The sequence below is a fragment of the Arvicanthis niloticus genome, chromosome 10, assembly GCF_011762505.2.
Source record: "Arvicanthis niloticus isolate mArvNil1 chromosome 10, mArvNil1.pat.X, whole genome shotgun sequence".
Taxonomy (NCBI): Eukaryota; Metazoa; Chordata; class Mammalia; order Rodentia; family Muridae; genus Arvicanthis; species Arvicanthis niloticus.
In genome coordinates this window covers 21525771-21631611 of record NC_047667.1, presented here as the reverse complement: position 1 = coordinate 21631611, position 105841 = coordinate 21525771, and the positions used below count along the sequence as shown (strand labels likewise).

At 42.3% G+C, this 105841-nt stretch overlaps 2 protein-coding genes across 10 annotated transcripts in view; both read right to left on the bottom strand.

Annotated features, from left to right (window-relative positions):
* The window catches only part of Rbbp5 (RB binding protein 5, histone lysine methyltransferase complex subunit), a 28324-nt gene extending 7714 nt beyond the window's left edge, over positions 1-20610 (bottom strand). For 3 of the 9 annotated variants that reach the window (XM_034513184.2, XM_034513186.2, XM_076941155.1), the window contains exons 1-13: positions 20412-20584; positions 14436-14461; positions 13552-13724; positions 8647-8787; positions 7779-7941; positions 5808-5917; positions 4772-4891; positions 4532-4685; positions 4363-4434; positions 3750-3867; positions 1909-1978; positions 1223-1452; positions 175-252 (exon numbers count right to left, since the gene is read on the bottom strand). In XM_034513184.2, the coding sequence (XP_034369075.1) occupies positions 175-252; positions 1223-1452; positions 1909-1978; positions 3750-3867; positions 4363-4434; positions 4532-4685; positions 4772-4891; positions 5808-5917; positions 7779-7941; positions 8647-8787; positions 13552-13724; positions 14436-14461; positions 20412-20430 (1474 nt within the window). In that variant the 5' untranslated portion in view covers positions 20431-20584. Of the gene's footprint in view, positions 1-60; positions 253-1222; positions 1453-1908; positions 1979-3749; positions 3868-4362; positions 4435-4531; positions 4686-4771; positions 4892-5807; positions 5918-7778; positions 7942-8646; positions 8788-13551; positions 13725-14435; positions 14462-20411 lie in introns of all 9 variants that reach the window. The other 6 variants (XM_034513182.2, XM_076941154.1, XM_076941156.1 and 3 more) reach the window with 6 other exon arrangements.
* Positions 20611-30381: 9771 nt separating this feature from the next.
* Positions 30382-81617, bottom strand: Dstyk (dual serine/threonine and tyrosine protein kinase). The gene is made up of 13 exons (XM_034513297.2): positions 81171-81617; positions 63784-64172; positions 48255-48918; positions 44299-44531; positions 43584-43667; positions 42539-42715; positions 41759-41888; positions 41259-41415; positions 40739-40871; positions 39017-39130; positions 37276-37390; positions 34447-34581; positions 30382-34111 (listed from the first exon to the last, which is right to left on the bottom strand). Exons 1-13 carry the CDS (start codon positions 81433-81435, stop codon positions 33924-33926), a joined length of 2784 nt encoding a protein of 927 aa, XP_034369188.1. The 5' UTR covers positions 81436-81617; the 3' UTR covers positions 30382-33923.
* Positions 81618-105841: the final 24224 nt, after the last annotated feature.

Genomic DNA, 105841 nt, shown 5'->3' with positions numbered 1-105841 from the left:
AGGAGCTGTACAAAGCAAGGCCACAAAGCAAGCCAGACGGTGCTCCCAATGTGTCCTTACCTGCCAAGGGCTGGCTGAGTTCCGCCTGCACTTTACCCTTCGTTGATCCTTCCAGAGGTAAACCTCTGTCCCCTTTGTAGAGTTTCGGTTTAAATGGAGAATCTTTCTCTTTACCTTTTGATCCTTTAGGCCGGCCTGCTTGCTTCTTCTTAGATTTGCCATCCCCCTTCACACCCAGTAGTGGATGGACTTCTGCAGACAGACAGAAAGACAGCCATGAAAGACAGTGCATACCACCCAGGTCCTGCATCCCAACTAGACCTCTGAGTACAAAGAGCGTTGCTTCTGTGTCCCATCTCACTACTCTAAGAAAAAAAATTGATTACTTTTAAACTACAAAAGAATGTCTACTAAATTGACAATACTTGCTAGACCAAAGGCATACTCAGTCTATGTGGTTTATACCAAGCCACTGCAACTCCAAGTTAGAAAACAATTAAAATACCCACTCATACTGAGTTGATCCGAGCCTGAACAGGGACACAGCACAGGCATAGGATCAGCAAAAAAATGAACAGACCAAGGCAAGAGGCCTGAGTCCACCACTTTCTGTGAGACCTTGGACAAGTTATACAACTTTGGTCCAACTTTTCTCCTTTGCAAGCAATAATAATAGTAAACTAACTTGCAGGGCAGATGGAAAAATGAGCAGGGCAGACAGCACACAGCGGTGCCTGGATAAAGCCCACCCAGAGCCTGCACAGCTGCACAGCTAAGTCACCTATCGTTCTCTCTAAGAAACAAGAGTGGAGGATGCCTGATGATAGCAATGCCTGCTCTTATCAAATCACTGCAACATGTGGTAATACAAGCTCCCAATCCCACTGTACAAGCAAGAAGGAAGAAACAACCATGTAGCTCTGATTGGCACTTTACTCTACTGGGGAGAGGGGGGAATAAACAGTTCAAGGAAACAAATCCTGAGCCATGTGTCAGAAGACAAAGTGTGTCTGTCATCTTAGGCAAGACACTGCAGGGCAGAATGTCCCCATTTTAAAAGTGAATACAAACTCAATCACCACAGAACAGTAAAGCAATGTAGAAAAAGACTCACGGGAAACTTCTTTAAAGTAAAAATGGCTCAAGTAGGAAATTACTCATTGTGCCCAAGAGTATAAAGTAATGAACCTACAGACATCAGGAATAAAGAGACGACTCTCACCGTCATTCGGCACTCCTTGGAGCTCTATATTGGTTGTTTTAGGCTTCTTCTTTGGTGGCTGGGACCCATCTGCTGAAGACTGCCTCTTCTTCTCTGAACTAGCCCCTTCATCCATCAAGGAGGTAGGGACTGCATCCGGTGGGGGGCCGTATGGATTTTCTTCAGGGTCTTCTACCTCAGGGGCAATGGGTAAATACAACAGAGCCTTTGAATCTTCCAGCTCTTCATCACTATTTGGAACAGGATCAGACAAGGGATTGGAAAAAAGAGGAGATAGTTGCTTAAACCACGAGCCCTTCAGCCTTTCCTCTTGTGCCTATATCTAGTACACAACAGTTACAGCTCTAGACTTTAAGACAGCTGAAATGAAGGAAAGGAAAGAGGTTGTCAGAGGACAGTGAGCTGACAACCATAAGTAGACTAAGTTCCTCACTGCAGTTTGTTTATGTTGTTTGTTTCAGACCCCCAGGCTGGCCTCAACCCTACCTCTGCCTCCCAAGTGCTGGGGTTAAGGGAAGCTCCACCACGCTTGGTTTTACTTCAGTTACTTAAAATCTGTGTTACATTTTTTCAGTAAAGGACTGTTCTCTATTTTTCTAGTAAGCAGCTGGGAGCGGAGGGAAAGCTGGGGAAACCGGGCAGTGTACAAGAGACAGGAACAACACTCAGCCTCTGAAGGTGCTCACCTGCTACAGAAGGCAGCAATGGGGTCCACACTGGTGACATCCACTTCCTCGTCTTCAGCAGCATCAGCCCCTGTACGAGAGAATAGTGGAGAGATTTGAAAAGAAATGGAAACCTGCTTTTTACCTAAGAACAACCCAACAGTTCATTTCATTCAATCACTTAACAATAAGGGCTGATTCTAAAGCTGAGGAAAAAGCCAGGTTCAGAACTAAGTGTTTTAGTTAGGAGACATGACAGAGGTTCTGTCAACAAAATGATGGACTGGGTATTAGGATTATCTTGTACCTCACTGGTACAAATTGCTCTAATTGTATTTTGAGAGAAAAGTTTTATTTTAACAGGAAGGGTGATATGTAGGAGGAGCTAAGGGGGAAGGAGTACCGAGAGGAAGAGAAGGAGTAAGGAGAGAAGATGAAGGAGAGGAGAAGCTAGGTGATGAGAGAGAGAAAGATAGAGAAAGAGGTGGGAGACATGGAGGCAGATGTTCATGTGTCTCCACCAGTCAAAGATAGTTGATATATCTAGGTTGGGTATTGGGTTACACTTCTGATTGAGCATTACCAAACTTGTAAAGCCTTTGATTAACATTTTTAAAAAGTGTATAAATGCAAAAGGGAAAAGGGGGCATAGGAAAGGGGTTTTTTGGCGGGGGAGGGGGGGAGAATGGGGAAAGGGGATGGCATCTGAAATGTAAATAAAATATCCAATTAAAAAAAAAAAGAAAATAAGACGTAAAACAAAACAAAACAAAAAACCAATAAGGGCTGAATCCCCACTAGATACTAACACTGGAAATAGTGACAACCAAGAAGTTGAGAAGAGCTCTTCAGTAAGTCTCACAGTCTAGCCAGGAAACAGACAGATCATTTCAACATAACACAGTACAAAACTATCTACAACACTCTACATGTTTAATCTAAATCCATGGAGATGTAATTTACCTAAAACCCAAACGTGAAAGCAGTTTCAAGCTGCAGAGATTCAAGGGTCTTTCCTTTAATCTGATTCCCTAATTATTAGCACCATGAAGTTGCCCAGCTGTCAAAGATCTGTCCCTTAATTACAATGCCAGCTAGGCATAATAAACATTCATACACACGTATGCATGCACATACATACACACCTAGTATGTACAAAGTTCTGTGTTAAAAACCTGGAAGATAAGTCAAATCTGAAGGGAGCAGTGATGCACACATGTAATCGCAGCACTGGGGAGGCTGGTGCAGGAAGGTTAGGAGTCTGAGGTCAATGAGACTCTGCCTCCAAACAGCAATAAAAAAGGTCAGATCTTTATTTTCAGGAAGTTCCTATTCAGAAATTTAGAAGATGAGGTTAAAAATAACAATGATTATGATCATAATAATAAAAGACTGAGGAGTTCTTCTTACAGGCTGAGCATACACTGAGTGCTCTACAAGAATTACTCCATGTATCCCTACAATGCAAAGACATGGGTGTTACCATATTCCACCTTAGAGATGAGGCATTCAAGTGTAAGTATTTTGCCAAAAGCTGCCTAGTTTCAGAGCCCATGCTCTTGACCTTTTTACTATTAATGGAGATGTATCAAAAGACACAACATCAACTGAGCCTGAGCACACTTCTATGCTCTGAGAGCTGCCAGAGAACTGGCAATGCCCACGTGAGCCCTTAAGTAGCACACACACTAAGACTTTTCAAGACTGTGAAAACTACATACTCATGAGAGAAAGGTGGCAGGTGCAGCTCTGAGTACAATTACCACACAAAGTAAATAAATTCATTCATTAATTTAATAAAGAATATTAAGTAAGACAATTATTTTCCTTTTGGAATACCATCTGCTGCTGAGAGGCATCACCTGTTTGCTCGGGCTCACTCTTATCTTCATCCTCAATATCAAATTCCGATTCTCTTTCCTCATATTCTACATTTTCATCCAACTCTTTGAAATCTGGTGCAAATGCACTCCAATTTTCCTATGACAAAACAGATGAGTCACCAAACAAACAAACAAACAAACAAAAAATCAGTAACAATGTAAGTTCTGACAACTTATCTTCAGCATGAAACAGACTAAGCATACTAAGATCAAACCTGAGATAAGAGATTAAAATCTTAGGTATCTAAGGGTTTGCCATCTTGATGTATTTTCTATATAAACACTTCAAGTTTATTAACTTCCTTTAATCTTTTCAAAATGTACTTCACAAAGGTAGTTTAAGAGTGTTCAAATAAGAAAGCAAAAGAAATGTTAAAACGTTGTAGAAAGTGTACACACATGGAAACGAAATGGGAAACTAGCTCTGAACTAAGAACACCCCTCTGAAGTGCTACTAAATATAATGAGCTGAATTAGGCTACAAAGATCAGATGCAAAACAAAGAAATTAAAGTAGTATTTAGCTTACTTTGTATGACGGTTTTTTGATAAAATACCTAGTTTCAAAGCAAATCAACCAGAACAATACTTACTACTTGATTTTGGGCCCAAATGGACACCACTCCACTAGAAATAGAAGCTATGATGGGTCGAACTGGATGCCACTAAATTGCAATTTAAGAGAGAGAAGAATTGTTTGTGAGAACAGATGCAAGTCACTCTAGAGTGTGTGCCACCAAAGCAGTGTCCTGCCCTACTCACAGCCACATCCAGTAGGAGTTCTCCTCTGGTCCCATGCAAGATCTTCACCAGGTTGCCAATGCTCTTTTCCCAGATATACAGGGCATGCTGCCTCGCAGAGCCTGCCACTATGTACTCCCCATCCCCAGAGAAGCAACATTTTTTCCATGGAGTCCTAAGAGACAAAGAACATCCCCAAGAGAAACTGGAACAGGAGCCCAGGGAAGGTCAGCCATATGCTCTTCTGGCAACAATACCTACCTATTCACCAAGTCCTGCAGTTTCTGCATGGGCTCAGGCTCTCCGTCTCTTCCACATGTTAAAATCTCTCTACCATCATAAACTCTGATTATTCGATCTGCTGTGTTAATCAGGAAGCAACTACAGAAAAGAGAGGGGTTTTTGGCAAGTCAGAAACCTGTCCCTGTTAACGCTTCCTACTGCTACTTCTTAGAGCAGTGAAATGGAGAGAAACCAAGAATGGTCAAGATTCAGTACATCTTCTTGTCACTCCACACCTTTAAAGTAAAAACCAAGAGCTTTATCCTGAGTATCCTCAAACCTCATGTCAACACTGTCTGGATGGAACCAAGATCCAAGACTGCTGAACCAGCCTGCTCAATCTACAGCCTATGTACTGTTCAGTAATTTATACTTCATTTATCTGGTCTGTTTTAAACACAGTATGACTGTTTATGTATCAATAAGCTAAGTGTATATTTTTAGTGATGTTTACTTACTTGGGACTGAGGGCACAACTCAGTTTTAGAGCACTTGTCTAACCTGAGGAGGCCCTGGGGTTGGTCCCTAGCACTGCTGAAAATAAGGGAAATATTTAAAATCTTTCCTCAGGTCTATGTACTAGGCACTTTGATTCTAAGCAATGATACTTAAGCATCTTTCTGTAAAGGAACTGCCTGATAACCTTCCAGCAACAAAAATGTAGCTACTGTCAGTGAGGGACATTTTATGAACCTAAAAACCAGACAGTGAGCAATTCTAACAGCTTTAATAAAATGTATAAATCACACACCAAAATAATAACTATTAACATAATGATTATTAAATTAAAAATAGATAAATAAATGCAAATTATTATTTGCATTCCATCACTTAAAACAACAACAACAAAACCCTAAAGCAAACCTAAGGCCTCACTGGGCATGTTAGTGCCATTATCTCTGCACTCCGAAAGCTGAGGTAGAGGAACCACAAGACTTAGGCCAGCCTGAGCCATGTAGTGATGAGATTGTGTTACAAAATTGCATATACACGAAGAGGACAAGGCCTTACTCACCTCCCCTTCCGGGCAAACTCAATTGACTTAATGGCTGTAGTATTGCTTGTTCCCGTTGTTACTCTGAAGGAAGCAACAAGATCCTGAGAGTCTGTTTTTAGGACCAAGATCTGAAGTTTCCAGAACAAAAATAAAAAGTAAATGCTCTGATGACTAATAGTAGTCAGATTTGACTTATTTTTCAACTGTGAAGAGACCTAGTAACAATTCAAATGTCTCTATTCCTGTATATTCAATCTTACTAACTGATACAATTTTTTACTTCTTTCAATAGAGTCTTAACCGTCTACTCTGAGAACATGTTTGACATTGTTCACAAGAGCTACCAAGTGGAAACAAACCAGTGACAGACTGGGAAATGTGACACACAAGTACTATATGATTGAACTCTGATGAGGAGGAAAATTCTGACACACAGTACAACAGTCACCCCGAGGACAACATGCTGTATGAGATATGCCAGTTGCAAATGAGGATATTTATTATCCCACTTCCATAAAGTGCTTACAGTGGTCAAATTCAACAAAAGGACACAGAATGACTCTGCCAGGGCCTCGGGACAGACTCCCTAATAGTGGTTCAATTTTCAAGATAAAGGAGGTCTGCAGAGGATGGTGGTGAGGCTGGAGCGCATGGAGTACCACTGAGCTTAACATTTTAAAATGTTTACAAGGATAAGGTTTGTGTGTATCATCTTTATACATTATTTTTATACTGGGGATAGAGCCCAGGACCTCACTCACGGAGGCAAGTACTCCACAGCTGTTAATAAATATATCTTAATGACAATTTTTAAAAACTGCTACCAGAAGAAACACCTACAATACAATGTACTGCTCCCCGAAAAGTCTACACTTCCAAACATCCTAAAGGGCAAGTTGAAAGGGAAAAAAAAAGATGATAGTCTCAGTACTATAGGTTAAAATGGCTTGAATTATACCATGTTTCTCTGTGTGAGTGTGCATGTATATGCATGTTTATTATGGTTTTTTGTTTGTTTGGTTTTTGCTTTCTTTGTTTTTCATGACAGGTTTTCTTTTCTTTCTTTCTTTCTTTTTTTTTTTTTTTTTTAAAGATATATCTATTTTATTTATATGAGTACACTGTAGCTGTCTTCAGACACACCAGAAGAGGGCATTGAATCCCATTACAGATGATTGTAAGCCACCATGTGGTTGCTGGGAATTGAACTCAGGACCTCTGGAAGAGAAGCCAGTGCTCTTAACCACTGAGCCATCTCTCCAGCCCCCACAACAGGTTTTCTATGTGTAGCCCTGGCTGCCCTGGAACTCACTCTATAGACTAGGCTGGCCTAGGACTCACAGAGATTTGCCTGCTTCTGCCTCCTGAGTACTGGGATTAGAGGCACATACTGCCTCCGACCCAGCTCCTTATAGAAAACTGGGTTTTCTATAAGTAGATATTAAGACATTCTAATCAGTGTGTTCCAGTCGTAACATTTAAATATTCTCTTCATTACTATTAATAGTCAAGAACCTTCTGTCCTTTCGTTTTTGCTTTTTTCTGTTGCTGGGGATTAAACTCACAGACTTATGTGCACACAACAAGACTTTACAACTAAGCTGTTCACCCAGCCTGTTTGTTTATTTTTTTTCTTCCTTTCTCTTAGTTTCTTAAGTCTTTCTATGAAGTCCCAAACTAGCCTGGACCTTACTATTTAGTTTAGACAGTCTTCAAACTTGGAGTAATCTTCCTGTCTTTACTCCCAAAGAGCTAGAAGAATTATAAAACAAGCCACCACACTGTCTCTATCCTTATCTATCTATCTATCCATTAAATAATCTGTTTACTCTAATTCAAAGTACAGAAATTATTATCAAGGCATGAAAGAAAACTTAGAGCTACATTTCAGGTGACGGATTATTCCAGGGATAACAGAAACTTAAAGCAGAAAGAGTAAACCAGAGTCAAGGCAGACACCTGGCTTTCCTCACCAACTTCATAGCTTACCTTGCCTTTTGCATTTCCTGTATAAATATATTCCCCTCGCCTATCAAAAGATGCCACCACGTTCAAATCCGAGTCATCGTCTACCGGCAGAACAACATGTTTGGAATCTGAAAGGGTCAACATGACAGGAGCAGATTTCATGGGACACACGAGAACCTTGTTCCTGTTTAAAAATATGAACACATATTGGCTATTGCTTTGGCATCAGCAGATTGAGTCCCTGTCCTTCCTCCCTGATCCCTGACCACTTTCCTCACTGACTCTCCCAACTCCAACGAACGTGAAATGGTGAAAACAAATACAACCTACAATCTAATAACAGACTCAAAGTATTAAAGCCTATCTTGATAAATGAAGGCTGGTCATTAAAAATATTTAGTAAACCAGTAAGATACTTAATAAAGTAAAAACAAAATACTGATTTTAACTATGTTAGCAGATGCATGTGTCTATATGTCAAATATGGCCCAAGCCTGAGGAACATATGATGAGCAGCATCATAGTCACAGAGTAGACTATGGGAGATCCCTGAGAAATGAAAACTCTGTCTGCATAATGAAATACCGGACTTTTCCTTAAATGTAGTCTTAATATGAAACTGTTTCTTCATTCTAAAGGAGTCTAATGAATGAAGGGCCAGGGCCCTACATTATTCCTACCTTTGGTCATTTCCAAAGTCTTACTAATGATCAGTTACAATCTCCTTACAATACACTCAGTAGAACCAACCTAGACAGAAGATGATTTTATATCGCTTGAAAGGGTGTTGTGTTTGCCTCTTAAAACCTTAATCTGAAGATATCAAAGCCCAGAGCTAATCCACTCAGAAATGAGACCCCGCCCTAAGAAAGGAATGTCTTAAACATACTGATCTCGAGGATGATATTGGACTTTTAAGATGGGTGAAGGGAATCGAAACCTCTGGTCGCAATCTCCTGAAAGAACATCCCACTGTGACACTATGTTATCTGTAGAAGCACTCACGAGTTTATGACCATCTCGACTCCAACTAGGGGAAAAAACAGAGGTGGATTTAGCACATGGTATAAGGTAAAGTATTGATACCATTACTATGGATAAAATGTTGACCTAATTGCACAGGTCAACATTTTTAAAAATACAATCAAATCTATAACAAACTTTCTTAACTAATCAATAAACATTTCCATGACTTTCTTTTTATTTTTGTCCCTTTCCTGAGACAAAGTCTTAGTACATACCCAGAGTAACCTTGAACTCATGATTCTCCTGCCTTTATTTCCCAAGTGCTGAGATTTCAGGTATGTGCCATCATGCCTGGTTCTTGTACTATCTTTACAGACAGTAATGTGTTACTACTTCAAAATAACACTACAGTTAGCACCATGAAATAACAAATGAACATCTTGGTAAAGTTCCCACATCAGTTGACTTTTAAGACCATGAGACACGGAGAGGGTTTGGGGGAACTTCAGGGCTGAAGAGCATCTCAATCTCCAGGACCACAGCACCGACAACACAGAAAAGACAAGCTATCGCCGGCAGCAAGGTCTGTGCAGCCAGACGTCTACCCTACAATCCCAGTACTCAGGAGGAGGGGAAGGAGGAGCCTGAGTTCCAAGACAGCCTGGGCTACAGAGTGAAACTATTTTAAAGGCAAAAAGAATGGAAATTAAGAAACAAATACTTCTTAAATGCAGCCACATTAAGCATACTAGACATCCTGTTAAAGACTGAAAGGTAGATGGACTCTTCATGTGGCCTCAACAACTAGAGCACAGACAGGCTCTCTCTAAAGCTGGAGCCTAACTTGGTATCCTGTTCTACAACAGGGTTGCCTTATCTGGCCTTAGTGGAAGAGCATGTGCCTAATCTTACTTGATGTGCCAGGATTAGGGGATACTGTGGAAGGCAGGGTGCACCCTCAGAGGAGAAGGGGAGGGGAGTGGAGGGAGGTACTCTTGTGAGGGGTTACTGGGAGAGGGGATAGCCTTTTGGATGTAAATAAATACTTTTTAAAAGAAGGTAGACTTAAGTTCCTGAAGTTTCTGCTGGCCTCACATATCCCTGACTGGGTGAAGAAGCTAACACCTGGATAACGCCAATGGTTACACATAATCCTCCTCTTCTCCCCACCCAAGAAGACCTTGCTCTCCCAAGGTGAAGGATCAGGAAAGGAGAGTCAACGGGGCAGCAAGAGAGAGAATCTATGTGAATGTTTAAAAAAAATAATACTCCACTCCAGTCAAACCCCACAGAAAACCCTGAATCTACTCTGTCCTCGCCAGCACCAACAGACAGCTAGACTTGTACCTGACCCAGCTCTAAGGAAGCACCCAGGTGCTGCCACAGACAACTGAGTGGAGATGGCTTCCTTAGTAAGCACTCACTACCACAGTGCCTGGAGGCCAAATGAAAGGAAGGCTCAGGGCCTTCTTGTCCTTCTCAAATAGAATGTCAGCAGGACCCACGGAGTCTCCACTTCCAACCCTACCAGCAGCTTCTGCAAAGGTGTAAAGAAAAAAAAAAAAAAAAACTTAAGGGAACCCTGGAACTGAAAATATAATAACTCACAGTAAAAGTTCAATTGAGGAATCCAGCAGTCAATGGAGCTGGAAAAAGACAAACAGTAATCTGAAAGAATAAAAATTACTCAATGTGAATAAGAGATTAAAAACATTTAAGTGAGTGGGAGGGACATCATCTCAGGGATTCGAGAGACAAGAAATAATCTGATATCTGAGTCCTACAAAGAATAAATTGTACCTTTGAAGTATTTGAAGGAATTAACATCTATGTTTCTCCAAATATAACAAAACATAAAACCTACCGACTAAAAACAAGTGACTGAAATCAAACAATATAAGCCAAGGAAACCATTCCAGGAGCTGAGGACATAGCTTAGTTGGTAGAGCTATTGCTTAGCATGCAAGAGGCCCTAGGTTCCTTTCCTAGTACTGGGATAGGAACACACTTGTAATTTCAGCACTCCAGAGATAAAGGAGGATTAGATGAGAAGTTTGAAGTCATCCATAACTAGTTTAAGGCCAGTGAGCACACAGACCATCAATAGCAGTCGTGAGAAACCCTCCTTTGAGTTGCTGCTCAGGGCTGCCCAAAAGACTCCCAAAACATTATAGGCCATTGCTATTGTCCTTGGTTACCCCCAGAGACGGAAGCAAGTTCCTACTAGTAAAAAGGCCATGCATTTCAGACATAAGGCACAGAGGTCTGCCCATAGTTAGAACTGATTTGAAAACCTCCTCACTTAGGATTGCCTCTCACAATACCAGAAAGCACCATGCAAGCTTCCAAAGGAGGGAATTAGTCAATAGCCAGTTGTCCCTCCTAGCTATGGCACCCACAAACCACAATAACAACCAGCATGGCTGATAACTCTAAAGATAGAGTAGTGGCAGGTATACCTTGGCAGTAACCTACAGCTCTCTATCTGGACTAAAGCTTGCTCAACAAGAAGGAAATCATGCCTGGTTCTGGAAACCTAGCTAACTACTCAGAAATAGAGAAGTCACAGATCTTGGATGAGAATATACGATTGCCAAATTAATAAACCAACATAACCCCCACCTACATTCTAAAGATTTATCTTTATACCCACAGATAAGTGTACTCAACTCTCATCAAGGAAACTTCTCTTTGCAACATATGCAGACTATTAACAGAAAACTGAAACCAATCAAAATGCAAAGCTGCGGAGCCCAGGCCTAGCTGATCCATCTACAACCTAACTCCTGCACCCAGGCCTTTGGGTGCATCCTGGAAAATGGGGTAGAACCAGAGGAACAGGGAGTTTGCTGTGAGATTGTGTCTCCTAGGAATGTCAGAAGCTACACCCAGAAAGTTTTTAGCAACATGACTGTCTAACAGGGACTGAATAAAGACAACAATAGGCAAGCTAATGTGGAGGGGAAGATTCACAAGGCCTCAACTATAGACAATGAACTACAGGCAACTAAGGGCTACTGAGAACAAAAATCTTCCTTAGGAAACAGCACAATAAATGGTCATCACATACTAAGTGGTCAGTCCTGAAAACAAATACAATCAAGTAACATTACATGGATTGAGCAGGTTGTATGTATATATACAATACATACATACATACATACATACATAAATGCATAAATTTTTTTTTTAAAAAGAGGCTATGAATTTTAAAGAGAGCAAGGGAGAGCAATACATGGAAGGGTTTGGAAGGAAGAATGGGAAGGGGTAAATGATTTAACTATAACATCAAAAATTAACAAAACAAAAATAAAAAATTCCAAAACACAAATTATGTTGAATGCAGAAACAGTTCTCAATCTTAAAAGTGGCACTAGGGCTGGATAGTGGTGGCGCACGCCTTTAATCCCATCGCTCAGGAGACAGAGGCAGGCAGATCTCTGAGTTTGAGGGCAGCCTGTTCTACAGAGTGAGTTTCAAAGACAGCCAGGGTTACAGAGAAACCCTGTTTGGAAAAACAAAAACAAAACAAGTGGTAATAGGAAAAATGACACCCCATCTATAAATAAAACCGTGACATAAAGACAATTTCTCATAAAAAAAACTACAGAGATCAAGAGTCAGGCATACGCCTTTAATCCCAGTACTCCTAAGGCAGAGAGACAGGAGGCTCTCTATGAGTTGAAAACCAGTCTACATAGTGAGTTCCAGGACAGACAGGGTTATGTAGAGAGACTGTCTCAAAAAACAACAGAGGCTAAACCAAGGTCTCTAAACAGAAAGAAAAAGATAGAAATACCAACTATAAGTTTGGTTTGTCTTGTGCCAATTACAGTGTATGCAGAGGAAATGTGTGAACTGATTACATTTTAGACAAGGGAGGCAACAGAAGGAAAGAAGGTAAGGGCACTGTACTTCATCTGAACTGTTGCAAAGTCAACCTGGGGCATTGTGGTACATCAGGTATCTAACATTGTATCTAGTAACCACTAGAAGGTACACAAAGAAACACTTTAAGTCAATCAATACAAAGCCCTAAATTTGTTCCAGTACCCCATAGGAAGGCAGGAATCAGAAAAAGGAAATATAAAAGAAACATAAAGGAAACCCAAACGAATATAAGCCCAAACTGTGGGATGAAAAAATGCTTGTTATTGAAGAATTTAGCAGGCAATGCAAGAAGAATAGAAGCTCGCAAGTCAGACTTCTGCTCAAGCCTAGACATTACTACCTTCTAGCTGTGTGATCTTAGGGAAGTAATGTGGCTTTTCCGGGCTTCAATTCCTCATTTATGACAGGAAGGATAAAGTCTTTACTTATAAAGGACTATTGAGAGAATTAGAGTTAATATATATAAAGTTCTTAAGCCAATGCCTGGCATAAAAGGAGGGTTCAGAAATATTGATAATAATCACTTTTATCAAAGATGAGGCATTTATTCCTAGATTGTAGACTCTGGGGACAAATGATAGTAAAAATAAACTAAGGGTTTAAGTATGGGGGTCTAAGTTCAAGTCTATACACAGAAAAACTGGGGTACCTTTCCCACCACTTCTATCTACAACACCTGCAATTAACACTGGGGCCTCAAGCACACAGGCATACATACACACATGCACACAGACACGAGGCCACACACAAGCCAACATACCTATACACATGCACATAAAAGAGAAAAAAAAGAAAAAGAAGCATGGGGCTGAAGGTATTTATGTAATTCATTAGTAAAATGTTTGCCCAGAATGTATATGATCCTGGGCTCAATCTCTAATACCACCAAAAAAAAAAAAAAAAAAAAAGTAAATCAAATCAAATCAAAATTCCTTACCACAAAGAACAGACTGGATGGATGTGTGCACTAATTATCTTAGCAATGCCTCTTGTCAAGAAATCCCAAATAACAATTCGGCCATCGTTACAGCCAACGGCAAGCAGCGTGCCCCACCTGTTAAAGGTGCAAGTCAGGGCCATGCTGATGCAATCCAAAGTTCCATCAGCTTCCTATAAGACAAATAAATATACAGAAGTTCTTGGTCATAAAGGACAATGCATATAGAAATGATTTCTATAAGTGTTCACACACTTTTTAAATTGGCTAAAATGAACACGTGAGCTAATTATAATTATACACGTGAGCTAAAAACTTTTGGAAACAGTCATGATCAATCTCTTACTCAAATGGTATAATAATGGACCTCCGTACTTTACAGTCAATGGGCAGAGTACTATAGAAGTTACTATGAAAATTCCTTGATTATAGGAAATTGTAAAAGCTATGAAATAGCCCGTGTTTCTGACATTAAAAAAATTACATTATTTTACATCAGTGTCAAGTCTTAAAAAATAACCACAATGAAGCACAGGAAAAGTTACAAGCGCACAATTACACAGTGATCATTATTACTATGTAAATCCACCTATCAAAACTTGTAAAGCACTCACAAAAAAGTTCCTGTATAGATGATGGTACTGTTTGTTTAAAAAGTCCTTCTGTCTAAGTTGTGAATATTTTTTCCTTTTATTTAAAGAAAAGTGAACCTTAAGATTTAAAAAATTACTGTGAGATTTCCAGCTAAACTTGTACATTACCTCAAAGTTGCACTCCATTTTTACCATAGCACTATGTGTGTGTGTGAGAGATTTAATTATTTGTCACCAAACAAATAAAAGGCAGTCACCATTTTTCACATATAACAACAAAACTAAACTCACCTCTGGATAGTTCTGCCCAAAGGACTCTGCAACAAGGCAAAGAAAGAAAGAAGATGAAACATAAACCACAAACAAGGGCCCACACAGCCCATCAACAGCACACAGCAGCACTGGCCAAGTGTGGGTGGGAGGCTGACACGTGCTTAGGGGCTCCATGGGGTCACACTACTCATCACCTTAGGCAGATGGCGTTTGCCTTTTTACTTCTGTCATTTCCTAAGCATACAGTAAAGTGTTTCTGAGGCTGTGATATAATAACAGGAGCTGGTGTGCTGACGACAAGGTGACGACAATAGGCATTTGCTTAAGGACCTGAACAAGAAGCCTCTGTCTCTGAGCTGTGCAGACATACACCTTGAGATGTCAAGCATTAAAGCTGTCAAACTGTGAGTTCAGAACATGCGGCCACTAGAATGCAGAATCACCAACTGTCCTCAAAGTCTATCCTATTTCCTTGTCATGGTCCTACTTGACAAAAACCCCCAGCCAGTCCCTTCTAACACACACAATTATGAAAGAAGGGAATGGATGCAAATGCTGAACTGTATCAGAAAAGTGTTCTTGAATACTGTTTTTAAAGTGACTAAAGTAGACCATGTGTTACACATATGTGCATAGCTGGGGCTGGAGAGGTGTCTCAGTGGCTAAAGTGCTCGCAGGGTAACACTGAGAACACCACCTGAAAAGGAAAACACCACAGACATTATAAAGTCACTTGCTTCTTTCATTTACTAACATAGCTGGTGTTTCTTTCCCAATCGATAGACTACATTCACATGGTTGAGAAGTTAACAAAAATGAGTACTCATTCAAACATAAAAAACAAAAATCAGGGCCAGTAAGATGGCTCAGCAGGGAAAGGGGCTGAGAGTCAAGCCTGCAGCCTGGAGTTTGATTCACCAGGACCCATAAAGTAGGAGAAAACCAGCACCCACAAGTTGTTCCTTGACCTCCACATGTACCCCCCCCACATATTTATTTATTTATTTATTTATTTATTTAATGTATGTGAGCACATTGTAGCTGTCTTCAGACACACCAGGAGAAGGCACTGGATCCCACTTCAGATGAATGTGAGCCACCATGTGGTTGATGGGAATTGAACTCAGGACCTCTTGAAGAGCAGCTCGTACTTTTAACCACTGAGCCATCTCTCCAACCCCCACCCCACACATATATTTTTAATATAAGTTTTTATAATCATTTGGCTAGAGATTGGAGTTCAGAGCCTCAAAATCCATGTAAAGGGTAAAAGGCCCAGTGTGTATAGAGGAGAACAGGACTGGCAGATGCCTGCTACTGGCCAGACCCTCTAGCCAGTCAGAGACCTCCAGATTCAGTGGCAGACCCCATGTCAAAAATGGAAGAGGAAGACACCCAATATCAACCTCTGGCCTCTACATACACAGCAAGCATGCACCTGTACACACACAATCAGGAACATGTACCATTTACACACAAAATGTTTAATCACGAAACAAAGATTTTAAAATTGTTAAGAAAGACATTGTTATGAACATCTTTACATGATCCCAGCACCTGGGAGACAGGCAGGACTGAGTCCGAGGGTAGGCTGAGCTGTATGTAGGGTGTAGCCAGAGTGGGCTACTACAAATTCTACATTTTACCTTAGTCAATCCTCTCAACTCACTACTAAATAGGCATTATCACACTTCATTTTTATAGATGAAAGCTAGGCATGAAGGGTAAGTCCTACAGGAAAAACAAACAAACAAACAAACAACAACAAAAACCCTGACCTGACCCAGAAACAATGCCTGTGCCTAAAATGTAACTCCTAGACTCTTGCCTAGATTTATTTGCCCAGGAGGTCACTAACTACTCTGATTGACAAACCACACCTGCTTTTTCCTGAAAGTCAAAGTGTACCCCATCTCCCTTTCAGCACAGCTAATGTTCCACTCTCCTCAAATCCTCAAGGATCATCAACAGTGATATCATTCACAAGCTCTTTTGGGGACCAAGGAAGTGAACAACAATTAGCAAGGTGAGCTAAGAAACCTACCTAGATTCTTTATCTAATGAGAACTTTTCTGGCAACAACCACTATTCATTTTATTCTGCTAGTTCCAAAACTGTCCATTTGCTATAGAACCAAAGAAAAAGAATTTTACCATCTAGTTAGCCTTTCCCTATACAGTTCACAGTGGGCACACGAGCTAGTTATCAGAGTACTGAATGAGTAACTGTCGTCCCTTCCAGCCCAAGACTTCTTTGTTCTCCATGTTTCATACAACCCTGCCACTGTTTCTTGCCCCCTTACTCTTACAGTCTTGGCTTCAATTGCATTAGCTTTCCTCCCTCTGTCCTTAAAACCAGGTGCTACCTTCACATCTCCACCTTCTACTATGGACCCTCTCTGTACCTGCTTTTTTGGAATCTGAGTTTAGTTAGCTTCTAGTGCAATGTCATCGGCTTCTTCAAGCACTTCTCAGGTCTTCTCCTGTGGGATCCTGGCTTCAAATGGCCTTGGAGCAAGCAGTCCAGGTGTCTCCCGTCATAAGGGGTAAAGTCTTCATATTCTTCAAGATTTGGCTATCAGGAGCTTCTTTCAATGGTCCTATTTGTTCTCTAATTGCCAACAAATTCCTCCCTTTCATACCAGTTTGGGACCATAATAGCTGGTCTATCTAAACCATTCTGCTGCCTTTAACAGGTGATGGCTCCTCTGTCAGTATTTCTTTCAGAGAAATTCAATTTGTAGGTATGTAGACAACATACACCATTCCACCCTTCTTACATGACCGAATCTGTTACATTGCCTTGGGCCTAGTTTTGCCTCCCAAGATCAATCTTTCAAACAACTTGCAGGCCTAACTTCACCCATAATTGTACCTTTGCTGGAAAACAAAACAAAACAAAACAAAACGAGGTTTTTTTTTGTTTTTTTTTTTTATTAAACCTCTTTAAGCATAACTTTGAAGAGCAAGCTCAGCCTGGCCCTGGCCAGTACTTTTCATTTCGGATTTTGTCTTTGTACTATCAGCACCTGTGCCAGAACTTAAATTAACCATGCCCTGAGTACCAGCTGTAGTTAGTTATTCATTCATGTATGTACTCAGCCATACCGTCATTCATGCCTAGGAATGTTTGCTTCACAGAAAGCTCCAACTCTTTTTGTTGGTTGGTGGCTTGGCATCTCCATCTCAGTATCTCTGTAAATTTCCCCAAATTTTACAACAATCCCATCAACAGAGCACAATAGCTGCTTTCATATGGTTCCCCTACACTGTAGTGCTATGTTGTAACTCTGTATTATACAGAATTAGTTGTTTCTCTTTTCCTGTTTGTGTTTTTTATCCAGGGCAAAAAGCAGTCTTATCTTATTGTTTTCAGATGGTACAATTCAATCTACTGAAAAAATGAATAAATCATCATCGTCCATGATGACAAGTTATTTAAAAGAAAATAGATTAGAGCAGAAAATATCAGAAGATAATGAACAAAAGGATTAAATATCATTTCAAAAAAATTCTAGGGATGGAGAGATGGCTCAAGGGTTTAAAAGCACTTCCTGTAAAGCATGAACCTGGAGTTCAGATCCTGGCACACACAGAAGTCCAGCACTGCTCTGCTCAGGCTAATAATCCCAGCACTAAAGGGGGCAGAGACAGAAAGGGGTTAGCTGGCTACCAGTCCAACTGAAAAACATGAGCTCCAGGGTGATAGAAAAATCAAAAAATTGACAAAGGTCGATCCATCACTCGTTTCTCTGGCCTCTTGAGTGCACAAACACTCACACACATGCACACAAATATAGGCATGCACCACAGACACACCCACGCCAGAAACAGTCTAACTACACATGTCACCTGAGTCGCACATCCAACAACCTAGCCTGTCCTTAGCTTCCTTTATCTGGCCAGATGTCCTTCACTGTGTAACTATTCCCACAACCATATCACCCCTGTTCTTTCCTGCTTATATACAATCGCTAGCTTTCTCACTTTAAAACTTAGTCACTTCTACAAGAGATTTCCTCTTTGGAGACCCAGACCTCTTTTTAATTGCTGAACCAGCCAATACAAAATATTCCTAAGTTTCCCCCTTATGAACCTTCTGAATCATTCAAAAGAACTTTCTCCATGACACACACTGATAACTCTTTCAAAGGACTATTACAATAGCTTTTCTCTTTTCCTTTGATAAATAAGGATCATGTCTCTTGGTCTCTACTTCTCCCACACCCTCCTAAAATCACCTCCACCTTAGGCTGCTAAGGAGTGCAAGCTGCCCAGAGATGAAATGGAGCAGGCTCTTCTCAGCTTTCAGACTCAAGTGCTGTCTGGACACTCAACTGGTGTCTATGGAAGGAACTGCTAACTTGTATCCTCTCCTAGATGCTATACCTGGGGAAATATATGGAAGGTACCTGAAAGTGTGCCTAGCTCACAGAAGCACTGCATATGTTAGGTAACTTATAATCATTTGCTTATCCTTTTCCTTCCAGGTATGTACCCAAAGATCTTGTCCCTGACAATTTTCTGCCCCTCTCATCTTCTCCCTTCCACCTATTCACACCGAGTCACAGGGTTTCAAAAAGCCAAAACAAATGGTGATCATAAGTCAAGACTTGTCTTCCAAGCTCTCAGTCTATATCCAACATATCCAAGCTACCTTTCAAATGTCCTTACATCTTATTAATCCAGCACCATTATTCTGTAGTTCATTTTCTCATTACCAGTATGCTCAAATCCTGCCTCCTCAATGGTTTTTCTTTCCATGTCACAGTTCATAAATTCCTTATTGCTCATACATTGTGGTCTTCCAGACTGGTTTTATATTGTCTCAACATTCAACTGTGCATTGTTACTGTTAGAAAAACTTTATAAATCGGTGTTCCAGGTGAGTTGTTGATGGATATACCCTATCTTCCTTAAAGACTAAACTGTCCAGCCGGGTATCCACGAGTCTCCACAAAATAAACAGCACCAATCTACACTCTTGGTTATCTCTTTATTACAATATCCACATTTTGGCAAAGCAGAGAAATTATCTCACTGAAGGGCTGCAGAGATGGTTCAGTGGTTAAGAGCACTAGCTGCTCTTCCAAAAGTCCCAGGTATGATTCCCAGAACCTATATTGTAGCTCAAAACCATTTGTAACTCCAGTTTCAGAGGATCTGACTCTCCTGGCTTCTGTAGGCACCAGGCACATCACTGGTGAACAGTCGTATATACAGACAAAACACCCACACACATAAAACAATAAATTAAAATTTTTCTCATTGGTGTCTTTCATGCATGCATGCTCCCCAAAAGTCACTATAAAGACAAAGAACAATTTAAAAATTGTCTTTGTAGCAGCCAAGTCATGTAGGAGTTCTCGAAAACATTACCTCACCGGAGGCCAGAAGAAAAGACCAATGTGGATAAGGGGTTAGAAGGCAGCGATTTAAAAACATAGTGAGAATAAAATAACTGCTCGTGTAGTTCACATTTCGGGGGATCTACACCTCCCTACGGTTAAGGACCTTAAACTGGCAGTCAAGATGACTGGATTCCAAATGCCAACTACTCCACTTAGTGCCGAATTACAACACTCTTACCCTTTAAAAAATAAAAATCTGGTTAAATAACTCGTTTCCAGTAAGAGTTATCTTATCTAGGCACCGGATCCCCTGACAGGTCTTCAAAATTGACCCACCCTAGGTCACTCTTCCTCAGACTGCATTTTCAAAACTCTGGTCCTGTCTGATCTGTTACTTCAGCACCTGTGATCTTCGAAATCACAGCTTGGACAAAAAGTGCCTCAATGACTCCACAACTGATCTGAAAGCGGTTTCAGAAAAGTAATGCATTCTTCTTGGACAGAAGCTGCTGCAACTCCACATCACGAGCACTCGATCATCTCAGAAGAGTGTCCCTAAGGTTGCAGCCTGTGGTCCCTCTCGCCCAGGTTCCCTCCTTCCCAGTACCAAAGGGTTTGCTAAGACGCAGCCAAGCCCTCCTCACCCAGCAACTCGAGGTTCATCCCTGCAGACGCTGGCCGCCTGGTCTCCGAACCCGCAACAGTTCCTTCTCCCCCACCCGCTCAGAAGCCCCGCGTCTAAGTGGGGGGCGCTGCGAAGAGCCTGGCGCAAGCTCCGGAGACTTTCGGACTTAGAAGGCCCCGCGGCTTCCGCTTTCCTCCCCCGCCTTCCTTGTTCGTTTTACGTAGCTGTCCACATTTATCCCTAATTTTAAAAAAGACTAAACTCTCTTGAAATCAACCAATTATAATACTATTGAGGTATAAAAAATTTTATAGTCAGTCGGAACTCCGAAAAGTACAAGAATGTAAAGCTTTTCTCTCCGGGACCATATAACCGAGCAAGAAATTTCAGGCATAGCACTAACCCACTAATACTTACTGTGCTGTGTGTTCCTTTGGTTGTCCCGGCGGCTGGCTGAGACTCCGCAAGAAAGGTTCCGGGCGATTCTTTCTAAGGCAGGAAAGCGGGAAAGATCGGCCCCTAGTGCCAGAATGTTGTTGGAGCTATCTGGCGCCGTCAGAGCGCGTGCTGGCTTGGTTCACGGTGCTATGCATACTATAGTTACTATGTGTCTGACTTAGTTTCGTGAAGATTATTTCAGGTCTCTAAAAATATGCCATAGATCACAGAAAAAGGTACGATAGCATTTTTTAGGCCTTTTCCTGCGGTATTACTGTGTACACACGTCGATTAGGGCACAGGAAAATTGTCAAGAGGTGGATTGAGGGCCCCACAGTTCTGTCAGACTTGATGTACACAGAGCAATCACAAGACCAGCTGATGGTAAATAATGGGCTTGGGGCGGGAAGTGTTTATCGGACTGTAGATGTGGGCAAGTCAAGCTAGATTCCCCTGTATAGATATAATGACAGTAATCTAGAGGTCCTCTTAACTGATTCTGCTCTTATGGGTATTTAATCCTTTCCTTGTGTGTAAAATGGGAGTAATAATCATACTACTTAGAGAATTAGGAGGATTAAATGAGTTAGCACACAAAGCGCATAAAATATCAGGTGATAGCAAATATTAGCCATCATTTACCAGTTACTATTTCCTAAATATGTCTTTCTTGTAGCTGTTTAACCCAATAACAGTAGTTGAAGCTCAGAGATATTGGACAACTTTCACTCCTTCATGTATTCAATTATTTCCAAAATGCTATCCAAATATTATACTACCAGAAATAATTTATACAAGGTGACTTACTATCAAGTCTCTTCAACTGTACCCACTGGCTAAGTGAAAAAGAAAACAACACATTGTTTCACTTATGTAGTAATAGTGACGAACTTCTCACATGCATATGTGTTTATTTTCTCTTCTGTAGGCAGTCTGTTGGTGACACTTGCCGTTTTTTTTTTGTTTGTTTTTTTTTTTGTTTTTGTTTTGTTTTTTGTTTTTTTTTTTTGAGCATGCATTTTGGAAAATTTTCAAGGAGGGAATAATATGATCAAGTTAATGTTTAAGAAATATATTTCCTACCCAACCTTGTAGCACATACATATAATCTCAGCCCTCAGGAAGGAGCCTGGGCTGTATAGTGAGTCCTGGAGTGAGACAAGAAGGAAATAAGATTAGACAGGTTGGGGGTTTTGATGTTGCAGCTGCAGCTTTTGGTGATGGTGGTGGTGATTTGCTTTGGTTTGGTTTTAGTTTGTTTGGTTTTGGCTCTTCTGGCATTGGTGATTGAACCTAACTAAGCCTCACCCACAGAACCTACCTGTAAGTCTAGCCCTAAAAATCAAACTCTTAATGACAGTGCTGAGTAGGAATCCATGTGAGGGGTGAAACCTTTCCATGAGTTTACTGCAGTGATCCTATGGGACGATGAAGATGACCTAAAACCAGTCTACAGGAGAGGAGGAGAACAAGGAGCTTGAGAGAGATTAGGAGACAAAACTGGAAGCAGCCATTATAATAGCAATTTTTTTTAAATGTGGGAAATAATGGGGGTAATATGTCTGATCTGAGCCGTGTTTCTACTCTGGGGGCTCCATTTGCTGGTGCATACGCCACAGAGAAGGAAACAGCTTGTACAAGGTAGATGTCCAGCTCAGATATGTTGACCAGAGAGATGATAAAACATGGACTTCAAAGAAGTCCAGGTTAAAGATCTATTTTGTCAATTTTATATATGCATATATTTTTGCATTTAAAAATCTCTGAATTGGGTTGGGGATTTAGCTCAGTGGTAGAGCGCTTGCCTAACAAGAGCAAGGCCCTGGGTTCGGTCCTCAGCTCTGAAAAAAAAAAAAATCTCTGAATTACTAATAGAGCTTATGTGTGATTATCCCTCATAATAAATAAGCATGGGGTGGGGTTTTGTTATTGCTTGGTTTGGGTTTTGATTTTTGGGTTTCTGTTTGTTTGTTTTGTTTTGTTTTTGGTATGATATACATTGTATACCTTGTAATCCTTTGTATTCTACTTTGGTGAAAAACTATAAATGATGGGCTTTGCTTTGTGAGGGTTAACTAGAGCTTATTAATACTACTATTTGCCAAAACAAGATATCTGAATTTTTTTGTGCTGAAGGTGAGAAACATTTAATTTTTTCTTCTTCTTGGCCTGGAGCAATTTGTACCTGTCAGTCATTCTGAAAAAAACTTGGTTTTTAGCCAGGCTGAACTTCCCTCTCTGTAAGATATCTTCCCTCCTCCATGCAGCAGGCCAGCTAGTATTTACCTCTCTTAGTCTAGTATTTACCTCATAAATTCTAGACTGGTGTATATGGTATTGCCCTTGCCCTAGCCTTGTGTGAGGCGTTGGGTCTGAGCCTGAAGCACTGTGGAGGAGGATGGGGGTGGGAACTCTACCTGGAACACTTCTACTTCACAGTCAACCAAGAACTGTCCTGGGCAGCTGGCGTAGAGAACATAAGTGTATTTGAAAGCTCCCGTGTGCTTCCAGCATAGAGACAAGGTTGACACCACAGCAGAGGGGCTGGGGGTAGCATCAAATACACTGACCAAGACAAGGATCAAAGCCTCTCCCAGAAAACAATGTACAACTGCAGTCAGTGTTTATTGTCAGCAGAATTACAGATTTAATGTAGTTAAAAAAAGGGAAAAGGACAGTTACAACACCGTTCTGAATTCCCCAGAGAGAAGAAAACTGAGAAGGGAAGAAAAGTATGTAGGTAGGTCTGGATGTTGTTCCCTGGAAAACAATGGAAGTACACAAACACATGCATACATACAAATACACACATACACACAAAGACACACACACATACTTACACAGACACACATACAAACACACAGATACATGCACACAAACGCATAAACATATACATACAAATACACACACAAAAGTACAAAAATACACACACACACAAACACACATACATGATTATTCCTCAAAGTGTTTTCTGTAGTTGCTATATAATTGAAACAATTGAATGTTTTGAAAAGCAGGGAGCTTGACCTTTTTATTCTTATTCATTCTTCGGAATCTCAAAAATCTATAATTTGTTTTAACGTTTGTTATTTGTTTGTATTCAAGACAGGATCTCTCTATAACCTTATATGTCTTGGAACTCACTCTGTAGACCAGGCTAGTCTCGAACTCAGAGATCCACCTGCCTCTGCCTCCTGAGTGCTGGGATGAAAGTCGGGTGACACCACCGCCCTGCCCTGCCCTATCTTACATTTATGTGCAGATAAAAGCCAATTTCTTTGTCAGAAATCCCCAGGAGTTTTTGTGATCACAATTATGCATGAAGTGGCCATCCATAAGTCAGTCTGTCAAACCATGGCTATCTCCAATGCTAATTATGCTTTACAGCTTCAGTTAATTATTGAAAACATGTTTTATGATTCCTAATAAGCAAAGTATATATTATAGATGTTATAAACTATAGTAAGAAACCCTCTTCTCTCATGTTGTGACATTAAAAGAAAAAAGTAAAGAAATCTGTCATTCAAAACTGGTAGCAAAAAATGAAAATAAAATCATTGTAAACTTGGCCTTCCACTAGGTGTACCTATTCCCAACTCAATCCAGCACTCAGGAGGCCAAGTTTCTGGTTAAAAGCCAGCCTATGCCTCATAGTGCATTTAGGCTAGCCTGGACTATAATATGAGATCCCCTTCCTTTGGGGATGAGAATGTATCTCAGCTGTAGAACCCTTGCCTACCAAGTATGTGTGAGACCCTGGGTTCAGTCCTCAGCACTGCCAAACCAAAAAGACCATTTTGTCTGACTGCCACAGGAAGCTTTAGAAATCTGGAGGAAGATGGTGGGGTTTTTATATCCTTGCAAAGCTAATTTATCAAAAAATGAATACAATAGAAAAAAAAAAAAAAAAAAAACCTAATAGCAGTGGCAAATGTCGAAGCACCAAAGGCAGGCATGGTGCAAACTGCAGTCCCAGCACCTGGGTGGCTGAAGCAGGAGAACCCAAAGTTCAGGGCCAACTTGAGTCATGCTACATAGCAAGATGCTTTCTCAAACAATAAAAGGGAATCGAGGAAGGGACGGAGAGGAGAGGAATCCGGGAGGAAAGAGAGGAAGAGGAACAGGAGAGGGGAGGGGAGGGGAGGGGAGGGGAGGGGAGGGGAGGGGAGGGGAGGGGAGGGGAGGAGAGGAGAGGAGAGGAGAGGAGAGGAGAGGAGAGGAGAGGAGAGGAGAGGAGAGGAGAGGAGAGAGAGAGAGAGAGGGAGAGGAGGAGAGTTATATCAGAAAGGGAAAGGAGAGCTACCAGGTTTTCATGAGGATTTTCCATGTTTAGCTCTCCCAAGCATCCGCCATTCTTAGCATCTGCTAGCCCTTCAGGACTTTTGTAGCAGCATAGTTTCCCGCAAGTTGGGCGGAGCTAAGGTGGGAGGAGTAAGGAGAGGAAGAGGAGTAAGAATAGGAAGGAAGAGGAGGAGCTGGGGAGGTAGAGCTGTAGGAGCCATGGGTGACCACGCAAGTACCAAGAGCAGTCTTGGGTATCAGCTTATTATCTAGGTTAATTAATTGGTTAACACTTCCAATCGTGTGGGCATCTTGATATTTGAGCATTACCAAATATATAAAGCTATTGGATAATCTTTAAATATTAGAGTCTTCTTCCTACCGGGTACTTTGTGGATGTCAGGATGATCTGGTCTCAGCCCAGCCTTATGGAGACATCGTGGAAGATTGGCAGAGTCATCTCCCATGCTGACATCTCGTGGATGACAGGGCTGGTGTTTCTGGCTGGCCTTTTCTAGCTGTGACGGCCGGTGGGTGGCCTCTGGCTACTTCCAGTTGTGGAGCGCTTGAGCATGGCGGCTTGAGCTAGGCAGAGCCGCCGCTGCTTAGATGGTCAGCCTGCACAGCCCCATTTTAAAATTATTAACACAATAGACTTTCATTATTTTGAGCCATTCAAACTGCTTTGTTTTCTTGCTGGGAGCCAGCTAGACAATTACAATTAGAATTCCAGCTAGCAAGGAGCTGGCATTAAGTCTATCCCCAGCTCTATTACTGGTTTTTCTCTCTTGAATACCTTTACCTTATAATTTCAATTACAGAAAACCTTCCTGAATCTTCTGGAGTCCTTTTTCCAGACCTACAAAATGAGGCTCTCCTGACCTGATGCCCGTCTCTCCCTCCAGACTGTTAGGAAGAAACATCTTTGTGTCTCAGCTGTTCTGGGTATTTTGACTTACTCTGTTAGCTGTTGACCTGGGTGGGGCCTGTAGCCACTTACTAACCTGCTCTTTGTTTTCATACTAATGTGGACACTGTGTCGTTTTTGTTGTTGTTTGTTTATCTGTTTCTTTTCTTTCTTTCTTTCTCTCTTTCTCTCTTTCTCTCTTTTTTTTTAACCGTAGCTGGGAACTAAGTTCCATCACAGCTACCAAGATGGGTGCAGTCACCCTTGGTTGCCTTGCATCCAGCTCCATGCCTGGGGTGCTCTGGTGAGGTCTCTTTCTGGAATGGGTAGAGGGTTTTTAGAAGCCATTCTTACTTATAGTTTAGTTTGTTAGAACGCGCTGCACTGGACAGAAGCTATGGAAGTGGAGCAGTAGCTTGCATATGTTGGGGAGAGGGCTCCATGGGAGTGGGAGCCAGCCAGCCTGCTGACTTTGACCTAGTTCTTCTCAGAAACCTTGTCCTTCTTCATAATCTGGTCAGCTTGGCTGACGTACCCAACTGCCAGCCCTGCGCCCCTTTTTACACCTTCTTCAGTGTTCCTGATTTCAGCATTTTTACCTTAACTTTCCACTTAACATTAACATTTGTTCTCACTGCAACAAAACCCAAAGCCTTGTGCATGCTAGACACAGTGCTCTCCTTAGTGTTCTAGCCTCATTTGTAGCTTAACATTTGTAATTATTTCTTTATTTGCTTACTTATTTAGTTTGTGTATGTAGGAATATATCCATGGCCTGACCTTAGAGGTCAGAGAATGTTGTTGGATGACCTATGCCACTAATGGCTGTGGTTTCAGTTGTTAATTGCTGTGCTGACAGAGCATAGTGCTGGCAGGTTATCTGGTATTGTCATCTCTATGGCCCATTACCTGCTTTCTCTATGTAAATGCTTATACTTTCTCACCTGCCTAAAGATGATTCTCTTGAGATTATCATGTTAAAAAACAAGGTACTTTGGTGAAGGTCACCATAGCCCTCCATGTCAAAAAGCAACACTGAGAGGCTGGGTGTTGTCTTGCTGCTGATTGGCTCAGACTGGGTGAGTGAAGAAGATGGAGGATGGCTCAGTGCTTCAGAGCACTGGATGCTCTCCCAGAGGACATGGGTTCAATTCCCAAATGGCAGCTGACAACCATCCATAACTCCACTTTCAGGGGACCCAGCACCCTTTTCTGGCCTCCATGGGCAATGCATGTACGGGGTGCACAGACCATACACGCAGATAAAAAACCCATACACATAATAACATAAAAGAAATTTAAATCACTTGAAAAGAAAAAGGGAAGAATGTTATGAAGGGGAAGAGAAAAGAGCAAGAAATTTTAAAAAGGACAAAAAGGTTTCCCAGGAGTGAAGAAATTTGTAGCCAAAATTAGATAAACATAAGTGGAATAAAAATTAAAACATAAAGGTTTTAAAAAACAATAAATAAAGTCAAAATACTACTAAAAGTGTCATAGACAGGAAGAAAAAGATGAAAATTGGCAAGGGGTTAAAAACGTAAATAAAATTAGGTAAATTCATGAAAGGAAATAAAAAACATTTTACTGATAAGTAAATGTACTACTAAAATACAATAAGAGAAAGAAGGGTTAAACAAAGCCCATATCCCAAAAGAAAGAAAATATTTTAAATGATAAGACCACTGATACCTGTGTATGGAGGGCCAAGTGCATCTCGTGGACTCAGATCTTCCCTGTGATTATTTGTGTTGAGTTTATATGGAACAAGTGCGCAATGTCCACCATCAGTCTGCAGGGGTCTCCCTTTTTGTGTACTAGCGGCCTCTGCTGGATCACAATTAGTCTGAAGGCCAGCTTTCCTCACCCTCCAGACTATTCAGATCATAGGTAGCTAGTATTCTATATGGGAGTGTCTCCCCATTATGCTGGAATTAGCAGAATTAGCCACAACCCAGAGTTCTGTACTGGTGAACCTACCTACATACTTTAGAGCCCTTAAACATTAATCACTCTGCTGAAAGGATGTAGCTGTAGATACTAAGTGGTCTGCAAGAGTTTCAGTGTTCTCAAACTACAGAGAATGCCAAAGGATGATCCACCAACTGACCCTAGGCTGACTCTCAAACTCCAGTTATTCTGAGGGAATGGGGTCATCTTCCACATACCCAGGACAAGGGCTACCTTTCTCCATACACTCCATTGTTTGAATCCCATGCCAATTGGACTTTACAACTGGCCAGTGACCTCCTGCATGCCACAGCTGTTTGTAGGGCTGTTTCTTGCCCTGGAGCCATAGCAAGTTTAATTAAGGCACCATTACGTATATGACATTCCTTTTCTCTGGCTGGCAGGTTAGCTCAGGTTAAGCAATCTCAAGATGGTGCCCTGCCACCGCCCTCTAAACAAGGGAACTCTTCTCACTGAAGAGCCACATGGCACTGGGGAAGCCACTGCTTCAGCAAGCCCTGCATCTGAATTTGGGGCTTGTCCTGTGGATACGGCTGGCTGCCAGCCATTTTTCATCAGGACTCCTTTGATTTCTGTTTTCCCTGTGTCTCCAGGGACTGTATTCTTTTTGTGAATTTCTGCTGCTTTCCCCTGGCCCTTCTCTCTGAATGTTTTATTGACAGCCCCCATCACCACAACCTTTTTGATTTTTTTTTTTTTTTTTTTTTTTTTTTTTTTTTTTTTTTTTTTTTTTTTTTTTTGAGACTGGGTTTCTCTGTGTAGCCCTGGTTGTCCTGGAACTCTGTGTAGACCACACTGGTCTGCTTCTGCCTGCCGAGTGCTGGAATAAAGCATGCACTGCTGCCACCACCAGGCCTCCTTGACCCTTCACCAAATCACACAGCTTCTAGAGGTCAGCCACTTTGTTTTTTAGCTAGGCACTTGTTGCAGTTCCATCTCTTCTAGCACGTGAGGGTGCTGACCTTGTCCCTTTCTGTCCTTCTGCTCTTCCATTATGAAGATAGTGCATTAATCTCTATAGGATACAGCAACAAGGCTCTATGAAGCAGAACTGCCCTGCCTCTGAGACTGTGAGAAACAAGTTTATTCTACTTATAAACCATTCCATCTATGGTTTTCATTATAGAAACAGGTCGACAACCAGTTTTATTGAATAGTCTTTTTCCCATTGATTTGAAATGTCACCTCTGGCATAGAGTAAGAAATAAGCCATCCCTAACACCTAAGAAATTCTATCTGTACATGGCCACCCATAGTAACTTTGCTGTTTCTTTCATAAGAGTTGCTTGGCCATAGTCTCTTGACAGCAACAGAACAGTAACTAAGACAGAAGTTGGTACCAGGGACTGGGAAATTGCTGTGTCAGGCCTGACTATGCTATTTATTGGAGGAATATGGAAGACTTTGGGAGACTAGAAAACAGGCTGGATGCTTTAAGCAGGGATTAATGAGTCCTCTTAGGAAGAGGAAGACAGTGCTGAGGGGGGAACTGTGGAGGGCAGCTCAAGACATTTCTGAGGGGAAGAATATTACTAAGTAGCTTAGAGAACATTCTTGTCATATTTTGGCAAAGAATGTGACTGCTTTTTGCCTGTGTCCTAAAATTCTGCCTGAGGCTAAATTGAAGGACACTGGATTAATGACGTTGGCAGAGGTGATTTCAAGACAGCCTAGTACTGACTATGTTGTGTGGTTATTACTCTTATGCTGATCTATAATGAACAGGTGCAAGCTGGACAAAGAGAAATACAAAACATATAGTTTGCAGAGAAAAGGAACACTAGGAGTGTAATCAGAGCTAAGTCCAGTGTTCATGGGATACAAAATTTAAAGAAAAGCCTGATACTAAAAGGAATAAAGGGGTGGTGACCTCCGGGCAAGACCCACCCAGCTAAGCACCTGACTATGAAAAGGAATTAAAGAAAGGCTCAAGCAGTGAAGGAAAGTACAACCACAGAAGCTGATGCAGACGTAATAAGCATCAAGCAGCAGAAAGTGGCAGCTTCCACTGCCGGATTCTGGCTTTAGAGTCAAAGACACAAGAAAGGGGCTGTGGAATCTCCCTCCACAACTAAGGAAAGCCACTGAAGCCAGGCATGGAGCCCAGAGAGACCATTGTGTAAAGCTATGAAGGTGAGACCTAGATTGTGTTGGAGATCCCAAGATGTTGGAGATGCCAGAGTCACAGGATACCTCCCTAGGAAAGCTGCAGACCAAGTATGGAACCTGGTCAGGAGAGAAAAGTATGTTGCAGTTGATGAGGCTTAAAAGAGTTGGAGTATTTTCGGCAGTCTCCCAACATGGAAGGACAACAGGCCGTGGAGGGAAACAGGGCTTGGGAGCATCCTGTGGACATGTGAAGGAAAGCGAGGGAAATGGGAAGCCAAACAGGTAACACTGGGACATGAATGTGGTCTTTATTATGCAGCACACCTGGTATCCATATCCCCACAACTTACAGAACACTCCACAAAACCTAGTACAGCCATTCAGGTTATACTAAGACAAAACCTAGAGCTGTATCTCTCTCTCAAAAAAAACAAAACAAAACAAAACAAAACAAAACAAAAAAAACAAATAAAATGGTCCCACTAACAATGCCATGGAAAGAGCCACACTGCACAAGAAAGGGGGGTACAGAGGCTAAAATTTGTGTCGAGCAGATTTTTGTTATTGCACTTTATTCTATACACTTAATATGTTACACTTTTATATAACACTGTAATAAACATTAGTCCTTTAAAACAAATAAAAACATTACATAAAGACAAAAAAACCCAGCCCCCCCAAGCCCCCCCCCCCCAAAACAAAAACCAGCAGGCCGTCCAGACTAATTTTCTTGTCAATTCTCTGGGCTACTTGGTTTCTCCGATGACGTCAGGTATTTGTACATTCTCCCACTATGACAATCACACTAGATGCTAAAAAAGCAGATGAAGTTAAAAATAAAACTCTTAACAACAGGACTGAAACTTCTAGGGGAGTTTGCAGTCCAGGTGTCTTTTAAGGCCACCCCTTCCTGGTCCACTCTAATATTACACCATCTCTATCTCACATACCCCAACATTTAAAAAACCGAATCCTCATTTTCTTTTAAGGAATATGTGGACTCTTTGACCCAACATATACAGAATGCTAGTTCTAAACATGTAAAGCAGCTCCTTCTTTGGGATGCACTTTTCCAAGGTTGTTACTCCATCCTGACAGAACATGGTCTTGGGAGGTCTCCCAGTAAGTTAGATCAAACAAGGCATCTCTCTAGAACAAGACCAAAGGGTGCCTCAGTTTACTAAGTGTGACTGTACTCACCTATCCCCTGGGCTTCTCAGTGCTAAATAAGACAACAATAACAATAAAGTGTCATTTAGTGCAGCTGTCATTTTGCAGCCCTACTACCCCAGGCCACTACTGTCAGGAAAAACATTCCAACCGCTCTTTGACCTTCGTGGGTTTGTTTTGTTTTGGTACCAGACACTGAACCCAAGGCCATGTGCAGGCTAAGCACATTCTACCACGGAGTTACACATACCCTGAGTGCTCTAACCTGTTTGACAGCTCAAGCAAAAATACAGAAATGCATTTGGGGAGCTGAGGGGTTCAGAGCTTACCATTCTGCTCTGGCTGGAACAGTAATGCAGCCTTTCCTTGGTTTTCTTGAGCATTAGTGTTAGCACTTAGAACCATGGCTGCCTAGCCCTGTCCCTTAAACGTGACAGAGTCAGAAGTGACTCTCTTTGGTCTGGCAACAACCAGGATAGTCGTCTTCCTGAGAACAGTGAAGGATTGCTCAGTCAAGAAGCCAGTCATCTGTGCCACGGATGCAGATGAGCCTTGCAGTCCAGACTCTGCCCGCACTTCTGATTGCTCTGCAGAAAGGCCTGTCACTCCATTCTGAGGAAAACTGAGTAGCCAGACTTTAAGCTCCCAAGCAGTAGCCGGGTGTCAGTGCTGGGCTAGAGTAAACTGCCCTTATGGAAACGTTTGAAGGATAACACACAATAAAGGCAGCTCTTCATACCTCCCTTCTTCGTCCCTCAGCCTAGAGGTAAATCTTCAAAACCTGTCGAGCCCTGTACTACCCAAGTGCCACCAAACTTCTCTGACCACCTAGTGTCCTCCCAAGTGGTATACAATACAGTACATTTTATGGCATTTTATCACTGCAATAATAATAGATGCCAAAAAACATAGACTCCAAAATTAGCTTACAATGTTATAAAGTAAAATACACACAAGTTAGACATACATGTTCATATACTCAGCCCGCTGAGCATTAAATACCAACACCAAATCCCACCAGTGTGGCCTTTGGCATGCCCAGACACTCAGGAACATCTTGGGCCTTCCTTGGATACTCTTTAGTGAGTTCACTATACAACTCCTCTTCCTTTCCTATGGCATTAGCCTCTCTGCTCCTCCCACTGGGCAGAAAATGATGGGAATTGACTTTTTAAAATTAAAAGAAGGAACCTGTAATCTGACAGGAGACTGAAAAGAGATTCTGGATGAGGAAACAAAAATCTAATCTCCCACTTATAAGACTGAGTATGGGCTAAGAGTTCCAAAGAATGTTAGGAATATAGTTTCATACTGGAGCTACCGCCTCTTTATTACAGCTAGACTCAAGAACAAGGGTCAGCAGTCTTCTAACTACGTAAGACCTCAGGTTTCACACACAACAGACTTAACTAGCAGAGACAATTCATTTCTTGACTCTTTGGCTTCCTGTATATCCTACAGTCTCCAGAGAGCAACATGTTAACCTCAGAGTAGAGTAACTAAGTGTAGTTGAGTAGGTATTAAAATTCTAAAAGCTAGACTAAGCATTCTGCCAAAATGAGCCAGAGCTAAGGAACCCAAAGGCACTGGCCCATCACTTGTCCATTACAGTTTGCATGTAGAAAGTATTACACGGCGTTTCTGAAGAGCTGTGAGTGTTTAGACCACCATGCTCAACTGCACAATTATCAGAGTTCATGGTGCCGAGTGTTCGAAGTGAACTTTAAAAGCTATATGAAGCTGGAGCATAGCTCATGGGAGAGTGCTTACCAGCAGTATCTGAGCAGTGGGATTGATCCCCAGCACGGAAGAAGAAAGGAGTGAGTTATAGAGTTAGAAGCTATGCATGGTAGCACATGCCTATAATCCCAACACTGTGGAGGCTGAGGCATAAGGATGAACTTAAGGCTAGCCTGGGCTACATCCCATTAAAAACAACAAAATTATAGTCTTATTTCTGATTGGACGCTCAAGTCTAAGTACCATGTTATCTGGTTTATTCCCTCCTTTTTGAGAAAAAAGGAGGATAGAGGATGGGAAAGACACAAGAATCAAACAGATTCTGTTCTGGGTTAGCTCTGCCCCACAGAAACCAGGGCTCCCTGGCCCTGGAAATGTAAACACACTGGGTTGTGAGGACAGACAGTTTCACGTCCAGCTGCCTCCTGGGTCTTTGACTGTAACAACCTGAGACCCTGCCTATAAAGAACAAAAACCAGACAACCACAGGTATATCTGGCTAGGTTGGTTTGGTTTTTGCCTTTATGACCATAGGATCCTGAACTAAGGTCATGTTTCTAAGTGGTCTCTACCATTGGACTGATGCCCTGCACTGCAGGCTGTACTTGTTTTAGAGACACACAGTGAGCAGACAGTGGTAACAGTTGTCTTCTTTTCAGTTCTGAGACCAGAACATCACATTCTTCAGTTTTTACACATCCGAGTCAATCTTTTGCCAGAGAGACAGTGTAAGGCAGTGTGAATACTAAGACAGCCACCGAACTCTTCACTGCCCAGGAGCCATCTCTACCCAGTTGCCAACAAGCACCAGTTCCCTTGGGAGCTCCCTTAATGAGCAAACAACAAATTCTCCCCATGGCCAAAAGGTGAGAGGGAAGGAAGGAAGGAACAGAGTGAAGAGAAAGGCTTTTGTCTTCAAGTAGAATCATCTAGTCCTCTGTTTGGTCGTTCAGAATTGCACTTGCAGAGCCGCTCCATAATGCTTCGGAGCATAGGCTGGACAATGCCCAAGAGAGGCCTCTTAGAGGGGTCTCCATCCCAACATGCCTCCATCAACTGCCAGCACTCCTCATCAAACACAGGAAGACGCTCCGGACGGGTCCCTAGAGAGAAGAGCAAGGAAGTGAAGCCAGTCAGGGAGAGCTGGGAGAACAAAGGTTTTGGGTTTCTAACGCAGACTCCTCAGCTATAATGCAACAGGAATGGTGGAAGCTGGAACACATTAGCTTAGAAAACTGAACACTAAAAATTGTAGCAAACAATTTTGACATAGTTTGGTGTAGTGCTATTCAATAGCAAAGGTCTGCTTTGCTTTCAGCACTGTATGATATCCGTCTGATGTGGCCATGCTGTAGCAGCCAGAGATGAGGGCGCCCTGCTGTGGTGCCGGGCTGTCTGTTCTCAGAGAGTTAAAGCAAAGTGGTTTGGTGAGTCTTACCTCTGCGCACATTATTCCAGAGATGGTCTTTGCTAGCACACCTCTCGAATGCCTCGGGGAGCTTGATAGAGCCGGAGCAGATATACCAGAAAAGGATCCCAAAAGCATAGACATCCACAGAATTATCATACTTTCCTACAGCAAAGACAGACGGGCAACAGTGAGCCACCATCTTGCTTCTATGAGTCTTTACACAATTTTGAAACGCTTTTAATATCTACTGTTCTTCACAACTTGCCTAGGGGGCAGGGCACACCTGTAGTGCCCATTTTATAATATGGAAACCTAGATGCTAAGGTAGCCAAGACAAAAATTTGTCAAAACAGAAGGAAAATCAGGTCATTCATTTTATTGGGACAGTCTGCAAGATCAATTCGATAAAGGGCCATATTAGAGAACTATGGTTGGGACCCAGAAAATAACAATTATAAAGATTAGCAGGTGTGGTGGTGCACACCTATAATCACAGCACTCAAGAAACTGAGGCAGAAGGATCGTTTAAGGCCAGTGTGGGATATATAGGAAGATGCCATCTCTCAGACAGAAAGAACAACATATTGTAGAACTATTATTCTGACACTAGGGTAGACAGCAGTAAGAGGAACTTAAATAAGCAGCCAGAACAAAGTAAGCTTAGGAGAAGGACAGCTCTCCTATCGGCTCTAATGAGACAACAACTGCACTAATCCCTATTCCTTCCGGTTAGTGAGTAATGAAGAGCCAGGTGACAACTTCTATGAAACGAATGAAATCCATGGCTGGAGAGATGGCTCGATGGTTAAGAGCACCTGGAGCTCTTACAGAGGACCAGGGTTTGATTTCCAGCATCCACATGGCTCACAGACACTGTCAACTCCAGTTGCAGGGGATTCAATAACCTCTTTTTACCTTGGGCACCATGCACACTTGTGGTACACATACATACATGTGGGTAAAGTATTCATACATATAAATAAAATAAATCTTAAAAAAAAAAGCACAGCAATTGAAATGCATTACAAATTTTTCCTCATGTCAACACTAGTGACTGACCTGTGGCTTCCTCCCATCTTCCTTGGCACAGAGCCATTACTCTCCCCTCCAGTATGGCTCAGTTTTAGTCTTTTATGCCAGCCATCCTTCTCTACATCAAGGCAGTAAAAAAGCTTTCCCATTGTCCCCCGAAATTCATCTCAAATCTAGCCCTGTTTATTTCAGCTGTGTACAAGCCTTCACTTAACCAGTTACCTCACTCTGATTCTCCTCCCTCATATCCCCTCCACCAATGGCTGCAAAGCTGGTCCAGGAACCCTCCCCCATTTAAAAGCTCAGCACTTCCTTACTTGCATAAGAACCCCAACTCTCCACAAGGTTTTCAATCTCTGGATTTCTCTGGCCATATCTTTCACTATTTGCTGTTTTGCAATTTTCCTTAGTATTTCTCCTTCAGCCTTCAGATATTTCTGTTCTCATGATACTTGGTTGGACAGTAGAAAAAAGACATAGATCCAAATTATAGGTCCATTGCCTTTTACCTCAGTGTTTTGGGGGTCAATTTCTTCATCAATCTGACCCCAATTTTATTTGCTAATCTGACATAAAAATATAACAACACAATCAGGATTGCTATAAACATTAAGTGTAGTGAGAATTCTGGAATTTGGGGTTTTTTAAGATTTATTTACTTTATGTATGAATGCTCTCTCTGCATGTACACCTGTATTACATATGGTTGTGAGCCACCATGTGGTTGCTGGGAATTGAACTCAGGACTTCTGGAAGAGCAGCCAGTACTCTTAACCACTGAGCCATCTTTGCAGCCCAAGGATTTTTTTTTTTTTTTTTTTTTTTTTTTTTTTTAAAAACACAAATACTTTAAGAGTGTGCTTTCATTTTAATCCCAGGTTATGGATATGGGGCTGCTTTGTATTGTTTGAAGAATCTGGCTATGATTTTCTTTTTGCTCTAGCAGAGGCATGGTTTTGCCAGCTGCAAATAGTTTCAGCAATTGTGTGATGTTTGAAATCCTGGGAACTCTACAGAGGGTATATAAATGCTAGGGCCCCTGAGAGGCAGGGTCGGTGGTTGTTAGTTATTTATAGGGGTTGGTTACAGTTTGTTAGTAGTCGAGTTCAAAGAAACAAAAGAACGAAACTATCTTCAGGGATCTATGTCTCTCTCCTCCTTTCGCTCTTACCTCGTGATAGGGAGTGACACCAGGGGGTAAGAGGTGGCATAATCGAGAACCCACAATGTGGCAAAGACAGCTACAATTAAGTAAGTCAGGATCACCAGAAATGAACTATCCTGCCTACTGCAGAGTACACTTAAACCTGAGTCCCTTCCCACTACCAATCTTTCCAGATAGGCCTCTAGTGTTACCCCAAATCTCACTTCTACCATAAAACCACCCAGTATTTCAGCCTTAATTCGTTCTTTCACTCTGCATCAACAGTACACAGCACCTGTAATTTATCAGTAAGTACTGCCTTAGAGCGCTTCCAGATTATCTTACCTCTCGATAGTCCTCCATGTTGATGTTAAGTTCTTTACTGACAAGTTCCATCATTTAGAAGTTTTTCAACCAATACTTTGTGATTAAGTAAGTCTAAGTGTGGCAGATAAGAGTGCTAATAACCCAGAGACACATGCAAAGAGTACTTCTCTCACTCACATTCACACTTTCCTTCCTTCCTTCCTTGTGTCCCTCTTTACTCTCCCTGTTTTGTTTTTTTTTTGTCATTGTTGGACTTGCCAGCAGGTCTTGCACTCAGTACTTACCCTGAGGGGAAGCACTCCACAGTAGACTACTGAAGTCTGCTAAACCCACTCTTTGCCCTGTAGCCTTACCTGTGAAAAGTTCAGGGGCCATATGGATTGGTGTCCCCACAATACTGCCTGACATCATAGCTTCTGGTTTACAGAATCCTAAGTCGGTGATCTTGGCACGGTTTTGTTTGTCCAGCTGCCAAAAAAAGCAGGTCAGAGTCACGTTTTGTCTGCACACCCAGTCTCAAAGCAGTCCTTAGAAAGTCCTGTCTCAAAAAACTGTATTAAAAAAAAAAGCCAGGCAGTGGTGGCACCCATCTTTAATCCCAGCACTTGGGAGGTAGAGGCAGGCGGATTTCTACGTTTGAGGCCAGCCTGGTCTATGGAGTGAGTTCCAGGATAGCCAGGGCTATACAGAGAAACCCTGTCTCGGAAAAAAAAAAAAAAAAAAAAAAAAAGTCCTGTCTCCAACCTCACCATCCCAGACTCTGTCCTGCCACTATCTTCTTCCCTATACTGTCGACAACTTGGTGGCAGGGTTTTCCTTCCTCTTTATATCGCTGACATGTACTGGGATCACTATAATCCTGGAAGAATGAGTAATGAAGGTCTGTAAAATGAGGAAAACATGTTGGCATCTGATTTCCCTCTTCATCAGGCAAAGCAATTGTTTAATTCTTAAAGATCTAATAAAGGGTTAGTTAGGGTGTGGGAGACCTGAGCCAGCATATAAGACCTAAAACAATAGAAAGAACAACAATGATACAAAAACAAACATGCAAAAATCAATCCCTTCTGGTTCCTGATGGTCTATTATCCTTCTATCTACAATTTCCAAGCTATCTTTGTTTCCTCAAACTGCAACCTCATGGGGTGTTACCATGTGATACTGGAAGGCATTTTTCCGAAACTGTTCCATTTTATTTATTTACTTTGTGTGTGTGTAGGTCAGAGGACAACTTGCAGGAGTCTGCTCTCTCCTTCCACTATGTAATAACAGGTACCGTAGCCTGTCATGCTGTGTTACCATAGTTGAGCCATGTCACTGACCCTAGTAGATGTTTGTAAGAAGATTCTGTCAAACAATTCTTTCTGACTTATGGGATGTGGCCTTGTAAGGTGCACTGGTGCATGCCAGCTCTCATCCAGCATCTCTGATAAAGCACTGAACAGTAAGACTCCTCAACTCCTCAAAAATACCAATGACAGAAAGACCAACACAAAAGGGTAAAGATTACTCTATATTAAAGAAAGCAGAAATAGCATGACAATAAAAATATACTGTAAAATCCTTGGATTAGATCCTAGATAAGAAAACAACAAGGACAAGAACAACAACAAAATACCAAACAGACCATATTTGGAGCAACTGGATATAACAGAGACAGTAACAGAATATATGTTGATAACACCACTGTATCAATGTTAGACTTCTTGAGTGTGGTAATGGCATTCTAATTATGTAGGAGACTCTTCTTTCTTAGGAGACACTGACATATTTACCTTCATATGATACACGAAAATAAATAGAAAATATGACTGAGTGGGTACCCTTGCAAGAACATAGGATACAAGGGTATCTGGGTCTCTAACATGCTACTCTTAACCTTTCTGTGAAGTTAGAATTTCTCAACAGTGGAGGGGAAAGTATCTGACACAAGGTTGTCTGTTGAGATTGGTCCTTAAGCTTAAGTCCATGGCTCTGTCCACTCACCATGGTGTTAACTCTTCTACTTTCCATGTAGATATTTCCTAGAATCAAAGTGCTTTTTACACAGAAGAGAGAGGCAGGAAGTCCTCTCTGAATACAGCTCTGTCTTACCAGAACATTTTTCAGTTTGATATCCCGATGAACAAGCCCCTGGCTGTGCAGAAAGCGGATTCCCTCTACCACATCCAGAGCTATTTGCAAACGTGTCTCCAGGGTCAGCCCAGCCTGGAAAGACAAAAGAGCCTAGATGTCATGAGAGCCCAACTCCTCAAAAATACCAATGACAGAAAGACCAACACAAAAGGGTAAAGATTACTCTATATTAAAGAAAGCAGAAATAGCTTGATAACAAAAATATACTGTAAAATCCTTGGATTAGATCCTAGATAAGAAAACAACAAGGACAAGAACAACAACAACAACAAAATACCAAACAGACCATATTTGGAGCAACTGGATATAACAGAGACAGTAACAGAATATATGTTGATAACACCACTGTATCAATGTTAGACTTCTTGAATGTGGTAATGGCATTCTAATTATGTAGGAGACTCTTCTTTCTTAGGAGAAACTCTCTGACATATTTTCCTTCATATGATACACGAACCCCAGCAGAGACTTCCAGTTGTGAGCAACTAACTGACTTGTGGTGACACCAGAGGGGAGAATAGTGAGTGGGAGGTGCAGGGAAGACCGTGCTGCACAGGAAGCAGAGCAAAAGGAAGCCTCTGCAAGCTGCAGTGGTCAGCAGGACCAGAATCCAAGCAGAAGAGGTTCGAGGTCTAACAGCATCTCACTCCTAGCACCAGAGTGACTCTGGCACAGCCTCATTAGAGATTTGCTTTCACTGCCTTTATAGGCTTGGTTAACTCAGGTTTGAGTTTATGGGTTCCAATTTCAAAGTCATTCTGATTACTTAAGGATCTTTGGGATTCTGAAAAATGTCCTATTAATTTCTTCCAAACACTCAAATGGGATTTTCTAGCCCACTTCAGAGAAACCTCAGGTGTTCCTGAGACAAAGAAGGGACTACTCAGAGTCTCTTTTTCATATCACTAAGTCTTGTGACTCCTGGAAACATTTCTACATTTTTTTCTACCTCACTCTGAAAGTCTCCATACAGAGGAGGCCAGACACTCCAGGTCAGCTTCTGCTCAGTTCCAATGCAGGTGACAGACTAGTGAAGCCTAACTCCCTACTGGTGATTTTTTTTAGATGACAGTTTAAACTCAGTAGTCAACTGAGAGTTTCATCTTTCCTCAAATGAAATTCTTCAGTGGCACACCCCAATTTATTTTTAAAAGTCAGGACCACATAATAAGATCTAATAAGTGACTTTGTGCCTGCCCCTACTACACACCTCTCTCTCTCTCTCTCTCTCTCTCTCTCTCTCTCTCTCTCTCTCTCTCTCTCTCTCCATCTATTTCTGGTGCTATGGAGTCTGAACTCAAGACCACACAGGCCAAGCAAGTTTGCTTATCACTAAGCTACATCTCTGGTCCCCTATAAATGATTTCACTTTAAATCTTGTTGGAACTTGTTAGAATGTTTAGAATACAGAGCCTCTCAGAACCTACAACTAACTCCCTCTGAATTCCTTTAAAATTTTCAAATTGTGCATGTCATGTTATGGATGGTGTGTGTACATTTATGTGGGTTTGGAATCTCTCCAGATTTACTATAGAGACATGTATAGTATAGTATCTATATAGTATATATGCAGTATATATACATATACATAGAAAGTGAATAAACAGGGAAGGATGAAGTGTGGTCAGGAAGGGTTGAGCCTGACTGCAGCTGGCCCTTGTCCCTGGCTGCCTCAGTCACCTTCAGCCCTGTGTAGAGGTCCCGGTGCAGCCGCTCCATAATGAGCAGGACAGCCACGCTGGAGCCGCCGCCGTAGTTGTAGTCAATGACTGAGCCGTGGAGATCTACCAGCCGCTCGTGCTTTGGCAAAGATCTATGAGAAAAAGAGGTTTTGGCAACTACATTTGGGCTCTAATTCTACATGAGATACCATTACATAGAAAGAAAAAATGTCAGGGACACACTTAGTCCAACTCTAGACTGAAGGAAAGGAGAACTGCTTCTCCACTAAGGCCCAAAAGGCCACAGACTATCAATACTGACAGTCCTTGTGACTATGAAAGAAAACAGCATCAACAATTAAGAATTGTGATGGGGAAAGACTAAGGGAAGAGCATGTCTGAGCCAGATCATTAGGTAGGTAGAACACTTTGGAATCTGTATATAGAGGGACAGACACTGCTGCTTGTGCTACAAACTCATCCCAGCCTTTTAGCTTCTCTGGGTCTTCCCTAGAGAGATTAATGAAACCAAGGCCTACCTCATGTAGTGAAACTCCAATGCCAGATCGTTCCAGTGCTTCTCATCTGGAGGAACAACTGACTTGAGGGCACAAGGGAAGTGTCCCCCCCAGTTGTCACACAGGTATACCACACCATATTGGCCCCGGCCCAGTTCCTGTCCTAATTTAGGCTTACCTATAAGATAAAAAGACAGGTGGAATAGGGACTTACCAAGCATTCTCTTTAAGATTCTTAGGTGCAGCCCTGCCTAGAGGCCAGAAGCTGTAATCATGCAGTCATGCAATGGAAAGAAATTCAAGTGTATTCTGAGTTGAATGACTTTGAATAAACTTTGATCGTGTTATTCACATTACATAAGCAGCAGAACCAAACAGGAATTCAGAAACATCACTAAATGCTGAGGCAGCTTTGCAAGGAAGGAGTAGCCTGAGACACTGGGATTCTTGGAGGCCAGGCATAAAAATGCCAGAGGATCCTGAACTTCTTCTAATCTACTGGGAAAGAAGCAAGAACTCACGGTGAAGCAAGACATCCTGTAAAGACCGGCTCTCTAGTGAAAGGCGGGCCAGACGGGGGGCGTGGTCCTTTCGAACCTTTAGCCACAGATCTTCAGTTTTCTCCAGACGACCAGAATGGCCAGCTTCCAACTAGGAGGGAAACAGAAAAAGACAACATAAGACTTCTCAAGCCCCTCAACACAGCTTCTCCACCTGTTACCTAGAAATAACAGTATCTCTCTCGTGCCAACAACTGTGACAAAAGAGCGGCAAGTATGTGACATGTTTAGGACAATGACAGAGAGTCCTTGATAGTCATGCTCTTCTTAGATGCCTAATGCACATTCTCTCTGTCTTCTCTATCTCTCTATCTCTCTCTCTCTCTCTCTCTCTCTCTCTCTCTCTCTCTCTCTCTCTCTCTCTCACACACACACACACACACACACACACACACACACGGGAGCATATAACTGTCAACTAGAACAGAGTTAGAAAGTCATTCCTCTTTCACTCATTCTTACACTGCTGTATAAATGTATATAAAGTATGTTCTCCTCCACACTCCCTTCTCAGTGTAATATGGACAAAAATTAACTGCCCTCCCTCTAACTTTCCTAGAGTTAGAAAAGATCCACATGAAAAATTTGTTGACGAAACTTTCTGTAACAAATTATTCTTTAACAGAATAAAAAGTATATTAACTTTTTAAAACTATAAGGGTAGCAGAGAATATACCATTTCTCTCTCAAGGAGGCTCTTTTCTGATTATTCCAGTGTTTGCTCCTTTCCTACATACGCACCTGCCTCAAGGAGGCTGCAAAAGCCTCGTGAGAACTATTGAGCCGAGTACGGAACTGGCTGCAAATGCTCTTGGCCAACTTGGAGGCGCTGAGGCTGTCGATGGCTTCCTGGGCCACCTTCCTCTTCCACTCTAGAGTGACGGTGGGGGGGTTCACCCATGTGATACGCTGGATGATCTGCCGAGATGAGGACAGTGAGATCACTGAAGGAAGGAGAAGAGCTCGCAGGCAGCTTCAACAATGCCCTTCTTTGTCTGAGTTCTCTCTCACCAGGAGCAGCTCTAACTCAGAAGCCTCTGAAATCCAACTTCAACTTGAATGCTGCCTACCTCAAACCTGGGGCTCAGTCAGAGGTAGACACAAACAGTAAGCCTGATCTAAATGCTCACAAACAGTAAGCCTGATCTAAATGCTCACAGCCCTCAACGTATTATATTCAGGGACAGGACACTCGGCTCCTAACAGCAATGTTTAGTTTTTTGTGTATTTGTTTTGTTTCAGACAGGGTCTCTCTCTACATAGCCCTGGCTGTCCTAGAATTTTCTATGTAGACCAGGCTGGCCTTGAATTCACAGAGATCTGCCTGCCTCTGCTTCCTCAGTGCTGGGATTAAAGGCTACGTGTGCCACCTTGACTCAGTGTCTAGATTTTTGTTGTTTGTTTACTTGTTCACTCTTGTGGTACTGGGGACTCAAACCTATGGCCTTGCATATGTAAGGCAAACCATCTACCACCAAGCTACATCCCCAGTCCCAACAATACCTAGTTTTGAGAAAACATTTAGCCCAAATAAAAGACAGATGAAGAAACCTAATGATATAGAATTTTGTGGCTTCATCAAGTATTACATAAATGTACAGCTTTTTAAAGAGTTAAAGGAACATTGGTAGTAATTAATAAAGGCTAAGCATATAACAGAATTCTCTCACAGACAAACCAGAAAAATGGCCACCCTACTTTAACAGCATGTTCTAAGAATCTATTGGAGAGTCTACAATGTAAGTGAGCCAAACATGGACTGGAATGACTCCTGGGGAACACTCACCTGCTTGATTTGTTCCCAAAGCATTCGAGTAACTGAAGACCCCGAGTGAAAAGTGACTTCAACATGGTAAGCTGCATTTAAGATCTGAAAGAGAACACATAAAAGAGCATATGCAGACAGCCATTTCTGAATAATTTCAACAACAGGTCCAAGTTGGGTATGGCTGTGTACACCTTTAGTCCCTGCATGCTGAGGCCAGCCTGTTCTATATAGCACGTTCCCAGCCAGCCAGGTCTACAGAGTGAAACCCTGTCTCAAAAAACAAAGAACTACAATCTAACCAGACACAGCACATGTCAATAATTTCATCACTTCAGAGGTGGAAGCAGGAGAATTAGTTCAAATCCAGCCCTGAACAAAACAGCAAGTTCAAGGCTAGCCTAGTCTTGGCTACCATGTGCCATATTCCTTCCTTCTGCCTGCCCAAACAAAGAAAAGTGTGTGTGTGTGTGTGTGTGTGTGTGTGTGTGTGTGTGTGTGTGTACGTACACATATTGTGGCTAAATAGGTCCTTTTACTTTCTATTCATTTTTATCATCTGTAAGTTTACAACTCAGCACCTCTCCCAGGCAGTAGCCATGTAGTAGGAAAACGAAATGAAGTTTTAACTAGATTGTCTCAAAGGGAAATCCTTGGCTAATTTGAGATTGGGGTTGTCTGTGAATTGTCCCAGATGTTATCTGTGGCACGGTCTAAGCAACTATTCTTTTCATACCTGTTTGAGATAATTGCTGGTGATATGAACTGAGACATCCTGTGATTTTTCAAGGCTCTGCAGACACCGCTCCAGGGTCCCGACAAAGCTTTCCCGGAGGTAATCCACCGAGCTGATCAGCTTGTTGGCCACTGCCTGATTAAGCCTGGAGATGATGAGCTCCTGGATCTGCCGGATGCAGGATTTGATCTCTCTGGTCCCGATTGTTTCTCCATTCTCAGGGACAATGACATCTACAGAGGTAGAGACTATGCTAGTTAGCTGTGAAAGAAAGTGGGCAGACATGCTAAATCAGGGCACCTCCCAAGTTATCACCAGTGACCTACCATGACAGTGGCTATGAAAAGATATGGTTGGTTGTCAAATTCTAAATCTTAGGATGATCAAGGGCCAGGCAATGTTCAGCTACTTAAGTTAAATAAGATCCTGGAAATGAGCAGTTATGTCTGAAACAAGTCTGTTGATCTTACTAGCTTTTAGGTCATAATTACAGGAGGGGAAGAACACCATTCCCTTAGCAGAAACTATCTGAAAGGCACAATAGTAAGCATTATATAGTAATGTAACTTCATCTTTACAATACCTTTTTAGGTGGATATTAATGGATCAGAAACAGCCTCAGGGATAAGACAAAGTGGGCACTGGGAGAGAAGATGTGCAGTCAGGAAGCAATACAGCTAGAATTCAAGCACAAACCTCACTGGTTCCACATCTAGGATCTTCATTAAATTTCACACTGCTGGCATATTAAACCAACCAACAATTACAACTATGTACACCCGCTGAGAAGCTATGCCTCTGGAAATTCTTTTTCTAGAACTCTGACCTCAAAAATCTCAGACTGTGTACACAATGATACCAATTCAGTCATTTGTAACAACAAAAAGAAAATCACAAAAGATCTAAATATTTATTAACAGGCTGAAAGCAAGGCAAGGTATGTTCATTAGGAGACAGATTTAAATGCACATTTGCAAAAACCTCTCTGAGCTATACATGGAAAGGGGAAATGCAAAGGAGAGGAACTAGATGTTTAGGAAACAGCATTCTCATGTGTTTGAATTAAGTAGCATATATATGCTTTTACCTTATGGGGGAATGCAGCTCAGTGGCAGGGTGCTTGCCTAACATGCATAAGCCCTAAGCTCAATTCCCACTACTATAAAACAAGAAAAGACGTTTTTGACATGTAACTCCCTACATAGCCCAGGCTGACCTCAAACTTACGATTCTTCTGCCTCTGTCTCCTGAGAGCTGGGAATACAGGCATATGCCACCACACCTAGATTAAAACATAGATATTTCTAAAGTATGTTACCCAGCATACATGCATGACCTTTATTTACAAAAACAAATAGTAATAGAAATCTGGTTCTACCAGACTATGTGCAAGCTTGCTTTTAAATCAATTATTGCTTCAAAGGTACCCCAAAAGGTCTCAGAACAGGATAAGAATCAGACATTCAACTGCACCTAATGTGTAGCTATCTAAGTGAGTAGACCCACAGGCCTGCAGTGCAGCCAGCAGGCAGACATTTGATTTGCTTGCTCCAGTTACTCCCATATCTGTTTAAGCTAAACATTGTATCAAAGGTGCTTGGTATGTCTGCCACAGGACAAGCCAACATTGCACTGTCTACCCGACCCTGCCTGTCATCATGTGGGTTAGATGCCAGCACAGATGCTCCAGAGTGCTTAGTGACATTTAGAGGACTTCCTGGAACTTCCTAGTACTGAGCATTTCTCAGCCACTAAAGATATATTTTCATTCATTTTTACTAAGAAAGGAGAGAAGAGAAGGAAGATAGAATGAGATTCTTTGGTATTTTTTGCTGCAAGGTATAAAATGATGAATAACCAACCCTAAGTTCATATTCTCCACTTCTGGCATTTCAGAACACGACACTAAAACAAAGTGAGATGACAGAGTGACAGGTGAAATGGGGTCGGGGACATCAATGAATACAGCTGACAGATGGCAGAACTAATAACCAAAAGTAGCCTTTGAAGGGTAGACAGGAATTGGAAAAAAATCACAGAAAAATAAAAGATATTTCAGATGTGAGGCATGACTCATGCAAAGAAAAAATTAAGTGAGTGTATGGAAGACAGCAAATAGTTAAGACTAACCCAATTAAAACTACTGGGTCATAATGCAGGGTTGGGGTGGCACACATCTTTAATCCCAGCACTCAGGAGGCAGGAGCAGGTGGATCTCTGTGAGTTTGAGGCCAGCCTGGTCTACTCTCCAGGACAGCCAAGGCTATTCAAAGAGAAGCCCTGTCTCAAACAAAAGAAAACCCACAAACAAAAAACTGCAGAAAAGTGAAGAATGGGAAATAAGGCTGGCACTAGTTATAGGAACAGGAAGCCAATACAGATGAAGTAGAGATGGAAAAGAAACAAGTCAGGTAGACTGATTAGGTCAAGATACTTTAGACAGACTAGAGAAGTCAGACTAGAGCCAGGAGTGTTTTGAATGCTTATATCCCAACACTCAAAGAGGCTGAGACAAGTGGTTGTAAGTTCAAAGCCAGCCTGGGTTATACAATGAAATCCTGTCTCAAAAAACTTATGGAAAACAAAAATATGGGTAGATATAAAATTGCAGGGGACTCTTGGGTTCTTGACAACTATTTAAACAAGACAGTTAAAGAGAGAAGACAATGAAGGATATGCCGAGGCTTAGGAGATGGGTACCAGAAGAAGGGGGCATAGTAACTAAGAACAGAGGTTCTCAACCTTCCTAATGCTGTGACCCTTAAATACAGTTCCTCATGTTGTGTTGACTCCCAACCATAACTTATTTTATTACTACTTTCATATCTGTAATTTTGCTACTTTATGAATTGCAATGTAAGTATCTGATATTTCTGATGGTCTTAGGTCACTCAAAAGGGTTGTGACCCACATGTTGAGAACAGCTGGTTTAAGCAGTAAACACTGAACTATAAAATATGGGCTCAAGGGTTGGGTGTGGTCGCAGTACTTAGGCGGTTCTTAGGCAGTAATCCCAGTACTGAGGAAGCTAAGGTAGGCTCATCTTTCTGAGTTTGAGACCAGCCTGGTATACGTAGTGAGTCTACTAATTCTTGAGTGCATATACATATATACATACACACATACATACATACATAGTATAAATATACATATATTTACATATATGCACTCAAGAATTAGACTGTCCCAATTCATATCTTGCCTCAACTATTTATTAGCGGTGGGACCTTGGGTAAACTGCTTAACCTTTGAAGTCTTTTGTTCCTTCACCTAAACAATGAACATAAGCAGACTCCATCTAGTAGAGGACAGCATGACAAAGTCTACAGTGGTCTATCATGGTTTTGAGCACCCCGGGATGATGTGCATGTGTACTCGTGACTGAAAGTCTGAAGTGTCATTTTAGTTACTATAAGGTAGAACTTGTGCATGAAGGTTCAAATAGTCACTAGCATAAAAGCCAGCAGTATCAAAACTTCAGACACCAAAGCCCCAACGAATGGCTTTCCCCAGTTTTGTTAGTAGTCATTTGTGATGAATGAGTCTGCCAGGAAAGCTAATCATGCTTTGGAAATTTTTTCTGAGTTGGTTTTCAGAAGCCGCCTGAAGATAAAAATGAGACCATGAGACCATGGGACAAAAACCAACATAGTGAGGCACCCTGGGCTGCGCTGTCAGAGCAAAGGTAACAAAGTACAAAGCTCTTCTCAGGAACGCAGGATACAGGCGGCAGTGCAGAGCGGGCAGCCAGAGGACGAATCTACCAAACGCTAAGCTAATGGCCTGGGAAGGAAGGAGTGTGAACCTTAAGATCTATGACAGTGAAAAAGGCCGCCTCATCTAAGTGACTGAAGGTGCCCTCCTGCTGGACCTACAGACTCAGTACATTCAACTTCTAGCCCAATGAACCAGAGAGCTCCGCAGTCCCAGCACTCCAGAAGTTCACGAGTGCCTACCTTTAAACTCCATGTTGGCAGCATCATCCAGAAGTTCCTCTTTCATGGTGTTAAGTGTCTCAACAATCATATCCTTCATTTCCTCTTGCTTTCGGTTGGCAATGTTCATCAAGGATTCATACAATTCATTCTCCTTTTTCCTAGTATATTCTAGGCGTTTGGGAGTGATCTGCAGGTCCCGCTGCATGTCAAAAGCCTGGTTAATAAAGATGTCAAGGCAGTGGCTGTGTACCACATTCAGGGCCTTGGCTGCATCCACTAGGCGGGTCTGTAGCAGCTGGTGAGAAAATGTACTCAACTGTCTCAGCTTCTCACTTTGCTCCACCAACATGCTCTGAGCTTTACAGTCCTGGTCAGAGGCTACACAGTTTCTGTGACTGCTGCTCAGATAGCCCAGATCCATTAGCTGTCCATACAGTGGTGATCTTTCACTCTCTGCTCTCCCACTGGAAGAGTTGATTATCTCCAGCTTGGGTACTTTGAAAAAGAACACAGGAAAGGAGAAATACTTTCTAATTTCCTGAAGCTCTTGCTCATCCCTCTCAGAGAGTTCATCTTTGTGAAGTGCATAGGTTATGACAGGCAAGAAATCATTTGCCAAATCACTCAGAACATCTACTGCAGGCCGGTGGCTGTGGCATGGTGCCACCACAATGTCCACTTCCTAGAAGGAGAAGGGGTCAGATTAGCACTTAACTGTCAGAACCCATCTTTGCCTTACTTAAGTCTCACCTACATTGAGACCAAAATCCAGATGGAGGAACTGGACTTTAGCATACCCCCGGTCACTTGTCCACCTCCTTCCTTGGTTCCTAATGCTCACTTCTGTGACATACAAAGGCAAGCATTCATCTAGATATCAAATAACTCAGTGGAAAGGATTATAGTCTCTTCAGCCATTTCAGATGAAAAGAATCCCTGCCTGCCTTTGATGCTTGTAAATTCCTATTGACTCCCCTATGAAAAGGAGACAAACAGTGGGAAAAAATGGATTCTTAGGGCAACCTAGGAGCAGGGGAATCATCCTATACCTTTCCTCTTGCCTTGATCTCACACCTCCATCCCACCTACAGGCCTGGCTAACTCCAGCATCCTTTCACTGTTCACATGTAAAGCATGTCATCCCCTACACCCTTTGCTGTTACAGAACCACTAGCACTCTATTTCTCCTTATCTATATTCAGCACATTCATTGTTTACTTATTTGAACCTGGTCTTTTCAGACAGGCACAGTGGTACATGCCTGTAGTACTAGCACCTGGAAGCTAGAGGAGAGAGATCAAAGTTTTAGGCCAGCCTGGGACATACAGTGAGTTCCAGGCCAACCTGGGGTAGAACTTAAAAGTCCCTGTCTCAAAAGGGAAAGGGAAGAAAAAAGAAAGAGAAGTAAAACAGAAAAATGGTGAGAAGAGAGGAAGAAACAGAAGGGGAAAGGAGTGAAAGAAGAGATTTTGTTCCATTAGTCCACAAAGCCTTTGAAGGCAGAGCCCATATTTACTCACTACTAGAACTCCAATGTCTAACACAACCAAATCCTCAATAAAATCAGTTGTCAAACCAAGAAATCAATCTATAAATTAAAAGTCAAGGTCACCAAACATTTCTATCCTATTCCAAGATTCTGAGATATCTCAAAGGCTCAAATAAGTTAAATTGTGGTAATACCATCAATAATATGGTCACTTAGGGGCTGGGGATGTGGCTCACTGTATACGATTGCTTATTGTACAAGCTTGATATCTAAATTCCAGTCCCTAATGTCTACATAAAAATCTAGTAATGGCACAAGGGTCCCCTGGATCGGCGAACTTCAAGTTCAGTGAGAGGCCCTGTCTCAAGGCAATAAGATTAAGAGCTATAGCAAAAGTCCCACTCTGGCTTCTGCATGTGTGTGAACTTGCATGCACACATTGTATGCCACCTCCATATGTGCATGTACACACACACACACACAAATATGATTACTTAGTATGGTAGGTAATAAGGCTCACCAAACCAGTATTTAGCCTTTATATTTTGGGGAAGGTGGGGTGAGGCAAGAGAAAACCAGACAGACTTGACTGATTCTACCAGAAAGCATTCTTTCTGGCCTTGCCCACCTTCCTTCTACATGGAGATATGGTAGCTAGAGCAGCGGCAGCAGGCAGCTGATCTAGACAAATGTACAGCCAGAGCTAAGAAGGAAAGCCGAGCGTGGTGGTGCACACGTTGTATCCCAGCACTCAGGAAGCAGAGTCAGGCAGATTTCTGCGAACTTGAGGTTAAGGTGGTCTACAAAGGAGTTCACAGCCAGTGCTGTGTAGAGAGACCCTGTCTCAAAAAGCAAAAGCAGTGAAAAAGGGAGCCTGGTCCTCAGATGCCTACATGAGAGGAGGCAATCACCCTGCCTCCTGCATGTGTCTGTGGTGTTCTGTTACACTTAACACACCTTCATCTTAAACTTGTAAAGTTTGCAGAATGCCCTTTTGAAATAAATCTTCCACAGGTCTTTTTCCTATCCTATGGTTTCTGCTGTTCTCTCTCTCTCTCTCTCTCTCTCTCTCTCTCTCTCTCTCTCTCTCTCTCTCTCTCAGTGGAGGATATATTTCTGTCCAGTGTACAGTTGTCCCTCATCACTCGGAATCCTAAGTCACAGAGCTGTGAGTGGAGACTGGCCAATTGTTACTAGGTACAAAATTCCTGTTGCCTTCAGATGTCTACAAACTCAAAACCAACCTCATTGCTGAGTTACCTTACAGAATCCATCTGACAAAGTTCTAAAAGAATTCATCCTATAACTGATCAAGTTTAAGTCCTTAACAATTATCAGACTAAATGACTGGCTTGAACTCCGGATCTTCCTTCTACCTCCCAAGTGCCGGCTTTACAGCCTTGTATGACTCCTCTGGGCTGGAAGCAACTTTCTTCTGTTACATTTTACTGTGTGTGTGCTCGTGGGATCAGAGGACAACAAACAGGAGTTGTTCATCTTACCACAGGTCAAATCGTCAGACCTGGAGGCACACACACTAAGCCATCTTGCCTAACCTCGAGGTATCTGCATTTGACAAAATATATTTTAAAATGAAATGCTGAGTTTCCCCTTCTTTGATAGCCTTCTGTGGGTATGGAAAGCCCAGAAAAGCTGGCCTGTTCATCTCTCTAGTACTCATCTCTAACCGCACCAGTGAGTTTGAACTATAGTTTTGTTTTATTCAATTCATCTTTTCCATTCTATAGAAAAGATGAATAAAACAAAACTATAGTTCAAAGCATATAGCATAAAGGTTTCACCTTCTTACCAACAAAGAACTAAACTTTATTTTCAGGGAAGTGACAAGATGCTCATCTAGTTAGTCACTTGAACTCTAAGAAATCTAAGAGCCATTTAGCCTCTCTTCACTTGTAATTTGAGCAAACTACATAAACCCATCCACTGCTTACCCAAACCCAAGGCCATGAAGAAACCTGTCTCATCTCTGCCTCCATTGCAGGGAGTGTGCTCCAGTTGGAAACCTGCCTGGCTCATTTTGTGATCCAGAACAGCCCTTACTACCCTGGCTTACTCACACTCCCTAGAATGAGAGTGTTCTCCTCAGGAAGCATTTTCAGAAATGCTAATAGATAAGAAATTTCAAAGTTTAAATTGGAATACACAACTGCATAAATACCAGCAGCAAAATCACGAGAAAAAGACTAAAAAGAATCCTAAGGATGAGAGACAGACAGACAGACAGACAGAGAATGAGAATTTATACCAGGATGTTTGTATGGTAGGGTTAGAGGGCTTTGCAGCAGTTAGTTCCTTCCTCATTATCTTGAGGCAAGAGCTCTAGTTTCTGATGTGATGTTGCATACTCCAGACAAAATGATCTGCTCAATTCTGTCTCAGCCTCCCATCTTACTATGGGAGCGCTGGGATTACCAATGCATGCTAGCCCATCTGGCTTGTCACATGGGCTCCAGAGTTGAATTTAGGCTTGCTTTCACTCACTGAGAAATCTCTCTGGATCATAAGCTAGATAAATTACGTGTAGTGTTTTTTGTTTGTTTATTTGTTTGTTTATTTTTAAACCACAGCACCTCCCCCTAGCTTTTGAGACAGAGTCTCATGTATCCCAGTTTGGCCTCAAACTTGCTATGTTGTCAAGGATGACCTTCAGTTCCTGATTCTCATGCTTCCACCTCCTGAGTGCTACAATACAGGCATGGGCTGCCATGCTTTTCTTCTGTCATGCTAAAGAGTGAACCCAGGGCTTCCTAGGTGATGGGCAAACACTATAGCTACTGAACTACACTCCAGCCTCTAGTTATATTGTAAAAAGATAAAAATCAATCGATTTTATTATAGGAAAAAAGCAAAAATTCAAAATCAGAATATTATTTAGAAAATTTTCACTTGAAGGAATTCATAGCTGGTATCATAAGCCTGAGCAAAAGCCCAGTGCTGGGAGGCCATAGGCTCTAGGAGGGAAATGATTATTGCTGCCTTGGTAAGTGGTCATGTTGTCAAACTGCTGGCCTCAGCCTTGGCCAGACAAGCATCTCTCTGTAATAACCAGCAATTAACTCAGTAACTCCTTACTGGTCAAAATGCTGACAATATGTGACTGGGTCCTAAATGTGTAGGGATACATTGTGTGAAGGTGTGTCTGGATAGCTATATAAACCCCCATATACATTAAGGCTCAGGAAACATTGTGGAAAGGGGGAAGGAAAGAATACAAGAGCCAGAGGATTGGGAAGGGGTGCTGAGAAACACCATCTTCTGGAAAAGACATGGCAGTATAGTCATAACTCACTCGAGCTACGGCGAGCTGCCCAGGATCAGGCAACATTCCAACAGGCAGCACTAACTGGACTAAATGGGTTACAAAGGCGGGGCATGAAGAGGGATCAGGGACGTGTTAGATGCACAGGAAGAATGAGAGGGAAGACTTAGGAATAGGTATGATGAAGACACATTGTTTACATTATGAAATTGTCAAAGAATAAGTAAAAGGTGTATTTCATCTAATTAATTTTTTCAGAAGAATTTTATTTGGTTAAATTTCCTAAAATAAAATTTCAGGTTTTTCTTAAAGGACCACTTTATGCATAACAAAACCATTAGTCAAAACTGCCAAGTCCATATGTAAGACCAACACCATCCTTTAAGAGAAAAGAAAGAGCCGGGCTGTGTTGGCACATGCCTTTAATCTCAGCACCCAGGTGGCAGAGGCAGGTGGATCTCTGTGAGTTTGAGGCCAGCCTGGTCTAGAGAGTGAGTTCCAGCATAGTGAAGGCTATGCAGGAAAACCCTGTCTCAAAAAACAAAACAAGAAAAAAAAAGAGGGAGGGAGGAAAGAGAGGAAAGAAAGTATCAGAGAAGAACAGTTAGTTGATTTAATTTACTCATAGGTATAAACTTATTAGAAGAAAAAATTTGAGTATGAGCACTTTTTTTAAGGACTGTGTCATCTGTGTCTCAAATGGCAGGGAATGTGTTCTGGTTGGAAAACTAGTCTGACTCCCACCTTGCTGTACAGGACACCTTTTGCTACCCTGACTTATATGTGCTGCAGAGTGTGCAACTTTAGGGAAGCATTTTTTTTCTTTTTTAAAGATTTATTTATTTTATGTATATGAGTACATTGTAGCTGTCTTCAGATACACCAGAAGAGGGCAGCGTATCCCATTACAGATGCTTGTGAGCCACCATGTGGAATTGAACTCAGGACCTCTGGAAGAGCAGTCAGTGCTCTTAACCACTGAGCCATCTCTCCAGCCTTAGAAGCATTTTCTAAGTTAGTGCACAATACATTTCCTGAGCTCACTCTCAGGACTTGCTGTATAGCCTTGGCTGGTGTGATGGTTTGAGTATGCTTGATCCAGGGAGTGGCACTATTTGGAGGTGTGGCCTTCTTGGAGTAGGGGTGTCATGGTGGGTGTGGGCTTTAAGACCCTCACCCTAGTTGCCTGGAATCAGTCATTTCCTAGCAGCCTTCAGATGAAGATGTAGACCTCTCAGCTCCTGCACCATGCCTGCCTGGATGACGCCATGTTCCCACCAGATGATAATAGACTGAACCTCTGTAAACAGCCCCAATTAAATGTCCTGATAAGAGTTGCTTTGGTCATCGTGTCTGTTCACAGCAGTAAAACTCTAAGACCGCTGGCCTGGAACTTGCTACATATTCCATGTTGGCTGCAAACTGTGTAAATCCTCCTGCCTCACATCTGAAGTGCTGAGACTATAGGCATGTGCCACCACACCTGGCAGATTAAGGGTTTTGTAGTGATATACTGACACCTTGAGAAAAGCTGTATACTCCTTCCTAAACCTCTGTGTTGTTGTTTTGTGGTGTTTTGTTTCATTTTAGGGCATTTGTTTTGTTCTGAGGCAGGATTTCCACATATGCTCTACGTAGGCCTTAAACTCACTAGGTAGCACAAAGTAGGCACAAGCTTTTCAATCCTCCTGCTTCAATGTCCTCAGTGCTAAAAGTACTATCTGTAAATATATGTTATACTAAACAAAAATGGACAGAAAACAAAAATAGTGCTCTCTTCTCCCGTCCCCAGTCAGGTCACTATGCAGCTGGTCTCAGCTCTCCTATGAGTGCCAGAAGGCACAAAGAGCTGCAGGCTGCCACTCAAACAACAATCAATACAACATAGACTGCAATGTGCTTTGTGATTCTGTAATATGACTAAGGTTAAGGGATGACTCGTATTTTATGGGTATAAACAAGAGGGGAAGCCAGTGCTAACTTCTCAAGGCAGAGAGTAAAAAAATAATACTGAATTGGATGAACCAGAGTTGTCCTGATTCCAAAATCTGACCTTATTGTCTATTTCATGAAGGTTATATACCTTTCTAGCACCCAGAGAAGGGCCCATAACTTAGAAGGCACACAATATGTAACTGGGATGAAGTGACGAAAAAACAGTGCCATTATGACTAGCTTAAAACTGCATGCCATTATCATATAAAATCTTCTACCTTTCAGGTCACATCACACACATTTATCTGAAACTGATGTTTGAAGTAAACATTTTACTCTTTAATCAAGGAAAGGAACTCAGGGAATGATAGAACCCCTTAATTTCCACTTGAATCACAATAAGAGAGTTCTCTTGTAGAATACATTCTATACAAAGTCATGGATCCCACGGAAGTTTTCTTGTTAACCATCAGATTTTCTGACAAGATTAAGAAAATGAAAAAGAAGGGTGCTTGTTACTCTCAAGACACCAAAATAACAGCTCTTTGGTTTATTTTTCCACATAAAGTGGCAAATGTCAAGCAGCAATGTATTAATCATTGAAGAAGGGCAAGTACATCCTAAAAATCCCTCTTCTTATTGGAAGGGACTCTTGTTCACAGCACACTGCTAAAGCTCAGTCACATAAAGCATAATGTCCTGCTTGCCTGTCCTTGTTTGTTCTTGTCAACCTGACCCAAGCTAGAGTTATCTACAAGGAGGGAACCACACTTGAGAAAACGCCTCCTTAAGATGAGGCTGAAGGCAAGCCTGCGAAGCACGTTCTAATTAGTGACTGATGGAAAGCCCAGCCCACTGCGTTGGTGTCACTCCTGAGCAGGTGGCCTAGGTGCTACAAGACAACAGTCTGAGCAAGACATGAGGAACAAGCCAGTGAGCAGTACTTCTCCATGGCCTCTGCTTCAACTCCTACCTCCAGTTCCTGCCTTGAGTTCCTGCCCTGACTTTGCTCTGAGATGGAGTGACCTGAGTACTGCCAACTGAAATACACCCTTTCTTCCCCAGGTTTCCTTTGGTCATGGTGTTTACCATAGCAACAGAAACCCTAACTAAAACAGGTGATTATTCTGTGACTCAAACAGTAAACAATTGTGTATTGGGGGTGGAGACTGGAAGTGGCAAGTGTCTTGGTTTTGGAAAGCAACATACACTAACCTAGTTAAGTCCCACCTCCCAGAGCTGCTTACACAGTGCGGCTTGGGGAAGGACTGGAGAGGTCTACCCTGTCCGGTGTCCTCCGCAGGGCAGATCTTCGAAGTCTCTCTGTCACTAAGAGAATCCTACCCATCTTTACCTCCATTTCCCCCTTTGTTCCCTCTCATTGGCACTTGAAAAGTTTTCTTATTTTACAGGATTGAGGCTGAATTCGCTTCTGCTTTCTTAAAAGTTAGCGTGATTTCTTATTATGGTTTGTATGATGTGTGTATGAGAGACAGTAGGTAGCCATGTGCCATAGCTCATATACAGAGCTCAGAGGACAACTTGAGGAACTGGTACTCTCCTTCCACTGTGGGCTCTGGGGAGCAACCTCAGGTCTTTGGGGCTGCTCAGCTGCCACTCTCCCCACTGAGCCATTTCACCTGCCCTTCACTTTTAAATGTTAATTACATATTGAAGAAAATACTGCTCTACTCTTGTCATAATGTAGAAAATATAGTGACTCAGGTTGGTACAAATATTCTGCATGGGGGGAGATCCAAGTAAATGGGTTTCTAGGCCATGAGATACCTCCTAAGAAACTGAGTACGGCTACCCCAGAGCTTTGCCCCAGAGCACAGAGAATGGATAGAGGCTCATCTCAATAGAAATGTAAAGCTTTATTCTACCACTTACAAGATTCACAGACAAGAGAAAACAGATGGGAAGGAAAAAGATCTGACTTAAATCTTTATACACATCTGTATTATTTACTTTCTTAAAGAACTTTCTCCTACAATTTCATTATAAAAGCAACTCATAATGAATTATGAAGAATTTTATCTCTAATAAAGCAAGATAACTAGAAGTTAGCTGGCACAGGACTTCAGTTTGAAAAAAAAAAAAAAAAGGAAAACTCCATATTTGGCTGATCATCAGGGAAGAGACAAATGACTGAAAAAGTAGGAACTCTGTTCTTTTCAAAAGAACAAAAAATTAAATTGTGTGTGTGTGTGTCTGTCTGTGTGTGTGTATATACACACATACTTACTTACTTACATGTGAGTGCAGTGCCTGCGGAGGCCAGAAGAGGGTGTCTGATCCCCTGGAGCTAGAGTTCCAGGCAGTTATGAGCTGCCCAATGGGAAGTGAATTCAGGTCCAAGGCAAGAACAGTGTGCACTCTTAACCACTGAGCCATCTCTCCAGCCCAAGGAACTCTTCTTAAGAATCCTGATTTAAGCCAGGCATAGTGGCACAGGCCTTTAATCCCAGCACTGGGGAGGCAGAGGCAGGAATATCTCTGTGAGCCTGAGGGCAGTCTGTTTTACACAGGGCTACACAGAGAACATTGTCTTAAAAAATAAAAACAAAACAAAAAAACAAAATCACCAATTTATACATCCAAATGGAGGAAGGAGCTGGTTTATTATGTGCCAAACATTGCTGGGTCCTTCATAGAATGTGTCTCATTTTAGTGTCAATCCCAAAAGATAGGGATTACTAGGCCCATTTTACACAATCACACAGGTATAAATGACAAACCCAGATTGCTACACAGTTCCTCACCCACCTAGCAACAAAGGCTGTGTTTAATCAGCTCCTGATAAACTACTATATATCAGGAACTATCTGATTTGATGTGAGGGAAATTTCGGAAAGAGTTAAAGAGGGCACGATATACCAAGCAGAGTCTTACTCTATGCTTAGAAAGTATGTTGGCTGCAAAGTGAAAAAAAGAAAAAAAGAAAAAAAGCCAGGCGGTGGTAGCGCACGCCTTTAATCCCAGCACTTGGGAGGCAGAGGCAGGAGGATTTCTGAGTTCGAGGCCAGACTGGTCTACAGAGTGAGTTCCAGGACAGCCAAGGCTATACAGAGAAACCCTGTCTCAAAAAACCAAAAAAAAAAAAAAACCAAAAAAAAAAAAAAAAAAAAAAAAAAAAAACACCCTAATATGAAACAAGATAGCATCCTCCAAGAATGGCTGAGGTATCACTAAAGAGTCAAAGAGAAAATATTTTCAAGAAGCTTAACAATCAAGTTTCTGCCTATTGACAATCCCTTCTGTCTCCTGAGGCTTACTAGAGAAAAACTCCCTTCCCACACCAGCTGTTCCTCAGAGGGAGACATAACTGTTGTTCTGAAAGGAAAAAGAAAAAAATCAGTATGTTGCATGACAGTGGTAGCAAAGGGAGCCGATGAAAGAGGAAGATTATGACTTCAAACTGTCAGATAACCCCCAAGAGCTAACTTGGAAGGCTAAAGGCAAAGGAATAGTGAACTGAGAAAAGACAAGCTTCAATATCAATCGTTCTTTTAAGAGATAGCAAGGCCACTATGGTACCAATAAAACTTTTTGATTCTTTTCTTTTTTTCTGTGTTTTTGAGATAAAGTCTCTCTACATAGCTATACATATACTGAAAGTCATATGTAGACTAGGCTGGCTTCAAACTCACAGAGACCCACCTGCCTCTGCCTCCCAAATGCTGGGATTAAGTGAGTATGCCACCATACCTGGCTTAGGATTATTTTCTTGAGGCAAGATTTCATATATCCCAGATGGCCCCAAACTCTCTGTGCAGCCAAAGTCAGCCCTATATGTCTGATCTTTCTGCCTCCACCTTCTGAGTGCTAGAATTACAGACATGCCTTCTTTATGCTCCGTTGAGGTAGAATCCAGGTCTTTATGCATACTAGACAAGTGTTTTACTGTCTTAGTTAGGATTACTATTGCTGCAATAAGTTACCATGACTAAGAGCAAGTTGGAGGAAAGGGTTTATTTGGCTGACACTTCCATATCACTGTTCATCATCAAAGGAGGCCAGAACAAGAACTCAAAACAGGACAGGAACCTGGAGGCAAGAGATGACGCAGAGGCCATGAAGGGGTGCTGCTTACTGGCTTGTTCAGCCTGCTTTCTTATAGAACCCAGGACTACCAGCCTTAGGCTGGTACCACCCACAATGGACAGGGCCCTCCCCAATTGATCACCAATTAAGAAAATGCCCACAGGCTTACCTTATCTTATGGAGGCATTTCCTCAACTGAGGCTCCCTCCTCCCTGATGACTCTAGCTTATATCAAGTTGACAAAAACTTGCTAGGACAGCTACTAAACAAACTATATCCCAGCTCCTGGATAAGGATTTTTAAAACCAAAAGTCTTGCTGGAGGATTATTAATAGGACTCATGCTTGGTATACACAAGGCATTCAGTTCAATCCCAGTACCAAAAAACCAAACAAACAAAAAACAAAACAACAACAACAAAACATTCTCCTTTAAACCACTCATCTTCTTAACATGTGCATCAATCTATAATCGGTCGGTGTTCCTGGTTTTCTTGGCACGCAGTATAAGCAGAATGGCTGCATTTCACTATACACGTGGTATGTACTGAGGGGAAGGTAAGGATGTTAAGCAAAGAGCACATGCTTACTGTCTCCAAGGTATTTGTGATTAAATGTTGTCTTGAACTTCCTGTATCCTATCTGACACATCATTTCAGTTTCTCCTTACTGACCCATAAAATAACTTTTTCTTCAATTATCTAGAATACCACTCCTTACTTCTCTGCTTTGAATAGTCTAACTACCTTCATTTCCTTTCTCTTAGAATAACCATCTGGACATAATTCCATGGACTCCTTCCTCCCAACAGCATCTTGCCACAGACTTCTATTCTATTTACCCAACGACTCTTATCTTTTAATTTAGCTACTACAGTCTGAAGACAATGCAGTATTTAATTAAAGGCACTGTGCTGACTAGTCCTGGGTCCTATAAGAAAGCAGGCTGAGCAAGCCATGAGGAACAAGCCCATAAGAAGCACTCTTCCACAGCCTCTGCATCAGCTCCTGCTTCTAGGTTCCTGCCCTGTTTTTGAGTTCCAGTCCTGATTTTCTTCAATGATAAACATCAATATGGAAGTATAAGCCAAATAACCCTTCCCTCCCCAACTTGCTTTTTGATCAGGGTGTTTCATCACAACAACAGAAGCCCTAACTAAGAAAGGTAACATACAATATTTGTTTTATTAGGCACAACAATAAATGCCAATAACTAGCTAGAACCTGAGAGAAGCTATCTCCTAGCAAAAATCTTAAAGAAATTTCAGAGTTAAATAGTTGTATAAATTTTTTGTTCTCTTAGGATGCTTTGTGGTAACTGGATTTTGAAAGCATTAACTGCTAAAATATTATAAAAAAATTACTGTATGTATTAAAAACAGGTTATTCCCATTGACAGTTGAGGCATATAAAGAGAAAATTTTATCACTATAACTGGCTAGTGTCAAATATTTGCAAAGTAAATAAGATAGACCTTGTCTGGAAGTATTATTCTTCCTCAGTTCCCTCAAATATCTCACTGGACATCATGATGAGCCAATAACCTTGCTACTGGCAGGCTAGCTGCCAGGTGACAAGTACAGTTCCCAAAGGCCCAGAAACCTTTGGTGGGATAGACAAGCTACCGATAAGGCAGACCAACACAGCTGTCTGTGGTGGCTTATATCTAGAATCCCAGAGTGTGGGAGGCTGAGGCAGAAGAATTCTAAGTTCCAGACCAGCTTGTGCAAAATAAATAACAAGACCTGATGATGATGATGGAGGAGGACAGGAAGAAAGGAAGAGAGAGGAGAGGAGGAAAAGAAAGAGGAAGAACAACTTCAGAGCAACTGAAATTATGTAACGGCCACAATAAAGGAAGCACTGCAAAGGCTGTGGGAATTCTCCTAGGTTGAACAAATTGAGTCTTTACAAAAGAAACACACACACACACACATGCACACACCACTACCAAAAGTGTGAGGCAGACAACTATTCCATTAGCCCTGTAAGAAGAAATTTTAAAAGGAGGTGGGCAGATGCAGATGTCAGAAAGTGGGTGGGGGTAGGGAAGGAAAAGTACTTTTGCATATAAAATACTTTGTATGAGGAATTATGAAATGTGCTGCCAACTGGAAAAAATGCCACATCTGAACACTAGGTAAGGTCTCAAAACTAATGGCTTAACAATGTTCCTCTTATTGAAATACAAACCATGAGTCTCAAGGGAACCAGAACTAACAAGCCGGCAATACCATTCAGTGAGAGTTGACGTTGGTCTATTATGGAAGATGCTGAAAGTAGTGGGGTTATGAGGACTTTAACATATCAGAAGAATGTCCATTGTATAAGAGGCAGGGGAAATTCTGCTTTGATAGTTTGGCAGCTCAAAGGGACATCCATTTCCCCTAATTCAATGTTGGTTTCCTTTAGCTAAATGTTTCCTTTCTTTGCTACTCCCTCTCGAAATCAAATAGAAGCATAAACTCACTGATCCTAAATATAACTGGAGCCGAACAAAATATTTTTTTCACAGGCATGCGCACTCTTCAGGTAGCTATGCCCTGCTACAAGAATTGAGCTAAGCATCTCTGATTATTCAACAGATGAAAGCCTGTGGTAAAAGAGTGATGGCCAAATCCACAGAGGCCACCCCCCACCCTGCACCTGCCACCCCCACAGGCTTAGCATCATAGGAAGCTAAACTTAGAATCCCTGGAGTCTGCTCCCAGCTCCACATCAAAATCATTGGAGAAGAAAGCAAATCTGGAGAAACTGCTTAAGGGAAACTTCAGCCACAGGAAAGAGCATGAGAAACCAGAGGAAGTTCTCAGGAGAGAGGACTTTCATTTTAACCACACCAAGAAAAGGCTGCTCTGGTATTGTAATCCCAGTACCCTCCTCAATTATGATCTTGGTGTGTGTGTGTGTGTGTGTGTGTGTGTGTGTGTGTGTGCGTGTGTGTGTGCGCGCGCGTGTGCGCGCACGCACATGCTTCAGATCCATCAGCAGTGAGCCACAGGAGCGCTCAGTAGTAAGACGTGCTCACATATACACTCATGGGACAACTTGCACTTTCCTTGTAGTGCCTTTGTTATATCAGTTCAATTCAGGAAGAAAAGTAAATTAACATTAGAAGCCAAGACTGTCTGTGAAGACAGCTCAGCAGGTAAGAATACTTGCTGTGAAAGCCACAGGACCCAAGTTCAAATCCCTAGTACTCCTGTAAAGCCAGGCATGGTGGGGAGGGCTTGTAACCCCAGTGTTGGGAGGCAGAAACACATGCATCCCAGGAGCTTGCTGGTTGGCCAGCCTCCCTAGAACAGTAACCTTCAGGTACAATGAGACCCTGTCTCTAAAACTAAGGAAGAAGGACTGGAATGATGGCCCAGCAAGTAAGTACACTGGTAACTCTTCCAGAAAACCTAGGCTTGAGTCCCAGCACAGCATAGTAGCTAACAACCCTATGTAACTGCACTTCCATGGGATCCAATGCTCTCTTCTGGCCTCTACATGTGTGAAGCACAGACATACATACAGGCAAAACATTAATACACATAAAATAAAAATAGATCTTTGAAAAAATAAGGTGGAAAGTGAGGAAGGCACCTGCTCTGGATAAACACAAGATAGATAGATAGATAGATAGATAGATAGATAGATAGATGGATGATAGGTAAGATAGGCAGACATACACATACATACATACATACATACATACATACATAGACAGAGTGACAGATAGAAATAAAACCCTAGCAATGTAAATCAAATAGAGCTGGTGTGAAACTCAGCAATAGAGTGCCTGAAAACAAAGGAAACCCACCACCAAAACTGAACTGAGAACGTGGAGACTGTTACAAATTCCTCTCCAGCACATAAAAGATAAAAGAAACGTGAGAAGGAAGTGAGAAGATAGCCTCCACCACAGACTCCTTCACTGACAGGGAGACCAGTGTCTCAAAAGAGAGGCAGAAAGGGACTACAAAGCCAGAAGCACTCTCCCAAACTAGGCGGCCACACTGCCCATCCTGTGGCGCACAGCTAGACAAGGTGATGAACCCTGAGTTCTGAGCACTGTTAGGCTCTTTTAATCCAACCAACGCTGACCCAACCATCACATCCTTCTTCAACTCCAATTCTGCTCTAGCCATGGCCTACTCCTAACTTTCTAGTAGGAATGGAAGGCCAGGAAAAGAGGGGAGGCCTACTTGTGTGGAGGCAGGAATGATGGAGAAACAACACGATACCTTAGGAGATGCATAGGACCTGTGCTTTCTGAAAGAGTTTATGTAAAAAAGAAGCCAAGGTATTCTTCAATAAAAGGACAGCTTTGTTCCCTTATACTAACTCAGACTGGGTTCTTTGTCAGGTTGGGGGAAATGAGCTGCCCTACTCAGTAAATTAACAGCACTGATGAGAAAACAATAAAATCTTCCCCATGGTCTCAGTTCTATGAAGAATATTAACTATTCATCATCTACTGTCCCTTTAGAAAGAGATGGCTAGAGATGGTTCTAGCAATCTCTTCTTACTAAAGTGAAAGGGGCCTCCTAACTTTGATTATACTTTGATAACTACCCTGTAAGATCTTGTCAAGATGCAGTGATCACATATCCTTTCCTGTCTGGTAGAGACAGACGGTCCCCAGGGCCCTGCAGTTGACAAGCAGAGGCATGAAGCTGCTACCCCATTCTCATTCAGCTTCACAGATTGTAGTCCTCTCATCCTACGTTCCTGTCAGAGCCCAGAATCCATCACCAGATACTTTTCTAAAGAGTCAGAAAAGCAGCTGGCACAGGCCTGTGTGAGCTGGTACCTGTAGGAGAGCATGCTGCATTGTCACCTCGAGGTCGGCTAACACATGAGCAGCGTCCTCACTGTCTTCTTGAACCTCCAGGTCTTCCTCAGGGATGGTCTCCCAGTTGTCCTGATGTGAAGCTAGCGTGTGCACTAGCTCATACTGACCGGGGAGCGCCAAGCTGACCTGAGTCCGAGTCCCATAGGTGAAGCGAAGGCGCCGAAGCTTACAGCTCTCGTCACTGTCCAGCTTGAGGGTGGGAAGCACCCGCACCCCCAACAGCAGGTTCAACAGCTGGCACTTGGCATTGCAATCCTGGCCGAGGATCAGGATACAGGGAAGGCGATCCACAATCTGCTGGAGATACTTCTCTTCCGTAGGTGGGAAGGAAATGCAGCTCAGCTGGCCTGGTTGGGGAATGGGGAAAGTGGAAGAAAAAGTAGATAAAGAGTGAAGGGGTAGAGAGACTCAGACAGAAACTCAGCTAGAATGCCAGAGCCCTAGAGGGAACACTTGCAGGAGACTTTTGGTTAAAGGAGGTATTGGGAAAATTCACTAGTTAGAAAACTAGTCTTCAAATGTCAGAGAGTCACCTGGCCAGCTCATTATGGAAAACAAGCTGCGTACTACACAAGGTGACAGTAGCCTGACAGCCCCTCCTCTTTTGTATAGTGGAGGGACATCTTAAGGAGTTTACAAGGATTCCATCACAAACACAAGATTATTAACTTGGGCAATAACTAGGGTCTGGATCCAAATAGAAATAAATGCATAAAAATTAAAACCTTCCTCCTGATAGAAGGCAGAATGTTTGCATGCACAGCCCCTTTAAATCCCTACCCTATGCAGTTTTAGCTTTACGCTCCTCATTAAATGTATTTTATACCCAAATCTAATAAATACGCACGGGAGGAGGGGCAGTGGAAACCTCTCCGAGATGGCTTGAGCTCTAATGCCTTTGCAGCTCATTACCCTGGCAGCTGCCCACAGCACCCCAGCGCCAAGTTTTCCTAGGACACTGGATGCTTAATTGAGATCTATACTTCCCTAATCAAGCCATGCTCTTTCTGTTGATGGCTACGAGTAAAACAGAGGGATAAAACTGCCCAGCTGGATAAAATCTAGGCAAATCTAAGAGATGTTATCTCAAAAATAATCTCCTTTGAGGATACGACCATTAATCTAAAGGGCTCACTTCCTCAAGCAGCTCTCGGTAGTATTACAGAGACCAAAAAGCTTGAGAACCTGTTTGGGAAAGAATATGGCACTGGTTCCTGGATATGCTCAAGCACGTACTCGGCACTCTCCAATTGCCTCAGCAGTGGGATCTGCCAACACCTAAGCTTAGTGGTAATACTGAGATACTATTTGCCTTAGTCACCTAACAATATAGTATATCAAACCATTTGTGGGCTGTTTTATTCCTGAAGCAACAAGCAAGAAGCATGACTCACTGGAAAAATAGTTCTACTTCACAACGTACCTGTCTCATGCCCCCTTATCTCCTATAAGTGACATCACCAGAAAAGCTGAAGAGGTCTGTCCTCCCTAAGTCCCTGTCTACATTCATTATGGTCTTCTGCTTCATGCCTGTCTATGAATGCAGCACCCCGGCCTCAGTACGTCCATCAGCAACACTAAAACAAGAAGCCTATGCTCTTGGGAAAGAGACGGGCTCCCCTGGAAATGTAGAGGACATTTCCCGAGTGTCCATTTCTGTGCTAGGTGTTTGGTAAGTACAGGAGTGAACACCAAGCTACTTCCTGGTAGGGTCTCTGGCATACACTCTAGAGCAGGAAGGTACAGACACTTCTACGAGTGACTACTTGGGAAAGAACACTGGGCAAGTCTTGAGTCCCATGTACTTTCATTCACTGTATATCATAATGTATACCATGCAGAGCAGAGGGTCTTCTATTACTGTTTCTAAGAATCAAACCAGGAAGAAATTTTCCAATCCTCTGCATCCTCAGCACCCAACACAATGACTGACAGTGTTTGAACATCATATATTTGTTCTGTGTCAGAATTCGTTGGTTGTGAAGGGTTGTCTACAAAAGTGACTCTACTACGTTTGCAAAGTACAGCATGGTGATGGACAATTTCAAGTGAACAACCACTCCTAAAATGCACCATCTTTCCACAGAGAGTAGCTGTGAAGAAAACAACTGCAGAATTTGAAAAGAGGATGTCAGCTAGCCTGCCTCCACTCCCGCCTACAGATCCCAGGCTCCTCTTTTCCTGACCCTTGCCAGACTCACTTAGGTGACAAGTGTCTGTTCCAACTGACAGCCTTGAGTTCCTCTCATAGAAGCTGTTTTATAAGTAAAGCAAACCAATAGCCCTCCATGAGTTGTAACACTGCTGCTCCCTCTAGCAGAGTGGACAATGAGCCAACGGAGCCTCTTTCAGGACAACACTTCTGACACAAACCATCAGCAACAGAAAACCAATAAAGCATGTTGCATCAGCCAAAACCAGAGACACACCCCATTATTCATCTGACCCAAATCATCACCTTCCTGTGCTCCATCTCTCCTACAAAAGTAATCTGCAGAAACAAACTGCGACAGTCAAAGCGGCCAAGAGTAGTGCAATGGCAAGGGGGTGGAGGTTGAGCCCATTTCTGCTTCCGGTTTCCAGGCACTCTGCCAGGATTCCATATGCAACCTACTGAGCCGGGAAGGCCTTGATGATGGGCACTGCTGTCTCTTGGTGTTCAACATAACACTATCCAAGCCCTCTCCTTCTCCCATAAAACTTTAGCTTTTCCACTGCTCTCTAAGATGTCTGTGAGATTTGAATAAGTGGATGAGAGAAATGAAGCTGAAAGCGGATGCGATCATCCCCCTTCCCTGGTTTCTTCTGTGGCAAAGAGCACAGCTGGCACTGGGAGCAGCCCTGGGGGGATTTTCTGATCCTCACACTGCTCATCTATGAACTGAGAGAGAGAGTTAGGCCATCTTTAATACTCTTTCCAGTTTTAAATTCTAGTTTTAACTGGTCTGGTTGTTGTTGTTATTACAGTCTCAGAATATGTAGCCCTGGCTAGCCTGGGCACTTAATAGTTAAGCCTGGCCTGGAACTCAGAGATCCACCTGTCTCTGATTCCTAAGCCCTGTGTCATCATGCGTGGCTGTTTTTATTTTTAAATTGTATGTGAATTTAATTATGAAAGCTCCTCCTGAACTATTAAATACAGATCAAAGGTGACTAGACTAGCCAGGGGCTCTAAGGACCTACAGTAAAGTCTTAGCATATCTCTAAAGAACAAATCAAAAGCTGTGCCTGACATTGGAGGGAGGAAGGCAACCTGCTTCTGAGTTACAGACTTGTGAGTTCATTTCTCTGGTAATTAATACAGTAGCATCTGCATATGGGCTGCCAGAAGGTAGCAGCAGGCTTCTCAGCTGGCGCACATTAACCCTGCCAACTCTGACTGCAGGAAAATTCAAATCAAATTGTCCTAAGTGCAAACCAAGGCTTTAATCTCTCTGCCTTTCTTCATGGTGATTGTTCTTAAATACAGAGTTACCTTGACTGAATTTCCTTCTAACAAACATTGTGAGTTAGGAGGAAGAAGCACGAACGAAGGAGTAAGCCATCGTGCGTATTTGTCCTAGATAGTATTTTTCATCTCGTTCTATACACTGATCTCTATTTGCTTCATCTCAATGTACTTGATTCTACCAGATAATTTTTGTCCTCATTTATAAATTAGGAAATAGGCTTTTTTAAAAAGAGGAGAAAGAGGAGGAAGAAGAAGAGGAGGAGGAAGAGGGGGAGAAAGAGAAGAGGAAGAGAAAGAGAAAAGAGAAGAGAAGCAGCCAAGGCTTCTGCACTTATCTAAGGAACTAAAAAGGCTGTGCAGAGCTATACCTTGGTCTCAGCAACGACACAAGGCAATGCTCCAACCTTGGCCATTTCCTAAGCCAGGGCTAAACAAACAAAATTTGGTAATTACAGGACTTCAGTTTAAAACAAACTGATACAACCCCTGTGCATGTTGGTTCGGACCATGAGGAAGAAAGCCTAGGTAGGGCATGGTGGCTCGTGCTGCAATCTCAGCACTAGGCAAGTGGAGGCAGTAACGTCAGAAGTCTGGGCCATCTTGGGCTGTAATGAGAAGCTGTATAGAAACAAACAGGGGCTGGAGAGATGGCTCCAGTGGTCAAAAGCACTTACTACCCTTCCAGAGGACATGAGGTCAGGTCCCATGCCTTCTGTCAGACAACTTAAAATCTCACAGTCAGTCCCTCATGTCACACACTCACAACAAACAATGCAGGCAACTCTAACTCCAGGAGATCCAAGCTCTTTCTTGGCCTCACAGGTACCTGAGACTCAGGGCACACACAGAATGTGCAGGAATGAAAGTAAATGCTTGGAGGATCGGGGCAGGATACAAGACAAGGTCTCACTTTGTAGCACTGGCTGTCCTGGAACTCATTATGTAAACCAGGCTGGCCTCAAACTCACAAAAATCTACTTGGTCTTTGAGTGCCAGGATAAAAGGCATGTGCCACTACACTTGGTAAACCTTATAAATAAATAAATAAATAAATAAATAAATAAGCAAGCAAGCAAGCAGAATTACTTTTGACTGGTGCACACTCAGAAACACTAGTTAGTTTCTATAGATATCTGGAATCTCTTTTCTAAAAAGAAGCTGCAGATGCTTTTCTAAGAAGCTCTGGATGTTCTTCCCATCAGCCAGGGTGTATTACTGTTTGAATTTGAAGTATGAATCCTAAAAAGAGAAGTGGCATTTTATGCCACTCGTGCCCTGTTAGGGTACACTGGGTTATATCTGCAGAAATGGCAAGTGGGCTGTGCCCACACACACCCCTTCCTGCTTGTTTTCCACCCCAGTTAATCACATATGCTCGTGGTGAGCAACGGACAGGGAACATCAGCTCATGATACTGTCTAGAATATCATGACCCTGGTCTTCATCTTTCTACACTACTGCATCTTACTGGGACCCAGAATAGACTGCCAAAAAAGTCATGCTGAATACTTCAATCTAAAGACTCAAAGGCCTCTGAAATAAAGTCCCTGTCCTGATTCTTCTGCCTCCCAGTTTTCTACCCTCCTCCACAGTAATTCATAGAATTCACTATTTTCTTCCCCAAGGTAGACATGGAAATTGGAAAATCCTCCATCTCAAGCCAGCCATAAAAGAGAGAAAACCGCCGGGCAGTGGTGTGGCGCACGCCTTTAATCCCAGCACTTGGAAGGTAGAGGCAGGTGGATTTCTGAGTTCAAGGCCAGCCTGGTCTACAGAGTGAGCTCCAGGACAGCCAGGACTACACAAGACAAACCCTGTCTCAAAAAACCAAAAGAGAGAGAGAGAGGAGAGAGAGAGAAAAAAAATCACTCCTTTTTTTTTCCTTTTCTTGAGCCAGGCTTTCTCAATGTAGCCCAGGCTGGCCTTGAGTTCATGGCAATCTCCCTTTCTCACTCCTGAGTGTTGGGATTACTGATGTGAGCCGCCATCCTTCATTTCTCTTCTCTTGATCTCAGCAGTGTCTTGCTTTATGCTAAGAGGAAACAGGGCTGTATAAAAACTGAACAGACAGGCCATACTGGGCCTCCCTACTCGGTCTATACTATTACATCATGTCCAGCTAGTGTCCTTCTACACAGATGTCCCCTCTTCACCAAACCTGGACACTACAATCACATTCCCAGATTTAGGGCCATCATTTACGAAGCTCTGTGCACATAAAACTCCAATTCAATCCATCACTGTGCCTTGCTCTTGTTAACCTGGTTTTGCTACAGGATCCTGGGTTATGACCCTTAAGATGGAGAAGAAAAGGTGTCACGGACTGACAAGACTTCAGCGTCATTCAAGTCTTAATTCAGCTGGTGTCCAAGCACACTTCCTTCCCTCAGTTCATTTTTTGTTTGTTTGTTTGGTTGGTTGGTTGGTTAGTTGGTCAAGAGAGGGCCTCATTCTGTAGCTTAGGCTGGCCTCCAACAATCCTCCTGCCTCTGCCTTCCTACTGTTGGGTTGTAAGTATATGCCACCACAACCATACTTTAGGGTTTTTGTTTTGTTTTCTTTTGTCTGTCTTCCTTTTTGTTTACCAATTTATCTCATTTTAACTTCTATATATAGTATGTGCTTTTATGGCAAGCTACCATAAGTCCTGTCTAAATGCAAATTAAATAGATTATATAATTAACTGAAAAGAACTATGACACAAACATACATTTCCAAAATGAGTAATAATATTTTACATTACATTAGCTATATGTACCAAGAGTAGAGGAAAGATCAATCCTAAGTTGAAAAAGAAATGCTACATAGTCTTTCTGCTCCAAAGTATTGAAATCTGAAACAAATTCCCAGGAGCTCAGAGAAAAAAATTCTAGACATGAAACATATTTATCATTTCTAGGAAATTCTCTGAGTATCCACTAAACACAAAAGATTCTGAATGATACAGCAGATACCGACTTACACATGTTTAGGTAGCCCGAGTTTTAGAATCTTTGGGACTAAGTAGGACAAAGAACTGTTCTGGAAGGAATGGTGTTTGGAAAGGAGAAGCTGTAATCAAGCACACAGCCAGTGCTTGCACTGAAAGCCCCAGCCCAGCTGCCAGAGAATGAATGGCTAAAGTTATTTTTCTATGGGAAGACCTCCAAAGTCATAGAGGTTGTCCTGGATTGGAAAGGAAAAGCGAGACCTCTTTAGCAGCTGGTACCCGGGAGCCCCGTGAAAAGATAAAGACAAGTTCCTTTCTGAGTGAAAGTGCTCCTGGCCCCAGTCATAGTGCACAGGGAACAGAAACGGAGGCTGTTATGGACACAGAAATGGAAGCAATTCCTCGAAGGAAGCCAGGTACATGCTTCACAGAGGCCTTAGAGTCTGTAATTTGTGAGAAAGCATATTAACCATTAGGAACAATTCAAAGATGAGGACATACCAAAAGGGACACCGGAACCAGCCTGAAGGAGGAGTCACTAACCACACAGATAATTTATGCATAAAATATAAAGAACTGAGAATTATAACCCACCTAAAAAAAATACCAAATCCAAGCCCACACTGATATAAAGAAAGGAAAGCTTCTCTTGACATCAGAATAGCAACAAATAAAGCCAGAAAGAGGAATATAAACCCCCCCCCCCCAAGCAGGTGAACACTCTCGGGGCATTAGGTCTGGAACAGTGGTTCTTACCTTCCCAACTCTGTGACCCTTTAAAATACAGTTCATGTTGTGGTGACCCTGGCCATAAAATTATTCTGTTGCTACTTTATAACTGTAATCTTGCTACTGTTATGAATCATAATGTAAACATCTGTGTTTTCCGATGGTCTTAGGGGACTCCTGTGAATGGGTCGCTCGACCCCAACGGGCGCATTGCCTTGAGGAATGCTGGTCCAGAGAAAGGAAGAGTTTTGAGAAACACGCTTTCAGTGAACTCTAAGAACATTCCCACAAAGGATTAATCAAGAGCCAAGGGAGGGATGAAGTTGGAGTATAGATGTCCAGAGGGTACTTGCCTAACTAGTGAGAAAGCTTAGCATCTCCAGAACATAGGCAGCGTCATGTGCTCTGTGAGTGGAGTTGTCCAGTCATGTCTCTGAAAATGTTGATGAGGACTCACCACAGAGATTAAGGTCATCTACACAATGTAAGGCCTGTTCTCTTAACTTGCAAAGACACAGATGTCAGGGAAAGGGCAAAGAAACTGCTCCTCACTAAGAGAGTCTAAAAAGGACAATTAAAAGCCCCATGTGTTCAAAGGAAATGCCAGGGCCATGTGTTGGGAGTCAGCGAGCTCAAATGAGGAAGGACTGGATGCAGTGACTCCACGCTAACTGCCTGATTTGGAGAGCTGCATGATGGCGTGTGTAAGCCTGTCCTTGATGGGATGAACTGCACACTGCAGTGTTTAGAGAAGATACAACCTGTCTGCATCTTGCTCTTAAAAGGCTCTGAAAAGATAAGACATAATATGGGAACATTCGTCAACTGGGAAATGTGAACAACTGGATAACCATATGAAGCAAATATATTAGTTCTTTTCGTGGTCTCAAAGTGTTTATGTGCCTTTGAAATTATTTCAAAATATTTTTTTAATGGCCCAAAAGAACATCTAGTTAAGACACAGGTCTAGATCTCTGGAAATATGAGATCAAGAGACACACTTTAACTCTACAGGGACAAATCATCAAATACAGTAACAACAGGATTTGGTATATTTTTAAACAACTTAATAACAGTGCCTTAGCCAGGTGGTGGTAGCACATGACTTTAATACATTAGGGAGAGAGAAGCAGGCAGATCTCTGTGAGTTTGAGGCCAACCCGGTTTACAAAGTGAGTTCCAGGAGAGTCAGGCTGTTACAGCGAGAAACCCTGTCTCACACAAACCAACCAACCAATAAACTAAGTTTCTTCCTTGTTCTCACTCCTGCCCTCTGGGATCTTCCTTTGGTTTCCTGCTCCCTCTTGGGGGCAGAGGGTGTCTTCAGGGCACTGAACTAGGTTGTTCAAATCCATTACACAAGGCAACAGTACTCCAACAGATCTTCTTATAAGTTCATTAGTGAAGAAGTCTGCAGAGAACTTGACCTTACAGTGCCTGCAAGTGGCCCCTCTGTTCCCTGGGGAGTACAGGCATCCTCCCTTCCACACTTAAGAACCCAGCTTTTCCAGGTTAGACTAGTAGGAATGTCTATGTCTCTCCATGGAATAAGCACCAGAGAGCAGGTTGTTCTTTCAAGAGAAAGTGAAATCATTTTCTCAGAGGAGCCTTGTATGCCAAACCTAAGGCTGACTTTGCTCCAGCTGGCTGCTGTTCTCCACGGCCGTCCTTGTCCTTCCCATCTTCACAACATTAAAGCCAAAGTACATTTTACAGGACATTCCTAAAGAGAAAGCTCAGAAAAGTCCAGCTATGGCCTCTCTAATCTGAACAGAAAGAGTTTTTATAGAAACAAGTCTTGTATTGCTGCATCTGAGCTCTGCAAAGTCGGGGGTGGTGGGGATGGGGTGAGATGAGATGAGAAAGAGATGAGAGAATAAGAGAGAGGAGAGGGATGGGGGAATTTTAGGAAATTCTCTCCTTACTCTCTGGACTGGATAAAAGCCACCAAAGTGGAGTCAATCTGACATAAGTAAGACATTAAAGCTCTTAATCTAATTAATCTAAATTTAGATACTTCACATCCATCCAAGTAAAAAGATAAAAGGCACTTTAAAAAAAGAAATGTATTGTAAAATCAAAGGCTTTTATGAATACATAACCAAGATATTGTTCTTCAGAACAATTCTGATGCATCAATTAGCTAGACATGTGAAAAGCAAGACAGCTCTTACATCCCACTTCCATCTTCCTGCCCAGAGAACAGTGCCCCAGGGAGCAGAAGCACAGCTCCAAAATGAGCCTGGTCCAAAGATTCCCACAGCCACATGGCTGGGAGCTGGGGAGTACACTCACACCATTCACATTGATCAAGAGGAGGCAGAAAGTGTAAGATTGGCCCTTCAGATGAGGACAGGGGATGTCAATGGTTCCCCATGCTGTAGCTGACTTTCCTTCAGTATTTTGATTTAAACTTATTAAACATAAGGGGACTTTCACAAAAACCATTTTAATACAACTCAAAACAAGAATACAACCACTTCTAGGTCTCTGTCAGGTCTCAATTTCCAAGAGCCCAAGACCACCAAAAAGAATCTTTAAGCCCAGAATGGGTCTGTACTAAGCCTGGGCATCCCCACAGGGGAGGGACTCTAGCCAGTTCTGGGAGATAGGAAAGACACCTTCCCCACACACAGTACTGATGCACTGTACCATGGAGAATAAAACCCACTGTCCTAAATGCTATTTCCCCACATGCAGGGTAAATTCACATTGGGTCTTGTAACCCTTATGGGCGGAGAACCCTCATTTCTAAAGAAGCCTCACATTCTCCTAAGAAAGGTGGAGATGGGAGGCTCACTAATGACAATGGGATGGAATGATTCTGCACTGGACCACACAAACATGACAGTGTCAGAGGACCTCAACTCCTTTCAAAGTAACCCTGGCCCTGCAATCAGGTAAGCTCCCTCTACTACTGAGCTAACCTCCATCCCTCAACTCTTTATCAATGTCGTATTCTCTCTCTCTGTGTGTGTGTGTGTGTGTGTGTGTGTGTGTGTGTGTGAGAGAGAGAGAGAGAGAGAGAGAGAGAGAGAGAGAGAGAGAGAGAGAGAGAGAGAAATAACAATAGTTATATATCATATACACACCTGTAAAGGTCAGAGGACAACTTCCAGGAGGAACTATTTTTTCCTTCTACCATATGGAATGTGGGTCTTCAGTCTTCCGTTTGCTTTGTTTTGTTTTGGAGACAGGGTCTCCCTGTATAGCCCTGGCCATTCTGAAGCTCTCTGTGTAGACTTGGCTGACCTCAAACTCACAGAGATCTACCTTCCTCTGCCTCCCAAGTACTGGGATTAAAGGTGTGTGCCACCATACCTGGTTTCAATCTCCAGGTTTGTATGCCCCACCCCATCCCTTCAAAGTCAGGTGACTGTCTTGTAGAAAATCCTCTACAGGGGCCTGGTGAAGTGTTATTAGCCTTCCTTTCCTAACTGCAGTCTGGAATGACTAATCTCAGGCCCCTGGCTAGAATGACTTCCATAAAGGGCTGCTGAGTGCATAAACATTAAGAACTTACTTCTCGTACACTGATGGCACTCTGGTCTAGTTGGTATTGCATGCACACCATTCTTTGGGACATGAAAACAATTATTTTGCATAGGGCATGGACTCTAACTTCAGCCCAGCTGGAGATTACAGCTCATGTCTATAGTCCAACCACTCAGGAGACTGAAGTAGCAGGATCATGCGAGCTTAGTTTAAGACCACCCCAGCATGCAACAGAATGAGAATCCACCTCAGGAAAACAAACAAACAAACAACAAGGAACACTGGGGACATTCTCTGCAAATAGGGACGGGCGGGTCTGCCCCAGCAGCTGCTGTGGCCAACCAGTAGGCAGGCCCGCCCCCTCCAACGCTGCCACAGCTGAGAACGTGGAAGCAAAGGAAGCAGAAATGCAGGGGCCTGATGATGACAGGGTACTGTGGGTTTGTTGAATAAAGCTCTTTTGCTAACATGTTCAATAAAAGTTGAAGTTGTTAAAAAAAAAAAAAAAAAAAAAAAAAAAAAAAAAAAGGATGGGGACTTCAAGCATAATGATCTATCAAAAGCACATAGGATCCAAATAGTAAAATATGGATGATTCTACAAAACTCCAAATCTCCAATAGTGGAAATGTTCTTCTAAAATGAAAATTAAATTGCATTTGATTTCACAACATTGCTCTAGCATCTTCCAGAAATGGAAATAATTTAGTAGATATTTGCCCATTATATACAAAGCAATTCCATAAGCACTTCTGGACCAGGACACAGACACAAAAACAGTCTTTCACCTTAGACACTCAGACTCTAGTTGGCAGGAGAAGATGAACATTCATATAGCTGTCACAAAAAAAATAATCACAACCAGGGTCTGCAGGGATTAAGCAGTGAGCACAATGTGAAACTTCTATTTTCCTTTACTTCAATAACACGTTTTTGAGGTTTTATTTTTAAAAGATAGTTATGTTGGTTTTTATAGTGCTAAGGCTCAATCCTGGGGCCCTGCACATACTAAGCAGGTGTCTACTGATTCTTAATATTCTCAACCCCAAAAGATTGCTCTTAAAGTACATTTACCACATTCTCTTAGTCTACTGAAACAGAATATGGGAGTGAGTTCACAAGCAAAAATTCATAACTACATTGGATTTTTATTTAACTAAGTGGTTTCTTTTTAAACATTTTATTTAATTTTAATGTCTATATATGAGTGTATGTATGCATGTATGCATGCATGTATACCATCTGTGTGCAGTACTTGAGGAAGCCAGAAGAGAGTATCAGATCCCATAGAACTGGAGTTACAGAAGATTATGAGCCATCATTGTATGGGTGCTAGGAATCAGACCTGGGTGCTCTTAACTGCTGAGCCACCTCTCCAGCACCTGAATACATTTTCTTTACAAAGTACTTGCAGATGCTGGGCATGGTTGCACCTATAAACTCTCAACAATAAGGCTGCCTACATGAGACCTGCACAAGACCATACAAGTCAACATGTCAGCATGGGGAAAGGTTTACAAGACCCCAGCCTCACTGCTGAGAGAAAGTTAGTTTCTTCAGAGACAAGCAGGATGGGTTGCCCAAGCCTAGGTGGTCAGCCCTAAACCCATGAACATACTTGCAACACCAATTGGCTACAGTAGGGTCTGGGATGGGAAGAGGTGTGTGTGAAGTGCCTAGAAGAAGAGGAAATAGATTTGAATTTGAGAGGAGGATGTGGGGGAAGCATAAAGGAATTGGAAGAAGAGGGAAGGGCTGAAATAATGTAAATATAGTGTTCTCTCATAGGAAATGATTTTTACAACATGATCCGTGGATTTTTAAAAATAGTGCATCCAGTATAATCTTAGAAGATTAAAAAATAATTAAGTAATAAAGCTGGGCATGACAAGTGTATGATCTCAGCACTCAGAAGACCGGAGGAGGCTGTGCCACATCCTCTTCACTGAGTAAGGTCTTCCACTGCAGTAAAGCATGGTTCCAAACTAGGACTCATTTGTAACCGTCTCTGTCTCTGTGACGAGTGCATTTGTATTCCCAAGCCAGGCAGGAAAGCACAACTGGTAGAGAAGCAGAACTGGGCCTGAAGCCTGGAGACCTGGGCCTATCTGAAGGCCAGCAAAGTGCTGGTCTGTCCCACATTACACCTCTCTGCCTTATTCTCTCCCCTTCCCTCCAATCACATGCTCCCACTGGCTAATCCAATGTTCATCACCTCCCACCACAGGCTAACGCCACATCTATTAATATCCACACTCAAGCTGTAGTGTCCACTTTACATGTCACAACTTTGTAAGGTGAGCACTATGACTACCACATCATACAGTAAGATACAAGTGATCCTTTTTTGTTTGTTGTTTTGACTTTTGAGACAGGGTCTTATTAGGAAGCCCAGGCTAGCCTGGAACTCTATATAGAGCTCAGACTGATTGTGAACTCAAGATCCTCCTGCCTCAGCCTCCTGGAGTGCTGGGGTCACTGGCACAGCGCCATTGCAGACCAACCTTTGATACAGATTGCCAGGATATCAATTTCGGTATTAGTGCCTTGCTTCTAAAATTCCAACAACCTATCTATACAAAACAGTAACTAAAAGAGGCCGCCGAATACTGAGAAACACATTTATTGGATAACAAGAAGCAACCAGCTATAAAAATCTGAGGATTAAAGTTCATTTTTAAAAGGCCTATAATCAAGCGAATGTGGTGGCACACACCTTTAGTCCCAGCACCTGGGAGGCAGAGGCAGATGGGAGTTCCAGGCTGGCCTGTTGTACAGAGTTTCCAGGACAGACAGAGCTACATGGTGAGACCCTGTCTTGAAAATAAATGGCTTATAATCTAGCCAATCTACCTTCCTGGTTTCCTCTCTGCCTTATGTGGTACCTGTGCATAAATTCTATATAAAATTATACCTCTGTAGAGAATCAAGGTCAGGCCTCCAACTTTTTTGTCCACCGCCCAATACACACAAATAGGTGCTGTGTAATGATGACACTTAGAATTAGTCCTTCTTAGAGAAACGTGTAAGTGCCTCACCCCTACAATCGCTGCACTCAGAAGGTGAGGCAGGTTACAGGTTACAGACCAGCCTAAGCTACATTTTGAAACTCCATTGAAAGGAAATGGAGAGGGAGAAGAAAGAGAAAGAGGGAAAGACTGACATCCACTAACCCAACGAATGGCCAATTTCTTGATTCTTTAATGCCCATATGTCGCACACTAAGCAGCATATCCCAGGCACGCACATGTCGATTTAATAATGGCTACTGTGGGGCTAGCAATGAATGCAGAAGCAGAAGGATCATTTAACAGAGGAACTTAAGACCAGCCCAGAAAAACACAGTGAGACTGTACCAAAAGCAAAAGGCAGCTGCTACTTAAACCTGTGCGATATTAACTCCAACAATCCTAGAGGTAAGGACGATTATAACCTCCATGTCCAGATGAGGAAGCTGTGACACAACATAGTTCTGATCAGTTAAGACCAAAGGGAGGCAACACAAGCAACAGCGTTCCTACCAGACATATATGAGTCATTGCAACGTCTTAAAATGGAGAAGATTAAGACAAACAGTAATAGCCAGGATGTCTGCTGGATCATAAAGTAAGGCAAATACTTTTCCTTCTTCTATTTTTGTAATACTCTACCCCCTTCTCCTAAAAGGGTTCAAAGCCTTTGTCTCATTGCTTCTGAATGCTCTAGCAGGAGAATAAAAAAAAAAAAAAAAAAACAAATAACAAAACACAACACAACAGGCTGAGGGTTTTCTCCCCCACAGCTACATAAAATGACTTGGACAACAAAGGGAGAAACGAATCAATGAATCTTCTTTTATATTTTAGTTTTCTTTGTACAAACAAAACTCTTCTCAAAAAGAACATTTTAACAGTTCTACTTAATCTATACGACTACCATCACCAACACTAGACAGCCCAGGCTGACCTGGAACATGAAATCCACCCATCTCAGCCACTGACTTGAGTGAATATAAACCTATCAATATGAGAAAGAGGTTTGGTGTTATTCCCAGGTCTCTGTGGTTAAAAGTGAAATATTTAAAAATGGCATTATGTATTATGACAAATGGTATACAAAGAAATACAATAAATTGCTTTCTAAGGTTGCCATCTTTTTAGTCCAGCATCTTCAATTTATAGTTAGCCTCTGATCTTTAGTTGCTCAAACACTACACTGCATTAAGGAGCCGGGCTTATTAGGTTAAGAACTGAGTGCCCCTTTCTGTCATGTTCTGAGTCCCTAATAATCAGACACCAACACTCACAAAAGAAAGTTGAGACAACCTCCAAGTGACTTTGACCTTACCAAAAAGCTCCAGCCAACACAAAGAGCTAATTGTCCTTTAAGGACTGGTTCTACTTTCTAGCACTTTTACTGAAATAACCAGGACAACAGCATCCTTCAATGAGACACAGAAAGAGATACTTAAAAACTCTGGTGCAGCCTCACCATCCAAACATAAAACCCTCCACAATGACTGGAAACTCTGGTATGGAACAAAATCAATTTGTTCCCTACCCTCTCATCTGTGTCCTCCTGGGATTTTATAGAGATGGGCACATTCCAAAGGGTGAAGAAAGTTTAAATATGCAAAAATTAGATCACGATGCAGTCAACCAGAAAAGCCAATTAAGCAAAATACAAAGGTGTTTTTGTATGTCTTAGGTTTCCCTTTAAAGAAAACAGAAGCCAACCAAGATGCTTCAAATTTTGAAAATCTCCATCCCTCTAAATTAAATCTATTCTGAGTTGGGTTTTTTTGGTTGGTTGGTTGGTTGGTTTTTTGTTTTTTTGTTTTTGTTTTTTTTTTTTTTTGGTTGTTTTTGTTTTTTGTTAAAGAGTAACTCTGAAATAGTCATTTTAAAGTAAGGCCAGAAACAGAGCTTTTAAAGCAAAGCTTCTTCTGATGGAAGAAGTTGCTGCCAACCACTGTTAGGCACACCCTCTGGGTTCATCTAAACATTTGAGCTGCCTCACTAACTGCTCTCTGATGGCCTCATGGGTCAGTTCCTCCAGCTCACCTCTAGACAGCAAGTCTCTGAAGTGTCAAAAGCACAACTTCAAAAAAGTAGTTACCACCCTAGTGTTTTTTATCTCCTGAAGTAAAATAAGATCTTTTGCCTGGTGGTGGTGTCACACACCTGTAATGCCAGCACTCGGGAAGCAAAGGCAAGCAGATCTCTGAGTTCGAGGCCAGCCTGGTCTACAGAACTAGTTCCAGGACAGCCAGAACTACACAGAGAAACCCTGTTTCCAAATATAAAAAAATAAAATAAAATAAAAAAATCTTTTAAAAATACCTATACTTTGTGTGTGTGTGTGTGTGTGTGTGTGTGTGTGTCTGTGTGTGTCTGTGTGTGTACACAGTGGCCTGTGTGTGAAGGTCAGCAGACAACTTTCTTTTTTTGTTGTTTTGTTTTTGTTTTTCGAAACAGGGTTTCTCTGTGTAGCCGTGGCTGTCCTGGAACTCACTTTGTAGACCAGTCTGGCCTGGAACTCAGAAATCCTCCTGCCTCTGCCTTCCAAGTGCTGGGATTAAAGGCGTGTGCCACCACTGCCTGGCTAGCAGACAACTTTCAAGAGTAGATTCTCTCCTGATCAACTCAGGGCATCAGGCTTGGCAGCAGGTACAAGTACCAGCTAAGCTATCATGCTGACACAAAACAAGGGCTCTTTAAATTGCTATCCTGGGCAATGGAACATTGAGGGCCCTATCAGGACTTACCAGCATGTCTTTAAACCCGCCCTTCTGTAGTCTCAGACAAAGTTATTAAACATGCGACAAAGAGTATAGGGTCCAATTCACAAGTTCACCTTAAGTGATAATAAACACCTGTATCAGATTCCAATATTTTTGACTGCTAAATTAGGTTCTTCACCTACATGGTTACACAACTGGAATCCATGAGACAGTACACTGCAGCTTGAGAATCACTAGATAAAAACCAAGGACATACCTGCTATTAGGTTGTTCCCCCATACACCTATCTACATGGAATGTCAATGGCTTCTCCCATCAACTTCATAAGGAGACAGTGGTAGAAGTTAAACCCTCTAGATCCCCACGAATAGCAGTTTAAAGTAATCAAGGAGGCTCAAAGATCTTGCAGTATTTAAAGTGATCTGGGTCCCCTGACACATCCCAGGGGGTGGGGGCTGGGGGGTGGGGAACAACTCAAGAAGGGCAAGTTCTTCAAGGGCTCAGGGCCGCCCCACTCCACCCCCAACAACAACAACAACAACAAAGCATTCCTTAACTCCTTCACCATAAGTATAAGTAACATCTCTGACCAACTAATTTCTGACACCCATTAGATATCCTTTTCTTTGGCAACTCCAAATCCTATTTAGAAGACATCTTCACAGGGCTGCCTCTTGACTGGACTGCAAGCACTTTACACACCCAAACCCCGCGCTCACACACACATACCACTGCAGTCCGAAGGCGCCCAGGGACTCCAGGAACACCCAGCCTAACCGGGAGGGCTCGGTCCCCAAGCTGAGCACCCCAATTCAAAGCAACTTTCTCACTGTCAGCTTAGCCTTTTCGGATTCTGCCTTCCTCTCCCCAAGGGTATCCTCCCACCTCATCTCAAATCCCCGAGGCCCAGGCCCCGCGTCGCTCCGAGGCCCTCTCCCACTGGCCGCCTCCTCCTGGGGTTGTTTTGCTGACAGAGATGCCACCCTCCAATTTTCCTCTCTCCTTCGGGCCTGTCCTTACCCGCTGGCAGCGGGGCTTCGGAGACGTCGCCGGCAGGGCCAAGCTCGGCCGCGCCGCCGCCTGCGGGGGAGGAGGGACAACTGTGGCTGTGGGAGCATTTGATGTCGCGGAAGAACTTCTGGGTCTCGCGCAGGTTCTGCCGCAGCCGTCCCAGGTAGCGGCGGTAGCGGCCGAAGCCCCGGCACAGCTCACGAATCATTCCGCCGCCTCCCGGGCCCGGGCCCGACACGGACTCGCCGGCCCACGACTGCCCATCGGCCTCCATCGCTCAGCCCGCTGTCTTCGCGGCTGGCTGAGCCGCTGGCCCGGCCCCCTCCTCCCGCCCCCTAGCGCTCGGAGAAGGCGGAATCCGCCTCCCGACGCCCCTGCCGGCGCTCCTCGCGGCCTCCAGCCTCCGTCACTGCCGCCGCAGAGCAGCCAGAGCGCCCGGCTCCAGCCAGAACCTTTCTCCGCTTCCCCGCGGAGCGAGGGAAGAGCTCACCGAGGCACCGTCGCTGCGCGGGCTCCTGGGACTTGTAGTCTGGGCTGGGTGGAATGCCACAACGCTCACGGGGAAGCGCGCGAGCGGGTGGACCCTACTGATCCCGGTGCTTACACTCTCCTCGTTTAAAATGTGCTTTGCTCTGTACACGAATTACTAAGGAAAGACAGAACCCGCAGAGTATGAACGCCGGCAGAAATGGGGTACCTCAAATCTAGGAGAAAGATTTTAATAGTAGAAGGAGGAAATAAGACCGAGGCCAGAATACCTCTGTGGTTACCCCAAACGGACACAAAAGATAATAGAGAATTGGTTGAAAATACCCTGAGAATAGTGAAAACTCTTCTGTTTGTGTTACAGTCTACTTTTTATTTATTTTTCCTGCTCTGGATGTGGAAAGGGGGGAGGGGTGTGAAAGGGTGGGTGAGACCTAAAAGAAAGGACAGTTGGTTTCTTGTAGAGCCAGCAAGGGTAAGGGGAAGTTGAAGTCAGTAGCCTTCTAAAACTGATTATCTTAACTAGGCTTCTGCCAGTGTGCCAAACGTCCATTGACTCAGACTGTCACGGACTCCATGACACACAAATCACAAACTGGACGGAACTTGACACTAGTCACCTCTTCACATTTTACCTGTTACATAAACACACACACACACACACACACACACACACACACACACCTCTGTATCTTGAGTAACTTGGACTCTTAAGTAAATTATATCAATTTAGTCAATTTAGAATCAGTTCAATGTGATGTGAAGGCTTTAACCTGTAACTTGTTGCACTTTTTAAAAGTTCACCCATTCAAATGAGCCTGCACTTCAAGGTAGGCTAGCTGCAAAGAAGAGCCGCACGCTCCTTCCCATTTACACCTCCCTTCGTGCATTCTCCACTGGCCATTCCTCTTCTTTGCAAAGGTATTTTCCCCCTGCTTTCCAAAAGGTTTGGTAAAACAGATGTGAGAACACAAATGGAAATTTTAAAAAATAATAATAATAAACGTTGATAGTGTAAGAGCACTATTTAAAATAGAACATGGGCTGGGTGTGATGGTTCATGCCTTTAGACCCAGTACTTGGGAGGCAGAGGCATGAGGATCTCTGTGAGTTCAAAGCCAGCCTGATAGAAAGCGCGAGTTCCAGGACAGACAGGGCCACATAGTGAGACTCTGTCTCTATTCTAATAAAGCAATGCATGATGAGTCATCACACACACAAAAATTTCTAGTTAAGAGATCAGTGGAGAGAAACCTAAGGTTGGAGGAGGAATCCATCTGCATGAGATACAAATGGGAAGACACACTTGTAAACCCATCGATCAGGAGCCCGAGAAAGGGTAATCCCAAGTGTATGGCCACCCTAAGCTACAAAACTAGATCTCAACATCACAAAACTAGTCTTCATTAGTACTTTATGTTTTAGAAATAAGTGGAGTGGGAGCTGGAGGGATGGCTCAGTTCTCACTATTCCTCCAGCGGGGAATGTCCCAGGTTCAATTACTATCACCCACATGGTGTCCTAAAACAAAAGAGACATAGTGCCTTTTTCTGGTCTCTGTGGACACTGCACACATGGTATACAGACACATGAGCAAAACAGCCACACACAGAATAAAACTAACTCTTAAAAATTTAAGTTAGTGGTTGATGCAGGAGGATGGTGAGGTTCAAAATCTGCCTGGGCTACATATCAAATTCCAGGCCAAGACTTAGCTATGTAGTAAAACCTCTGGGGGAGGAGAAAGGGAAGAGAAGGAGGAAGAAAATGAGGAAGAAGAAGAGGAAGAAATTTCAGAAGATACAAATGGTATGAGGAAAACTAAATCTCCCTTAGTTTTTCTATCCCTGTTTCCTAGTCACCTAGTTCCCTCCAGGGTGCAGCTGCCATTGAAAAAACTCCATGTACTTTAAACACAAATGAACACATACTCAGTTATAGTCATAAAGACTGTCACACCATAACATAAACATCCACTTCATTTGAACTTCATAGTGTTTGACCATATGGACACAATTTGAGCAGGTCCTTTACTGAAGGAAATAAATGTATGCATCATTTGAATATGCGGTAGCACATATCACCACTTTTGATCTGCTGGAAAAAGCCGAGTCTTGTTATTTTAAATTTTTAAGGTTAGGATGGCGGAGTCATTCAGCGCTTCCTTAGCATGTAGAAACACTGGGTTCAATCACCAGTACTGCATATACTGCACATGGTGGCACAGGCCTGCAAACAAACCTTTGGGAGGTAGAGGAAGGAGTGTGTGTGACTGTGCGTGTGTGTGTGTGTGTGTGTGTGTGTGTGTGTGTGTTGGTATGATGTGTGTGTGGTGTGATTTAATGTGTGAGTGTGATGGTGTGATGTGTGTGTAATGTGGTGTGTGTGTGTATGTGTGTGATGGTATGATGTGTGTGGTGTGATGTAATGTGTGTGTGTGATGATGTGATGTGTGTGTAATGTGTGTGTGTGTGTGTGTTGGGGCTCAGTGATTAAAAGCACTGCTTGCTCAGTTCACAGCACCCAGCAGTCAACACCCACATAGTGTTTTATAAACATATATAGTTCTAGTTTTTAGGATCCAGAACCCTCTTATGGCCTCCTTGTGCACCAGGCACACACATGACACACATATATAATATACATGCAGGCAAACATAAAATAATTTTTAAAAATTTAAGCCATGAAGGCTGCAACAGTGAATCCTTCTTAAATACAACAACTATGATGGCTATTCTCAGTTGTCAACTTGACTCTATCTGAAATGAAATACAATCCAGAAATCACACTTGTGATCCAGATCTTGAGGCTGGAAGACACAGGTTTTTGATCCAGATCTTAAGGCTGTATGACACAGGCCTTTAATCCAGATCATTCTTGGCCTGCTTGTTCTCACTTGTCAGAACATCCACTGGAGCCTACTTCTTTGGGATTCCAGATTATACAGAAGACCACCAGCCAAGGCACCCAGCTTCATGGGACTGAGGAAATACTAGATGCTTGAACTTTCCATTCACAGCTGCTCATTTGTGGATTACTTAAAGTGCAGCCTATATGTTCTTCCAATAAATTATCTTTGTATGTGTGTGTGTTTGTGTGTGTGTTTGTGTGTGTGTGAATATATATATATATATATATATATATATATATATATATATGGAGAGAGAGAAGGAGAGAGAGATTCATTCCATAAGTTCTGTGACTCTAGTGTACCCTGACTAATAAATAGCCTATCAGTAAAAATACATATTTTATTCAAATACTTAATTCAAATGACTTATTAAGAAAAATGAGGGTTTGGATGAGAAGAACAAAGAATCTAAGTTAATATACAGAAAGGCTGAGTTAACTGATTAGTGAAGGTGAACTCAGGTCTACTTGTATTTCCACCTAGAATGTCATTAAAATGAAAAGAAGACATGTTTTTCAATTTCTTGAAATAAGCTCTCAAGATTGTTTCCAAGGAATTCCAAGATGGCCTGGAATTCAGTCTGTACCACCCTGTCCCCCAAGTATCAAAAATTGGTAGAAGTTGGTACCTTCATGTCATTCTGGACATACAGGCTGGCCATAAACAAAAAAATAAACAGGGGTTTGGATGGCGTGGTGGTTAAGATCACTGCCTGCTCTTTCAGAGGACCCTGGTTCAGTTACCAGCACCCACATGGTGATTCACAACTGTAAGTCCAGTCCCAGGAGATCTGATACCCTCTCCATGTTGTGAACAGACGTAGACATAGGCAAAATGCCCATACGTATAAAATAAACAATAATTTTAAAGGTTGAGAAAAATAAAACGTTCTAAGGAATCAATGAGGTGGCTCACCAGGTAAAGGCACCTGTGCAAGGCTGAAAACCTAAGTTTCACCCCTGGAACCCACATAATAGGAGAAAACAGACTCCCACAAGTTGTCTCATGGCTTCTACACGCTTACATGTAGCACTGGCATGAGCATGCACATACATTCACAGAGGCACACAAATACATGAATGTACATTTTAAAGGATTTTGAAAGTTGTATAAGAGCCATTGAAGCCTTAGATCTTCTTCACGTTTCCAGCCCAAAGAAGACTGAAGGGGTTATCCTCCAGAGGAGACTAAGTGAGTTCTCTACCTCTGCAGGAAGCGTGAGTGAGTGTGTGGAAGCTGCATGTCCTCCTTCTCTGTTCAGTAGCCAGGTCTTTGGCTCCGGGGTATTTACTCACCAAATAGGAACCAAGAGACTTCAAGGAGTCTGAGACTGAGTCAGGAGTATGAGCTCCTGAGGAAAGATCCAAAGACACAGATAGCAGAACAGAGATGGGGGGAGGGCTGCTTGGCTTGATCACTGCTATACCTGAAGCATCTAGAACAACACTTGCTATCTAACCAGTCATTGGATATTTATTTTAAAAGGAGTGTTTGCTGTAGACATTTCTGGATATTCAGGAAATCAGGAAGAGGTAAACAAACAAACAAACAAACAAACACCACTGAGACTCTTACAATCTAGAAAGAACCAGTAGGTTGTATTTATAGATTTGGGTTTTTGTTTATTTGTGGTACTAGAATTTGAACCTACTGTCCCACACAGGTAAAGCAAGCACTCTACCTCTGAGCTGTATCCCTAGCTCTCTTTTTTACTTTTTGTTTTGAACTCACAATCCTTCTGCATCAACATTCTGAGTAGCTGAAAGTACAGGCCTGTGCCAACAAGTCAGGCAATTTGTTTTTTGAGTCATGGTTTCACTACACAGTCAAAGCTATTTTTGAACTTGCAATTTACCTGATTCAGTCTCCCCGGAGCTGGAATTTACAGGTGTTTACCATCATGCCTGGCTAATATATCTTTTTTTTCTAGTGTATAGCCCAGGCTGGCCTCAAACTCAACGTGTAACCAAGAATGACACTGAACTCCTGATCCCCTTGTCTCTACCTCTCAAGTAGATTGATGGGGTATGGTCCTGTTCCTGGCTTTTTGTTGGTTTGAGGCACAGTCTTACTCTGTATTCCAGGCTGGCCTTGAACTCCTAATCTTCCTGCTTCTATCTGCCAAGGGCTTATAATTTGGACATGTACTTACAACTGACTTAGAAATACGTCTTTCTGACTTTACTTTTCTAGTACAAGTTTTTGCTTAGATGATATTTTTAATTAAAAGAATTTTTTTTATGTGCACAGGGGTTTTGCCTGCATGTACATCTGTGAATGATATGCATCTGTGATGGCCCAAAAGGCCAAGAGAAAACATCAGATCCCCTGGAACTGGTGTTATAGCTGGTTATGTATGTGTAGATCAGAGAGCAACCTGCAGGAATCAGTTCTTTCCTTCTACCAGGTGGGGCCCAGGGATTGGACTCAGGTCATCAGGCTTGATGGCAGTACTTTTACCCACTGAATCACCTCACCAGCCTCCATATGGTGATTTCTAACTCAGTGAGCATTCTAGTTTGCTTTCTGTGGCTGTGATAATCCCCATGACCAAGACCAACTTAGAAGAAGACGGGGTTCCTTCGGTTTATGTGTCCAGGTCATACTCCAACACTGAGGTGAGTCAAAGCAGGAACTCAAGTCAGAAACTTGGAACAGACGCCATGGAGGAACACTGCTTGCTGACCTGCTCTCTGACTTGCTCAGCTAACTTTCTTATACAACCTATGCCTAGCTACCTACGGATGGGGCCACCCATAGTGGGCTGGATCCTCCTGTGTCAATCCTCAGTCAAGATAATTCCTCAGAGACATGGCCACAGGTCAGCCTGATCTGGGTAATTCCCCAATTAAGACTTTCTCAAATGACTCAAGGCTATGTCAAGTTGACAGCCAAAGCTAACTAGGGCCATAGCTTATGAGATGCTTTAGATTTTGCAATTATAACAACCTGCCAGGTGGGTGCCAGTGTCATTGACCTATGGACCATCGCTTGGGCAACAAGGATGCAAAGGTACTTTACAGAACTCTGGGTTGAGAAAATGAGTCTGACAGATACATTTGCATTAAAATCCTAGTTCTCCACTTCTCTAATTGTAGTTAAAAGGGCAACAAATGTCTCAAAGTATGGCCAAGTGTGTGTTTAAAGAAATAGTTGCAGCCAGGCAGTGGTGGGGCACGCCTTTAATCCCAGGGCTTGGGAGGCAGTCAGGCAGATCTCTGTCAATTTAAGGCCAGCCTGGTCTACAGAGCAAATATTAGGACAGTCAGGGCTACCCAGAGAAACCCTATCTTGAGAAAAACAAACAAACAAATAAACACAGTTGTTTTTTCCCCCAGAGACAGGGTCTCACTAGGTAATTCTGGCTGGCCAGAGCTAGACCTGGCAGGCTGGAACTCACAGAGATACAACTGCTTTCTGCCTCCAGAGTGCTGGGACTAAAGGCCTGTGCCACCACTCCCAGGAAGGATAGCTGCTTTTATCAACTGGTGTTTTAGTGAACGTTCTATTGCTGTGAAGAGACACCATGACAATGGCAGCACCTATAAAGGAAAATATTTAATTGGGGCTGGCTTACAGTGTCAGAGGTTTAGTCCATTTTTGTCATGGCAGGAAGCATGGCAGAACGCAGGCAGACATGATGCTGGAGAGGTAACTGAGAGTTCTGCTTCTGGATCTACAGGAAGCAGGAAGAGACACTGGGCCTGGCTTAAGCATTTGAAACTCCAAAGCCCACCCCCAGTCACACATTTACTCCAGCGAGGCCACACCTCCTGATCCTTTTCAAGTAGTGCCACTCCCTAATGACCAAGCACTCGAGTATTTGAGTGTATGGAGGCCATTCCTAGTCAGACCACCACACATGAGTTCTCATTTGTCTCGCTACTGTAAAATCTCAGTCTTTGGCCCTTCTGAGTCTAGGGTTTTTTTTCTCACCAAATGGGATAATAAAAATGCTCATTTCAGAAGTTGTTGTATAGATGAAAATAATGGGGGAAAAAAATTATATATATATATCAGAGCTTTACATGTAGGAGGCACTCCATAAAGGTAAATGTCCTTCAGAGGAACAAAACTGGTGTGTGTGTGTGTGTGTGTGTATTTATAATCTATTGAATCAGCTCACACTGAAATAGTGTCGAAAGCTATCTCACACCTGAAAGGCTAAAAACCCAGAAGTCGCTCTGTCTGGGAGGCTGAGTGACTCAGCAGTCCCAATCTGACACCAGAAGCCTGGAGGTTCCTGGGAAATCACTGGTGTCAACAAAGGAGGCCTGGAAATGCTGGTTCAGATATCAGCGGAGGAATCAGCAGCAGCTGCTGCCAAGAAATTCAGCTCAATATCAAAAGAGAAGGTAGAGGAAGCAAGAGACAGACCACTCTTCTGCTTCAACCTATTTATTTGGGCTGCCACCTGAAGATACCACCCACAGTACGAAGGATTATCCCACATATTTTAAGGCAATCAGGACAATTCCTCGGGTGACACTCCTTACTTAGGTGACTCTAATTTGTGGCAAGCAGATTTTCAAGCCAACCACCACAGTCATTGCGACGACGGTGATGCTAAACCTAAGACCTTACGCTAGCTCTGTGATAGCTGCCATTGAAAGGGAAGATCTAACTAAGGCCTGGAGAGATGGCCCCATGGTTAAGAGCACTGGCTGCTCATGTAGAAGACCTGGCTTTGATTCCCAGCACCCCTATAGCAGCTAACAATTGCTTATAACTCCAGTTCCAGAAGACTGGACACCTTCTGACCTCCATGGGCACCTGGCACACACGTGGTACACATACATACGTGGAGGCAAAACACTCATACACATACAAAAGTAAATATAAAAAAAACGACAGAAGAAAGGCTCCCCCCTTCCGGTCTACCGTGAGTAGCCCCTGTCTCGGGCTCATTCTGCTGTTGTACCTCACTAAGTGGCCAAAGCCATTAGAACTAGGGAAGTCAACTGAAACCTTTGAAACTCTTGTGAACTTCAGAAATAAGTCTTCTCTTGACTGTTTGGCACAGCTGAGAATATCAATAGAAAATTAGTACCAGAGAAGTAAAGTCATTGTTGTGATTAGATTTGAACACTGTAGAAGGAACTTGCGGGTGAGACTTGGAAAAGTTTGGAGAAGTGGGCTAAAGAAAGCCTAAAATGCTTACCTCATTGTGGTGGCTTGAAAGACAATCCCCTATAGGCTCATAATGTTTGAGTGTTTGGATTCCAGTTGACAGACTGTTGACAGACTGAGGATTAGGGGGTGTGGTCTTGCTGGAGGAGGTGTGTCACTAGGGGTGGGCCGTGAGGTTTCAAGAGCCCAACCAGGCATGGTGACACTCTCTCTCTCTCTCTCTCTCTCTCTCTCTCTCTCTCTCTCTCTCCCTCCCTCCCTCCCTCCCTCCCTCCCTCCCTCCTTCCTTCCCATTCTCCCCCAACCCTTCACCTCTCCCTGCCTGCCAGCCTGCTGCTGCCTGCAGATCTGTATGTGAGCTTTTAGTTGCATACCCACCATGCCTGCCTCTCAGCCACCATGCTCTCCATGATGATCACAGACTAACCCTCTGGAATTGTAAGCAAGCACTCCAATTAAATGCTTCCTTTTATAAGCTGCCTTGCAGGTGTCTCTTCACAGCATTAGAACAGTAACTACGACACTCAGCTTAATGACAATTCAGGTCGGGCCTCAGAAAACTAGAATACTGATAGGAATCTGGGCAAAAAAAGACTTGCTTATGAGATCCCGCGTAAAGATGAGGACTAGAGGCCATTAATAGTTACATTAGAAAAGGGCTTATTTGAGAGAGCCTGGGTTTTAAGGTGATTGGTTAATTAGCCTGGCAGAGAAAATGACAAGGCAGTCCAGCGTTTAACATGAACATTGTTGTTGATGGTTTCTTTTTGATGATTTACAATAAGAATCAGAGCAACACACAGCACAGCAGTTTGGAGATGTAGTTTACTTGAAGAGATGCTTGTCTAGCAAACATGAAGCTCGAGTTCCATCCTCAATACCGCTCTAGAAACCAGCATGGCAGTACATGCCAAATCCTAGGAGGTGGAGGCAGGTGCGTCAGGAGTTTAAGGTGATCCACAGTCGAATGGCAGCTTCAAAAATGTAGGCTACATGTGACCCTGACTGAAAGAAAAAGGGCAGAGAAACTTACAGTTTGGCCATAAGGCCTACATAAAGTTAAGGAAGGCATGATTTCTAAAAGAAAGAAAAATAATGCCATGAGAAGAAAAGCCACAAACTTTGCATCAAGAAAGATGCCATGGGGGCTTCTCAGGAAGTGGCCCTACCCATTTCAGGCTGAAGGGCAGAGAAAAGCCAAGTCACTTTAAAAAAAAAAAAAAAAAAAAAAACTTTCTAAAGACGACAGTGCCTCCAGAGTGTCCAGCACCAATAGATCCCCTTATATGCTGTTTCTCCAGATTCTTTTCATGACGCTCAGCTGAGCAGGCTCTCCGAGGCAAATGCAGCGATGGTCTAAGAAGTCCAGCTACAGTTTGATTCAGCAACAGGCATCCACATGATGCTGGTTGTGCAGGCGTGCAGAATGCAATTATCAGGGAACGGAGGCTTCTGTGATCCTGTAATGACTTCCTTTCTTTTCAAAGGAAGGCTTGGAAGGCTGGGAATATGAAAAGGTCAGGATCCCTGCAGACAGCCCACAGCAGGTGGCCTGTAATGCTGCAAGGGTAAGGCCTAAGTTGCAATGGACACCCAAGGGAGTTGGAGATCCCAGAAACATGGACTGTTTCCCACGGAAAGCTGGAAGCAATGGGAGCTGGCTGGAGCAGGAGGTCAGTTAGAAGAGTGTCTGCCTCACAAGCAGGAAGCCCTGACTGAGACCTCTGAGAGTGTCAACCAAAGTACGTCCTAGCCTCCCTTTAAAAAATGGAAGGGAGGGGCTAGCAAGATGGCTCAATGGTTAAGAGCTCTGGCTTTTCTTTCAGAGGTCATTAAGTTCAATTCCCAGCAACCACGTGGTGGCTCACAACTATCTGTAATGGATTCTGATACCCTCTTCTGGTGTGTCTGAAGACAGCTGCAGTGTACTCATATATATTAAATAAATAAATAAATCTTTTAAAAAACGGAAGGGAGGTTGCTTTAACAGTATTCAACCTCATGGGGTTTTGGGACAAAGTGAGCCATAGTATATTTTATTGTTTAAAAATAAAAATTTTGCCGGGCAGTGGTGGCGCATGCCTTTAATCCCAGCACTTGGGAGGCAGAGGCAGGCGGATTTCTGAGTTCGAGGCCAGCCTGGGTCTACAGAGTGGGTTCCAGGACAGCCAAGGCTAACAGAGAAACCCTGTCTCGAAAAACCAAAAAATAAACAAATAAATAAATAAATAAATAAATAAAATTTTGTAGCATATTTAGAGAAAAACAATGGAATCAGAGAGACTGATCTGTTTTGGCTGGGGTGCTCACTTATTTCATCATCTTAAGCAAGTCACTTGGCTTCACAGAGCTTTAGGATTTATTGTTTAGAAGGGCCAGGAATGTAATGGCAGAATCAGGCCTACCCAGTATGAAATCACTCCAAGCACTTCATAGAATAATAAGGAGAACTTTTAAGTAAAAGCGTACATCCTGATCCTGGCTAATGCCTATGGGATTCTGGCCACGAAGAGAAATCTTCCACAGCTTATGTAAGTTGAACTGTAACACATACTTTCACCTATAGGTGGCTCTTTAGGTTCCTGCCCCAAGTCACATTTTCTGAGCAGTTGGGTGGGTTTTACAGAAACAGAAAGAATCTGTAGTTTCAGTTGTTTTTCGATTGCACTCGCTGGGCTGAGAGGCATTTGCTGCAGCTTTCTATTAAGGAAGCCGGGTTTATTCTCTGGGCAGCTGGCAGCCAAGGTCATCCTCCCTTTGTTTGTCACTTTGATGAGAAGAAGGGATCCTCAAGGGCAAGCAGCCCTGAGTGACTGAGCTCTAAAGGAACAAATGCCCAGCGAAGTTAAAGTCTAATTATATTAGAAATATAATATATTATATTCCTTCCCTTTCCTTATCCCCATGGTTCCTAAGAAGTTTGGTTAGTATGCTGCTGCTTCTTAGAGTTATGTCTGAGGCATTGCTTCTTCAGGCAAAGGCTGCTTCTGTGCGACTTAATATTTTCTTTCTTTTTTTAAGAGACTTATTTATTTATTTTATGTATGCAAGTACACCGTCTTGTCTTCAGACACACGAGAAGAAGGCATTGGATCCCGTTATAGTTGGTTGTGAGCCATCATGTGGTTACTGGGAATTGAACTAAGAACCTCTGGAAAAATCAGTCAGTGTTCTCAACCACTGAGCCATCTTTCCAGCCCCAACTTAATATTTTCTAAGCAAATTTATTGGTAAATTGTCCAAGACACCTGCTTGTCATTCTAACCTCTTTTCTTCAGTAGTACTTAATCCATAGCATTGCTAACGCTAAATGTCGTAATGTGCAAAGCAGTCAGCCCTTTCCTGGCATGTGTAATGTCTTCTATCATAACTGCTTGTTCAGGATTATATATTCTTTTCAAAGAGGATAGTATTTCTAAGAATATTTTGGTTTTGCTTATGAAATTGTCTGCATGAATATTTATTAGCCTGCGGATTAAAGATCTATAACATTGAACTGCTAAATGCATCCCACTTAATTATACATCAAGTATCATCCCAATGTTGAATATTTCATCAGTGGCTTCCCTGGCTGTGAGACTGTAGAGCCTGGGGAAGGAAGGCAATCAATTAAAGAGAATTTGGTACAATCTTAAACAGAGATCATTTTTATTTTACTGCCAAGTGGAAGAACAAGGTTTTCCAAAAGATTTTTTTTTCTTTTGTTTAGATTAGAATAACTGACCCAACATTTTTAGAAGAAGCCCTGCACAGAGCTTGGCCATGATTCATTTTCCATCAGCAGAATCATTGCCTTTCTCAGTCTGGTTATATACTAGTGCTGAGGAGATGGTGTGGTGGGAAGGAGCACCCCACCCACCAAGTGGTCCCCAGCATCCACATCAAGTGGCTCACAACTGCCTGTAAATCCAGTTCCAGGAGTTTTATCACCCTTTGGCCTCTAAGGGCACCTACATGTGACTGGTGCATATAAACTCACACAGATACACGTTCACATACATTTTAAAAAATAAATAATCATAAATTGTTATATCCTTCTTTACCATGTTACTTGACAGCTCAGTAGAATCCATCTGTCTGGATGAGAAATGTTTCCTGTATGCTCATGTCTTTGAACACTTGGTTCACTGTTGGTGGTGGTAAGGAGTGGGGCTTTTGCTGGAGCAATCATCTCATGGAGGGATTAGAGCTTTCATCCCACCTCTCACTTGATCTCTCTCTGTTTCACCTGTGTGGATGGAGGTGCGATCCAAAAGTTTCTGATTCGTTCTGCCTGTTGCCATGACTGCCTACCATTATGAACTCCATCCCTCTGGAACCACAAGCTATAATAAATTATTTCTTCCTGGAGTTACTTTTGGTTGTGGTATTTTATCACAGAAACAAAAAAGTATCCAATACACTGTCTTTATTTCTTTACCCAATGTGGTGGTTTGAATATGCTTGGCCCAGGGAATGGCACTATTAGGGGGTGTGGCCTTATTGGAGTAGGTGTGGCCTTGTTGGATGAAGTGTGTCACTTTGGGCATGGGCTTTAAGACCCTCATCCTAGCTGCCTGGAAGCCAGTCTTCTCCTGTTTGCCTTCAGAACAAGATGTTGAACTCTTAGCTCCTCCTGCTCCCATGCCTCCCTGGGTGCTGCTATGCTCCCTGCCTTGATGGTAATGAACTGAACCTCTGGACCTGTGAGCCAGCCCCAATTAAATGTTGTCTTTATAAGAAGTGTGTTGGTCATGGTGTCTGTTCACTGCAGTAAAACCCTAAGACATCTAAGATAAATTCTATCTAAGTCATTTACTCTCTAAGTTACTCCTGTATGGAGAAAGATGGATAAATGAAAACCTAGCAATGCTCCTTCCTCCTTCCTCCTTCCTTCCTTTCTTCCTTTCTTCCTTCCTTCTCTTTAGATTTTTTTTCTAAAAATATCTTTTATTTGCCAGAAGTAATTGTTGTCTCAAAGGCTTACTGCTGATTAAGCTTACCCTTCCTAGTTCTTTCTGAATTCTGGCTGGCTGGTTCAACTCAGCTATTCTGGCCCAAACTCCTCTCCAAGTTGACTGACTCAAACTGGCTTCTCTTGGCATCTGAGTGAATTGCTTTTCTTGGCCTCCAACTAACTCGGGCAATTCGTTCTAATCTTCTGGTTCCTTTTATTCTCTTGTTCTTTCTGTCTTCACCTGTGTCTAGCTTGATCTCTCTGCAACCTGTCTGAACTGCATGAACTCACAAATGAACTCAACTTCACTGCACTCCTTCCTGTGCTGACTGACTGCACTGAACTCAATTTAGTGAAAAGAACTGACCCACTAGAACTCAGAGATCTGCATGCCTGTGTCTCCTGAGTGCTGATTAAAGGCACGTACCATCACACCTGGACCTAAGCTTTTCTTTACCTGAAACTTGCTCTATCCCAGGCTGACCTTGAACTCAAAGATCTGCTTGCCTCTGTCTCCTGGGATTAAACATATGTTTGTATTCCAGTTGGATCACATAGACCTATAAGGTCTTTGGATATGATCTCTTGTCAGAGCAGCCATATTGCTGGATTAAAATTCCTCTACAATTTTCCCCTTTTTAAAAAAATAAAAAATAGAGCCTTACTACGTTGCCTAAGCTGGCCTCAAATTTACAATGTCTCAGCTTCTTTGAATGTGTGCATCACTCTACCAGATTTATTACCAATCTTCTCAAGGTCAATACTATTATTCTGAAGGTTTCTAGAAGATTTTGAAACCTGACTTCTGAGATATATTTCAACTGGCTGTCTATCCACAGTTGAGAAATACATTGCTTGACACAAATGGCACACTCAATATGAGTTGATTCAATGTTTTGTTTTATCTTTGGGCACCCATTTCTCATAACTTTAGTCCTGCAAGGAGATGTTTTGATGGAGAAGAGGGTTCAGGTTCTGAAGCAAAGGGAGATGAGAGACACATAATCATGAGGACATTCTTTTTTTTTAATTATTTGTATTTGTTTATAGTTCAGTCATTACCCCCCTTCTCAGTCCACCCTCCCACAGTTCCTCATCCCATTCCTCTTCCCCTGTCTCCAAGAAGATGTCCCCCTCTTTACTCCCACCCCTACTCCTACCCCAGCCAGGCCTCCCCACTCCCTGGGGTCTCAAGTCTTAAGGGTTAGGTACATCTTCCCTCACTGAGGCCAGACCAGGCAGTCCTCTGATGTATATGTGTCCAGAGCCTCATATTAGCCAGTGTATGCTGCCTGGTCTGAGGACATTCTTAACCCTAAACCTCAAGGCAAGAGAGACTTCCAATGGACAAATCACTAAAAGCCAGAACATACCACCTAAAGCCATGTTCACCTGTGCCTGTATTGGGGTCATATCACCCTCAGGAATAATCTAGTACATTCTCAGAACACTACTTACTGATCCCTACAGGTAAGTATCCAGATCATATGAACACACTTTTAAACAAGGTGTATGCAGATGTCTAAGGGTAAAAGAATAAAGGGTGGAAATATAGTATTACATTTAAACATCAGAGAAAAAAAAACACTACAAATAATTTTTCAACAGTCACATATTCGAGCATAAACCATGATTATTTCTTAGAACTCCCTATTCTTATCCACGGTTTACCCAAATTTCATCCACATAGTTTATGTCATTAATTCTTACAATGACCCTGGATGTTTGAGATAATTGAGATTCATGTTAAATGATTGGTCTAAACACATATAGCTAAAAATAATAATATATAGGTTTATCTGGTCCCAAAGCCCTTCTTCTAGCTCAACACAATGTTTTATTTTAATGCTGTTACTTTACATTACTTAAATTTTGCTATTTTAATTTTATTATTTTTATGCCTGCCTGCCTGCTCTGTTTTTGTTTGGTTGATTGGTTAATTGGTTGGTTTTGTTTATGTTTTAGAAACAGGGCCTCACTATGTAGCTCTGGGCTATTCTGGAACTCACTATGTAGACCAAGCTAGCTTTGAACTCATGGAGATTTACCTGCCTTTGCCTTCCAAGTGCTGGGAATAAAGGCATGTAACACTATACCCTACATATGTCTTCTCTGTTTTTATGTGCACAGTGTGTGTTCTCAGTGCCCATAGAGGCCAGAAGAGGAAAGATCCCCTTGGATTGAAGTAACAGGTGATTGTGAACTGCCATGTGGATGCTGGAAACTGAGCTTGGATCCTCTTCAAGAGAAGCAAACACTGAACCATTTTTGCAAGATTTCCTGCCAAGGACCAGCCTCAGCCTGCAGAGGGGTTCCTGAGGAAGGGGTGTCTGGGAGCACTGAAAGAAATCATTTGAAGTCAAATGATGGGGTGCAAGATGACAGGCTTGTAGGCTGTTTAAGATGGCTCCTTAGACAGCTGTCTGTAGATAGCTCTTGGCTCTGTAGTCTGCTAGAGATAGTTTTCTGCTTGAGATAGTTCTCTGTGAGACACAGCTCTCTCATGCCAGGAAAAAATTCTAAAAGCTCTCTGGATGGCTCATAGGCTTTCCGACCAAAATCAGAAAAGTTGCTAGAAAAAAAAAGACATGGCTTTTCCAAGTAAAGTCAGAAATCCTGCTAGAAAATTTCTGAAGGAGTTGTGTTAGCTTTCTGAGCAGTTCTCTTTGTGTAGCCCTCTCTTGCAGACCAAACCCCAGTCTTTTATTCACATATCAATTCAGTCATTTACTCTAGGTTCCCTTCTGATTATCCCACAAATCAAAATTAGCCCCTTGATTCTTTGAAAAAGACAGCAAGTACATTAAAAAAAAAAAAAAAAAAAAAAACCCAAAAAAACCATGGAAATGAGTTCAGAGATCTGCCTGCCTGTCTTTGTAAGCACAAACAATAAACTTAGCTGGGTGGGATCTTGCCCTGTGAATACCGCTCCCCAAATATCTTTATCTCCTTCCTCAATATCTTTCTGACAAAGTGGCTCATAGTGTAATTGCCTCTGTTCTACTAGGTCTGTGAAGCCCCTTATTTAATTCCTTATATGCTTCCTTATAGTTTGCATATTGAGAAATTACATATTTTTGAATTCATGTTTTCGGAGTTCTTTTCCACAGCTTTAAGGTCACAGCATTATTTACCATTTTGCTAAGGACATTAGACATACCCTTGACTTTCAGACTCATGCTGTTTCTAATGATCATGGAGTCATTAACCTTGGCAGGGAGAACATTTCTTGAAGGAAAACACATAAAGTAAATCATGTACATTATTATATAAACAAGCCATACACCCACAGCAGCCATCAATACTGTGGAGGCCCACGCCCTGCTGGCTCTGCTCCAGGGGCAGGAACTGTGTCCTGCTGTCCAGACTGAGCAATTCTCCCACTCCTGAACCACCTCTATACACTTAATATTTTCTCCTTAACAGCAGCAAACCATTCTGCCACACCATTGCTGTAGCTACGCTTCTCTCTGTTCCTTTAGGTTGTTTCAGAATTTTTATTATAACAAATAATGCCTCTATAGATAGTTTTGTTGTTGCTCTCATAGCTGATTTTCTTCTTTTGCATTATTTCCCTGAGATAAATTCCCTGGAGGTATCACTGGGTGAAAGGTTACAAGGATCAACAAGACTCTAGCTATAATTATCAACCCATCCCCCAAACAGACCACACTATGTCACTGCATCTCAAAGGAGAGTACTATCTTCCCTCACCAGCCCCTCGTGGGAGCTGTAAGGCAAGCCAGGGTGGAGTCCTTCTGCTGCATGGGCACGCCTTGGGGCTTTATAATGTTCCCTGAAGATGGTTTATGACACAAGAATGCATACTCCAGAATAAAATCTTATATGGGATGGTGTGATCCCAACTCCCAAGTTGATTAAGTTGATTATGATTAAGTCATAAGATCAACAGAAGTTCCCCCCCCCCCTGCCTCAAGACTGACACCATCTTCTGCAGTCAGATAGCATCTCTCCACTATCAGAAGAAAAAAAAAGTGTGGTGTCTGTTAGAAATAAAGGCTAGACTTTAATGTGTGGTTTTTTCCATTCCAAACTGGGTACAGAGGGGTTGGGATAAACTATATCAATTAAAGGAAGTCCTGGCAGGGCTAGAAATGCCTTCAGGATTTACAGAGATATAAGATGGGGAAAGGCTTTTTTTTAAAAAAAATAGGTGGAAGGTTATTGGAGATTGCATATTAATATCATACAAGGCAAGAGTCCTATTTGAAGTTATGGAAAGGTTTAGATCTGAATCATACAGCACACAGCACATAGTGGGATTCATATGACACACACATATCATACATTGTAGGTGACTGTACAGTAGGCATTGTGGGAAAGTCTGGGCACAGATAGTAAGTAGAACCGGTTTGGCCGTCTCCCCAGCTGAGCAAGTGGCCTTGGATGAGATTCAGTCCTCCTTAAGCTTCAGCCTCAGATTCTGTGAAGTGAAAGCTACACTGTTTTCTGCGAACGTTGCTTTACAGACAAAATGACAGTGTGTGCCAGGCACCTAGTAAGTACTCACTTAATGCACAGAAGAGTCACTGACCGATCAACCTAGTCTTCCCCTATGTGAGTGCCTCTCAAACTTCGATGTGAATATCTCTTGGGCTAGTTCTTCAAAAAGCAGATTTTCAGATTCCATCTCTAGAAATTGCAGGATGAAGCCTGAGAATCTACAAATATAACCAAATTCCAAATTCCAATAGTTCATAAAACATACTTTGAGAAACACTCTCTTATACAAAAAAATAAAATGAAAAAAAAAAAGCATTTTCTATCACCAACAGGCTACAAAACCTTGATAGTATCCAAGAGATCAAATAGTGAATGATTTAATTTTTAAGACACCGCAGGAAGTTAACCTAATGGAATTAGGATTGTCCTACACAACATCTTATCTTTTTAGCCCTTGCGATAAACAAATGTGCCTTGGTTGGTCACAGCAATCTGTCTCTCTTCTACACTGCGGTAGATATCTCCCATTCAGCATTCGGACAGATGCTGGACCTTTAATCTTGTGTTATTGCATGTTCGATTTGTGCCTCATTTCCCATGACTGGACTTGAAGTATCTTCTGTTGTTTTATCCTCCACAAGCATCATGGAAATCCTTTGCAGTGATATACTTTTCGCATACATATTTTAATGAGTATAGATATACATGTTGAACTGCTGACCAATAACCATAGGCAAATCCTTTGCCGTGAAGGTGGCATAGACGAAGTCATGACCAGTTGGAGTCTAGGCTTTGGAAAAGGTGAGTGAATGCTATATAACCTCACAAGCTGCTTCCTCCTGTAGAGCAGCAAGAATTCTTACCTCGCAGGGCTGCTGGGAGAGTTAAATAAGAAAATGTTTACAAGGTTTGTAGCAAAATGCCTAACACCATGGTTAGGTTTAACTGACAGACACTTGCTCTTCCTAGTACCCCTGAAAGGACCACATAGAATATCCAGAGATGTTTTCAACTTCCATCTCCTAATGCAAAGTCAATAACTGGTGTGATGGTTTGTATATGCTTAGCCCAGGGAGTGGCACTATTAGGAGGCGAGGCCTTTTTGGAGTAGGTGTGTCACTGTGAGTGTGGACTTTAATACCGGCATCCAAGCTGACTGGAAGCCAGTCTTCTCCTGTTTGGCTTTGGAACAAGATGTAGAGCTCTCAGCTCCTCCTGTACCATGCCTGCCTGGACACTGCCATGTTCATACCTTGATAATAATGGACTGAACCTCTGAACCTGTAACCCAGCCCCAGTTAAGTGTTGCCTTTTATAAGAGTTGCCTTGGGGCTGGAGAGATGGCTTAACAGGTTGAGAGCACTGAATACTCTTCCACAGGACCTAGGTTCAATTCCCAACACCCATTTGACAGCTCAAAACTGTCTGTAACAGACATACATGAAGGCAAAACACCAATGAACATAAAACATTTAAAAATAATAAAATTACTTTTAAAAAGTGAGGGGCTTGCCTTGGTCATGGTATCTCTTCACAGCAGTAAAACCATAACTAAGACAATTGGTTATTTCTGAGCAAAATTGGTGTTTTCTCTTTTTATTTGTGTGTGTGTGTGTGTGTGTGTGTGTGTGTGTGTGTGTGTGTGTATTTCATGAGCAAGCACTCTTGGGTACCTGTGGGTCTGTGTGTGTGTATGTGTGTGCGTGTGTGTGTGTACTTAAACATGTGTGTGGCACATGTGTGAAGGTCAGAGGACAACTTGCAGGAGTTTATTCTCTCCTACCACCATGTAAATGCGAATTGAACATAAGTCATCAGGCTTAGCAGCAATCGTCCTTACCCACTGAGCCATCTTGCTCATTCAGCTTGCTTCACTCAGGGTTTACTGACACTAGTCATGTGACCAGCATGGGCATTTCTTCACTTGATTCTTCACCTTGTTTTTGAAACAGGGTCTCTAACTGAATCTGGAGCTCACTGGCTTGGCTAGGCTGGCCGGCCAACAAGCTGCAAGGGTCCTCCTGGCTCTGCCTCCTCAGCACGTGCTGTCATATCTGGCTTTTTATGTAGGTGCCCTCAAGCTTGTTTGCCAAGCGTATGAACACCTCAGCCCCCTTTTCTTTTGTTTTGAGGTCTAGAATTTTAAGCTTTAGGAAACTGGTTGTCCAAAAATGTATGTGGGCTCTCTTTAGAGATGAGAAAGCCATTTACCATCCCGGCTTCCATAAAGCAATACATCTAAGACTTATGCTTCGCAGATCTTCTCTGGTCATGTGATAATCATGACTTTTCTCCCATTGCTGAGGAACATCTAGTTTCCAAAATAAAGAATATGAATCCCACCTGAAAGAAGACATGTGAGCTTTCAGCTTTGCGCTGTAGTTAGAAAATATTCTGGTCCTAGGAGTGAGGCAGACATTGGGATTTCAGTGCTACTGTGAGAGCACTGGACCTGCCTAGTCCTCTGGAATACAGTCAGTTAACTATAAGAGGGTCTGTGCCATGGAGAAAATTGTATTATATATATAATACAGAAAATATATATGTATATTATGTATATAATACAGAATATATATAACATAATATGATATTATATATTACATATTATATCTATTACATATTATATATTACATATATTATGTATATGATATTATCATATATTATATGTAATATATATTCTGTATTATATATATTCTGTATATATACAGAATAATATATTCTGTATTGTATACATATACACATACACATACTTATATATATAGTAGGCATTTCAGCTAAAAGCAAGAAAACTGAGACAGTTCTTGGTGTCTAAGAATAAAGTGACTAGTGGTTAAAACACAAGAGCTTTATTTGATGGATTACAAAGGAATTGTTCTAAAGGGCTGCACAGAATTACCTCTAAAAGGCTCTGAGTACATTTTATGGAAACCAGAAAAAAATGCAAAATTTAGATAAGCTCAGGGCTTTCTGCAATTGTGGAGTGATATAAAACCTTCCCAGTGCTCCCTGGCTCCAACAAGAGCCAGTAAGAACCTTAGGCTTAGGTGGTGGGATTGTGACATCATCAACACTCCAGCCAATCTCTTTGATGGTGATTTGCATAGTTTACTCCTAATCCAAAAGAATTTGATTTCTTTTTATGATAGCACTGAGTGGAAGTGTTATTCTCCAACAGAAAAGGGAGAAAAACTGCGTTAACAAAGAAGTACTTGTAATGACATTGAAATAAAAATACAGTGATCAAAATTATAGCTAGTCCTGAGAGTGCTTTTCCCTTCTAAATGTTCCACTCGATATGCTAAATCTTAGCTCTCCAACAACTTGATAACTCATTATTCATTTGATGTTTAAATGTTGTTTTAAAATGTGTTTCTAGGGAGGTGGAGGCAAGAGGGTCAGAAGGTAAGGGTATCCTTGGCTACAATAGTGAATTGGAGGCCAGCCTCAACTATATGAGACTCAGTCTCAAAAAAAAAAAATTTTTTTTTTAAAAAAATTCCTAACTTTTAACAGAATAAAAGATCATACTTAACAATTTTCTGAGATCATCCAAGAATCTTTCACTGTTAAGAAAAAGAGAAACTGCCGGGGGCAGTGGTGGCGCATGCATTTAATTCCCAAACTCAGGAGGCAGAGACTTGATGGGAATACCCAGGGGGCTCCCATCCACTCAAAGGAAAAGGGGAGGGGGAAGGAGGAAGAATTGTGGAAGGGAGTAACCAAAGGGGACAGTGAGCAGGATGTAAAGTGAATAAGTAAAATAATAATAATTAATAATAATAATAGACAAGACTAGCAGTCTTCCCACTATACCAGATTTAGTTATAATAAGTAGATGTGTCAAAACAGAATGAGACATTCTACTCCTATATGCCAAACATAGCCTCTTGCTTTGTAAGTTTGCAAAGGTTTGTCCTACCTTAAATATAAACATACAATTTGTGCTCGTGTTTTCTCAAAGCAACAAAGAACAATAAGATGATCATTAATCCAATCCTTTAAAGCAGGATTTCAATCAGCCAAAGTACTTTCAAGTTGTTTAGATTTCGGGTACTTATTTGTGTTCTACGGCCAATGAGAATCTGCCACTGGCTTCAAGTCAGTAGGTATGGGTCACTTAGGTCTCTCTCCAATGATGACACTCCTAAACTTCCTTTGAAGTAGCATTTTTTTTGTAGTATGTTTTTTGTAGTTGTGAAATTCAGAAGTAGCTGAGACCTATCTGAATTCTATGGATGACATCTGAGATAGAGGTCATAGCCTGTATATGCCAGGCTATGTATATTACCCAACACTCTAAGAAGTATATAGTATATACTAAGTATATAGTATATACTAAGAAGTATATAGTGGCCATTACCACAATTTCAAAATAACTAGGAAACTTGAACATGCTTTAGGAGTGGAGGTATAGTTTAGTGGTAGAACATATGCTTAGTGAGTCCCAGTAACTCACCCTGGAAAGAAGGAAAACAAAGACAATTTTATGAAACACACCGAAGACTTCCTATTGATCTGTTTCACACCTTGGACATTGTTGTTATGGCTATTCCTGGTTGTCAACTACATCTGGAATGAACTACAATCCAGAACTGGAGGGCACATCTGTGATGCATATCTTGAGACTGGAAGGCACAAGTGTCTGACCTAGATCGTGACGTGGGATGACACACACATTTGATTCAGATCTTGAGGCACAGTGGCCATGAAAAGCTTAAGCCCATGCAACCCAGTACACACCTTTAATCCCAGGAGACTGAGGAAAGCAGATCTCTGAGTTCAAGGCCAGCCTGGGACAGAGCAAGTTCCAAATCCAGGCGTGGTAGTACACCATACCTTCTACCTAAGGTCTATATAAGGGCATTGGAAGAAGGAAGACTCTTCTTTGTCTGCTTGCACTTACTTGCCAGCACGTCTGTCAGAACCCACTTCTTCCAGCTTATACAGAAGACCAGCTGAAGCAGCTAGCCTCATAGGACTGTTGAGCAGCTACTACTAAATTCCCTTAATATATGGAGACATTCCATAAGTTCTGTGACTCTAGAGAACCCTGACTAACACAGACATAATATATATGTAATACTATTTTTAAAAAAATCAAACTTAAGCCAGATGCTTCTAATTTCAACCCTCAGAGGCTTAGCCAGGGAGATTACAATTTAGAGGCTAGCCTGAGCTATATATAGTGAAGCACTGCCTCAAAATCAAACTTGGATGATTATCGATTTGTTAAAGAAATGAAGCATAAACAAAAACTATGATGATTTCTGCTTCCGGTGGTTATTCACGTCTCAGTTATGTATGTATTTATGTATTTATTGTATTTTCATACATACAAGTGCTTTGCCTGCATGTATGACTCTGCACCATGTGTGTGCCTAATGCTTGCTGCTCAGGCAGGCCAGGAGAACTGGCCAGAGAGAGTGTTGGGTCCCCTGCGACATAAGTTGTCAGCTGCTTGTTGGGCACAGAGAACCGAACTCAGGTTCTCTGGAGGAGAGCCCAGTACTCTTAACTGCTGAGCCGTATCCTCAGCCCCATCCTTGAAGGATTCTTGAAGAATCCCTTCTGCTTTTCTTCAGCTTGGAGTCAGGGAGGGCCCACTGTGTGTCCCAAACTCCTTGCTACCCAAGACTTGCTCATGCTTTCGGGGTCTCTATACGTCTCCCAGCTCAGACAGAGAGCACTGTGTACCACGGGAATCTGCTCCTCACCGGCTGTCTAGCCCTGCCCACGATCTGCTCTGGCACTCTGCCATTCCTCACTATTGAAAATCCGAAAGGCTTATAGCTTTGTATTCCCAAATTGTGCCTGATACTGTGTAGTGGATATTTTTTTTTTTTTTTCATTCCCAGCCCATTCTAAATTCCCATCTTCTAAAAACAGAGCAGCTCAGTTTAGAAAGTGGCTCCCTGAATAGAGTAAATTCTTAACAACTTGGTCTCTTTAAGGATACACATCAAAATAAGAGATTGGAAAGGGTGAGGGGAAGCTTAACAGAGTTAGGAAACTCGAAGACTAGTGGGACCGAAGTGAGGCTAGAAGGGTTTGATGAGTGTGAAAGAGACTGGTAAACTGTAAAATCCTTCAGACAAAGCTCTGACTCACAGGGAGGCGCAGCCTCTCACAGCAGCCCAGGCCAGTGTTTCTCAGATGTTACAGTGCGTGAGAATTACCCAAAGGGCTTGTGAAACACGGATCTTTGGGTCCATAACTTTGGATTTAGTAGTATCTAGGAATTTGTATTTCTGTCTGATCCCCTGGTGGTGGAGGTGGTGGTGGTGGTGGTGGTGATGCGGGTCCCAGTCAGTTTATGCCTTGAGAACTACTGACTGCTGAATTAGGGCAACACATTAACGCCAAAGACGTTTTGCATACAGTTTGCAGAAAGAATAGTTATTAGTGTAGTAGAATACTACTACTCTCCATTTTTTGGTAACCCCTCATCCGTTCTCATCTTCCAAATTGCTCGGCGATAGTATGGAGCAAACGTAACATTCCTTTCCTATTCTGTATCATTAATACCTACCATTAATACCCATTCCTGTTTAACAGCTGCTTCCAGTGAGCAGGGGACTCTCACATGTATTGGGGCGCCGAATTTCTAAACGTGAAGCCCACGTTCTCATGAGATGTGTATTTAAAACAGAGAAAGAGGGGATGTGGCAGAACAGTTCCTCTCCTTTGCTTTTGTAGCTATGAAGGTAGGCATGGGTTTGTGACTCAAACACGTATTCTAGAAGGGACCAGCCT

Coding starts and splice junctions, on each gene's coding strand:
- Dstyk (XM_034513297.2), bottom strand. CDS start 81,435: ATGGAGGCCGATGGGCAGTCGTGGGCCGGCGAGTCCGTGTCGGGCCCG. Junction 41,889..42,538: donor TTGCAGCCTCCTTGAGGCAG/GTGCGTATGTAG, acceptor TTTCCCTCCTAG/TTGGAAGCTGGCCATTCTGG. Junction 34,112..34,446: donor CTGGAATAATGTGCGCAGAG/GTAAGACTCACC, acceptor TCTTCTCTCTAG/GGACCCGTCCGGAGCGTCTT.